Genomic DNA, 121,896 nt, shown 5'->3' on the forward strand with positions numbered 1-121,896 from the left:
CAGGGGCCAACCCAGTGTGGACAAAAGAGCGTGTCATCAGAGACCATAATGATAGAGATGGCAAGCCTGCACATGGACCCAAAAGCGTGACCGTCCACCTGCCAAGGCTAAATGGGTTACACTGCCCCAAATGTCCATACCAAGGAAAAGAGAGGAACATGGGGCTTCTGATAAGGCATCATTCCTTCATAAGTCCAATTGTAATTTGGGGGTCAGGTATCTCAAGTGGGCCCATGCCTCCCTGCCCGTGCCAGCAGTATATTCTGGAAGCACATGTTTGGATTTCCTGGCCATTCTGTCTCAGGCAGCACCACTGTTTGAAGGCTTACAGTGCTCCATCCACTGGCACGGAATCCTACATAATAGTGCAGGAGGCCAGGAGACCCACTCAGCAGCAATGCTGATGGCTGAGCATGCCAGTGAGTACAACACTGCTGTGACAAATGCTGTGCCGCCCAGAAGCCACCAGCCTGAAGATGGCTGGAGCAGTAGATGCACAGGTGGAGCCCAGCAGAGCCCAGCAGAAGATGGCTTTCCGTCCCAGGAAAGAGCGCACGCACCAAAGCAGAGAGCGATGTGTTGCTGTGTCTTCAATAGGAAGGAAGCATGAAGCCAGGAGTGGTGGGGTCCCTGGAAGCACAAGCAGCATCTTGAATATTCTGAGAGGGAATTATTTCCAAGCAGAATTCTATATCATTCATATCATCAATTGCCAATTATTTTATGATAGAGGCATTTTAAAACGTGCACAGCTCAAAAATGAGACCCATCCACTGTCTGATTTAAAGAGGCACTTTATCAAAAAGGGGAAGGCTCCAAGAAATATGGGATTTGTTGAATTAGGAGTTCAAGGTAGAGAGGCAAAAGGGGAGGGGAGGGGAGTGCCCCAGGAAAACAGTGCAGGCAGCTCAGAAAGCTGCGGCTCAGACAGGCACCCAGGAGAACCGCTGACACGGCAACGACATCTATCCCAAATGCATCATGAGGAGATTTTACTTCTGGGGAAGAATTTTGGGTTGAACTAGCATGACTCAGTGGAAGACAAAAAAAAAATGAACACAGAAAGCAACTTTAAGGAAAGCAAACTTGTGCAAATAAGCATCACAGTGTATCTCTCCAATGTGAGTAGCTTTTGTTTGGTTGTTTTAAGGTTGACACCACATATTTATCCAGTTAAAATTACACTATGGAAAGGTTGAAAGAATGATGGGCCAGGAAGTTTGCAAGAATCAGGCTGGGAAAGAGATCTGAAAGAGGAATTTCTCATCTTGACGGGTCTAATTTTCATTAAACTGCCACCTGGAGTTAGCCTACAAGCCCACTTGCTGGAGCTTTAGCACAGATGACCCAACCATGATGGCTTTAGAGATATTGTGGAAGATGCATTTCCTTATATGCCTGTGTTGCCTTTATGAACAAAAAGGATAATTTTCCTCTGATTATTTTACCAAGAAAGGCTGAATTTCCCTTGAAGAGGAAAACCCATTGTTTTTCACTTTTTCCACCTGAACTACCTGAATCTTGCATTAATCTGTTTTCACATCTTGCTTTGAATGCTAATAAACTCAGGGGTTGTTTTGCATCCCATCCTTGTCACCTAGTCACACCGCTAGACTGTCATGCTTGCACACTAACTTCGCTCCTTGACTCTATATTTTCCAACTTTCATTTTTCCTTTGTTCACAATTCTTCATTCAAAAATTCTTATACCAGTTATATTTCTTTGGATTGCTTTAAATCAATTTTTGAGAAGGACACAAGTTTAGAAACAAGTGAGCATATAAATGAGTGTGAATTTTGACAATTAAAGCATTTTGGATGTGCTTTTGGTGGTTGCTTTGCCTGTTTATAGTGGGCTGTCACCACGCCTTCCCACTGGAGCATAAATTTACAAATATCATGAACATGCATCATTTGTGATACAACTGACTAATAAGCATGAAAGGTCAATTGTTCCTATCCATCTGTAGGACACGGCTGGCAAGAATCCTGTGTTGTTTGGATTCTTGGTGATGTGTTTTCAGTGGGAAGATTTTAATCACTTGTTAATTTATGGATTCCAAAAGGCATCATGGGCATCTGTATTCCCCAAACTGCCTCAGACGTGTGCATCACAAAGCTGGAGAACTGGAACTCCTGGTAGCATGGGCTCCTTCCTACTCAATCTCTATGGCCGTGGTCCACGGAGAGTCATGGGCTGATTCAGACCAGCCCTCCAAAAGCACATGGCCTGGAACTGATGCCATATTACACCGATGAATTCTTTAACCTTTTAAAATAACAAACCATGCATTTTTATGTTGAATGGCAAATGTTCCTTTTTCATTTGCCAGTCAGTGACCTGTTGGTAGCCTAATCAGGCCTGAGTCTTAGTGGAGAATAGAAGGGGAACACATTCCAGGAGGAATGGACCTCAATCCTGTTTCTGTGCTTTCCTTGCTGCAAAATCTCAAGCCCGTTGCATGGCATGGAAACATTTGGTTTAAATGTAAAGATGCAATATTATTAAACAGTAAGGATTTTTAAAGATTTTGGTGAACTGCGTTCTGGTCACTAAAGGAACTGCTGCTATGACAGCAGGTGCCTGTTGGGAAAGAAGGGTGACTGACCTCTGCCTAAGCCTGTGAACCAGCAAGGAGAGCACCTCCAGGGCACAGCAGACCTTCCCTGCACAAGTTGTCCTCCAGACTTGACAGAAAGGGCTCCTGGCCAAAATCACTGGACTCCTCTACCCAGGTGAGACCCTGACATCTTCCCCTGCCGCTTCCTGTGCTCTCTCACCTCTGATCCCAGCAGACAGAGCTGCAGATAGGACACTGCACGGAGTCTGTGAAGGGCAGGTGGTTTTCTATACCCCATAGATATGGAAAGAAAGAAAAACCATACATTGTGTCAGCTATCCAGAAGGTGAGGTGGGGAGCAGAAGATTTTCATGGCCGGAGAACAGTGCAAAGGAAACAGGGAAAGAACTCTTCCCGCCAGCAAATGCAACCCAAGACGCAAGTCTGGCAGATCCTAGCATTTGGCCGAGACCACACCGACAGCAGGTCAAGATGTGAGGAGAAGCCGGAGGCAGCACCCAGGCAGGCAACGGCACAGCCAAAGGGCGACATTCTTCCTGTCATCAGGCAGAAGCAGATGGAGACCTGACCTCTTACGAGGAAGAACTGAAAGAGAACAAGAGGAAACATCATGAGCGTGCAAAGAGAGCCCTATGTGAAAAGGGAGAGACAAAAAACATAAACATGAAGAGCAAAAGCAGATTTGTAACAATAATCCAATACAGATGGACCAGAAAAATTAGAATGTATCGGCTTTGTGTCCTCAGCATTTAAGGAAATATTGACTCTATGAAATAGGATGGAATTTCGGTTGGTCCCATGGCAGATAAGGTTAGAAAAGTGCTGGTAGGGTTTGAGGGCAAAAAATACAGGAAAACCAAAACACAATACCAGAACTTGAAACATGTATGGAGGCAGTCAAAACCTGAATTAATGCTGGTGCAATCAGTGTGGAAGTGCAGGGCTGGCAAATTTTGGCCCAAAGGCCAAATCTGACTCGTCCCAGAATTTTTATGGCCCATGAGTTAAGAATATTTTTTACATTTTTAAGTGACTGGAAAAATCAAAATAAAAATCAAATTGGGTGACATGGAAAGTATATGAAATCCAAATTTCAGTGCCATACATAAGGAATTACTGGGCGTAGTACCTACTCCCTTCATTGACACGGAGCACGGCTGCTTTCCCACTCCACAGGCAGAGCTGAACATTTAGGAACCAGGTCACAGGGCCCACAAGGCATGCAAAATTATTTTCTGGACTTTTACAAGGAAAATTTGCCAACTCGTAGTACTTAAAATCTTCTATCTCCAGAGGAAAAAAGCAAAAGCATTAAAATTATGGGAGAGAGAATAGCTATTGCAGATAGAAAATAAAGACTAAAACTACAGAAAACCAGTATTTTTGAGAATCATCCCATATTGTTATGGTACAGAACCAGAAGTCTTAGAAATTACGGAAGAAAACTTAGCTTAATCAAAAATAAATAGATAAATAAATAATCTATGATTGTGGAATAAGTGCTCACCAAGTTCCAGAAAAACATGAATAAAAAGAGAACTTTGCCCTCTTTGAGTTTTTTTAAAAAAGGCATAAAATCCTTTAGTCATTCAAATAAGAGAGGAAGAAAAGAGGAAAACAGAAATAGGCTATTTATAAAAGAGCAAAATCGGGCTGGTCTCGTACTTCTTTTTCACATTAATAAACTTCAAACAAGAGATAATCGTCACAATTTGCAATGCACCAAATATTCATTTGCAAAAGCAAAGCTTAGGACACACTACTACCTCTTGCATTCACCTCCTCAAGAACTCAGAGAATTTTTCAGGTGACCAAGACGTTGAATCAAAGTGAAAAATAAAAAAACAGGAGTTGGAAAATAAAAATACTGAGATGATGTCACATATCTATTAAATATAGGGAGTTACAGATAAATAAATTGGGAAACAGCAATAGAACTGAAAGCAAAAAAATTTAAAAAAAGAAAGAAAACATTCTAAGATTACAATATAGGGTGGCTGTTATAGGCATATCCGTCTCTATTATGGATTTTATTCAAATATACCAAAATTGAGAAGTAGATGCACAAGTGAGAAAGAGTGCTAAATTTCTCAACTTACATAGGTAATCTAAAGTTCTTATGTTATTCTTAAATTCGACAATTAGAGAAATATTTCAATGTAGTCTACTATGTGCATTTATTACGATTTAATCATCCACCAGCTTCCTAATTGGGTGTGTTCTGTATTTTGCTCTTAAAAAATGCTTTTCAACAATGCTTTGAATGCGATTCTGCAACTCTAGAGCAGGGGTTCCCAAGGTAACATGGTTTTATCCACCAGTGCCCATTTGACAAGATCATGAGCCTACTGGCATCTAGAGGGTAAGGCAGAGGTGCTTCCAAAAATATCCCACGGTGCATAGGATAACACCACACCCAGCAAAGGGTGACATGGAGCAAATCGTCAGCTGAGCCACCAGCTCTAGGGTATTTGCCAAAGGGTGGAATTGCTAATCACAGCTCAGTTGGCATTACACTGTGGTAGAACTTTCCCTTTCCCCCACTTGTTTACTTATTGGCTTATTTTTGCATCAGCATGTAGTCAGAAATTCTTATTATATTCTTTGCATCAAACTGATATTTGTTTTATTTACTTTAATGCTCTGTGACCTTTTGGCATGTCCCCATGGTTCTTTGATCCCTTACTTTCTGGTACGGCAAAAAATTCTAGGGTCCTTTTGTATTGTCCAGCCCCAGTCCTTGAAAGAACTCTGGCTCCCTTTAGTAGAGAACAGCATTTAGAATCCAAGATGTATGCATTAGCATGGCCTCAGGGACTTCCAGAGTGGCTGGTGCTGGGTCCACCAACAGATGCTCTGATTTAACAGATGAGCCTGAGTGCTGTTTTAAAGGTCTGTGCGTGATTCTGGGCACACAGGGTAGCTCCGTGCAGCAGACGGGGTGTGAAGGCTCTATCTGTGGAGAGAGGAGGAAACAGGAGCAGGAATGAAGACTGGACGAGAAGTCCATCATTTTTCCTCAAGGCCACGTGCACTGACTGGTGTGTGTCCTGTTGCTCATTCACATCAGGTGAACGAACAGACGTAAATGAAAGAACTGGGTTTTATGAGCCAACTTTTCACAAAGACATCCCCATCCCCCTCACTGGCCAAAAGAGGAAGAGGTGGGGTCCAACAGAGTGCATGGCGTTATCTTCCTGGCACCCCACTTTTCATAGCTTCTCCCCTGTTTTTCATACTTAATAAAGGTGCACATGTTCATCTGCTCTCTCACAGCAACCCAGAAAAGAAATAATTAGGTCCATGGAATGAGAAGTCAGCTGTGGGCTGTATCAATTGCTGTGGAACAAGTTATCAGAAGTTTAGTGGCTGAAAACAGCCCGGACCTCGCCTCACGAACTCCAGGCCAGGCATCCAGGCACAGCCTGGAGGGTCTTGGCCAGGGCATTAGCGGGTTCTCAGGGCTGGAGCCCACCTGGAACTCAGTATCCTTTTCCAGGTTCCCTGGCCATGAGCACTACATCTCCTCCTCGGGGTGTAGGGATGCCGGTCCTCATCCTTTAGACGCCTCGTGGTGCCACGCCCAGCTCTTTCCACACCCTGGCAGCGGTTCCCCGAGGACGGGGCAGAGCTGCTGCTGCTTCCCATCCTTTCCCTCTTGCCTAGAGTGCCCTGCTGACGTCAGGCCACCCACGGTAACCTCCCTGTAGGTAAGGTCAACTGATGGGCTGCATGATCCAATCACAACTGGGAAGCCTCCCCTCTTTGCCATGAAGAGCAGCCCCATTAAGGGCAGGATTCCCTGCCTATCTGCAGGTGTCCCGGGAGGTGAGGGCTGCATAGGGTGTGGTCATGGTGCATTGCTGCCTCCTGCTGTGCCCCTGAGGCTCCCGGACCTCATCACCCTCAGTGGGGCAAGGCAGCTATGGAGGCAGGGAGCGCACCAGGCAGGTTTACTCACAGCCTAGTAATCAAGATTTGGGGTCCCGAGCTCAAGCTCCTCAGCTTTGCATGTGCAAACCGGGGCCCTGCTAGGTTTGAGCTGTTTTGTGGCATGCAGGGAATTAATTTTGGTAAGCAGTCTATGGAGTAAGAGTGGAGGATTGAGGAGAGTGCAACAGGGAAGGATAAAAGGCAATTTTAGTGAGTTTTATTCTTAAGTTGTCTCTTCAACTTTTTTTTTTTTCCAATTCTGCTTTGCCTCATGAGACCTGGGGACAGGGGAACCAGTGCAGTTGCGATGTCTGTGCAGCCGCTGTGTCATCAATAATAAAGTCCATCATCCCGGCCCGGTCACCTCCTTTCTCTGCCAGCATCCCTGAGGATGCAGCAGTACACATTAGCTTTCCAGGAGGAGAAAACCTCAGACCCTTCTAGCTCTTGGCATTTTCCCAAACTCCATGCTGCTTCCCACCTCTCCACTTTTGCACAAATGACTCTCCCAAATGAATTCCACGCTGGTGTACTTCCAAGAGGTCCCCAGCACCACTTCCTCTTCGGAAAGTTTTTTTTTAACTCACTACCTCCCTCTCCTATAAAAAGCCAGTGACACTGTCTTCTGTATCCCTTTTAAGTTTTGCATATTTACCATAAATTCCAGATTTAAAGACAAAACAGTTCCCCAGAAATGTACGCATTTGAAAATAGAGGGCTGCTTTATACCCCATTCCATGTAAAGTCTCTCCTAAAGGGTCTCGACCCTATTTCATTTTTAATATCAGAAGGGACATTAGCATGGAGCAACTGCCACCAGTACCGGTTTTGGATCCCCATAAAAGTCACCGGATGGAGTCACTAACAAAGGGGGAAAATTGCACTCAAGGTTATTCCTCTGAGGGGCAGGTTGTGTCCTTTCAAGTCTGTCCTGAGCACTGTCACTTTCAAAAAGCAACAGAGGGCGGGCCACGGTGGCTCAGCAGGCAGAGTTCTCACCTGCCATGCCAGAGACCCGGGTTCAATTCCTGGTGCCTGCCCATGCAAAAAAAATAAAAAGTAAAAAAGCAATAGAAAGAGACTGGTTGGGAAGCTCAGGACCAGTGAGTGCAAACCAGGGGGATAAGTTCCCATTTATGGCATCACAGAAGGAGCCATAAGTGGTGCTTGTCAAGCAACACAGGTGGGAATTAAGTCGGCACATTTAGAAAGGGTGTTACCGGTTCATGAAGAGTTCCCTAAGGGGAAGGCAAAGGTGCTGAGGACACACGAAGAGTTGGAGTAAATTTGTATCATAACATGAGAGTAGAGAAACTTCAGACGTTCTATGAGTTATGTGATTTTTAAGTGTATGGCTAAAGAGAAATGTAAGTATGTAAAGAAGTATTTGACCAACTTAACTATTTGTACGTATCTCATACATCATGCCTGTATATCTGCATGGGTGAAGTAGCCCTATTTCAGATTTTATAATTGAATATTTGAAGTGCTTGGCCAATTTGGCTATTGAATAAATCTCATGTTATGCGTGATTATAAATGCACATGCGTGTCATCTCTGCGCATCGTAACATGCACCCTACTTTACTCGACAGCCAGGAAGGTGAAGTTCTCATAACATCCACAGCTATTTTGCATTTGCTCAGAGCTGCACTATTTGCATGATGGCAGGCTCCGGACGGACAGAGGTCAGAGAGCTCCACATCTCGGTCACAGTCCCAGACACTGTCGTGGACGCATCCCAGTCACTGTCCTGGTCACTATCCAGTCACCACCTGACACCACCCTGGTCACCACCCGTCACCACCCTGGTCACCATCCCGGTCACTATCCAGTCACCACCTGACACCACCCTGGTCACCACCTGGTCATCATACTGGTCACCACCCATCACCACCCTGGTCACCGTTCCAGTCACTGTCCTGGTCACCACCTGGTCACCACCCGGTCAGCACTGCGGTCGCCACCCTAGAAAAAGAGCATGGCGTCCAGAGTGAGCCCCTCGTGCTTCCGCGGCTCACCGTGTCACATCGCCCCTCTGGAAGTCAGCCACCCACTTGCACAGTGGCAGTAACGAGGCTTCTCTCACACACACACACACACGCGCAGGTGTGCGGACGGCACCCACAGGAGCACACAAACACCAGCTGTGTCCCCTCTCCTTTCGCAGACGCCAGCCTTGGCTGCTGGGAGTGCTGCTCACACGTCTCCCAAATGTCAGGGCCCGAGAGAGACACACAGAAAGGAAGAGTTAAATACACAATGCTAAAAAATTGTCCTCTGGAAAGTCTCGTGGCAGGGCGGCCTCAGACGCAGCACTATTTGGAGTTTCCATCCAAACATTTAATCATGGATGGGCCTCCCCAGACACCCGGCCAGCTCCTCCTGGCTGCCGGTCCTGCCTTTCCTTATTGTGGGTTCCCACGTCAGAGGCCAGCACCTCGCCAGGTTATCGCCAGGAAGCTCTGAACAAAGGGGCACATGGAAAGGGGCATGCGGGGCAGACTTCCGTCCTGTACATGCCCATGCAGGCCGGAGCTCCCAGCCCCGGCTGTGAGGAAAACTCGGTTCTGGCCCCCCGCTTTCCCTCTGCTGGCCCCCTCTGAGTAGAATGTGTGCATTGGTTAACGTACAAAGCTGCATGTGTTTAAGCTACTGGTTTATTTAAAGCAAACACTTCCAGCAAGTTGCAAATAATTGGGGTAAGGTATTCAGAACCTAGAGCCTGACAGATGGAGGAAAAACAGAACAACTTCTTTGTGGAAACTGTTTCCCCCCCCCCCCCAAATATTTTTGGTCAGCTTAGCATGAAACATATTTACACAGACCCCTCTGTAACCTCTGTTTTGTTAAGCTCAGGCAGAGACGATTTTAGCACGTGTTTCTGAGTCAGTCACACTTAGTTCATCATTCTGTTGTTTGGTGTAAATAATTTACTCTAGTTTTGTGAGGTGCTGGCTGTTGGCTTAGGAGAAGGAAGACGCACAGTACCGATTACAGGATTTGCAGAGCCACGTGGGAACCTGGTTCAAAAACTGTCGATGATTTCAACAGGGCGGTGAAAGCGCTTTGCACAGAGCACAAGGCTCTGAGAGTGGGCCCCTAACTGCAGCCATCAGTCCCCGGAGCCCCTGCAGGCATGTTTCGAGGCGCTCTAGTGCAATTGGTGACGCCTTCAGGGCTGCGCCTCTTCCCCAGATTCGTTCAAGCACATTCCCAAAGGAAGGAGAGAGGGGGCTCTCGTTGTAACGGGCCCTCCGTCTGGAGGAGGGGCTCCCACGGCAGGCTCACCCACACGCCCCCAGTCTGACGGGGATGGCTGGGAACCGTGCTGAACACAAAAAGCTGGACAGACAGACGCTTGTTTTTGTGTCTCGGTCCCTGGAGTATGGTAGAGCGTGTTCTATGCAGAAGGCACGTAGTAAAGGATTATTTAACTAAATATATGGCTTTGTTCAGGTACTCCCATGTGTGACGTCAGACAAGAACTGCCCTGGTAGGGACATAAATTACATTATAATGCCCACACTATCTAAACCTCTGCCACAACCTTAAATGCTCCTCAGCTGTTAGTTCCACGGTTATGGGAGTCCCAGACTCTGCTGAGATATCTCTTGGGTGACATGAAGCTGGAATTTCAGGGCACTCGTGGAAGGAGGTGGCCTCATGGGAGTGCCCTAGGACCCACCAGCTCATTCCACAGCCAGACACAGACACAGACACAGACACAGACACAGAAAAGGCCACCTTAAGCCTTTTCCTTTCAAATATACCCAAACCCTGTAATCCAATCCATCATGTCTGTGATGTTAGGTCCATATGTCATCCTGTCCAGGAAATGATGCCCAGTGGTCTGGTCAAGCAAGCACTGGGCTAACTGTTATTGAGGACATTTTGTGGACTTAAATCTTCAATAAGTTGATTGCATCTATGGCTGATGACATTTACAATCAATTGAAGAGACTGTCTTCAGCAATAAGAGATGTCTTATCCAATCAGTTGAAGACTTTAAAAGGAGAACTGGTGATTTCAGCAATCAGAAGGAAAATGTCCATGTCTACTTCAGCTGGCCAGCCTCTCCTACAGAATTCACAGAAAACCTTCATTGGCGTTTCCAGCTTTTAGCTTGCCTTGTGGAATTTGGACTCATGCACCCTCAGAGTTGCTTGAGACACTTTTATAAAATCTCATACTGTTTACAGATATCTCCTGCTGGTTCAGTTTCCCTAGAGGTCTTGATGCAGGGTCCATTGCACACTACGATGGCAGTGGGAGAGGAGGTGATTTACTCAGTTAATAGCAGATTGATGAAAAAGGAACAAACAGTCCTGGTTTTGAACCAACCTTCAGTCTGCAGGGGCTCCCCACTCAGCAAGCCTGTAAGTGCCAACGCTGTTCTACTCTCTGTCAATGCTGATGCTACTCTAGCATGGGGTTTTTGTTCAGTGAGGTCAGCACTTGATTCTGGATTTTATTTATGAAGAACTAAAGCCAAGAGAAATTGAATGGACTTCCCAAGCAGATGCTGGCCAAGACGTGTGAGCTCACGCTTGTGTCTTCTCCCCCACTGGGACCTTAGCATTATTGTCCATAAAAGCCTCTTTGGCAGTTCCTCAAGGGCTGTTGAAGGTCCTACGTGGGGATGGACATAAAATCACCTCACTAACTGTGAGATGCTACAGGAGAAATGCAAATGGCTGCAACTGGTTTTCAAAAATAGAAACACACATTTCATCTGAAAAAAGGTGTGATAAGAGGAGAGCTATGCATGTATAGTTTGCATCACCAAATCTTAGGTCATTATTTGATTATAAAAAATCATGTAAGCTCATTGTGGAAAATAGAGATAATACAGACCAAAAAATAATAATAACAAATAAAACAAAGAACAAAAAAATTTAAAAATGCAAGGAAAATGCACATATTCTCAAACCCTAGAGGTAACTACTTACATCCTACATTTTCTGTGTGTGTGAGTCTGTAAAACATACTGTTAAGAGAAAATTGATTAACACACACACATACTCTCTCTCACTTGTATGCTACTTTCAGAACTGGACATTCATTCATTCATCTCCCTGTGCTGTGCAAGGTCTGGGAGAAGAAAGGTGAGCAATGCAAAGGATAAAATCCAGTTTGTCAGGGAAATACAGACAAAGTACAAGAATCATCCTAGCAAATCAGGTCACGATATTGGAAGGCTTTGCTGGGGATGAATGCATGTAATGAAACCTGAAGGGTAAATGAGAATTGTTAAGATAGAGCAAGGATAAGGTTAGAGAAAAAACATGATACCTAAAAGGAAGCAAAAGCTCACCATAACCAGGGCTAAAAGGACAAAGGACAGGGGGAACAGCATATGAATTTTCCCATATCATTTAAACTTTACACAAAATATCATTTCAACTGTCTGTGGCAGGCTTTTCCTGTAATCTTTGAACTGTGAAGCTACAGGTTGCAGAAAAATCATGTTTCCTTATGGGTTATAAGCTGGACAGCTTTCTCTTTCTGTGAAGAGATTTGACCCAACCTTCCCTGGGGACCTGCCATCATCGTCATCATCAATTTGTCCCAGAGGACATCAGATGATGTCCTAAAATTACTGCTTTCAATAGAAATATTTATATTACGTGCTTTGGCATCCCAGCCTGTGTCTCTGGCCCTTTGAGAACTTCTCCAGGTCTCCTCGGATGTCGACTATAAGGATTTGTCTGTATTTCCTCATGGTGAAGGGTTCTGTCTCCCTCTAGCTCTTAGGTCCAGGCTCACTACCTCCTTTGCTCCAGAAGACTCTGTCTTAGTCTGGGAAAGAAAGACAAGCCACGTCAGGACTCCTGGGGGTCTGTTCTCTCAGGGGTTGGAGACCGACCTCTGCACGTTCTGGCGAGAGGTTTGAGAGCCTTGCTTCAGCTTCTGTCTGTGAGCGAGGGAGAGGGGCTCTGTGAGGTCCACAGGAAACCAGTCCAGGGTGGCTGAGGGGCGGGTCCAGGATGGCGTCTGCAGTGCCAGCAGGGCCTGGCAGGACACCAGGGCCCTTTGCCAGGGACATGGGTGAACCATCCGAGGGGGTTCCCTGGCAGTCTCCGGGATGACATGCTAGGACAGACTGGGGAAGGAAAGCGTCGGACAAACAGCTCAGCACCAGCGCCGACTGGCCCAGGGCCCCAGGGGTGTGCCGCCTCCCCTCCACGTCCCACAGCTGCCCAGCCTGGGTCATCCCTCTTAGCAGTGGGGGAAGGATCTTGAGAGTGGATTTCCTTTGGTTCCCTGCCTCTTCTTTCTTCTGGAAAAATAAATTAAATGTGGTTTGTTCAATGTCCAAAGGCAGGAGACGCTACTGGCTGGAACAGGGCAGGTCCCGTTTGCTGCCTTTGGGACTGTCCTGTGTCCTCTGCTCAGGACCCCTGGCCCCCCACTATACTGACTAGCTCCGGTGTGGGTGGTCCTGCTTGCTCCAGCTTTTGGGCACCACTGCTCCCAGGGCGTCCTTCCCTGCAGTCTTACCACAGGGATCTGCATTTGAGGGAGGGGCAGGAGCTGAGTGCCTCTTTAGGTGGGTGAATGCTCCACCCATCGCGGGGCACACGGCCCATCATTCCTACTAGTAATTCCATTTTGCAGACGAAAAGCCATCGGCTCCATGGAAACGGCCACCTTTAATTGCCTTCCTCTGACGTTTGTCCCAAAAAGAAAACGGTCCAGGCCTCCTGGAGTCCTGCAGCCACTGTGAGATCCACGGGTGCAGGGTTTTTAAAAATGGTGGACCCTGCCTCCACCAGGCAGTCGCTACCACACACAAAAAATAAAAATACAAATAAAAGCATCAGGCTTTCCAGTCATGTTTGCAAATTTCTAAAATCATTCTGTTTTTTACAGTTCTGTGAAATCTCTACCAAGCTACTATGAAAACAACCAGTGGGCTGATTTCTGGATATCACCAAAGCCTGCTGAAGCTTTGGGGCAGCACAAATGCTTCTCTCTGCAGAGCCTCCCCCCACCAACCACGACCAAACTCCCCGCCCCAAGAGGTGGCTTTTTCCCTCCACCAAATGCCTTTCCTAGAAAAGAGAGAATGTAGCTCAATAAAGTTGCATATGTTACAGGTCTAAGAGGAGTGAAGGAGTGTGGGTGGGGTGCAGGGGGAGGGTGTTAGGACAGCTTTGGAAATCCAGTAGTGTGATTTTTTTTTTAAACGAACTTACTTTCAGATGCTCACTTCGAAAACCAAAGTTGCGTTTTTATTTTTCATGGTTTTTATTTTCCTTTTTTTTCTCATGACGGTTTCTTTAGTTAAGTAGCCTTGACTTGGTTTTTCCATCTGCAATGAGAGATCATCGCCTTCATTGTTGCAAGCTGTAGTGAGTTCAAGCTGTAACAGGGTTTTCTGAACACCCAGCAGAGCTCCAGGCCCATGGCAGACACTCAGTAACGCAGACTCACCTCACACTGTGATCCCATCACCTCTGTGAGAGCCTGAGTGGAAGACACCTGGTGGCTGCCACACCCTCCAGTCGAGGCTGGAGTCACGTCCACAGGGGACGATTGCAACTCTCTCTCCAAGAACCCTTTCAACCTGTGGACATCTGCAAACTCCAGGGTTTCTTCTGATATAATTCTAGCCTCAGGGGCCCAGAACCTATCAGCTTTATTTTCCTTCTTATTCTTCTAGAGAGCTTGAAGAGAAATGATGTTCTTTGCCTCTGAAAGCACAGGCTCCCTGGACTCCTCCTCCCCTCCCTCGACCTTGGCCACTCCTTAGACCCACCTGGTGCCCTGGGCCACCACTCAGGCCACTCGCATCGGCCAGGGAAGGACTTGCTCAGTCTGCTTGGGAAAGTTCCTTGGTGCTGCATGTAGAGCTGAGGTGGAGACCGCTGATAAAGAGGTGTTAAAATCTTGACAGGTGAGAACGCTCACTGATGAAGACCACATTTTTGGAGTGTTTTGGATTTTGTCAAGTCTGTCACATGGACATGCTAACCATCAAAGACTGGGAAAACCCTGCCAAGCTTGTGCCAAGTACTTCTTCCTTCAGTCCTCAAATGTGGACAGTCGCTAGGTGATGTGGGCCTCCTGCTTTGGTCTGGTGGCACTGAAGTTGTTGGCTGAATCCCACATTGTGAAAAGCTTTTCTGCCATCCCAGGACTCAAGGACCACTTTGAAGACTGTTGCTCAACCTGGAAGTGAACAGCACAGCTGGGTAAGCGTTGAAACCCCCAAAGGGTCTGGACAGTTTCCAAACATGTCCTACCTGAGTAAAACAAACAGACAAGCAAAACAGGAAGAAAAAGGGAAACCACACTCAACAAAAAGGCAACCTAATTTAAAAAATGGTCAAAGAACTTGCACAGACATTTCTCCAAAGAACAAAGAAGCTACTCAAGTGGCCAGTAAGAACAAGGAAAGACGATCAACATTATTAACAACTAGGGAAATGCAAATCAAAACTACAATAACATACCACTTCATTCTCACTCAAATAGTTATTTGTATTAATTACGGTTCTCTAGAGAAACAGAATCAACAGGGAACACTCGCAAATATAACATTTATAAAAGTGTCTCACGTGACCATGGGAACACAGAGTCCAAAATCTATAGGGCAGGCTGTGAAGCCAATGATTCCGATGGAGGATCTGGATGAACTCCACAGGACAGGCTCGCTGACTGAAGGAAGAAGAGAGCCTGTCTCTACTGAATCCTCCTTAAAAGGCTTCCAGGGATTAGATTAAGTATCACTCATTGCAGAAAACACTCCTCTTTGACTGATTACAAATGGAATCAGCTGTGGATGCAGCTAACGTGATCATGATTTAATTCTATGAAATGTCCTCATTGCAATAGACAGGCCAGCACCTGTCCAACCAGACAAACAGGTACCACTACTTGGCCAAGTTGACACATGAACCTGGCCATGACATTATTATTGAAAATACAAAGCAGAAAATAATGAGTGATGGAGAGGATGAAGAGAAACAGGGACATCTGTTCATTTTCAGTGGGAAGGTAAACTGGTGAGATGCTGGAAAAAACAGCTTGACTGTTCCTCAGAAAGTTAAGAATAGAATTACCATGTGACTAGAAGTCTGTTTCTAAGTATATACCTCAAAGAACAGTAGGCAGGGCTGTAACAATATTATTCAAAACTGCCAATGCATTGAAGCAACAAAAATGTCCATCAACAGATGAATAGATAACCAAAATGTGATACATACACAATGGAATATTACTCAGCTCGAAAAAAGAATAAGGTTTCCATGTGTGAAAATGTGGACAAACCCAGAAGACATCATGTTGAGTAAAATAAACTAGATACATGAGGACAAATATTGTATGATCTCACTGATATGAAGTAATTCGACTATGCAAATTCATTGATCAGAAAGTAGAGTACAGTTTCCTTGGGGCCAGGCTGGGGGTAGGAAATGGGGAATTAATGCTTAATCATCAGAGTTTCTGTTTGGGGTGATTTAAAGTTTGGGTAACGGATGGTGGTGATCATAGCACAATATTGTGACTGCAATTAATACTTAATTGTATATTTGAATGTGGTTAGAATGGGAAATTGTAGATTGTACATACCTTATCAAAATAAAAATTTTAAAAAGCCATAGAAATGTACATCACAGTTAACACTTAATGCAAACTATGGACTATGGTTAATAGTAGAATTATACCAATATTTTTCCTCAACTGTAGCAAAAGTACCACGCTAATGCAAAGTGTTAAAAATGGGGAAAACTGCCTGTGTGAGGAGGTGTATATGGGAACTGTACTTTCTGCATCCTTTTTCTTTAAACTCACAAGAATATCTGATTCCTTTAACCCTAAGACCGGGAAAGTGCTGCCAATGGCCTTTGAGGGGAAGACCTGAGACCGTGAGTCTGCATGTCTTCATTCCTGTCACACTGGTGTGTCCTGAACAATTAGGGACCCTGCTCTCTGGCCCTTTCCCTCTCTCCAAAACTTAGCATGAAGCCCTTAATCCAACCTAAGCTAATTTTTTCAAGGATAAATCTTATACAAAACAGACAAAATAACTAGTTACCATAAAGTGCGAACTGGAAGCAGCTCAATTACAGATCAAAACTTACCCTTCCACCAGTGTATGAAGTAACTTACAGGAACCCAAAACTCTGAGGGGAAATAAACATTAGAGGAGATGACCATAAAATGCCATAGCCAGTATGTAAGAGAACGTCTAACTCAGTTCCTTCCTTTGATCTATGGAGAAAGTAAGGCTGAGGGATGGTGAGAAAGAGGGCAGCTTCTCATAAAAAGTTCTTCTCAGTTATGTCCTGCCTCCCAAACTGGGACATTCCAGAACATTCTGGAAGATGCCCAAATAAAAATAAAATTGAAAAAGGGGCATGGTTTTTCTTATTTTACTTCATAGACTTGGCCCTTAGTACTTCTAGGATTCGATGTCCGGAGTGACCATTTTGCACAGTGGTCAGAATGTAGAAGACAGAGCTTGTTGAAAAGTTCGAGGGCAGAAGAGAGGCTCATTGGTGATAGAGAGTTCACGACGGCAAGAAAACCTAGTGCTGAGACTGGGGCAGTCCCAGCCAGGGGCCAGTTCTGAGTCTGGGCAAGAATGGGCTCCCCGCCCCAGCAGGGAAGTCAACAGTCGCTGTGCAGCTCTGAAAGCGCTTTCCCACCTGGCTGCACCTGAGTGACCCGAGAAGACTTTGACAGCGATGCCCAAGCCCAGCCTCCACCCACCACCCAGTGGTCTGAAGAGGACCTGAGGCTTGAGAGCATCCGTGGTGAGGAGCGCACGCTGTAGGTTCTGGAGGAAGCGTAGGGGAAGATGTGCCATAAGGGTAGGGAGAATGAGCAATGGAGAAAGCTGTCAGGAGACAGACACAAGAGTGCATGGATGGGCTTTGAGATCACTTGGGTAGGGGATACGTAGCAGGAATCTTCTCACACACAAGGGATCTGCTCACCAGGTCTGTGAAACACGGGGCTGGATGCAATGAAGACTTCACATTTAGACCTGTTGCGTATGAAGGCACCTAGGGCTCAGTGGGTAGTTCTGTGTTGGCAAAACTCATGAGCTAAAATCCTAACCAGGAAGAGGACGATGGCCTCTGGCCAGGGATCAGGAAGAGTCAGCCACAGCAGGCACTGGGGATGTGGGCACACTCGTCCCCTTCCACCATGCCCTCTGCAGACCACCACCTGTTGACAGTCCTCTGTGACACACAGTGCAGTCTTCCAGCCACCCCAGGGCTCATTGTTCACAGAGGGAGCTGCGATGTGGGACAAACTGGGGTGCTGGGAACATGCTGGTTTTAATCAGTGAAGCCTGTCCTGATCCTGGAGACCTGAGCCCATGGCGGGGTGGGGAGGAGGGCTGAGGTGGGGGGTGGAATAAGCAGTGGGAGGGAGGGTGCAGGGAAGCTTGTGGAAGCATTCCATCGTGCGTAGGTGGCTCTGGAGGGAGGAAGAAGTAGATAGCAGAAACAGAGAAATGTCAGGGGCCAGAAAAAGATACAAGCAGAGCCCCAGATATGGTTCTCAACAAAAGTTAAGCAAACAACTCAGCCTTACATCATGCCCCAGACATCACCAAACACGGCTCTGGCCAGACCACCAAGGCAGCTCCTCTCCCAGACCCTGCTGAGTTCTGTAGTCTACTGGCCTGGGATCAGTAACTCCAGACAAAAACAGGGAATCCACCTGTAGCAGCATCTTCTAAGCTACCTGCCAGGTGTGATTACCTTTCTATCTCTCATATAGAAGAGGTGGTCGCTTCTTAAGAACGCCACCGGCATTTAGAATTCAATTTCCCTGAGCATGACCACGAGAGACAAGTCTCACCGATGGACTTTGGCCTCCATGCCAAGGGAAAGCTCCTAAATAGGCATCTTAGTTTTCCAGGCTGCTATGATAACTGCCACAAAATGGGTTGACATAGCAGGGATTTATAGGATCATGGTTTTGAGACTGGAAAATGTCCAAAATTGAGATATCTGCAAGGCCTCTTCTGCCCTGAAGACTGGGGTTCTCTGGGGGCTGCCTTACCAACAATTCTTGGGTTCTTGACCTTCTTGATACATGGTGGTGTTCTCTCCTTTGTCTTCTTGGGTCCAGCTGAGTCCCTGCTCCTCCCTGCAGCCTTTCCTATGTCTGAATTTCTTCTGCTTATAAAGGACGGCAGTGACCCACGTGTGGGTGCGCTGACATTCAGTGGGACCACACCTGTCACAGCATAGGAATGTGAACCCGAACCAGGAACATGTCTCAATCCTGTACTTACTGCAGTCTACCACAAAAGGCCTCTAGAGAAGAGGATTTCTCTAAGCCTGGGGTTCCTTCCGAAAACGGTGCCAGCTCTACAGTTGAGATCTTACAACAGGCAGTTGCTACGCAAGGCACTCAACATGCACTTTCCTATTTAATGCCCATAAAAACTAGACTTTTGTGATCTACAGTGCCTAAAGCAGTGTCATTCGTGAGTGGAGAGGAAGAGAAGGGACTGGGGTCTGGGTAGTGGGCGGTCTGGCAGGCATGTGCACTCCTGCCCCCCAACTGGAAACTTCTGGCCTGAGGGCAGCTGGCCCTGTCTCAAAGGTCACCTTGAGCTTAGTAAGAGGTACTTGACAGATTGCCAAGGGACACGAAAAGCAATACACCAGGTACCAGGGATCCCAGATTTTAAATTTGAGTATTGCTGTTAACTAGCTTTATGATCACAAACTAGCTTTCACCCTTTGAAAGGCAATTTTCTCTTCTCTATAATGGGATAATAATCTGAAAGTCAAAATTGTATTTTAGATTAAATATCAAAATTGTTTTCAGATGCATTAAAGTTGCTAGTTTGGTCTCACTGACTTTACAATTAACTAGGTAATAAATAAACTCCTCCAAATATTGGGCTCCGGGCAAGAGACTGCAACACCTCTAAGTTGGTCCTCATGAGCAGCACATGGGCCCTTTGTGTTTGGATCTCCTGCAGCTTTCGCAGCCTAACCAATGGTAACTAGCTCTTCTGTGGCTGTGACAACACTATTAACTAGTAGAATGGAAAATATAAGACTATCTGATCAAAATTTAGCCTTGATGCCAATTATCATACATTTCAATGCCTTTTCCCTGAACCAAGATAAGCAAAACGTGGCAACCAGTGAATCCAATAACAGCTACTGGTGAGACAGACAAGTTCTGCCATGGCAGATGAAAAGGCACCCAGGTAATTCCAGTTTTGACCAAGATTCGTTTACACTGCTTAGGTCAAATGAAAACTGAGAGTGCAGTGGCCTAACGCCCTCCTGCCCACACCCAGCTTATCGCAGCTTTCCTCACAGGGGCCCCACCGCTTAATGTATAGGACTGTGTTTCCATCAGACCTTCATATTTCAATTAAATCTCATCCCAGATAGTTTGCAATAACAAACGTATTTGGAGATGGAGATAGCTTGGGCTCGATCTTAAAAGGTGTGTGCTTTGTAAATTCAAAATGTTGAAATCTGGGTCAGGAAAGGCAGCGTGGAACTGCTTTGGAGCTGAGCTTGATTCCTGCTGACTCAGGGTGTGGTGTCCTTGGAGGGCAGAGACGGCGGCTCCAGAGGACAGCGCTCCTTTGTGGAGTCGCATTCCAGGAGCAGGGCTCCTCCCTAGCACACTCAAGTCATCCTGGTGGGTTCTGAGCTGTGTGGAAGGACGCTGGTCCCTGAAGCAACTGTGCCCCAGCTGCCCCCCTTTTCTAGGTTTGAGGAGTCTTGTGGGCTGCAGTGGAGACATTTCAAGACTCCAAGTCTGAACTCATTTAAGAAAGTGGGAAGGGGATTACCTGGAATTCTGGCCCCAAAGGGCCACTGGAGACTCCTCAGACAATTCAGAATCTCATTAGAATTCATCTCACGTGCTTTCCAAACTGCCAAGATCCAGTTGCACAAATCTGAAGTCATGCTTTCAGAGTGCCTGAAGATTAAATTTATCTCCAGGTTCCAACACTGGGAATAAAAAGTACTACTAATAATAGTTTATGGCATAGTTTATTTCCCAAAACATTCTTCACTCATATTTTCAGTGGATGGAGTGTTGTTCACCTTGATCTGAAAACAAGATGTTTTTAGCTAGGGTACAAAAAGAATGAGTAGCAGAGCAGGAAAAATCAGGCTTGGGTTCAAAACACAGCTCTGTGAACTATGGGTTTTATGACATTGGGGAGGTCACTGAAAATTCGTCTGGATCTCTTCTTCCTCAGGAAGCTACTGAGCTTATAGAAAATCGCGTTATAAACCAAAACAAGTGATTGTAAAAAATGTGAGCAGATAGTAATGAAATTAGATATTAAAATGTTTTTTTTTTGAAATGAGACTCTTAATGCCATGATTTAAACTGATAGATCAGAAAGTATAAGTATATATATCAAAATGAGTGGATTCTTTCAAAGGAGAGTTCCTCTGAGAGGAAAAAACCCTTTTTCCTAAAATATAGCAATGCTCAGAATATTCTTAGTTTCCAAATAGGAAACTGATATAGGGGTTTCTTACTAAATGTGTTTTAGTTTGCTAGCTGCTGGAATGCAATATACCAGAAATGGAATGGCTTTCAAAAACGGGAACTTAATAAGTTGTCAGTTCTAAGCCTGAGAAAATGTCCCAATTACAACAAGTTTATAAAAATTTCCAATCAAAGGCATCCAGGGAAAGATACCTTGGTTTAACAAGGCTGATGAAGTTCAGGGTTTCTCTCTCAAGTGAGAAGGCACATGGTGAACACAGTCAGAGTTTGTCTCTCATCTGGAAAGGCACATGGTGAACACGGTCAGGGTTCCTCTCTCATATGGAAGGGTACATGGCAGACACGGCATCATCTGCTAGCTTCTCTTGGCTTCCAGTTTCAAGAAGCTCCTTGGGAGGCTTTTTCCTTCTTCATCTCCAAAGGCTGCTGGCTCGTGGACTCTCTGCTTCGTGGTGCTGCAGTATTCTCTGCTCTCTCTGAACTGCCCTTTCTCCAAAATATTTTCTCTTTTATAGGACTTCAGAAACTAATCAAGACCCACACAAATGGGTGGAGACATGTTGTAATCTAATCCAGTTTAACAACCACTCATGATTAAATCACATCATCCAGGGATGATTTGATTACAGTTTCAAACATACAGGTTTGGATAGGGATTATTCTACCTTTATGAAATGGGATTTTGATTAAAACATGGCTTTCTAGGGGACATACATCCTTTCAAACCAGCACAAAACGTTTCAGTTACTATGACATAATCTTATAGTTACATGCTTTTGCATTTATTTATTTTTATCCCCATTGGTAAATCATTCCATTTAGTTACTTGTCTTGGTTTTGAATGATTGATGGCTCTTTACACAAAAGGAAATCCATTCTCAAAGTTCAAAGATTTGACATCAATGAGGAAATTGCAAAGTCTGTCCCTTACAAATCATGAATAGCAACAGTGCAAAGATTCTGCTGCATGGGGGAGAAACTTACATTAATTAGATGCCTAGTATAAGCCAGTCTCTATGTTTGGTGCTTTCTCATATACATCCAATTTTTATCTTCAAATATTGTTGCACAGTAGACAATGTTGTCTCTGTTCTAAGGCGACAACTGCAGCTTGGCTATGTGAACTCCCTCACTTGCTTGTGCAAAGGGGACCTAGAATTAGACCAAACACTCCCTGAGTCCATAGCCCTGGGTTCTTTTCCCACCATGCTGGGCTTCTCCTTCATCCATTTGTATATCCTACAAATGACCAGCCTCTCACTGTATGACCAAGCTTCCTTCGCTTACTTGTCTATTCAACTGAACTGCTGACCACCTTCTTCAGTCTTGGCCTTGCATGCTTTGGAGAAATTGGGAACTGAAGAAACCACTGACATGTTTCCAAAGTCTTCCATTTCCCCACGACTCAAACAAAGTACCACAACAGCATTACACATTGAATGGTGGTTAGAACTGAACACAGTGAGAAATGAGCTCCTCACATGCCATCCATCAATAATGTTTGCTCCTCGGGATAGCCATAGTGTTCTTGTATGTGATCCAGAGAAGATCAGACAAGAGAATATGGCGAGGCCTTCTTAGTCACTGTCATCCAAATGCAGACATGTTCATGAAATTCTGAGAAGTTGTGTCCAAAGCAAATAGGTAATGAATTATCTTTTTCCTTTGACTTTCGTTGTAAAATTGGATATATGTTTCTGTGGGCCAGAGAGTAGTACAACTTACTTCTTCTACAGACCAAGAGGGAATAATGGGGATTGGGTTTCTCTTCCCACTTAAAACAAAACAAAACAATGAAGCAGTGGTTTTCCGGCACTGGCCAGACTGCTTCCTTAGAGATGAGGAACAAACCAGGGTTAACCCTACGATGGCCATATTCCCAGAGTGGGGGGGATTCCAGCTGCAATGCCTAGAGAGGAAGCCAGGAAGAGCCCAGTGGACTCCCTGGGGGACACCTGAGATTTCAGGGAGACTGAGGCAGCTAGTGTGTGCAGGATGGGGTCCTGGAGAGAGATTTGCACACCAAGGGGATCCTGCAGAAATGTAAGGGGCCCCTCAAGTTTTCAGGAGAATATTGATCAGGGCATACACTTGAGAAAACCAACCAAAGCTGTAGAAAGAACCACCCAGAAAGATGAAAAGGAGCAGAGCTCACCCCTTCCACAGGGCCAGAAACAGCACCTATTTCCACCAGACAAGCTGGAAAAACCCATAACTCTCTGGGCAATGGGTAAAACTACCCAAAAAGCCCTGCCTCAGTAGTGGAAATAATTAGTCCTAAATTGGGCACTGCTTTGGGTCCACCTGACAAGTGGTAAAAACCTTATAGGGTCAAATATTGGTACAAATAACTGCTTCCCAGAAGGGTATTTTTGGAGCAAAAGTGAAATACAACACCCAACTGGTAAAATTCACAATGCCTGGCATCCAAGCAAAGATTTAGACCCAGAACTGGCAAATATGTCAGAAGTAGCAAACAAGGACATTAGAACAGTCTTTATAAATGCATTCCATATGTACATAAAGTAGAGCCAAAACACAAAGAATTCTTCTAGAGAGGAAGATTACAATATGTGAGAAACACTGGATAAGATTAATGTCAGATTAGACATAGCAGATAAATAGGTCAGTGGACTTAACAACTTAGCACTAGAAGCCACCAAAAGGGCTGTAGCAAATAAAATTCATTAAAATTTATAAATAAAAGACCACATTGAGATGTAGGACTATTTCAAGCTGATCAATATATAAAAGCAGAGGAGATGGAAAAAATATTTGAAGAAAAAATAGCCAAATATGTTCAAATTTGTTGAACACTATAAACCTGCAATTGTAAAAAAAAAAACAAGATGAAACTACATCACAATCAAATTGATCAAAACTAGTAATAAAGAGAAAATCTTTAAAACAACCAGGAAAATGCAGACATTTCACACATGGGAGCCAAGCTAAGAATGACAGCAGATTTCTCATTAGAAACAATGGAAGCAAGAAGATAATAATCATGGAGTTATATGTGATTTTTACCATTATTTAAATCTCTTTACAAATACTTGGTTAAACAAAAGCAACTTATAAAATTACATACATATGTAGAATGTATGAAAACAATACCATAAAGTCCAAGGGGGAGAAACAGTTATGTTAAGGTTCTTATATAATATGTGAATTGGAATGTATTAGTAATAAGTAGACTGTGATAAATTAAAGATGTATAGATGTAAAGATGTAAGTCCTAAAGCAATCACCCAAATAACAAAACAAATTGTTACAGTTAATCCAACTGAGGAGAAAAATACACAAATAACCCCAAAGGAAGGCAAAAAGAAAAAGAGAATAGGAACAAAGAACAGATGGAAACAATTTTATAATAGCAAGAGGGTAGACTTTAACCTATATGAATAAGTGTATTGAATTTAAATAGTCTAGAAACCCCAAATAAAAGGCAGAAATTGTCATATTTTATAAAAAAGAAAGATCTGTCTATGTGCTGTCTATAAGAAATACACTTTAAATATAAAGGTATAAATAGATTAAAATGGAAAAAGATAAACTAGACTATTAACTACTCAAAATAAAGCTATACTAATTCTACCAGCATCAGACAAAATAGAGGAAAGAATATTACCAAGGAGAAACAAAATAATTTTATAATGATAGTGACAAAATATGCTTTCACCATATTTTGCACAGAGAAACAAGGAAGACCAAAATAAACGGAAAATTAGGCCCTGTTCATGAGTCAGCAGAATTGACATTGTTATAAAATATTGTTCCCAAGTTGATCTATAGATTCAATGCATCCCAGTCACAACCCAGCTAGGCATTCCAGTAGTAACTGACATACTGATTCTAAAATGCATATGAAAACATGGGATACATAATAGCTAACAAAACTTTGAAAAGGACAACCAATTTAGAGAACTACCACTACCTGACTTTAAGACTTTCTATAAAGAAACAGTAATTAGAAGAGTTTGGTATCCATACAAAGAAAGAGTGATAGAAAGGTAAACCAATAGAACACGATGGAGTCCAGAAAATGGCCCACACAGGTTGCGAAACAGATTTTCAACAAGAATACAAAGGTGATTCAGTGGAGTCAAAGAAAAGTGTCTTCAGCAAATGGTGCTAGAACACCATATCCATATGCATGTCCATGCGCAAAAAATAATAATAATGATAAGGTAAATAAAATCATCTTTGGTCCATAACTTATACCAAAATAGAAAAATAAATCAAACTGGATTGTAGACTTAAATGTAAAACTCATAATTATAAAACTTCACTGGAAGTGAACAGGAAATCGGTATGTTGAGTGAAAGACGGCAGACAAAAGAAGAGCTCCCACTGTGTGATTCAACGTGGATAATATTCTAGGAAATGTGGACTAATATAGCAAGAGGAAGACCAGTGGCTGTCCCAGCAGGAGTAAGTGGAGGCTGAGTGTAAACTGGAGGGAAGGACTCCCAGGGACACAAGAAAGTTTTTAGAGTAACGGATATATCCATCATCTTGAGCGTGTTGATGATTTCATGAGTGCCTGCATATGTTAGAACTTATCAAATTCTACATGTTAAATATGTTCATCTTATCATAAATAAAAATTATTGCTACAGTTCTTAAGAACAATTCTACTTGAAAAGGCAACCCATCTTTTAAAAATTACATTTCCAAAGGGCTAAAAGGCAATTTTCTGATGAAATATGAATTGGATTTTCCCAAATAAGCCACAGAATTTGAGTGTTAAACAGCTCTGTCTGTTGTTCTGGCTGGCACAATAGCTCGACAGCCTGAAGGAAAAAGTGACAGCTTAGCTGAGCATAACTCCATGGATTGAAAAGTCCTTCTACCACTACGTCCTTCAGAACTATTTTAGTGGGTGGAAAGGTGGCTCTTCCTGGAGCCATGATGTGTACTTCTCAGCCCTTGGGTGGCCCAGCTGGCTTTGGTAAATCCACAATTGGGGCAGGGGTTGGGGTGGCTGGGGCCGGTGGGCAAGGAAGAGAAGCTTCAGAGACAGAAAAAGCAGCACAGATCTAATTGTAAACTGAGGACGGAAGAAGCGGGAATGGCCAGGTTTCCCTCCGCCCCTTGGTCCACTGCTCCCCTGGAATGTGCCAAAGAGCTACAGGGTCTAGTAAGAGGGTTCCTAGAGCCCCCAGCCCCCCAGCCCCACACTCAAACAGGGGCCAAAATGGAACCCAATCCTGGCACTGGCTTCCTACTTTCTCATCTCCATCCATCCAGGGGGCAAGAAGCAGCTCAAGCCTGGTGGAGCACCTGGGTCCTCGTCCTGGACCTTTCCTTATTCCAGGTTCTCTTTTCTGTCTGGCATTCTCTTTTTCTCTTCCTTCTCTCTCTCCCTCCTTCCTTCCTCCCATCTCCCCATTCTTTCCAATCTGCTTTAAGTGCTATCTGAACAAAGCAGGAGATCAATATATGAGGTCCATTTCTTCAGGGAACCTTTGCTAAGTTGCATCTCTATTCTCAAAACTGCAAAGAACCTGGGGAGAGCAGCTGAAGATATGAATGAGACACTACCCCCATGTAAAAAAAGACTTGCTGTAGATCAGAAAGGATGCATACAAACTGGTGTATTACACAATGTTCCATAGGCACTGAGAGCAAGTGTAAATAAAATATGGTGGACTCTCAGGGTAAGAACAGCCTGCTTTGCCCCACCTCCCAAGTACTCAGGGAAAAGACAGCATCTGAACTGATTTTAAGGAAGAGAAGGGTCCGTCAGGCCAACGAGAACAGGGAGGATGGGGAGGTAAGGAAGACGGGAGGCATTTCAGGCAACAAAGCCAGTGTAAAGCAAAGTGGCCATTGGTGGAAGCTCCTGTGATGACCAGTGAGGAGTAGAGTCATGCTGGAAGGTGAGATGAGGGCGGACTCGTGGTCGGAAAACCTGGGGCCATCGATCAAATCCTGCCCCAGCTGGGGCCTTGTTTAAGCCACAAGCGCAGGGCTGCCAGGTGTTCTCCAAAGGGGGGCCAGTCCAGTTACAGTCGGAAGTCAACCTCGGTCCTGTGAAGCCACGGCACCTCGACCAGGAACACCAGGTCCTGTCCTTGCTCCATGTGTGTAGGCATCTGCCGGACACATGCCCCATGGCCGAAACAGATTGCACAAGCAAATTCCCTCTCGAAGCCAGAGTGGGAGCTGGCCCAAAGCCTGGCTTCCATTTAGTGCAGGATAAAGGAGTGCTCTAAAGGCTACTACAAGCAGCACAGTAAAAGGAAATAATGGGTTAGACGGCTGCCCGCCATTGCCAGTACAAGGTGGCAGGAATTCCATATGGACAGACTTTCACTACGCCACGTCTCCCCTCATCTTTGTACAATAAAAGCATGGCAGAACTTATCAAATAATATTTGGCAGAAATTCAGGCCAAAGATCTATTTGAATTCAGAGTAAAGAGAAAGAATGTTGGTTAGGGAGTTTCAGGATATTTGCTTATTGTTACATTTCTTCATATATTTCTCGAAAAAGGCACAAGATAAATCGATGTAAATAAATGTATATTTCACTACACGATTTCCTTTGGATTAATTCTGTGTTCTTTAAGACCATAGCTATGAAAAACAGAGTTCTTGAGAAATAAGAACAAGAACTACGAACAGGAAACAAGGACTTTTGCTCTTCTCTTGGGTCCCTGAGATTATTGTATTTGCACCTCAGGACCAGAAAAGGCAACTCTGGGCTTGAGGTTGGAAATTGGCTTTGAGAAAGAGAGCCTGAGGGGTTGAGTTTTGGCTCTGCCACAGTTTTTTGTGCCCTTCTAATACTTTGGAGAATGTATCTTAGCTCTCAATGTCTTGGTGGAAGAAAGATAATATTGCCTACCATGCAGGGTTGCTGCGGAAGAAAAAAAAAAGGAGAGTAGACATGCTTGTGAGTGGTTAGTGAACAGAAGACACGGCAGGAGGTGTGAGAAGGCCAGTGCACTGCTCGGGAGTGTTGTATTGCGGCCGTGGCCCTTCCTGGGCCTGCCCTGCCCTGTCAGCACCTGCAGCCCCAAACTCCCATTTGACAGAAGAGAAAGCTGGGGACTGAGAAAGGAAGCCGAGAGGAGACTTCCAGGTTGGAAGAGGTGAGACGAGGAAAAGGACCAGTCAGTACAGCAGCCCTAGCTGGGCTGGAGTCCGCCCTGCGCTCTGTGGCTGGGGGTGCCTGGCAGAGGCTGCCTCCTGGCCTGTCCGTCCTGCAGGAATGATAATAATATCTCCTGCAAAGGCGCGGCCGGAGGGCTGCTAATGCACGCCATGCTCTGCCCGGCACCTGGTGCGTCCTCTCCAGGTGAGTGCAGGTGGCAGCTGGACTGTGCACTCTACTGCTGTGCGGCAAAGTTCAGGTGCAGGGAGGGTAGGAGGCGGGTGGAGATGGAAAACGACTTACCGTCAAGATGACCCTTCAAGGTCACTGAGGAAGGGGCCAAGGCAGAAGCCAGCGTTTTCTTTAGTAACTCCAAATAGCCAGGTTTTTTTTTCCCTTTTTCTCTATCCAGCATATTACCTTATTCGGTTGACCACAGAATAAAGTAACTGGTTTAACTTTAAAGACAATATTGTACCCAGAATACGTAACTTTAAACATTATATCGAATAGGCCATGCAGTTTCAGCGGCTGGCTGCAGGAGCAGTGCTGTCAGGCCCCCACATGACACCTCCTCAACCACAGGCCTTTCCCATGGATCCCACCCCCTGTTCCAACCCCAGATGAACAGGAGGAAGTGTGAGCAGGCGCTCATCTCCGGCTCAGGCCTTGGGAACCACCTGCTAGTCACTAGGCACTGCTCTTCTCAGCATGGATGAGCTGAAGCTGTTAGTGCCCTTTTCCAGGTAGGTTTAATTTTGACTAAGACATTTCTCTTTACAGAAGAAAAGACTAAGGTCGACTTTAAAGGTGATGCGCATCTCAGCAGGTGGGTCTTCAAAGGTGATGCATGTCTCAGCAGGTTGGTCTAAAGCTGATGTGCACATCTCTGCAGGTGGGTCAAAAGGTGATGCACACGCCTGAGCAGGTGGGTCTTCAAATGTGATGCTTCCCTCAGAAAAGGGTGGGTAGACCTCCTGACATCCCTGCGTTGTCTGGAACGGTGGCACAACTTTTTCCATCAGGTGACAAACGTGAACTTAAATATCAGACACAGATGCCCAGATACCTCAAAAAGCACACCTGCCCAAATGTGAGCTAAAATCCTTTATAGAGTTCATTCATTCGGTCATCACTCATTTACTCATAAAACATATATTGAGCGTGCAATATATGTCAGGATATATGTTTATGTTTGAAAACTAAATGCGGGGGCATCACACAAAACTGTGTGGCGCTCTTTACAAAGGAAAATGGAAGGAAAGATGGGGCAGAAGGAGAAAGTCATCCAGACTGGCCTCTGTGGAGGTCTTCACTGCCCTCAATTTAAAGATGAGGAAAGTGGTGCTAGAAGAAAGAAAGGGATCCCTGTAGCACATGGGGATAACCAGAAAACAGGTCCCAGGTTTCCTGGTGTCACATCACCATCAAGAATCCTGAATCATAGCTAGTTCTAGATGAACACTTCCATATTAGGAAAAGTAGAACTGCAAAAGGGTAAGCCTGTGGGAGATCTCAGGTCTGGAAGGATTTAATGGGCAGGGTTTGGTGCCATGAGTCCCATCACCTGCTCTCAATGAGTCCCATCACCTGCTCTGCCACCTTCCCACATCCTAGCCTTAAATACCCTGCCTTGTTTGCTTAATGCCTAATTCCTTCTGTGAGAACAGCACTGCTCTCACACCAAAGCCTCAAAAGAAAATAAAATCATAGGTGAATTTCCCTTATGAATATAAATATGAAATCTTTAATAAATCCTAGTAGATAAAATGCAGCAGCAAATTTAAAAAAATATGCACTGTCAACATCATCTCAGGAATGCAAGGGTTGTTCAGTATGTGAAAATTACTCAATGTAATTAGAAATATAGTATTAAATATATATTAAAACATAAATAGAATGAAGGAAAAACACAAGATTATATCAGTAGATGCAGAAGTAATTTGACAAAATTCATCACCTTTTTGATTAAAAAACTCAGGAAAGTAGGAGGAGAAAGGAACTTCCTCAACAAAATAAAGGTCATTTATGGAAAACCCACAGCTAACATCATATTCAATGGTGAAAGATTTTAAGCTTTCCCCCTAAGATTAGAAATGAGACAAGGATGTCTGCTTTTACCACCGCTATTCAATATTGTACTAGAAGCTCTTACCAGAGAACTTAGGTAAGAAAAAAAAAAGATGTTGTAATTGAGAGGAAAGAAAGAAGAAAAACTATCTCTATTTGCAGATGACATAATTATTGTATATAGAAAACTCAAAGAAATCCATAATAAAGCCATTAGAGCTAATAAATGAATTCAGCAAAATGACAGGGTACAAGATCAATGCACAAAAAGTAATTGAACTCAAAAAATAAAAAAAGCAATTGCCCTCCTATCCACTAACAGTGAACAATCTGAAGAGGAAGTTAAGACAACAATTCCATTTACAATAGCATCTAAAAGAATAAAATGTTTAGGAATCAATTTAACAAACTATGCAAGAAACTTATATACTGAAAACTACAAAATACTGCTGAAAGAAATTGAAGAGAAGCCAAATAAGTGACAAGACACCCCATGTTCATGGACTGGAAGAGTAACATTACTGATAAATCAAATTGACCCAAAGCCATATGAATTCAACACAATCCCTAATAAAACTCTAGTGGCCTGTTATGAAGAATGTGAAACATCAATCCTCAAATTTATGTGGAACGTCAAGGGGTCCTGAATATGCAAAATAATCTTGAAAAAGAATCCATTTGGAGGACCCACACTTCCTGATTTCAAATGACATTGCAAAATGATGGTAATCAAAATAGGCTGGTGCTGGGACAAAGACAAATAGATCAGTAGAACAGAATGGAGAACCCCGAAGCGAACTCGCACATCTACGGCCGTCTGACGTTTGAGAAGAGTGCTGAACACATGGAATGGGAAAGGAAGAGTTTCCTCCAGAAATGGTGTCGGGAAACTGGATGTTCGCATGTAGAAGAGTGAAGTTAGACTCCTATCCACACATTTAAAAAGTCCATTCAAAATGGGTCAAGGACCTAAATATAACAGGTGAAACTAAAACTCTTGAAACATAAAATAGGGACACACCTTCTTGCCCTGGGATTCTGCAATGGATTCTTTGAGATGATGCCAAAAGCATGAGCAACCAAAGGAACAATACAGTATTTTGATGTTGTCAAAATTAGAAGCTTTTGTACCTCAAAGGAAATTGTCAAGAAAGTGAAGAGATAACCTCCGTTATGGGAGAAAATAATCTCAAATCATATATCGGATAAGGGTTTAATATCCAGAATATATAAAGTATACCTACAATTCAACAACAAAAAGACAAACAACCTAATTAAAAATGGACAAAGACACTTCGCTAAAGAAGATGTACAAATGGCCAATAACCACATGAAAAGATGACTGACATCATTAGCCATTAGAGAAATGCAAATTAAAACCACAATGAGAAACCATTTCACAGCCACAAGGATGGCTGTTGTTAAAAAAAAATGCAAAATTAATTTTGGAGAGTATGTGAAGAAATTGGAACTCTAGTGCATTGTTGGTTGGAATAAAATGGTGCAGAAATTGTGGAAAGCAATATTTTGGTTCCTCAAAAAGTTAAATATATAATTACCATTTGACCCAGCAATCCTGCGTATAGGCGTTGAGCCAAAGAGAGTGGAAACTGGGTCACAGATACCTGTATTTACAGCAGCTATGTTCATAATAGCCAAAAGCCAGAAACAGCCAAATGTCCATCAACAGATGGATAAATAAACAAAACGTGGTATATCTTATAAGAGATGGCTAGAAATAGCAAATCCACAGAGACAGAAAGCAGATTAGCAGTTACCCGGGGAAGGGAGTGGGATGGGGAGGGGGAAGGGAGAGTGTTTATTTGTAAAAAAAAAATTAAATAGTAAGTCAATAAATAAAAATAGAAAAGGTACTCATTGAACTGGAGAAAAGGGGTGGAGGATCCAGTGAGCTCCTAAATTAAAGAAAACCCATTGACCCATCTTAATCCTCCGAACCCAAGCCCATAATCAGATTGGGGAAAAAATGCAGATTAAACTGAAAGGAAGATACAGTTTTTCCTTTCTTCTCAATTTTAAGACCAGACAAACTTGAGGAGAATCAATCTGAAGTCAGACATTTTCTTAGAAGAGCCACCACCCAAAATCTCCAGATACCCAAACTGAAATGAATATCTAAGCCATTCCTTGTTTCCAGTATGTATTGTGGGGGCAGATGTTAGTGGAAAGTAAATAGGATTTGAGATTACAAGTCCCAGTTTTGCTTCTCACCTTCGCTGTAAACTTCAGACCCTGGTTTCCTTACAATGTATTATTAGCTGTCGCCCTGACTTTATTATGAGGGTAAAATAAAAATGAAAGAAAAACATTCTTAAACTGCAAATCACTTGTAAATCAAAAAATACTAAACAGATGTGTTCTTAGGTGGGCGATAGCACTCCATAAATCCCTGGTTGGAATTAAGAAGATCAAAATTAAGAAGATTTAAAACGTGGTGGGTAGTACTACCTACCTCCGGTTGTATCCTGATTGTGGGTCCCCAAAAGCAAGGCGAAGGGATTTGAGGCTGCCAATCCTATCACACTTAGCCACATGTGATTTTATCTAAGGAAGGTGAAACTGCTATGTGTATTGATCCCTTCTGAGCGTTGGAATGGACTTCTATCTAGCTGCCTGGAGGCTGGACCAAACAGAGCTAAGAGCAAGGCCAAGTTTGGTGAAATACAACATATCTCCCTCCTCACCCCCCTCCCCCTTCTTCTGCCTGGTGTATAAAAGGATGCACATCTTGCACTCACTGGTGTCTTAGGTAACACATAGTACGGTAATCCTCCAGGGGCAGGGAGCTGAATTACACTAAATTTCAAGATGCTCCCATTTCCTCTCGCAGTGGCTTCCAGACTCAGGAAGCAGCCTCCTAATCTTAATCTAACTTCCAAACACCTGTTCCTAAGAGAGGTTAGCAAACCTTTAAACATGAAGCAGGGCTCTCCTAGTAAGGGTTTTTCTCACTGTAAATTGGTAACACGCAGCCCGGTCTGCACCTTCATCTCAGGATGGTTTGAACAACAGGGCTCAGGACCTCTGAGTGTGATCACTTAAGGGCACTTTGACAAAATGCAACTTCTCAACTGGAAAGTCTGCAGGGAAGATGCCAAACCACAGTGATCTCATCACATTTCTGTCCCTTTGCAAGGCTCTGGGCAGCCAGCCTGGCTCCTAGAGGACATCACTCGCTGCCAAGGGCCCCTCTGTCTCACCACTCAGTGCAGCCTTGTCGTCTTAAATCTTCCTTCTCAGTGTGCATGTCAGCCCCGGACGTCCACTCTCAGGCTTATCCCTTGCTGTGTCCTTATTCCATGCTCCTATGCAGCTCCAGCTTGGGTTCCATCAATGGAAGGCAACAGCCAGAGAGGGCAAGGTGAGGCAGGCCAAGCCAGCCGCTGCTCGCTCCCTGTGTCCAGCTCCTGCCGGAGAAGCCTGTGGCAACCTCAGCTGGTGCCAGGGGCCCCAGCCTCTTGACTCTGGTTGTGCCGCTGCCTGCCTCTCTCCTTCCATCCCCAAGTCAGAAGCGGTTTACTACTGTTCCCAGCTGCTGTACTGTTTCACCCTTGTCTTTCCTTTCAGCCTCTTCATCACCGCTTTGCCAATTTGCTGTGACATTCTGAGCAGTTGGTTGTCCTGGTTAGACCAGGAATAACCAGACAGAGCCCTATCCTCAATGCAACTGGGAACCCACCTCAGCACCCAGGGTACATCTACATTTGAGTGAATACTTGGTAAATTGTTGCCAAATTGACTTAACAACATTTCATGAAACTGTACACTGACAAGACTGACAGGCCTGAAAAATGAGTATTCATTTTCAATGGAAATATTTGATGCTATAGAAAAACCAAGACTCGATTTAAGAAAATCATGCTTATGTCATTTTCAGATGTCCAAAAACATGCAGGATCATTCACTGAAGCCAATCATTGTCAATAACCTAATACTTGGGAGGCTTTCTAAAAAAGGCAACTTATCCCTCCCCACCCATCAGTGTGGGGGTCAGATGGGCTGGTTCCACCTCACAGGTGAGAAGATCGAGGTTCAGAGATGCTGAGTAACTTGCTCAAGTTCACACATTTAATATGCAATTTAGTCAACAGGTTAACTGAGTAACTCAATAACTCTCCTACTTGAAGGAACATAAGAATCAAGTGTTTGTGGAAAGTGGGAAACCCAGGGTCTCTCCCAGCGAGTCTACCATCAGATCAGGGGTGGGGTGGCAACCAAACTTACATCTCCCCCTGATTCTGAGCTGGTTTTCAACTGCACAGAAGGGATGTTGTCTGTGTCCAGAGCCTAGCCAACCCAATGATCAGTCAACAATTGTGGGATTAGTACATGGATGGATGAGTGAACAAAGTAAGCATTTCTGTTACAATTCAGCTCCTGGGTATTTTCTGTTACTAGTCACAAGTTCTCATTTTAGACATCAATAGCCAATGCTTATTCAATCATTAAGTCATTCAACAAGCACAAGCTTAAAGCATGCCATACACATGACCAGTGCTGGAGAGCCATTTAGTAGTCAGGACTCAGCCTCTGTCCCCAAAGAGTTCAAATGACTCTGACGGCAGAAATCATCTCAGAGAGGACAGCAACACAATGACGACATCTGTATAGAGAGCAAGTAAATGAGGGCCACGAAGAAGGGGATACCCACATCTTCCCCGAGGAGGGAGGGGCGGGAAAGACCCCCTAGTCCCCGGATCCTGAGAGAGAGGTGGGTGTTTTCCGGACGCACGCTGGGGTGGGGAGGAGACCGCGCGGGGTGAAGGTGGAGCTCCTCGGCGGCCCCCTGCCCGGAGCGTCTGCGGAGCTGGACTCGCAGTGCAGGCGGCTGCGGTGCACACACGGAGACCGGCTGTCCGGGAAAACCACCCAAACGGCGGCAATCAGAAAATCAGCTGTGGGTGGAGAGGAGGAGAATTCTCCTATTACAAGTTATCTTTTCCTCTTGCCCACCCTCCATCTCCCTCAAAATACAAACAAACCAGGTAGGGTGTGGGGGGACTTTTTTGCTACTTTTGACCTTTCTCGAGTGGTTGCAGCTGGGATTGTAAATCAGGGCTGCCTAAGCCCATATGTGGGCTCTTGAAACCCCCCGACTTATCTTCCTGGGAGCTGGGACGCGACACTGCGGGACAAAGACTCTCTGCCCGGTTTTTCCGATCTGCATTCCCGGGGCTCTGCTTTCATGAGACTCAAACCTTCATCTAGCAAAGGTCACGGGGGAGATTCCAAGCGAGATGCTGTCATCTTCATGCTTCTGAAGGTTGCATTACTTTCCTCATTTTATGCGTGAGGGAATCAAAGTTAACTGGGGCAAAATGCCTTGTCCAGGAACACTCACTGGTAAGCAGCTCGACTTCACTTGGAATTCTTTTAGTTTCCTGCTGCAGCCCTTGAGTGGGTCGTGAATATCTAGAAAATGGTGGCAATGCATAGACTGATGGACCACCTGTAACTACAGCTTTGAGCACCCCCCCCCCCCCCCATTAGCTGGCATTCCCCTCCTGCAACAAGAACCCTGGCTGAAAGTGAAAGAAGTCAATGGGCTGGAAGGTCAACCAGCCATGATGAAATGGTTGGGCCATCTAACTTCACTCACGTCTTACTTTTGCTTAAAGTTCCCATATTTGGACAAAATACACTTGTGTCTGAGTTGACCTTATTTCATTTTTAAAGTACAACTAGTTAATATGGAAAACTATTACTGTTCACTCTGGAGTTTGAAAAAAAAGGGAAGGAGCATTTGACAGATTCAATATTCAGTTGTAATCCAAGACCCCATTTTTATTCTCTTCCTTAGTAAATGAATCACTCAACCATAACAGATTTGACTTTACTTGGGGAAGGAAAATATTTAAAATGGCTATAGCATTAAACTTTCAAAATATTTGCAGCAACATTTTTCTATAAGCTTTTGTACAACTCTTTGGTATTATCACATTTGACATAATTACACCCTGTATATACTTCAAACTTGTAATGACATCCTTTCAAAAATTATTACTAATTATTGTACTTGACATGACAAATTAAACATGTTGTTTGACGTAATTATACTAAATAATTCCAAATGCTAATCATGCTTAAAAATAGCAATTAACATAATTAAGACCAAAACAAACTACTGTAAATTTCAGTGCTGATTCACGTACATGAACTGGAATTTTCTAGGAGATTTTAATAAAGATTGGGTGATGTGACTTATGAAAGTATTCCTTTAATCAAGGATCACGGGGTGTCTTCGGTAGCTGCACAAGTGGTGGATGAGAAGGGTAGCAGAGAAAGGCCAGGGAGACACTTGGCATTGGGCAAGGAATAAGGCTTTAGGTGCAGCCACGCTTGCATCTGAGTCTCTTTTCTGTACAGGTTGGAGGGTGGTATCTGCCTTGAGATCTGATGTGGAAAGAGCAGGGCAGAGAGCATGAATCCCCAGGAAGGGCCCAATAAATCCAGGATCCCTGTACCTTGTGCACTAAGGTGGGGCTATTTTGGATGTGAAATCTTAGGCTACTTGAAGGAAAAGGAATGGTGGGATAAGGTAGTTATCTAAAAAATACAATGAACAATCTGAAAGAAGGGGAAATGGCCTCCAGTCTTAGCCTGGTGAGGGTATTGTCTCCCAGCTGCTAAAACAAATAGCATAGAGTGGGTTGGCTTATTAACAGGAATTTACTGGCTTGTGTTTTTGAGATGAAAAACAGTACAAAATCCAGGCCACAGCAAGGTGATATTTTCTCCCTGAAGACTGGCATTCTGGGACTAGCTGAGGCGGGAGGGATGGGGGGTCCTCAGGCTTTGGGTGTTGACATCGCAAGGCAGTGCAATTGGTGGGAGCACAGCGGCATCTGCTTTCTCTTTCGGGTTCTGCTGACCTCCGGAATCTGTCCCTGTGGCTGCTCCTTCCGTGTCCAATTTCCTTTACTTATTATAAGGATTTGGGCCATATTGGGTTAAGGCCCACCCTCATTTGAATTGGGCCTTCCCTTAATTAGTAACATCCTCAAATGTCCTAGTCACAAATGGGCTCTCACCCACAGGACCAGGGGTGGAGACAGTTGGCAGGGTGTATGAGTCAGTCCCCCACAGTGACGGTAAAACCCAAGTACTAGCGTGCCTGGTACTCAGACATTAATCAATGTGGGTGCTTCTTTCCTCCTGTAATAATCGAGATTTAAGGTGCGAGGGCCAGCGGCTTACCTAAGGTCAGTGAGAACAACTGGAACTCGAGCCCAGATCCGAGGCTCTTTCCCTTAGCGGTTCTGTTCGAGCAGAATGGCTTACCCCTTTGCTGCTTCTAGGGAGCCCACCCATCAGCATGCTTCTCTGTGGGGTGAACTCCTGACACTGCCCCAGCTCTGTCCAGCTGTTCTGCCATTTGGAAACATGGTTTGCCTGATCTGGGGAAACAGACACCCCACTTTCTTTTGGATCTTGACAACACTCACCTGTTTTTTAAAACCCGATGGTAAAGTAACGTTTAAACGTATCATTAACCCAATGATAAAGTAAAAAGTAAGACAGACAGTTTATCAGACATCTCCAGGAAGAGCCACTGTCATTTCAAGATGAAAAGGCACAAAAGACAGAATGTTACTGTGATATAAACACACTGAGCAGGCTGGCCGACTGTTAGGCGTCTGCTCCTGGGGAAGCCCAGTGGGCATCTACCTGCACATCTCGTGAGGTGGAGGAGGCAGTGCGAGCTGAGACCGCTGCTTCTCAGCCGTCGGGGAAGGTTGACCTCTCCTCCACCTGGGACCTCAACCCTTCACTGCAAGGGGCTTTCTGCAGTCCCACTAAGGGGCACAGTTTTAAAAAGGCTGTCTACGTGCAAGTAAGGTTGCTGGGGGGTGGGGATGTGTGATGGTTGTAAGACACCCTTCCTTACAGATTTGTAAAAGAAAAGGAGAAGAGGGCACACAGTCCTGGAGCTGTAATACCTGGCTTCAGTTAGGTGCGGAGCTTGCAAAGATGTACAACAGGGTGTGGAACTGGAAGTGGAGCTGAGCTGTGGGTGCTAAAAAAGATACAGTGATTTAATCCACTAGTGTTCCCTGAGTCAGCTGCATGCCTTTCACTCACGACGGAAAGAGGAGCAAAGGTGTATAAGTATGCATGCATGTGCGTGCGTGTGTGCCTCTGCGGGTGTGTGCATGCATGCGTACATGTGCGTGCGTGTGTAAGTGACTTCTGGCATTTAGGTAGTGTGCCTTTGCCACTCACTAGCTAGGTAAACTTGGGAAAGTTTCTTAACTTTTCTAACTATGAGATTAATCAAATATAAAACAAGAGAGGAAGGGAGGCCGCGGTGGCTCAGTGGCAGAGTTCTCGCCTGTCATGCCGGAGACCTGGGTTCGATCCCGGTGCTTGCCCATGCAAAAACAAAATGTTCAATTTTAAAATAAGTGTGAGCTAGGAGGGAATGTCTGCCATAGAGCTGTTATAGCCCAAGTAAAGTGGCTCTTTGCACAATGTCCATTTGGGACATTCCATTTGGGACATTCCATTTGGGAATGCCTTTCGGCAGATCTAATCTTAGTTCCAAGGTTCTGTTTAGGCTCTATGATCTATTCAACAACCTGAGAGTATAGACAATCCAATGTGAATGTCTATTGTCACCATTTTAGACATTAGACTAAAAATGTCTATTGTCACCATTTTAGACTTAGAAAGGCTCCTGCCTTTTCTAAGTGTGTAAAATGCTACATGAAACATCCCTATTACTGAAATTTTGAGAGTAGAATGTAGAATCTGGAGACAGAAAACCCAAGTCTGGATTTGATTTGGCTGGTTAAATGCTGTGTGGCCTTGGAAAAGCCACCAAGCTTCCCTGAACATCCACTCCATCACACAGAAAGCTGCAAGGAGAAATTAGTTCTGAGTGAGGGCAGAGAACATAGGGCTGGAGGAATGATGAGAGATGGAAAATACAAACAAATCTCCAATATCAAAGCAAACAGGACTTGTCCACAAGCAATTCCTGGGGAAAAAGCTGAACTTTCCTCCCAGATCTGCAGAGCAGAGCTATCAATGAGTCACGCACAGAAGGGAAGAAAGAGGAGGTTGTTTGGGGACAGGATTTGGGTTCACTTGAGACAGGTGAGCCACCCCGCAGTAGGCGGTCAGTGGGCGTGGACCCATTAGGCTAGCCTGGCTTTGGGATGTCAATGTGGCTCATCCTCGCATGGGGTGGGAGCTGGAAGGAGTTCCCCACAGAGGAGAGGGTACAGAAAGAGGCACAGAATTCTGGCATCCCTTGGGGTCTGGGCAGGAGTGAGGGGGCATGGAGCCCATGGAGAACTCAAGGAGGCTGCATGAAGTCACAGAGGGGCCAAGGCAGATTTGGGGAAGGGAAAGAGGGACTAGTAGAAAGAAGCTTGAGATGGAGAGGATGGAGCAGCAGTGCCTGGTAAGGCATTGAGGAAGGAAACCTGGCAGCTTTGGGCCTCCCCTTTCTGCATGTGGCCCTTCCTGCTGGGTCAGCCAGCCTGCCCAGCCTGTCCAGTCGCAGAAGCTGAGCAGAGAGATGTGTGTCATGTCTCACGGATACCTCTGCTCTGCAGAGCTGGCACACTGGTCTGTGTCTCACGGATACCTCTGTCTGCAGAGCTGGCACACTGGTCTGTGTGACCTCGGCCTGCAGTTCCACCTAAGCAGCATTTCATGGTTGGTTTTCTTCTCCCATCCCTGTGGTAGAAGAGGGTTCTATTCCTCATGCTCTTTTCCATCAGAGATCCTACAATCACACTTACCTGCCTTTGTGACTATGATTCCTACTAGCCTACAAGCACCTTGAGTGAAGAAACAGCTGGCTGGAGGTTTTATTTCCAGACTTGGCTCATGTTTGAAGAAAGAAAGAAAGGAAGAAGGAAGGAAGGAAGGAAGGAAGGAAGGAAAGAAGGAAGGAAGGAAGGAAGGAAGGAAGGAAGGAAGGAAGGAAGGAAGGAAGGAAGGAAGGAAGGAAAGGAGGAAGGGAAAGAAAGGAGGAATGAATGTCTTTTAACTGAGCAACCCTACATTTTTCTGGTCTGTATTGAAATTTGCCATGATATCAATTAGAATTAAAACATTTATAAGTATAAAATTTAAAAAATTGCACACTTTTAGATCATCTCCTTTTTTATTTTGTTTTCTCGTATGCTTTGTTTTGCTCTTCAGTTTGTTGGTTGGAAGCTTGAATGACAGCGTTGACAGGCCCAGAGATGACTCCTGTAATCTGATGTCCCAAAGTGGTGGGAAATAGGAGCCTGGGGTAGATTTTAAGAATATTTCCTTATTAAGAGAGCACACTGATTTCTTGAAAGTCACAAAGGAAATGTTTTCATTGAGAAATAGCATGCTGAAATTCATTAAGAAAGAAAAAGTATATACGTATTTTTAAATCCCGTGTACTAAAACTACACCTTAACAAAATTATGTATTCACGAGACTCTAAGCTTACACTGGCCTAGTTGAACAGAAAACTGTTAATCCATCCAAACACCTAGTACATAAAAAAAATCTTACATGGTAATGGTTTGGATCAGTGGTCCCCTTTTTAGCTCCAGAGGCACTTTCATAGGTGCTCCCTCATGTAATCTTCAGCATGGTTAAGCAGAAATGGAAATTGAGGCTCAGACTTGTTACATAATCTGTCTGAGAACATGCAGTGGTCAGGCCGGAGCCCAGACCCAAGCCTTCTTCTGCCCGGTTCCCACTGTCCCAGGTCAGGCTCCTTATGCTAATGTGTAGACCCCACATTGTAACTCCCCATGAATACTTTAGGGAGTAGTGTGATTATTGAAGAATCCTTGCAGAAGCTTCTTGAGGTTCCTTAAAGCACTTCAATACAACATTATAGGAATGCTGTAATGCTTAGGATCAAAGTAACCCTATTCTGGTCCTGCCTTTGATGACAAATTCACTGTTGACCTTGAGCAAGTGCTTTTTTCAGACTGGACATTAGTTAAACAAGGAGTCTGGTCCTCGTAGTTCTGACAATCTCATACTATGAGAAAGAAGGTTGCCAGACTAAAGAGAAACACAGATTGTGGATCTCCTCTTAAACAATTGGTTCTAAGAGTGGAAAAGCCCCCTCAGGCAGGGGGCTACAGCACCCAGCACCCATCAATATTCACTTTTCAACAAATGATTGGATTGATGAATCAGTTATCCATTCTCATATTTTCACTTGGGTTTGATTTTCAAGTAGGCTTTCTTGGGGTGGCAAGCATTTCACAACTCCTAAAGGTCTGCTCTACACCAATGCAGCCAGTGTAAACTGCTATTACGGGATGATGCTAGGACATGGCAGGAGAAGGGGTAGAAAGTGGACAGGGTGTAAGCACACGCCAGCAAGTGGTGTCCCAGCTCTGGGGCTTCGGGCAGGCCCTGTGAGTCCCTGGCTCCACAAGAACGGTACTTCAAATTATTTCCTTCATGTGCAGTCTAGTCTCTTCTTCCCTTAGAGACACAGGCCGTGTGAGTGCTACTTTTCTTCCTAATGACTGTGAAAGAGAAGCAGAGCCGCATGGCCCAAGGCCCAAGGTGAAAGTCCCCCGAATGGCCTTACGTTGACTACAATATTAGATCCAGGATTCTTCCCGCGGTACTATGCTTCCATAGTTTCCATTTGTTGGGAAAGCACCAGGCTCTGTCCATTCCCGTAACGTTTACCTTGTGATCATAATTGCACACCCAGTGCCTCTCTCTGATCCTAAGTATTCATAATAATCTCTGCGATTCTTATTAACTCAATCAGTAGTTAAGCAAGGGTTGAGGGTCAACAGCTTGATTCAATGCATTCAAACAAAACTTTCTAAATGTCAGGCTGGTCTGGGTATTGGAGAAACAGCAATAAATAATTACACAATCTTCTGTCCTTGTGGGTTCTCCCGCTAACAGGAAAGGCAAACAGGTGAAACGAAAATGTCATTTAATGTGATAAGTGCCATAACAAAAATAGAGTGCATGGCACAAGTTGTGTAAGGGGAGGACCAGCTAAACCCAGCACGAGAGAGGGTTTGGTCAGCGTAGACTGAGTTTCATGATGATAACAAGTAACCTTGAATCTTAGGAGCTTACAACTAATGAGTCCTATCTTTTTACTCATTTGATGATCATAGGTGAACCCAGGCTGGGCCCCACACACTCCACTTGGAGGTCCAGGCTGAGTGCCCACCCGTGGCTGGAAGATGTGGGTCTCCTGGCTGAGGACAATGAACCTGTGCTAGAACCTCGGGTCTAGACCGGTCAGGACCTGTGCATCTCATGGCAGTTCTCATAGCTGTAACACAGGCAACACAAGATGAGAAGCCAGGGCCAAATTTGCTTTGTGACCCAAATCTGCAGGACGGTTTGCCTGGCATGTTAGGACTCAGAGAGTTGCAGGAGCTGGCCAGACTTTGGAGTGGAAGTCCAGGTATTCTGACCAAGCTTTTGCTACTTTTTGGACAATCAACCTTGGACAATTGACTTCATCTTCTTGACAGGCAGGAAGAGATGGCAGAAAGAAGAGAATAGAAAGTAAAGCAAATTAAACATGTGGTTGTCTTAATTAAAGGCCCAGGATCCAGTGTGGCTCCCCAAACCTTAAGTTGTGTTTTCACTATTGTGTCATCACGTTATTTCCACCTGTGCATCTGTCCCTACTTATAGATGACAACACTGAAATTTGGAGGCATTAAGTCCCCTGCCCAGTGGTCTGCAGCCCTGACCTTCCCTCCCTTCAGTGCTGTCTTTAAGCCCCCTGGGCACTGCTTCATCACTGATCTCTGTGCCACTGGTTCTGAGCCAGGTCCAATACTCAGGATTCATGAGTCACTCACTTCCTTACACTTTCAGTAAGACCAGTCAGAATTAACAACTGAGAACCATTGAATTAGTTTGTAATGATCAGAATTAAAAACGGTCCTTGATGGGGCCAGGAGCTGCCATCTCTGCTCTCAGGGAGCTAAGAGGCTGGACCTGGCGGCTGCTTGCTGCCTCCACTGGACATAGGCGCAGGTGCCAGGAGCCCTCCGTGCCTGGCCCAGCACTGGGCTTCAGAGGACACCACCGAGTGGGAAGCTCTGCATGGGTTGAGTTCTCACTGTGCTCCTGACTTCTGTTCCCTTGTAGGACTTCATTTCATCTGCATTTTATCTGAAGCTTCATTCCACTCTGGGTTGCATCAGTCTTCCTCGCTTTTGTTTGTCTGTTTCAACTGAGAATCAATCCCAGTAGGCAAAGGTGGTTGCATCCTGCCTTTCACATCCAGATGAAAAGCTGTGACATAAGAGTTACATGGCTGTTGAGGAGAAGCAGTAAGGGTTACGGGGCAGTCAGCAAATGCCTGGGGGAAGAAATATCTGATAACCATCCAAAAAGACAGATGAACTAAAACCAGTTTCCTACAGATCTAGGAGGTCCAGGGATCACCCAAGGTCACAGCTCACTGGCATTTGCAGCTCCAGGCCAGGGTACCCCTCCCCCACCACAACCCTCTCCCCTCTCCCATCCTCCTCCTCTCCTTTCCTCCCACTCCCCCTCCTCACACCTTCTACCCTTACCCTGCTCCCTTCCAGCCTCTCCCCTCTCCCAAGCCTCTTCCACCTGACCCTGCTCCCTTTCCTCCTGCTCCTCTTCCATCCCCCCACCCAGCATGGCTTTGGCTGGTACCACAGCCTTGAGGCAGAAGAGGGAACAGAAGGAGTTGCCTGGAATGCAGCTCTGCCTCACATCTGCTGTGTATCCTTGGGCAAAGCTCCTTGGCTTCCTCCAACACAGATAACAATGTGACTTTGCAGAGTTATCTGTTGTGAGGTCCCCATAGGCATCAAGCCTACAGTGTGGGGACCTCAGCTCTCCAGACAATATAAGTGCATGATATTTATTCACCCTTTTGTTCGCAGGGGAGACACATTTCTGTTACACCAGAAATGCAGCCATCTTCTCTCCCTCTGGAGAAAACCCTCCTCCAGTTATTCTGGAAGACTGATTCCAGAGCTCAGGGCATCCCTCCCGCCTCACCTGGTCATTGAGGCTGTACCACACCTGTTCCTAGGAGTTGCCCATAGCAACAGAGGGCAGCCAGGAGGATGGCGGGCACTTCCCTCAGGGTCTGTCTCTGGAATGCTTTTCTCTTTGTGTGTGAGGAAGAAGTCAGATAGGTGAAGTGACATGAGAGGTGCTTCTTATCTGCATGAAGTCCAGTGCATAATTTTTTTAAAGGTAACTTTTTAAAAGTCTTTCTGGGAAGAGCAAACACAGATGGTTAAAAAGCACATGAAGAAATGCTCATCTTCATTAGCTGTAAGGGAAATGCAGATCAAGCCTATGAAGAGGTACCACCTCACACCTATAAGAACGGCTGTTAATAAATAGGAAACTACAAACGTTGGCAAGGATGTGGAGAAGTCGAAACACTTATTCACTGTTGGTGGGAATGTATAATGGTGTAGCTGCTATGGAAGACACTTTGGCGATTCCTTAGGAAACTAAATATTGAGTTGCCATATGACCTGGCAATACTACTACTCAGCATATACCCGGAAGAGCTGAAAGCAGTGACACAAACAGACATTTGCATGCTGACATTCATAGCCACACTTGCACAATTGCCAAAAGACGGAAATAATCGAAGTACCCATCGACAGATGAGTGGATAAACCAGCTGTGGTATATACATGCAATGGACTATTATACAGCAGACGATGAAGTGACATCCTAAAGCATATGACAACATGGAGGAACCTCGAGGACATCCTGCTGAGGGAAATAAGGCAGACACAAAAAGGTAGATGTTCTATGATTTCACTATTATGACCCTGCTACAGGTAAACTCAGAGGCTTCTAACGTTGCATGTAGGGGACTTAGAGATACACAGAAGCTAGAGATGGGTGAATGGTTAGCTAACGAGGTTGAACTTAAATGTAAGGGAATGAATAGAAGTAATGGTTATTGATTAGTGGATTATAACTAATATTGCCATATTGAAGGTGAACGTGATTGAAAGGTGTTGTCTAGAGGAACATATCCCACCGATTAGCACTACAAATATAAATAAGTCCTTATGTGAACTACTTGAAAGGTATGAATCTTGTACAAAGGGTAAATAATAAAGGGGTATTGGGGGGAAACTATTGTTGCATGCTATGGGCTATGCTTAACAAGAAGACATCAACAGTGCTACAGCAGTACCAAGGGTAAATAACTGGGGGAGAAGGACAAGAGTTAGGAGAGGTTTGGGTTTTCTGTTTGGTGAGGATGCATTTATTAGTTATTTTTCTCTTTGGAGCAATGAAAACTGTCTAAAATTAAGACTGTCAATGATTCTACAACCAAGTGAGGACAATGGGAGACATGGACTGTTGACTTTGGACATTATCCATGATGCCCCATGGATGGAGGTGCCTGAAGGATACACTGACTGAGAAGTTGAGTGGCGAACTATGATGTATACATATGATGGAATATTTCATGGTTACAGAAAGGAATGAAGTTGTGAGGTGTGAAACAAGGTGAATGAACCTTGGGGACATTGTATGGTGCAAAGTAAACCAGAAACAAAAGAACAAATAGTGTATGGTAGCCTTTAAAAAATGCTTATAAGAAAATTAGACCCTAGATTGTAAGCTTATATAGCAGTCATATTTAGTCTGGAATTGTAAATGTTATTTCTAGTTTTTGAGATGTCGTGCCTTGTATGTATAACCTGGTATCTCACTGGAACTTTGGCTACCTGTGTGACACCTAAGACTCTTAGTTGGACTCCTGCAGCTCTGAAAGTCAGCATTGCAACATACAATAACTGTTAAAGAAACAGAAAAAGAGACCAGCCTTCAACAAGAGATAAGAACGAAGCTAATCTAGTCAGGACTAAGGTAAATCGGAATATGGGGTAAGAATGATATTGTCTGTATTATAAATCTCAACCTACTCCATAAGGCCAATGGGAAGGAGGCTGATACTGCCTAAAACCTAAATTTTCTGTAACACATAATCTAACTCAACCTGTCTGGATGCCTCATTTAAATAATCCAAACACGTGGAGCCTAGAATGGGAATGAGAGCTTGTAATTCTGTAAAGCTTAATGAAATCACCCAGATGCATCCCAGAGTATGTCTGGCGGATAATTAAAAAGTATTGGCAAAGTCCCCTGAGTAACTGGGAAAAAACATAGGACTATTAATCTTTACCACTGGGGAAACCCTGATACTGTCTCAAAACATTAGGGATTCCCAAGTCAAGAGGCCAAGTCCTTGGCCTCTAGGCTTGCTCTTATGAAGTTTACTTATATAGTGGAGAAGCTTAGCCTACCTATAGTTCTACCTAAGAGTTATTACAAGAAATCCTCTTCTGTTGTTCAGATGTGTGCGCTCTCTAAGCCCAACTCTGCAAGGAAAATCATTACCTTCTCCCCTACGTGGGTCATGATGTCCAGGGGTGAAAGTCTCCCGGGAAACATGGGATCTGACTCCCAGGGATGAGACAGGCCCTTGCTCCATCATATCAAGAACACCTTCCGGACCAAAAGAGGGAAAAGAAATGTACAAAATAAGGTATCAGTGAGTGAGAATTCAAATGAAGCTGTGAGGCGATTCTGGAGGCTACTCGTATGGAAGCTTCAGCTAGATATTGCTGATTGCCACAGTCTGCCAAAACCCAACCCAAACCAGTCACATTAAGTGTCAGGAACAACCAGGGCTCTATCCGAGATTCTACAAAAGTTTCATGCGCTAAGATTACTCTCCAGAAACCTGCAGGCTCCAGGTGGGTTCCTAAGCCAGGTGAGTCTAGAATGCAACCCTGAGGACCCAGTCTCTCCAAAACATCAACTTGTTCCATCCCCCTATCCCATATTATCGACAGCCCTTTCCAAAGTGAAAATGTTCATATGGGCATAGCCCAAATATTCCTGAAGATTGGGAGAAGTATCAAAGGAGAAGGAGGAATTATAACAGAGAAGATAAAATTTAACAAATGAGTATGTCTGTTGAATCATTGTGTCGATAATTTTTCAGTCTCCAGTGTCTGGGAGCAGTTAGAAGGGCATACCTGAAATTGTGGAACTGTAACCCACAGCAAACTCTGAAATCTCTTCTATAACTACTTAAGACAATGTATTTTGAAATTTATTGCTTTTTTGTATATGTGTTATATTTCATAATAAAAAATGTTTAAAAAGATAAAACCTGGCTAAGGAAACTGCTATCTCTGACTGTTTTCAAACGTGTAAGCAGCAGAGAATCCTGCTCACTTCACCCATGTTAGGCTCACCCCATCCTAGAGAATGATTCTAGGCTTCTCTGAGACTCCAAGTCAGAAAATTTGGAGAGGAACAAGGCTGAAGCTAGGGTGGGAGATGAGGCATTGCTGTGACGCAGAAGCTTCCTCCACAGAAGCACAAAAATAATGATACTAGAGATGGCCTGGGGATGCTTGAAATGGGATGAGGGGTGGGCCAGGTTAGCCACCCCTACCTGAAGGGAACTTATTGGGATCCCTTCCTCTGAAGCTTGGGCCAGTGGCCAGCCTCTCGGCTTCTCAGTGTTCTCCCCCGATAGGTTTGAGAAGGTTTGCTGCAACATGGGAAGTGCCTGGCACTGTGCCGCCGGGCAAATACAAATCCCATCTCTCCCAGGGAGGACAGGGCAGTGGGACAGTGCAAATGAGCTCAGATTCAGAGGGAAACTCCATGCAGCCTTTCTGCCTGTTCACGAACTGCCCCAGCAGTGCTTTCCAGCGTCGCCACCCCGGGCAGGTGAGGCTGCAGGTGAGAACTCCCACCTCCTGAGCACGACCTCCTGGTTTGGAAACTGGCACATGCAGCTTATGCCTGGCTCAGTGTGGGGAGCCCCGGCCCCCACCCCAGACATGACGGCACATGTAATGCCGAGCTATGACATCACAACGAGAAGTGTTTCGTAACTATGTGGGAAAGGCTTTGGGTTGTTATAGTGGTTTTCAGCCTATGTAAAAATATTGTGCAAAGAGAAGAATGGGTTCAGGTGGGTTTGGGTGCTGCCTGCCACTTTACAGGGGATTGCTTGGTGAGGGGAAAGCGAGGGGAGGGGGCATCTGAGAGAGCTGAGAGGCTGAACCTGAAAAACCCATAGTCCAGAAAGCTTCCTTTCCTCCAGTGCCCCTGAAACTTTCTTCGTCTGTGCCTCCTTTTCTTTTTTAAAAACTGGGTATTTCCATTCTTACCTATTACTGATACTTTTATTAGAAAATATAGAAAAGTAAAGAAGAACCTTAAAAAGCATGCACAACCTCATCACCTAGATATACCTCTTGGCGTATGTCTATTTTAAAGTTTCCATCTGGTGAATATTTACCCAAACATTAAGATTCTTTGTCAACAACTTTGTTAATGTGTTGATTTCTAGAGTAGTTTGAATTGTTTTTCATTTGCTTACAGAATCTTTGAATTTTCTTTGAAATTTCCTCTAACCCCCTAAATGTTTTAATCATTGATTTATGAAAGCTTTTCCCTACTAGGAATGTTAAAACTACAGCTGTCATACCTGCTGTTTTAATTTTTTTTCAATTTGTTTTTTAATGTTTTTGGAGAAACAAAAATATTAATTTGTTTATAGTCAAATCTATGTTTACTCTTCTTTGTGATTTTTCCTCTTCTATTGGAATCTCTTCCTCATTTCAATAATAACTAAGTATGCAACTAAATTGTGTGTGTATGTGGACTTCATTCTTAAATTCAACAGGAATATATTTTGTTATGCGATGTTTATGAAGTAAGGTTCAAATGTAATTAAAAAAATCTTAGCCAAATTTATACATCTTATTGAATAATTCATCCTTTTTTCTTTGGTTTATTATATATCCTCAACCACATATTAGCTTCTTACATGCAATAAAGTTCGAATGTTATACACTTTGTGCCATACATCTTTTCCCAAATTTTGTACATATACCATACTATTTGAATTCTTTGTAGCTGTATAATCAACAGTGCATATGGTAAACCAGGCTGTATACTTTGTTTCTCTTTTCCAATTTCTCATTTACTCCTATCTGGTTATTATTCAATATGAAATGCAGAAGTATTTTGTCTTTTTTAACAAATCTGAAATTGTGAACGTTTATCATTTTTTACTTCTTTTTTTTCCAATGAAAATGAGAATGGCATTTTGAAAATAGCTGTAAACACAAGAAGCCAACATTATGACAAATTATGACAGGGGTACATCTCACTTTTGACAGAAAAAGTTCTGTTTTTACATTAATGTTTTATTATCAGCTTCTATATTAGATCCTTGGACTTTATCTACATTTACTATGAAATTTCTGTTAGCCTGTGAACTCGAAGGCACTCAATTCAGAGGTTTATGAAGACCTGAGCTTAAGTAGGAAATAGGATTCTCAATTAAAATTTGAACATAAATGATTATAAAGATTAGAAAATATGAAAATGTTTATAGTGTAATATCTGGTACCTAAATAATTCATGACCTAATATTGTTTTACAGAATGTTGAAGAAAAGACCACATAAGGCAAAAGAATAGCCCCATAAAATCAAACCGATTTTTCCTCATTCAAGTACATTTGAAGGCCCGAAGCTGATTTTTTTTGTTGCATGAAATGGAATAAAACAGTATGAAAAAGTGTAAGTTAAAACAAAAGGTCCTCAAGATTAGTTTCCAACACCGTGAAAAATGTTCAGAATGTGTGCTGCACGCAGTAGGAGAGAGGGGACACAATCGTATCATCAAAACTTTTGCCACAAGAGTAAGAAGTGAGTTTTTGATGATGCGATCGTGTCTCTTCTCTCCTACTATGTGCAGCACATGTTCTGGACGTTTTCCCTCAAGTCAGAGGTTGGCACCTAACCAAGGACCCACCTGCATTAAGTGCCTACTGCACACAGGGCAGCAGAGATTTCCAGCAGAAGGTTGTTTTTTTCTTGTTATGATGCACAAAATCTAAGATCTTCTAATCTCATGATCCATGACATCTTCTAAAGCATTTGTATGCTTGCTACTTAGTGTGAATTGATCAAAAAGAGTGATTATCCAGAGCAGATTCAAGTTTTGAGGAAGTGACCACTTTCTGGAAACTGTCCCTCCCCCCCCCCGATATCTGCACAAACAGTGCACAGAACTTTGCATCCATAAAATTTTCACTAATGCTCCATATTTTGTATTTGTGAGTTCATCAATGTTGGGTACAAAAGTCATTTTGAATTAATAAAAATTATATTTACCTGAGCCCTGTAGCTCACAGATTGCATAGGGAATTCTTGTTTCAGCCTTCTAAATTCCAATAATGTCTAACAAATTTGGATGACCAAGAATAAATGACAAAATTTGGCATGGAGAGCTAGAAGATGAATTCCACCCCCAACCCATAGGCCTGTTTCCTCAATGTGAAATCTTGAGATTGGAAGGAAAGCCTTACTGAGGGTCCTCTTATTTCTTGAGAGCTTTCTCCTCTGAAATGAAGAGTTCATCTCAAGGGACACCTCCACCATGACAGTGAGAGAATCGTATCTGAACCTGGAGCCATCATCTATTGGGGTGTTGGAGTCATGCGCAGCTGATGGTCCCCATGAGAACATAAAAACATTAAACCACTTTCTATAAACTTCTGATAGCACCTCTGGACTTGGATTGCATTTTCCTTGTTAAAAGGAAGAAAAAAAAGCTGTGTCAAAGGCAAATAAAACTAAATCAAAAAGTCAAAAGCCTTACGACTGCCAGGGAAAGGAAGTCACGCAGACTTCCTGTGCTTCTGGGTCCCCAGGAGCCTGTCCCCAGCCTCCACCCACGGGCATGGTGCCCCCATGCCTCATGCAGCCTCACTCATGCTTGCTCTTCTCTGATGGCCCCTCTCGCAGGAACCCTGACTCCAGTTACCTGCAGGTGAAGGAAGGCCCTGCCCCTCTCAGGAGACTCTGCCCAAAGTGTCCTCAAGGAGGAAAGCATGACTTGGAACGTGTATTTCCTCTAGGAATTTAGGAAAGAAAAACAACTCAAGAAAAGAAGCAGAAGGAGAAATGCGAAGATCGAGGGGGGTGGGTAGGGTAGCCCTAGGGTGGACCCTGATTTCACTTATAGCTGGGATAATTCACTCCACTTCTCTCAACTTTAATTTGCTGCAGAGAAATGAGGCTGGTTGTAATAGTAGAGAGCGGCTGAGCTGATTCTACTCACCACACCGCTGCATCAGGCAGGGAGGGCGCTCAGCACCGGCCCCTGCCTCTCCCCACTTGCACACCCAGAGTTCCAGGGTCATGTTCTGTAGCAGAGAATGGGTTCTAGGGACTCTGCCCAGCCTGGCATTGGCAATACCCCAAGGGGAGTTTGCCCCATGGGAACTGCTCAATTCACCCTGCCCTCCAGAGCACCCCCTCTCTCCAAGAAGTTGACCAGATGCCTGTTGGAACACGGTCTGTGGGGTGTCCTTCCTGGGATTTTGTCAGTGGCTAGGGACTAAAATCCACATCTTTAGATAAGAAATGGACTCTCAGCCTTTCTCTAGACCTGGAAATATCTTGCTCAACCCTCGGTTCCAATGAGCCTGCCATGGCTGCCCTTTGTGGTAAAGGAAGACAACTTTTTCACTTCAGGGACTCTTCTAGCATTTTCTTCCTTCTAACAGACCTAATCCATGTGGGCAAAGGGGCCTTATACATCTTTGCTCCCCTCCCTCCTTCTCCCCTTTCGCATTCCCACTTACACTGAGCACCTAGTATGTGCAGGCCTGTGCGCCACAAGAAAAGGAGGTGACTTGGCCTCAGCTCATTCCCTAAGGCAAGCTCAGGCTCGACAAGGAACTGAGCATTTGGAGCGGGCCCTGTAGACAGGCACCCACAGGAGAGCAGGGAGAACATGAGCACAGGGCAATAGGGTAACGCACAGGCTGCTGGGAGCCCAGATGGCAGAGTGATTGCCTGAACCTGGAAAGTTTAGAAAGATTGAAGAGGAACTGAGCAAAAGGCAGGAGGCAGAGGAAGCAGGTCATATCAGGCAGAGCGTGGGACTGGTGTGATGCTCAGGAACCTTTCCCTTAAAGAGGCCCATTGGAAAAGATTTCCATTCTCAGAAAAGCGTCAGGCTATCTTGGTAATGTCCACACATTGTGTGATCATAGCATCTATTAAATTAGATGCATTTGAAGCAAACCTTAGACTTTATTCAAAATAGTCGAGGAAAAAATCTTAATGTTGCATCATGGAAAAAACAGCATCATGGACCAGGAATTTGTCGTGCCGGTTCTAAAGTCAGCTCCACCTCTTACGGTGCATTCACATAGGACTAAGTGCTTCCCTCTCTGACTCTACTGAGCTAACAGCTTAGTAGGGTCACCCCAAGGCCTGCGTGCAGGGCTGTCCCCATAGGTCAAGCACTATTAGGCATGTGATGCTTTGACAGTCCAGGCAGAATAAAGGGGACAGCAATATCCAAGACACAGCAGGTTGTGGTTGAACATCCGCTGCCCCTTGGAAAGGAGAGTCCATTGCACCACCTCCTACAGCAGCTCTGTGCTTCCAAGAAGATGACCTGAGTGGCATCCCCAGGCCTGCTGCTGTGTCTCCTTGGCTAGGACAGCACGCAGCCTCAAAACATCCAACTCTACCTTCCAATGAAACCAAAGCATCTGTGTCTGATGCTGAAATGTGCCCTGCTTTTAGAGGCACTGGAATAAAATTAAAAAAAAAAAAAAAAAAACTGGAGTCCCTAAGAATAAAGCTGTATGTGGCATAAACTGTAGACTTTAATTGCCTAAGCAAGTGAGAAATATTCATCGAAGTAAAACACTAGATTCCACCGATGACCTGTGCTAGCACATATTCACCTGCAAGAAGGCAGAGAAGGGCATGTTTCTGATTTATTGCTGGCAAACACCAGTCATTAGGGTGGACATTTCTTCTTTCTTAGATTCCTCTTGCTGATCGATATTTTAAAAATCATTGTGATTTCCAGTGGGTGCAGGGGACACTGGGGAACACGCAGTATTAGAAGTGCCCCAGAAGGAAGGAGCAACTTCTGTCAGAGTTGGCTCACACTCCTGATGGGTTTATGTCTCAGACAAACTGACCTCGGAGCTATTGCAGGTTAGTTCCAGACCTCCACAATACAGCAAATAGCACAATAAAGTGAATCATAATTTTTTTGTTTCCTGGTGCATATGAAAGTTATGTTTATCCTTCACTGTACTTTATTAAATGTACAATAGCATTGTCTAAAAATGGCAATGCACATACTTTAATTAAAATGTGATGCAGAGACACAAAGTGAGCACATGCTTTTGGAAAATGTCGTTGATAGACTTGCTGCATCAAGGGTTACCACCAACTCCAATTTGTAAAACCAGAATATCTGTAAAGTGCAATAAAATAAGGTTTGCTGTACTGAGTCTTTATGTTAGAAGAGACCAGAGCTCTGGACTTTTATTATAATCTTGATCATACATTTCATAGTTGTTTTTTCTGAATTTATTTGCTTTCATCTCTGCTTCCTTGTCTATTTTGTGGATGCCTCAAGATAGAAACTGTGACTCACTTTTATTGCTCAGCATCTAATATGGTAGCCCTCAGTAATTGTTAGCTTTCTTTAAGTAAAAACAAAATATTTATTAAAACCAAGCTATGGGTGCACGGGTGGCTCAGTGGTTAGAATGTCTGTCTTTCATGTGGGGGACCCGGTTCGATTCCCAGACCATGTACCCCCCCCAAAAAAAAAAACAAGGTATGAGCCACAATAAGATGCCACCTCACACCCACCAGGATGATGAAAATGAAAAAAAAAAAAAAAACAGCAAATAATAAGTGTAGGCACGGATGCAGAGAAATAAGAACCTTTATGCATTGCTGGTGGAAATGCAAAATGGTGCAGTCACCATGGAAAACAGAGTGGTGATTCCTCAAAGAACTAAATAGAGAACTACCACATGGCCCAACATCCCGCTTCCAAGCATATTTCCCAAAGAATCGGGAGCTAGGACTCGAGCACCTATTTGCACATTACTCACAGCAGCATTATTTATTTATAAATTATAAATATTTATAATTGTTTATAAGAGCTGAAAGGTGGAAGCTGCCCAAGTGTCCATGGGCAGATGGATAGATGAACAAAGGGTGGTCTGTACCTACAAGGGATTAGAAATTACTCTGCATCTAACAGACCATTTGATTCCAAACATCAATGAGACAAATGGTCTCATGAGCTGCAGTGGAGAAGAACATTTAGAAAGTGCCTGGTGGGTCATGCTGTCTCATCATGGACTTGTGGAAAGATTCATTCCACCACCCATGAGGGATTTCGTCACAGGTGACACCCCAGGGCCAGGCGTGAGGTTACAATGTGCTACACGTCCTTCATTGTGCCCATTGCAGGTGCTCCAGGCAGCAGGTGCTCCAGGCAGCAGGTGTCCCAGGCAGCAGCAGGCCCTGGGATGAAGTGAGGTGTGCAGGAGGTTATGGAGGCAATGCCTGGGAAAAGCAAGGAGGAGGAGACCGAGTAGGGCACAGGAGGGCTTCCATGAAAGGAAGTGAGTGAGTGAGCAGGACTGACCAGGGAGAGCCCCACCCACGGTGCTGAGCTGACCACCCCTGCCAGGCCCCAGAAGCTCCAGGGCAGACCGTGTCAGAGGAGCTGTCCTCAGGCAGAACAGCCAGGCCCTGCTTCTCCAGACTCTGGCTGGGGCTGCCCAGGAAATGCATCATCCTGGACCCCAAAAGTGCTACCAACCCAGGCTACTGGAAATGCCGTCCAGCAGTGGAGCCATGAGTACTCTTTGGAAGTGAGCTCTGAGTGGTACACCTCTGTACATGCCTCACCCCCAGCCCATCTGTCCAGCCTCCCCAGCATCTGCAGGTGCCATGCTCCACCCACACCCTACCTCTCCACCCTCCCCCACCCACCTGAGGGTGCCACACCTCCAGCCCCAGGTCTTGACCAGCCACGCCCTCTTGCCTGGGCTCGGAGGCTGCTTGTGCCAGGCAGCTTGCCCACTCATACCTGCTCTAACAAAAGCTCCAGGGTTTGAGCTCCCAGGTGTCCCCATTCCTCTTGGGTGGGCCCTGCCCTGCCGACCTCTGTCCCCCAGACCTGGACACCTACCCCCACCTCCAGCGATAGAGTTGCTTCCATTCATTTCCTCAAAACTGAAAGACTGACGCCCTCTTTCGGTCTAGAATTGGGGGCAATCTACCCATCCCGGTGTTCTGGAGAGGACAAAATGTGGCAGCAACCCTAAGTAGCATCATGATCCAGACAAGAAAACCTAGATGTGAGGGTGACTGCCCCCTCCAAATCTGCTGCAGGGGCCTGCCCCTGCTGGGCCAAGCAAGATGGACACCCGGTGCAGAGCTGCGCTGTGGGAGAAGTGCTCAGCGGCCTCGTTTACCCGCATTTGTGTTTATAGTCCGCACTCCGCACGGCAGTGGGGTCTCCAGGGGAGGGGGCGCTTCTCTCTTTGTTCCCAGCTGAGTCCCCATTCCATGGAGCAGGGCTGGCACGTGGTGAATATTTAATAAGTATTTGGTGAACAAATACATCCTTTCAGCAGCTCTCAGAGGGAGGGATGACATTGTCTTCATCTAATAGAGGGAAAAAGCAATGCTCAAGAGAACTACTTAGAAAGTTGTGCAGGTGCTGTGTGGCTGCTCTGAATTCAGGGACAGACTGACCCTATATTCAGCACTAATTCCACGCTGCCCCAGATCTTAGGGGCTTCTCCCAGTTTCTTCTCACCAACATCAGATGCCCCCATACTGCCATTGGAGAATACTTCAGTGTCTGGCATTTATCATTTTTCCCATGGAGTCTCCACCACAAGCCAGGGAGTTGAGTTAGGTGCTGCTATCGTCCCACTTTGCATGTAAGGGACTTTGGGCAGTAAGTGGGATCCCAGCTCCGGGGTTGCTTGGCCTCATGCTTCTGCTCCTTTGCCACTTCTGCTCAGCTGTTTCGTTGCTTTCTACTCACCTTCACAGCTTCCCGGGGCCCTCCAGCATGCAGCCCAGATTTCTCCCTATCACATCAGCTTGCCTTGTCTCCTCATTCTCCTGGGAGAGCTGGCAGCATCTTCTTTACTGTGGGGCCCGCCTCCCTCACTGGAGGGACATTTGGGGAAGAGGACACAGCCTGGGGCACTGCTGCACCCTACTTCCTAGCTCAGGGCCGGGCACGCCAAGGGTTTCCAAGAGGCCCTGGGAAGATGCCCCATCCACCATGCCAGGCCTCTTCTTTTTTCTCTGGGCACATTTCGAGTCCTACGCACGCTGTGCCCACCTGGGGTGAAGGGACCCGACCAGCATGCAAGGATCTTTCTTCTGCTTAGGCACAGAGGGAAATTGCCCTGATTTTAGCATCCTCCAAAGATAACTTTGAAAATTACTGCTCTTCCCGGGGGCTCATTCCATTGTCTAACACCCTGCCAGGAAATTTTTCTACCGATCTGACCTAAATGTGTCCAGCTGTGGCTGAAACTGTCTTTGTGCTGGGTGGTCCTCAGTGGGGGCCGCTGGTGAGGGACTCTTTGTGTCGAGTGACAGCACAGCCCACACAGACCGCTGCAGAGTCGGAGCCCTGGGCTTGGGGCGAGGTGATGGCCAAGTGAGCAGCTCCAGTGAGGCCACCAGGAGGCCAGAGCAAAGACCCAGAGAAGGTCAGGAAGATGGGGTGCAGGTCCGGCCCCCCTCCCTGCCTCTGCACAGCTGGGGCTAAGGCGTCTAGCCTGCAGGACGTTTGTTTCCTCAACTGCGGTGAGCATCAGAGCACCTACCTTTGGGGACTGCGTACATGTCATATGACGCAGGGGAGCTCTTTGATGTTTGTTTCTTTCTTCATTTATTTAAAGACTGCTGCTGTTTCCTAAGGATTTATGAGCCCAGAAAGGAAAGGTGAACAGCCCAAGCTCACTGAGCAAATCCAGGTAGAGTTCTGGATGTCTCTATCTTCGAAAGCCCACCATCCTCTTGAACCCTCCTGCTGGCTTGAAGGCTCCGTCTGACCTTGTCAGAACCATAAGGGGAACAGTCTGGTGCTGTGTTAATAGGAAGTTAGCCCCAAGGGAGAACACTGTGGCCTGCCTGCCAAACCCTGGGGCTCCCAGGGCCCCGTGCATCTGGCCCAGCACTGCACCCCTTGGGCAGCTAACCTTCCTGAGGCCGTCTGGTCCCACCACCCCATGGAAACTGACTGTGGGTGCTGACAGCCAAGCTCCAGGGGTGCACGCAGGCACTCAATGACCTGCCAGCAGAGAGCCCAGCTGCACACCTGTCGCCCCCTGCAAGCAGGCTCTTTCATTCGAGCACAGCGTAAGTCTCCAGCCCATAAGGTGCCTCGGCTGCACGCTGTCCAGCCGGGTTGCCACGGAGCATGAGACAAGACAGGTCTTGTCACCAAGCGTGTGTCCTGCGGGGACAGCCCACCCTCGTGCCCAGCTCCACCATCATCCCAAAACCCCTGCTCAAGCCGCAGGTGTGCCAGAGGAGCAGCTTCTCGGGCACAAAAGGAGCTTCCTGCACTCTGGAAGTTTGAAACATGGAATTCTTCAACCTCTGAATTCTGGGAATCAAGGAGCCCATCATTGTCCCACAGTCTGATTTGTTACGTATTGCTGGTGCCATCGTGGTTATGCATGTGGGCTCCAGGCACAGGCCAGCAGGGTCACTGCCAGCTGTGCGACCCCGTCCCTGGCCCCACCTATAAAACAGCGACAGCAGAAGCCATGGGGTGGGTAAGTACTGAGCGAGCAATCAGCAGGACCCTGGCAGCTGGAGAGCACCACAGAAGGGTCAGCTATCATTTCGTCCTTCCTATGTGAGACAAAAAGAAACAGAGCCTTGGATGCAAAGTCAGAATCAATGGATAAATTCATTGCTCTCCATGCAATATCTTTCCTACAGATCAGTTAAATTATCAGAATCATGGAATGCCAGTCACAGAACTGGCTTAAGACATGCTTCTGCCCAGTTTCTCAGCTTCATAGCAGGTAGATCAGGCCCCAAAGCAGCAAACCTGCTGTGTAACGGCACCACTTGGGGGAACAATGAAACATTTAGATGCTGCGTTTTTCTCTGCACCCACTAAATTGGAGGCTTGAGGGGTGGCACCTTAAATTTTATATATTTTTAGCACTCATTTCCATGAAGCCAGCAAAATGCAGGCTTGTAGCTGCTGTTTATAAAGTCTCTGAATTTGAGCATCCCAGCCTGGCTTCAGCAGGACAACTGATGGATTAGATTCAGATCTCCCGGACAAGAATCTACAAATATTTTATTTTTTTAATTTTTACCTCTCTTATATATATATGTGTGTGTATTTTTTGTGAATTATATACCTAAACTACTGCACTCAAAATATTATATGCATTATTAAATTCACACACAAATAAAGAACTTTTTAAAAGGAGGGGATACAGAACAACCCTAAGGAGAAGTTCTCATCTTGTCTTCCTACGATGACAGCTCCTCTTGGGCACGACTGAGTGGGCACACTCCGCCTTGGAGGTCACCCTTTTAGAGACAAAGCTGCGTGGGCCACGAGGAGCATGTCCTCAAACCACTGCTTTCCAGCCTCCTGCTCTGCGCTGTCACTCAGGAGCAGAAGGTTTCAGGGAGCCCCTGGCATGTTACTACTGAAGGTACCAGCCCCCGAAACTGAAGGAGCTGCTGAACTGGGCACCAGGATCCAATCTGCACAGGGACAATTCCCCAGACTTCTCCCCTCTTCCTTCTTTCTCCTGCCACATCCCCCAGTGAGGAGCTGGCCCTAATCTCACTGGACGAGCACTGGGTGATGCTCCCCAGTGGGCAGACCACTGGGTGTTAAGTGGCCTTACGCCAGGTGGCTCTCCCTGCCTTGTCCACAGCTGGCTGGGGGGTCGCCAACCTCGGAGCAGACCTGATGAGCTCTGGCACCCTTCCCTCATGCTCTAGCTGCAGATATGCGTCTCAGGCCACTTGCCCGGCCATCCTCTCACGAGCGCTTGGCCCTGTTCAGCCAGCACGGGCTCTGCCCTGGTCCGTGGTGTCCTCAAGGGGTGGAGCACACAACAGCTCATCCTTCCCACCCTCCGGGCTGCCCTCCTCCTTTCGGATGGGGTCCTGCCGCTGCATATTCCGCTCTCCCTCCAACACCATCTGCCCACTGAAAGCTTTGCAGCAACTTAACTTCCATGTTGGGTAGTGCAAGCCCTGCTGGCCTTGAGCCGGACAGAGTTGGATTCATGGCCCATTGCTTGGATGACCGTGGGCAAGTCAAATGGTCTAAACATCAAACGGGGATGATGTTTCTGTGCCTACCTCATTTGACTGCCTGTGAGACGGAATTTGTAAATTTGCTTTTTAACGTATAAAATCCCATCCACATGGAAGGGATCTGAGGCCATAGGTGAAGTACAACGTAGCTTTCTGTTTTGTTTTGAATGCAATCTGAAACTCAGTGGGTTTTTTCTTTTTAAACCAAATGTTCACTGGAATTAGCATATGAAGAAAATGTTGCGAAGGCCTTGAGTGATAGGAAAACTTTTACAAGAAAGAAGGATTCCTCTCTTCTTTCCCTGTCAGACGTGTACTGAAGCTGTGCTCCATGTCAGACACAAATGCCAAGTGCAAGAGAGAGAGAGAAGAGGGAGACACAGCTCTGTACCCCAACAATCTAACAGGAGGCAGGGAGGGAAGTAGCTGGTACATTAAGATGTACCAGCCATGGAAATGTGATGGCCATGCGAGTAGGGTGGGGAAAAGGCCACCAAGCCTGAGCTCAGATCGCAGCTACCGGAAATGAGGCCAAATGAAATGTACAGAAGAAACAAAAAGTCTGAAAGGAGGTGGGCCAGGCATCTCAACAGGGGGAGGATCTGGGAGCAGTTGTGGGCAGAGAAGAGCCATGTGCCATGTGCCATATGCCATGGTGCCAAGAGGAGAGGCTTAAGAGGGGCACAGAGGGTAGGCCACGGTGGCTCAGCAGGCAGAGTTCTCGCCTGCCATGCCAGAGACCCAGGTTCAATTCCCGGTGCCTGCACACGCAAAAAACAAAACAAACAAACAAAAACAAAACATTTAAAGAAGGGACAAGAGAGAACAGCCTCTGTTTTGTGGCTTAGGAAGATCATTTTAGGGACTTCTCAGAGGTCATGGCCTATTATAAACCAGGGGAGCTGTCAGAGACACCCAGGTTTCTGTCCCCTGTCCTGCTTGCTCCCTCTGTGCCTGGACAGGGTGGCCTGCTGCGAGGCACCCCAGCCTGCGCCTCGAAGGTGGAAAGAGGGTAGCGCAGCCTGAGGCAAACCCTCAGCTTGCTTGAGAATGAAGCAACGGTGGTGTCAAAGGTGCTTTCTGCCCGGGTTCAGGGACCTGGCCAAGCTGGGTTGTGAGCACCAGCTCTGCTTTTCTTCCTGGAGCCCAGGGGCCCAGGCGGACAGTTCTCAAGATGAAAACCTATTTCTATGCTGGCTGGAGGTCGTTCGGACCTAATCTCAGGAGACGTCCTGGTCACCAGCTGCCTGGAGAAGTGCCGGAACCGTGGAGGCAGGAGTCCCTGGGGCCCACCCCACCCTGGCAGAAGCTGAGACAGCAGGAAGCGAGCATCTGCGCCATGCTGCAGACCTCTAGACACGTTCTCTTGTTACCCTTGAGAAGACAATTTCCTAAAGGGGTGCATGTGTGTTTCTTCCTAGGAGCCATCTCCTTGGGATGCCCCTTTCATATTGAAGGACTTCCCTGAGCCCCTATTGGAGCCCAGGCCCTGTAACAAGCACCAAGACCACAAAAGTAAACTGGATGCACCATCTGCCCCCAAGAGGTCCATAGTCAAGTGCAGAGACCCTCGCTGCAGGTGAAGGGTGAAGATGAAGACAATTGTCCAGGGTCCAGGCAAACCCCCGTTCAGGTTCAGACCCCACCTCTCATTTAGGGGGTGAACCAGTCGGCCACTGAAGCCCTTGAAGCCTCAGATTATTCGTCTGTGAAATGAGGACACTATCCTTCCAGGTCGATGAGGAGATTTCATGAGTCAGGATGCACAGAACCCTGGATGAGGTGCCTTTGACACACTGGGCTCTCAGGAGACACAACTGCTAGTTTTCACTTGTGCTCTAACAGAGGTGGGTAGAAAATTCCATAGACACAACAGGAAAGAAGGAATGAAATCAGCCTGGGAGAATCAGGACACGCTCCACACAGCCACAAAGGAGAACTAGGGAGTTGCCCAGCTGGCAGGACTATGGGCAGGAAGGAAGGGAGGTGATGGGGAGACGGCCACCGAGGCTCCGGCCTCCGTGTCAGGCTTGGCTGAGTGGGGGTGGGCAAAATTCTACTTGGCTTTTAATTGACGCTCACTGAGAATGAACATATTCCTCTAATTTCATCTTCTGGTAACAGAAACTGCATATTCAAATGGAACAGTCTGGCCCCATTAAATCTCAGTAAACGCCAAATAGTCAAGTCAAGAATTACAGACGGTATCACTCAGTTGGAGAAGGAGCCACTTCGCTTAACAGAATTTTTCATAAACTCGTTTTTAGTCTGCTTGAGGCTAAAGAATAAATCAAGAAATGAATCAAACATATAAAAATTAAAAAATCACTTTATAGAACACTGTCCAAGTGCATTGGGCATGCCTCACATCGTTTAAAATACACCGTGTTAAAAAAAAATATATATATAAATACATTTTAAAGAATGTGCCACTTTGGTGTATTTTCCGGGGGCACGGGGCCATTGGCAGACAGTGCACTTCCTCGGTGCTGCATCGCGGACCAGCCTCATGGCTGCTGCACCCACATGCTCCGTTACTCCTCCTGACGCTCCCTCTGTATGCACTGGCTCACCCTCTCTGTCCCCCTTTCAGCCGCACCCTGTGTCCTTGTCAAGCCCAACCACGGCTCACGATGTGCTTCCACACCTAGACCTAGGTGAAGCTTTAGCCGCACAAGCATCTCATTTTTAAAAAGAAGGAATCGGCTCAGAGAGGTTAAGTAGCCCACCCAAGTACACACAGCTAAGAAATGGCAGCTGTGAAGCTGAGTCTATTTTCTCAAAGTTTCGTCTTTTCACACCAAAGGCCCTTTCCTTTATACCCACCCTTCGTTTAGTGTGGGTCCACTGTGGACACACCGGGCTGGGTGCTGAGCCATCCCTCGTGTACTCATCTTTCACCTGCCTTGGATCTCGTTTCTTCCCTTGAGACCTGGCAGGTTTATCTCCCATTCAGATGCCCAAACTTCAGATAATGGAGAACCCTTTGTGCCCTCCCTCGATGTCTCCCAGCTCTTGATTTCCAGTTACCCCCTACCCTGCTCTCTTGTCTGAATGTGCCCCATTCCCCGAGGTCCCTACAGAAGGACAGTGCTCAGACCCTCTCCAATCACCCCAGACGGCACAGGCACAGGCAGAGCCAAGCCAGCCAGATGCTGCCCAATTCTGGGATGACTATCCCCAACTGGGCCTGGAGAGCTGCAGGAAGGTGGACAGATAGTCAGAAGTAGCTCTCTCTTCTCATGCTCACAGCTCCCTCCCACACCCCACCGTTGGCCCTCAGAGAAAATTAGAGTGAGATGTGCCAACACAGAAGAGGGCATCAGATGGGGACAGTATGCCAAGCCTCAGAGCCCATTGACACCTGACTGTTTTATTCCATCAACCCCATTCACTGAACTGCAGATTCCACGGCCTATAGTTTTTTTAGAACTGTCTCCAGACACTTCAGTGACTCTCGGCTGAGTGCCTTCTGAAAAGCCCAAATGTTCACGGCGTAGCTGTGTAAGCGTGGTGCTCCATGTTTTAAAATGAGGCAAGTGAAAGCAAGTATTCCATAATTCATGGTGTGCACTCTTTCAGAAAACTTTTTTATTAAGCATTTGATTAACAGTCTAATCACATTGCACACAGATGACTTAGAAGCTGGAATATGCATGCACATTTCAGGTAAAGCCCACGATGCCTCAAGTCCACGTTGTCTTATCTAGGACCGGGTGGAGTAGAACTCTGAATGGAAAAGAAAGTGGAACAGTCTCATTTGTGGCTTTTAGGGAGGGCTCTTTTCTGTGGCTCCTGAGTTAGCAGAGCCTTTGGCCTGGTCAGCTGTTTCCTTCGTACAGAGAGGACAATGCTGGGCAGCAGAGGGCAGGGAGCCCGCCCTGAGGCTGAAGCAGGCCTACCAGTCACAGGATAATGTATGCGATGTGATGCCCCCACATCAACAACTCAACCTCTGGACCTAAGTTTCCAGTTTCATGGCTGTGAGATTATGTCAGACAAAGCAAGGAAAGCTCCCATTTTGCAGCAGGTGCTCTAGCAGCTGCTTTAGGTTCAGCATTAACCACGCCATCTAGGTAGAAGAGCAGTTTTTATTTATAAAGTACAATAGGCAACTAGACTTTTCCGTCAATGCCAGACTAGGAAGGTTGCCAACATTTGCTGAGCATATTTCTCCATGCCAGCCACCAGGATCACATAGGCTATCACATGCCATCTGTATGGACTAGACAGCGGCCCCAAAATGACATGGCACCTCCAGATCCCTGGAACCTGTAAATGAAACTTATTTGAGGCAAAGGTCTTTGCAGATGGACTTAAGTTGAGGACCTTGAGATGAGCAGCACATCTAGATTGTCAGAAGTTCCCAATCCAATGGCAAATGTCTTTCAACACACACGGGAGACAGTGCCATGAGGTAGGCAGAGCTCCAAGGGGTGCAGCCAGATGCCCAGGGGCAGGTCCTGAAGCTGGGAGAGGCCAGGGACCTGCAGAATTTTGGACCTGCAGCCTCCAGACCTGTTGAGAGTATGAATTTCTGTGGTTTAAGCCCTGTGTCTGTGGTGCTGGGAAGCTAATTACTCTGTGGCCTTGCTGCTCCTCTTGCTTAGGTTGGCAAGTGTTTTGGTTTGCACAAGCTACCAGAATGCAATACACCAGCAATGGGTTGGATTTCACAAAGGGGATTTTTTGGTTACAGTTCTAAGGCCATGGAAATGTCTGAATCAAGGCATCAACAAGACTGAAGAAAGGCCACGGGTATTTGGGATGCCTCTGTCAGCAGGGAAGGCCTGTGGCCAGCATCTCCTGGTCTTTGTTCCTGGTTTGTTACTTTCAGCTTCTGACTCCAGTGGCTTTCTCTCTGTGTCCTGTGGGTCCTCTCTTACTTTTCCAGCGCAAACTCAGCATTTCATCTTAGCTTAGCATCTCCCAGGGTGTTTCTGTCTCTAAGCATCTGTGCTTTCTCCAAAATGTCTCCTCTTTAAAGGACTCCAGTAAGTGGATTAAGACCCACTTTGAATGGGCAGGACCATAACTCCATGAAAGTGACCTAATCAAAAAGTCCCACCTAGTAATAGGTCTGCCCCTACAACATTGGATTAAAGGAGCATGACTCTCCTGGAAGGACACAGCAGCTTCAAACCAGCACAGCAAGAAAACTCAGTGGTCAAGTAACTCACCCAATCCAGGCAGGTCATGAAAATGCACGAATGATTGTTTTTCCTATCAGATGATCATGCTTCATCATCCATAAAGAGGGTTGCATTTAGAATGAACTCTTATTACTCAGAAATGTTAGAGGGGAGTCTTATGAGCTTCTCACCTACCCCCAGCTGACGTGCGCCTTCAATCTGCTGAGCACCTTGGTACCAGTGGGTGACTTCCTAGGAGGACAGGTCATACTGCTTGACACTAAGAAACATGAACAAATATTTATTTGCAAAACAAAGCATGTGGATAAGTTCACCTCTAGTTTTAGTCCAGAGTATCAAATTAAAAGCTGTGCAAAAAGGTGAAGTGGAGCAGCCCAACACTGAGCTGAGAGCCAGGAGGCCTGGAATTTTGCAGCTGCATCAAAACAGATATGGGTCAGCTCCCAATCCTACTGCCAGTGTCCTGTGATCCAGGAAGCGTCACCGTCTTTCTCGGGACTCTTTTTCCCACCTGAACATGTAGGGGCTACAATATATTATTTCTCAAGGTTCTTCCAGCAAATTTCCCGGCTACTGCTCCTGGAACATTTCTGAGATCTACTTGGAGCCTGGAAGCCACACCAATTGTAACTTATTTCTACTGTCCCTTTGCCAAAAGCCACTGGCATTTACAAAGTCCAATGGAAATAAAAAGTACCTTTCGACAAAAGATGTTAACTAGTGACGAGAGGCAGGGCCATTTTCCACCTCGGCCACCAGAAAGGATGAAAAGTACATTGATCCTATGAATAACCCCTAATGTTTGAGCTTTGCTTGGCAGCTTACAAAGTGCTCTCAGCACTGTTCTAGTTTATAAGCTGCTGGAATGTGATATGCCAGAAACAGAATGGCTTTTAAAAGGGGGGATTTTTTAGAAGTTTACAGTTCTAAGGTCATGAAAATGTCCAAATTAAAGCAGGCTATAAGCATGTCTAATCTAAGGCATCCAGGGAAAGATACCTTGGTTCAAGAAGGCCGATGACACTCAGGGTTTCTCTCTCAGTTAGAAAGACGCATGGTGAGTTCTGCTAGCTTTCTCTACAACAGCTTCCTCGGGGCTCTGTCAGACCTGGTGGTCCTGGTGGTTCTCGTGGCTCTTTCTAAAATAGTTCCCTCTTAAAGTACTTCAGTAAGCAACTCCACCTTGAACGGGTGGAGACACATCACCATGGAAGCCATCTAATTAAATGTTATCACCCACAATTGGGTGGATCATATCCCCCATGGAAACAATAAAAAAACATTTCACCCAGCAATATTGAATGAGGATTAAAGGACATGACTTTTTTGGGGTAACCACAGCCTCAAACCAGCACAAACACACCATCACTAATTTCCATCCTGAGGGAATCCTCCAGCTGATGGATTCAGGTCAGAGCCCGAGTGGCCTGTCCAAAGCACACTGCTAGCAAATGTGGGAGCCTGGCCCAGCCCAGGCCCTCCCAGAAAGAAAACTTCTCTTCTCTCCACTAAATTTCAGTGCTCACTAATGACCCGTGGGTCTAAAATGAAATTATAACAAGATCCATTTGGGGCTTATATGAATTAGAGAATTATTCTCATTAGCTTACAGCCAATGCTTCTCATTTAATAAGAGGCGAGAACTACTTTTTCTTGAAGTCAGTAGCTTTTATTTTATATTCCCAGCAACTGGAACATTGGTGACACTCCATAAAGATTTAATGAATAAATGAAGGAATGAAAGACGAAGTTAATTTATTAATTTGGAAGCCTAAATCCATGGGGGAGAGCAACTTGCTCAGTTGCCCAGCTAATTAGCAACAGTGCCAGAGACACAATTCATTTTAGATGCCTCATTGTGAGTACAATATACAATCCAGTCTCTTTGTTAAAGCGTCTCTTCATTTATGTTCAATCGTGAGAAATGTGTCTTAATTAAGGGCCTGGACAATTTGAAATTATGAAATTGTATAACATAAATTGAAAAGATGTGGCATAAACTCAAAATCACTGTATTTGCATTCTCGGAATCAGACTATGGGGTGCCACAGAAGAAAGTGTCAGGATAAGCTGGAAAGTTTCCTAAAGGTATATTTGTCTTACGGGGTGGAAGCTGGGTCTCCCTGTCGAGCCAGCCTCAGTCCTCTCTGCCTTGGGCTGCAGGCCATCTCCTTGTGCCCTCTTCCCTCCAACATGCCTGCTCGGGTCATGCCCTTGTCCCCTTCCTTCGACGTGAGGCCTCAGAGGCCCCTCACTATGGCATGATGCCAAGCCCAGGCCACCCCTTCCAAGACATAACCAGAGGCTGACACTGAGGATTTTAAGAGGGCAAGGAAATATAACGTGTCCTTGTAACAGCGAGGGAAGAGAGACTGCTTGCTTTCTGCAGTCCCCGAGGCAAATCTCCACACGGGCAAAAGGAGACCCCTTTTGTAGCCCCTGGAGCTTATCCCGAAGGTGGCCCTGGAAGCTTCGGTGCTGGGGATCTGGGGAAAGAGGGGAAACGGCGTTCACGGAACTCTCCAGGTGCTGTGCAGTCTAACCATCTTGCCCAGAAACACTCGGAGTATGTCAGGGCTTTGCCTTAAGGGCTGAAGGGCCAATTTCCTGCCTTCATTTCCTCCTCCAAGACACAGGCAAAGAAAGGCCTAAGGCCACCCAAGGAACTTGTAACCAATTTTGGGCCAGTCCCAATTGCCCAGAGTGGTCAAGACTTATTAAAATCTGCTCCAACTGTAGCAAATAAGCGCTCACTAGGACTTACGTATTTGAAGCCCAATATAACTACGCTGTTTATTCTCTCCCACCTTCCACCATCAGCAACGTTAGCTGGTTGCAGGCATGTGGTGTGCAAACTCATGCCAAGAGTGATTAAAAATCAAATAGAAAGGAGGAGCTGGGGACACTGGAAACCTGTTTGCACCCTTTCCTTCCCCCTCTTCCTCCTTAATTCCAAGCTGTCCTTTCCTTCCCTGTTCCTGATCATGAACCTGTTTCTTGAGTCACACTTCCCCGTTGGCTTTTCTAATTTAACAACTTTACACCATTTCTTGGGTTTGGAGCTTGGCCCCTAGTCAACTTCAACCCCACTGGTTTTAGTTTCTTTATTTCCCAAACCCCAAGAACCCCTGGAGTATTTTTTCTGGGCTTACCCATGAAAAAGAGGGTTAGCAGTCTTGCGCTAAGTGTGACTGTATTAGATTTCAGTCACTTACAAACTTTTTTTTTAATTTGGACTCAGAAAAGAGAATTAAAACAGGAGCCAGAAAGCCCAGATTCTAGCTTCATTAACTCTTTGTGGTCTTGGGGGTAACCCTTCTGCTATCTTGGTCTAAACTTCTGCATCTGTTGGAGAAGGCATCTGGGCTGGTGTTCCAACTTCGCTGTGGTACGAATTGAGGAACCCAAGAAGTGCATGCAGGTGAAGAAAGGGGTTTCTCTGAATTCATTCATTTGCCTCCAGAAAAATCTATCATAAAGAAATTCTGGCAATGCAATGTTACAGAACATGAGAAATGGCGCTAATGTTCTTGATATCACAGATGTAAACTAATTGATAAAAAAAGAAAAGTGAATTTTCCTAGCCCGTTGGGAAATTTCTGTTCCCATTTTTTTCCTTTTCTGTTCCTGAAGGGCACATCTCAGAGGGGAATATTCTGGGAACCCTCTACTGAAGCTGGATTCTGCTGTCAGGGGAATAGCTGTACCTTTCCGGCTCATTTGGTGCCTGCTCACCAAACCTCCTGTGGCCCTGGGCTTCCGTCTCGCCCTCTCCACACCCCCTGCACCCCAAGAGGAGATGGTGCTTTTCCTGCCTGCAGTTAGCCTAGTCTCCTGATTGAGGACCCCAGCTCTGAACCACCCTCTCCTTCTCTAGTTCTCCCAGTGTCTTCCTCTCATTGAGGACTCTTGCATCCATCCCTACATTGCAAGACAATCACCCCACAAGCTTCAGCCCCACTCCCTGCTGACCTACAGACACCCATAAGCAGCAGTCTGGACTCACCCAGAAGCCACGGTCTCCTGGGCCCTTCATCTCTGACCCCCAGCCCGGCCTCTGGACCTGCTGCTGTCCCCGTTTTCCTTCTCCTATCACCGCCAGCTGGGTGCAGATCCCTCCGTCGCCCTCCCTAAGACTCTGAGGAGTGGCCAAGCAGGAGCCGACTCCCCGCCACACCTGCAGTTGCACCAGACTCGGGACCCTTTATTTGGACTCCTTGTGGGCGTTAACTAAGAGGCAGCTCCCCAGCCCACCACCTGCCTCCTTCCCCACAAGCAGAGTGAACCCCAAGTGCCCCCAGGAGAGCAGGGCAGATGTCCTCAGCCTGTCCCCCGCCCCCGCCACATTTCAAAGATGTCCTCCCAAGGCCTGGGGACCGTAGCTGTTTTTAATTCTTTTTCATTTACTGTTACTTAATTTTCACTCTCCACACAATCCCTCTCTTTAAGGCTAATTGTGCCAGGAAGGGTGGAACAGTAAAAATGATATTTGTTTTGTACCATGTTATTTGGCCTTTATGCAACTGGATTCTTTTTTTTTTTTTTCTTTTTTTAAAAGGTACTGTTAGCTGTAGTCCATCATTTACGGTAGGACTCATGTCATATGGTTTGATGTTTCATAAAAAAATTTATTCTCGTAACATGCACATGACCTAAAATTTCCTTTTTAACCACATTCTCGTATGTAATTCAGTTAATTATATTCACAGTGTTGTGCTACCTTCACCACCATCCCTGACCAAAGCCTGACAATCAACTCAAATAGAAATTCTATACAATTGAAGCATTAACTCCCCACACACTGGTTGTTCTTCAAACTTTATATTGATGATAATTAGAGGTTTGCCTGCAGTTAGAAACAATACTACAGAGATGCCCTGCGAACTCCCTTTCGCCCAAAGGTAAGAAGCCAGGATTTTGATGCCAATTCGACACTTCCATCTCATTCTAATTTCCCACCTTGTGCCTGTACTCATATAGGGTGTGTGCGTGCGTGAGTGTGCTTGATTTCATGCACTTTGGTCACATTGGTGTGTCTAAGCAGCTACCATCACGGTCACAATACAACAAGGTTCCAACATCACAAGATTCTACATGTTGCTTTTTAAAAACCACACACCATGCTACCCCAAGGCCCTGTCCCAACCCCTGGCAACCCCTTGTCTGCCCTCTATTTCTTAAGCTTGTCATTCCCAGAATGTTACAGAAATGGAATCACACAGTATGTGACACTTGGGGATTGGCTTTTTGTCACTCGGCAACATCATTCTCTATCAGTAGTTCCTTGTATTGGTGCATAGCATTCCCTGGTATGGAGGCACTGCAGCTTGTCTGTCCACTTACCTGTCAGAGGACATCTGAGTTGAGATGTTTCCAGGTTTAGCTATTATGAATAAAACCATTAGGTACGTTCAGGTGCCAGTTTTGTGTGAACATAAGTTTTCATTCCTCTGAGAAAGTCATGGCTTGGTCATATATTAATTGCATGTTTCGTTGCTTAAAAAACTGCAAAGCTCCTTTCCAGGGCATCTGTACCATTTTACAGTCCCATAAATGATGTATGAGTCATCCAGTTTCAACACATTCTTACTAGCATTTGGCGTTTTCACCACTTTTTATGTACTAGGGGTGTAGTGATATCTCATTGTGGTTTTAGCTTGCATTTCCCCAATGACTAATGTTGTTTAACATTTTTAGTATTTGACAGGTGTATATCTATTTCAGTGAAATATCTATGACTGTCTTTTGCTTATTTTCTAGTTGAATATTTTCCTTTTTTAACGTTGAGCTTTGAGAGTTCTTTATATGTTCAAGATGCAGTCCCTTGTTGGATATGCAGCTTGAAAATATTTTTGCTGTGGCTGTAGCTTGTCATTTCATCCTCTGCTGTATCTTTTACAGAACAAAATTTTTAATTTCATGAGGCTGATGTATCGATTCTCTCTTTCACATACCATGCTTTTGCCTTTAGTTCTATAAAATCTTCACCTAAGTCTAGATACCAAAGATTTCGTCTTATTTTTCACCCTGAAAGTTTTATATTTCACATTTTATATTTGTCAGGGTTTCATTTTGAGTTCGTTTTATATAAGATCTGGGTCAAGCATGTGTATTTATTTGTTTCTGTCTGTGGATGTCCATCACTGCAGACACTGAAATGTCTGTCCTTCTTTCACTCACTTGCTCTCCCACCTTGGCCAAAAATTAGCTGGACCTCTTCATGACAGCTTCTTTCTGGATTCTTCACTCTGTCCATTGTGTCTGTGTGTATGTCCCTCTACATCTGTAGCTGCACAGAAAGCCTTAACATTGAAAAGAGTGATTCTTTACAGTTTATTCTTCCTTTTCAAGATTGCAATTTTTTGAGGTTTTTACCTTTTCATGTACATTAAAAATAAGCTTATCTATGTCTACAAAACTTGCTGGGATATTTGATAGACCTTGCATTATACCTAAAGACTGAGCTTTGAAGAACTGACATTTTTAGTGTCCTGAATTCCCCAGCCCATGAATACAGCGTCTCTCAGTTTGCTAAGTCTTCTTTGAGTTCTTTCATCAACATTTGGTAGTTTTCAGCAGACCAACCCTGTACTTGCTTTAAGAGTATAATGAAATATTTTACTTTACTTTGTGTGGTTATAAATGATATTATGTTTAAAATTTTGGTTACCACATTTTCCTTGATAATACATAGAAATCCGATTGTTTTCTCTGTGTTGCACTTATATCCTGTGACCATGGTAAACTCATTCACTAGTTCTAGAAGAATGTTTTGGTAGACTCCTTGGTGTAGCCCCTCTACCAAAAAGATGGACAATCATGGCATCTGCAAATAGGGCAGTTTTATTTCTTCTTTTCCAATTTGTCTATTTTTTTCTTGCCTTGCTGGTGACTAGAACTTCCAGTACTGGTAAGAGTGCTGCCAGCAGGCCAGCCCTCCTCACTTCTGATGTCAGAGGGAAGCACTGGGCCCCTCCCATGAAGAGGGGTGTCTGCAGCCCTGAAGCAGCTATGGGACCTTGGGACCCAATGTTCTAATCGATATCCCATGATGACCAGACTATTTGTCAGTGATTTTCCAAACAAGGTTTCTCAAGAGCTGCTCCTGGATTCACCTTTTCTGTTTTATCGTACTGGCATTTTGCATGATATTTCAACTGACAAGGGGAAAACAGTTTCCATACTGCTAAAAAGAGGAGATGTCTGTGAGTTTCCTACCTGTATAGCTCCCCGGCTCTGCAAGGCCTTGGTGACTGCTGGTCAGCCTGGTGGTGCTTCTGCTTCTGCTCAGTCTATGCGGCACTTCTCTTACATTCTTTCATTTAATTTTACCTACCACCCTAAGTTTGGTAGGAGGTATTCTGGAATTTTGCACAGAAACACTTAGAGTTTACGAGACTTGCTCAGGGTTGTGGAGAAAGTCAAGAGCCGTCTCCTGCATCCCTGGAAAACCAGGATCCTGAACAACCCCCAGTGAGGTTTAAAACTGGAACCTCACGCCTGTGGATCAACTCACACACCACAGCTGAGCACAAGCTTTGTGCTGGGCATGGGACAAGGCAGCCGAGCTTAGCGAGAGGAAAAGTGGGAATACAAGGCACCGAGCTCCTTGAAGCTGGAGTAATTCCAATGCCTGGAATACACAAGTACTCTACTGACTGAACACATGAGTGATTCCTGAAATGCATGTGTTAACTAACAAATAAGTGGCTCAAGAATGCATCTCGAGGAAGAAGCATCTGATATGAAATTTCAGAGCTTCCAAGAATTTGTCTACGAGATAGGTCTACAAGAGGGAACCATGGTTCAAGGGAAAGCATGGTGATGTAGGAGAAATGTCAGCTCTGAATTTAAATCCCAGCTGAGTGTGGTTCATGCCTCTTCCTGCTGGGACAGTTCAGCTCTCTACATCTCAGGTTCTTCATCTATAAAATAGTAAAGAACATATTTAACAAAAGGGTTGTTGAAAAGATCCGTGCTCTTAGGAAACACTACAGAAGTTCCGGGCATGCGGTAGGTGTTCGACAAAAGGCATCTCCCAAATTTCACTCAGAGAAATTTACATCAGGATTGTCTTTATAAAACAGTGTATTTTTCCAGTGGTAAAATGCTTGCCTTCCATGAAGAAGACTCCAGTTGGATTCTCAGACCATGCCTCCCCCAGAAAAAAGTGTATTTTCTTGGAAACACAGTTGCAGGTTTAAGTTGGAGACCTGATTTTATTGAAACAACTTTTACCGGTCTTACTCAGAAATGCCCCAATTACTCAATTTACAGCCAAAGTCATATCCATTACCATTTAGATTTCTCTACACAATTACTATTCAAGGCCCTGAATCAGTGGATCTTTTCACCAGTTTCTGGCAAACCGTTTTGAACTATCTAAATGGAAACATCTTTCATCTGCCAGTTGGATGCTTGAGACTCAACATCTTTATGAAAAGTCTGGCTGCAGATAAGCCAGCTCTGACACTGCCGTTGTCTATTATGGTTTCAGTTGACCTTTTTCCTCTGAATCTTGATTTAAAATCTATGGGTTGTCTAGACCATATAGCATGTCTTGAGAGAGGGAATTACAGACACAATGAAAGGTGGGGGAAGAGAAGATTCAGAGAACTTAACAGAAGGTGCCTAGTCTTACAATCCAGCTCACACTGAATGGACAGTGGCCTCATCCCAAATCTGTAGACCTGAAGCAGCAGATGGCTCAGGAAGGATCAAGTAAATGGGAAATAAAACTCCTGTATGGGTGTGGAAGTTCTGTCTCTTGCTAAGGATTCCGGCCCCTTGCCTGTGTTAAGAATGCTATGAAAGCGGACCCCTGAGACTGCTTTCAGATCTGAATTGCTCTGAACCTTTAGGTAACTTCATTTCCCTCCCAGCTCATCTGGCCACACATGGGTCCTCTAGTCTCAGAGTCACCTATAATTTCATGTAAAATCCAGTGAATCCAAATGTTCCAAGATGAAGGAAGAAAATGAGGATTGAATTCCATTGTCCTTAAAACTCCTTCCTAGACTGCTAAGTCAATGTGCATTTGAAGCAATCCTCCAAGAATCAGGGTTAGCTTTTGATCTGAAGACAGAGAAAAAAGGCAGAAGAAACAGAGATGTCTCCACGCATGGAAATGTTTGACAGGTAAGAGAGTTTGTGATAGGAAAGAAAGCTGGTAGAGAACATGAGTCAGCATCAGATCACAAAAAAAATTTAAATAATTAAGCTTATATAACAGCTATCTGATTAAAAATGTCTAGATTTGGACTTAGCATTTCTAACCTCTGTCAGTAACTATATATTACATAAGTTTAAAAGTGGAGAACTTTCATTATTAAAAAAAAATCATTCATTCTACAGCCTATCACTGAATTTACTTCCAAATTTAGTAAGGAAAAGTTGAGTTCGTCCTTCCAAATGCCACCAAAACACACATGTACATGCACACACACACACACACACACACACACACACACACACACAACACATCCACAACTAGTTTTCTACGAAGAGAGGTCATTGAGAATGAGACTCCTAATAATCATTTTCTATGGAAAAATTCAAATTTAAGTGATAGCATGAACTTAATTCATTAAAATATTTACTGCATAACTTCTGCTAGGCACGAGGGGCAGATATTTGAATGATACATTACAGGCTCCCTCTAGTTATGCCCTAAATCCAAATCACCTAATCTGAAAGATGTAACCGTATGCCCTGAAGCCTAGGACCAATGTAAGTTTGAGAACACCTTGCTTTATTCCTACTTTGCTTTCTCTCGGGTTAGAATCTTTGCTTTGTCCTGGCCCTGCCACTTTCTCTCATTTAGATTTGACATCTGAATATGGGTTCACCCCTTTGGCTTTAAGTCCCGTTGTTCTGGAAAGATCCCCCTTTACAGCCACAGCCTTCTCCATGGACCCTCAGCCCTAGCTGTGCTTCAATGTCAGGTGACCCAGCAGACAGGCTTAAACCCTTGAAAACTAGGAGCAACAATGGACATTTTTCCAAAAATATTTGAGTGTTGATATTTTTAAAACAACATCTATGGAGTCAACTTAGTGAATTCACTTCTATTTTGTAGGTTAAGTTCTGTTTTTATTTTAATTCCATGTGATAGTATGATAAGTCTGATAATGTTTGGAGCCAAAGCAGATGTCCCTCTATTGTGCCTGGCTTCATTCTCAGCCCTCCTGTCCTGTGGGAGGAATCCCACAGAGATGCCAATGAGACCCAAGGAGCAGCAGACCCTGCAGGGCAGGGACTGCACCCTGGAGGCTATGATAAGCTTGAGCAAGGCCAGGAGAAGGAGGGTGTGTTTGAGCTATAAGGAGGGCTAGTATCCCGATGGAGCATAAAATGAAAGTTTCCCTTGTAGGGCTTAACAAATGAATATGATTGCTGAATCATTATAGTGATACTACTTTTAGTCTCCAGTATCTTAGAGCAGCTAGAAGTAAAAACCTAAAACTGTGGAATTGTAACCCATACAAAACTGTGAAATCTGTTCTACAATTAACTGTTGCAATGCCCTTGAAATTTACTGCTGTTTTGAATATATGTTATTTTTCACAAAAAAGGAAAAAAGGTGATTGTGATGATAAATACACAGATATATGATGATATTGTGAACCATTGATTGTACACTTCAGATGATTACATGATATGTGAATATAGAATATACAGCAATAAAAAATCCACAATGATATCTTCAAATTGTATATGTTGAACATTTCTAGTTCAAGAAAAGGGGGTACAGAGAAGAACTGAAGAAGGGGAGGGCAGGATATGTTCAAACCTTATGAATACACTAAAATCGAATAATTACAAAAAAAGGAAAAGCAAAAGCTTCCCTTGCTTTGGGAATCAGGATTTCCCTGGAAAGGAATTCTACCTACTCAGACTGGCCTCTCCTCTCCTGCCACAAGCCCAGGCTAACACCTTGACCCTTAATCCCTATTGTCCCTGGCCCTGTCAGTACTTGGCTCTTTAACCATCTCACCTTCTGTGGACATCCTAATAGGACAGGCCATATCACCATAAACACTTGGCACCATCATCACAACTGATCACCTGCCCTCTGGTTTTAACTCCTCAAGTGTGTCCTATCTACCAAGGAAGTTGAAGGAGAGAAGATGGTGCCATTTGCCATGTGCCAATACTTTGATAGTCTCCTTGCTGGGCATTTATCATAAACCATAGCATTTAATTTTCTTAATAACTAACCCAGGAGATATCAGTTACCTGTTGTTTTAGATGAGGAAGCTGAGCTCAAAGAATTTTAAGGAATTGCTCAAAGCATCAGTCAGTTGAAGAGGTGGTATTCAAAGGGCAGCTCGTCTTAGTGTTTGAGGCTGTGAATCTAGTTCTAGCCAAAGCACAGGGCTGTTTCTGGAAGCTGCCAGTAGGAACAAAATGGTTCAATCACATCCGGTCCCTGCTCTCCCAGGACATCACTGTCCAGTGGGGCTGTCCCAGGAGAGTGCAGGCTACATGAGGTGTCAGGATTCAGCCAAGTGGTGTCCCTGAGTCATGCACAGAAATTCCTGTAAGAATCAGTCATCCTGGCCTCCATCTCACACAGCTTGAATGAGTGTGCACTAGTGTGTGTACACACCTGTGTGTGCATTAACGTTTCTTATGAATGAAGCTATGAGCATCCTGGAATAGCAAATCCCTCATCAAGAAAACAAGACCCGGGCGGGCCGCGGTGGCTCAGCGGGCAAGAGTGCTTGCCTGCCATGCCGAAGGACCCCGGTTCGATTCCCGGCCCCAGCCCATGTAAAAAACAAACAAACAAACAAAATATAATAAAAATAAGAAAATGTTTAAAGATGTTTCCCTTTCTTCCTCCCTTCCTTCCTTCCATCCTTCCTTCCTTCTCTGTCTTTCTTTCCTTCCCTTCCTCCCTCTCTCTTTAAAAAAAAAAAAAAAAAAAAAAAAAGAAAACAAGACCCCAAGGCAAGGCAACCTGCCTGCTCTAGACAGAAAAGCTGAGAAACACTAAAAGGCCTGGGGAGATGAACCCCATCCCCTTTGCCCTACAGAACAGTGGAGGAGACAACTGGTCTACCACCTGCCTTTGCACTCTGTGACAGATGTCAGAACTGGTGTTCTTGAAGCTAAAATATAGGTGATTGTTTACAGGCAAAAGTCTATAAAGTCTCTCACAAATCACCCTAGCCAACAGAAGTCTCTTAAAACATGAAAAGAGGCTGACCTCAACAAGATTTCTGAAATAGAAAGTCAGCCAGGAACTGGAAAAAACAAAGAGCTTGCAGGCAAAATATCTGCATTTTAGTCTTAGATTTACTACCGAACTTGCATAACCACTTTGCATCTGTGAGCCTCTGTGTCTTTACCAAAAATGGGAATGATGTTAATCTACAGCATTGTCATTCTTTGTAACTTTTAAAAATCCACAAAAGTGCCAATTATCATTATTGAAATAAAACATTTAGTCATTTGAGTACCAGCAAATTTTCATTTTAGGTTTGCTTTTCCTTTCCTTCTTGCCAGAGCTCATGACCAGGAGGAAGGCTGGTCAGAAGAGAGCTTTGGGTTTTAGCACTATTAAGAAAGTTGGCTTTGAGTTTCTAAGTAGAGGAGAACTCATTTTCTGGCCACACAATAGCCTCATTTTTGGTTTCTGGGTTCCTCATGCTTCTTGAGGGCACAAGTCATAAGTCACTTTTTCACAGTTCTACTCCCAGAGTGGACCTAGCACCTGTTGGGGCCCAGTGCACTCAATGGTTAATAAATGCATATTCTCAAGTTGCTTCATGGACACTCAAAACACTATTTCTTGTATCCTTACTTTCTCACATGGCAAAGCATGTGGTGACCTCTCCTGGCCTCTCTTTCTTCTCTTTTGGGTCCAAAAGAGATGTTCAGCTTCTGGCTGCTCCTTTTATGGCTCTCTCTCTCTCTCTCTGAATTCATTCAAGATGGCCAGCTTCACCATCTCCGACCCAATCAGCTGGCCTCCTGGCCACGCCTGCTGGGACGTCACCCTTAGAATCAGCCTCTGGCTATCAAAAGAGTCACTCTCAGAAATACATGTGAATATGCCACACTCTTGCTCAAAATGTTTCTATAGCTCTCAGCCACTTCCAAGGTGAAAGCCCCATGTTCACTGGCCCTGTCTGCCTCACAGTCTCCTTCCCACCACACCCCTCCTCCCAGCCTCTGCTGCAGCCACCAAGGTCCCCGCCATGCTTGTCTTGGGCTGTGCAGCTTCCTCTGCCTGCAACACCTGCCTAAAAGGTGCTCTCCTTCATTGAGGATCACCTGATGACTCCTATTCTGTGACATTTCTCCAGCCTGAGGCCTTGCTGCTCTCATGTCACCTTTCATTTAAGGACCATCTCCCTCTTGTGTCCACAGTTCTCTCAGCTCAAGCCCTTCTCACACAGCAGTAGGGTCATTGCAGGATTATTTTCTGCCTGCCGGTTGCATTGTGAGTGGCACTACAATAGCTAGGGCAGAAAATCATTCTTCTGAAGCGACAGCACCCAGCACAGGGCTTGGAAGAAAGCAGACAATCATAAAATTCTCATACATGGATGAAATCATGAATTAATAAGTTAGTTAATCAAGTGTAAAGGTGTGGCTCTCCAACCAACTAATAAAGAGAAATCGGGTGCACAGGTGGTTCAGTGGCAGAATGCTCACCTTTCATGAGGGAGACCTGGGTTTGATTCCTAGACAATGCATCCAAAAGTAAAAGGAGAAATTGATAAGTCCTGATTAAAGAACCAAATGAAGCCATCTGCCCCCATCACTGTGGGCCTGTCCCTTACCACATCCAGTACACACGGCTCAGAACCTTTCCAATATGGGATTAAACTAAAACACCTTAGCTCTGCTCTCCTCATCCGCCTTCCTACTTTACTTTTCTCCAAAGCTGTTATCACCATCTAATATTATTTATTTATTACATTATTTATTTACCTCATTTCTTTGTACCCCTGACTAAAACGTAACACCCTTGCGATGGCAGGGACTTCACAATGAACTGTTTTGTTCATTGTTGTATCTAGAATGGTACCTGGCACACCATGGGTGTTCAGTCCATGCTTTCTGAATACACTGCAGCTGGCAAATTTGTTTAGAGAATAGGCCAGTCATTTTACCTAAAGGTTTACATCTCTTGTGAAGTTCAGCTCCCATCAATCCAGTTTCAATTGATTCCACCAATCAGAGAAAAAGGAAACCCTTATTTGGGCATCTTATCCACTCATTATTAGTTTCACAGCAAGCTGTTAAAAAAAAGTCACATGCTATTAATTTAGAAGTGAACTATTAAGTCCATATTGCTTTGAAATAAAGAATATTTTTTAGTTTCCTTGACTGTACAAGCAAATATCATGCCCTGGTTGGCTTCAGCAATGAATTTTACTGGCTCATTGTTTGAGGATAGGTGAATTCGAAAACTGAGATGTCAGGAAGGTGATGGTTTCTTCCCAAAGGCAGGTGTTCTGGGGCAGGCTGCTGGTGGCCCTTGGTCCTGGCTTCTCTGTCCCATAGCAATGCACATAGGGGCCTCTTCTGGCCTCTCAGTTTTGTTGACCTTCAGCTTCTTGCTTCCTATGGCTTTCTCTCTCTGTGCGTCTGAATTTCATTCTACTTACAGAGGACTCCAGTAACAAGATTCAGACCCATCCTGATTGAAATGGGACACACTTTAACTGAAGTCACTTCAGGAAATGGTCCTGCTTATAATGGGTTCACACTCAAGAAAATGGATTAGGTTTAAGAGCACTTTTATCTGGGGTACATAGCTCCAAACCAACATACCCCATGGACCCCAATAAGACGTGTTCTTTCCACAAGCAAAATATATTCGTTCTTTCACAACATCCCAAAACTTTAAGTCATTTCAGAAGCAATGCTGAGCAAGGAGTCTCATTGAAAAAGGTTAGGAGTGTGGTCTATTCTGGAGTACAATTCCCCCCTGTCTGTGGACCTGTGACACCTAGAGAACAAGCTATCTGCTTTCAATATACAATGGAGGGACAGGCATAGGACAGATATTCCTATTCAAGTAGGGAGAAACTAGAAAGAATTCAGGGGCCTGAGTTTCAAACAGTTTTGAAACCCCTCAGGGCAAATCCCTCAGGCTTCAAGGTCAGGACTCATCCCCGGATCACCTATTGCGTCATTACCAGCACTGCTTAGCTGCCATGGAATCTTCTTTTGTGTAATTAGTTGGTAAAGAACTCTCCTCTCCCCTGGTAGTTAAGCTTCCTAAGGACACATGCAATGCCTACCTCCTTCAACGCTGTGCCCGGTGCCCATTACAATTACCTTTCATGTTGAACATGCTGAAGAAAAGAAAGGATGAAGTAGGCCACCACAGGGAAGCCCTAAGCTCTCTGAACATTGGTTTCTGTTTGGACTAAATTGAAGCCCTGTAAGAATAAAATTGAATTTAGCTTTAACACAAAATGGCGTGGAATGGGAGAACCGAAACTTACTAAACAGCAGGCTGCAAAACTAGCCCGTACTGGTTCTATGGTCCAGGGAAGGAGGGAGCCTCTGATGTACGCTTGGAGATTGGTATCAGTTCCTTATATGGGAAAAATAAGTAGGGGCCAGTATGGCTGGAAAGTGGGAAATGGCACTCACAGTGGGTTAGTTAGACCCCTAGGATAGGCTGTAACCTCTGGAGTACCCAATGGAGAAACAGGGGAGTGAGTATGTTAAGCTTAGGGAACAAATGTTGCTGCCTCCTGTTTCTTCTCACACCAACCACCACATTTCAGTTGCCCGCCCATTCTTGGAAGATCTTAAATAAGTTCTTTTCTTCTCCACAATCAGGAGAATGTTTTTCCTCTTTCAGGTGTAGCTTTCTTTCCGACCAACCCCCACCAGGCATGTTCACACCCTAAGCCCGCACCCTGTGGATGGAATCCTTCTGTAAGTGGGCTCTTAAAATAGGTCTTAGTGAAGGGGAACCCAAACTGAACCAGGGTGGGCCATAATACCATATGTCTGGGGTCCTTATAAGCAGAAGAAGTTTGGACACACTGGGTACGGGATGAAGGGAACAAATGGCCACATGATGAAGAAACAAACAATCAGGTGATGAAAGAGACAGACGGGCATGTGAACAGACAGATGGGCACGTGATGAAGGGACAGATGGCAATATGATGAAGAAGACAAACATGGCTGTGGCAGAAGCTGGCCAGGCGGGTCAACACCAGAGTGCTAAGAAGTCCATGAAAGTTTGAATCTGCTGAGAGACCCCTAGTGGAGGCCTCCTAACCTCCAAACTACCAGCCACTCCATTCCTGCATCTAAGTCCACCCATCCTTGGCACTTTGAAGTGACAGCCCCAGCAAACAAAAACCATTTCCATGTCTGAAAATGGGATGGCCCCTCTTTAGACAATTGGGGTGACAACATGTGAGATCCAAGCACTTTCCTTTTTCTAACATTTTTTTTATTGTATATTATTACATATATATACAGCAAAGAAAATGAAATGCAATAGTTTTCAAAGTAGTTACCAGACAGATCCCAGAGTTTGTCATGGGCTACCATACCAACATCTCAGATTTTTCCTTCTAGTTATTTCAGAATATAAGAGGCTAGAAGACATAAATATTTTTTATCACCGCAATCAATTTTTTTCTTTTTTCTTGTGAAAAACAGCATATATACAAAAAAAGCAATGATTTTCAAACACAACACAACAGCTACAGAACAGATTTCAGAGTTTAGTATGGGTTACAATTCCATGATTTTAGGGTTTTGCTTCTAGCTGTTCTAAAATACTGGAGACTAAAAGAAATATCGATTTAGTGATTCAGCAATCATATTCACTTGTTAAACACTATCTTCTCTGTATAACTCCAGCATTAACATTGATCTTTCTATCCCACTCTTTAAGGGTATTTGGGTTATGGCCATTCTAAATTTTTCATGTTGGAAGGGGCTGTCAATAATATGGGGTAGGGAAATAGAACCAGCCGATGTTCTGGAGAGGCTGGGCCCTCTAGGTTTTAGGACTTATCTGGTCCAGGTACCTATCCGGAGATTACAGGCTTCTGTTATATTACTCTAGTGCATGGAACCCTTGTAGAATATTATATAATACCCTAGGTGTTCTTTAGGATTGGCTGGAACGGTTTTGGTTGGGGTTTACCAAGTCATGATAGGTAGCAAGGTCTAACTGAAGCTTGCATAAGAGTGACCTCCAGAGTAACCTCTCGACTCTATTTGAGCACTCTCAGCCTCTGATACTTTATTAGATACACAGGTCAGATACATGGCATTTTGATCCCATGGCACCAGGGATGAACTCATCTTGGGAGTCATCTCCCACGCCATCAGGGAGACATTCACCCCTGAATGTCATGTCCCACTTGACATGGGGGAAGGCAATGATTTCACTTGCAGAGTTGGGCTTAGAGAGAGTGAGGCCAACATGAGGTCCTCCAGAACTAACTCTTAGGCATGCCTATAGGTAGGCTACATTACTCTGCTACCTACATAAACTTCACCAACCTCAAAATCAATGGCTTGTCCTGTTGATTTGGGTGTCCCTAATCCCTTACCCTGATGGTAAGGTTTAATAGTTCCATATTCTTTTTAAGATTCATTCCTCAAGGGACTTTGCCAATACTTTTTGATTATCTGTTTAATATATTCTAGGATGTATCCAGGTATTACATTAAAATACACAGGATTAAAAGCTCTCATACTTATTCTGGGCTCCCTGTGCTTCAATTGTTCAAATGAGCTGTGCAGACAGTTTGGGTTAGATTATGTGCTACATAAAATTTAGATTCCAGCAAAATAAACCTTTCTTCCTTTGTTCTCAAAGAATAGGTGTAGTTCTAGAACATAGACAATGTTGTCTTTACCCCTATGTTCTGAATTACCCTAATCCTGGCCTGAATGGTCTCATCCTTATCTCTGAACACCGGGTTATACATATATAAAACAGCCTCTCGAAATACAAAAATAATACTTGCCACTCCAGAGTAAATGTGTCTGCTATAAGAGCTTACAATCTAAGCCCCTGCTTTCTTGTAAGAATTTTCTAAAGGAGTTCTTACAACAATTGTTCTCTCATTTCTGGTTTATTTTGCCTCACCAAATGTCCCATAGGTTCGCTCACATCGTTGCATGCCTCACAACTTCATTCCTTGTTGTAGCAGCACAATATTTGATCCTTTGTATAAACCATCATGCACCCATCTACTTCTCAGACAGTGCATCCTTCAGCCACCTGCATTCATCAGGCATCATGTACAGTGCACAAAGTCCAAAGTCTATCAATATTCTCAATTTTACATAATTTCATTGCTCCCAAGAGAAGTAAAATCAATAAACCAACCCTCACCAAATAGGAAATCTGAACCTCATCTTAACACTTGTCCCTTCCCCCATTATTTCATCTTAACACTTGTCCCTTCCCCCATTATTTATACCTGTGTGGCTGTGGTATTGCAGATGTTTTCCTGTTGAACACAGCCCATAGCATGCAATAGTAGTTTTCCCCCATACCCTGGACTTAAGCACTCTTTATATATGAATTAAACTTTTGAAGTAGTTCTTGCAAGAACTTGTTTAAATGTGCAGTGTTAATCAGTGGAACACTTAGGTCTATACAGCCCCTTTCAATCATGGTCACTTTCAATACAGTAATATTACTTATAGACCCACTAAAGAATCACCTTCACTTCTATCTATTCCCTTACATTTGAATTCAACCTCTTAGCTAACCATTCAACCATTTCTAGCTTTATGTATCTCTAAGTCCTTTATTTTCTGTACTATAAACCCCTGATTTTACCTTAACCACGGTCATAAAAATGGAATCATAAAGTATCTGTCCTTTTGTGTCTGGTTTATTTCACTCAGCATTATGTCTTCAAGGCTCATCCATCTTGTCATGTGGTTCAGGATGTCATTTCATCTTACTGCTGTGTAATATTCCAATGTATGCATATACCACATTTTGTTAATCCACTCGTCTGTTGAAGGCATTTGGATTGTTTCCATATTTTGGTGATTGTGAATAATGCTGCTATGCACATCAGTGTGTAAATGTCTGTTTGTGTCATTGCTTTCAGCTCTTCTGGGTATATACCAAATGGTGCTAATGCTGGGTCATAAGGCAACTCAATACTTTCCTAAAGAACCATTAAACTGTCTTCCATAGCATCTGTACCATTATACATTCCCACCAGCAATTTCTCCATATACTCTTCAACATTTGTGGTTTCCTGCTTGTTTAATAGCAGCCATTCTTATAGGTGTGAAATGGTATCTCACTGTAGTCTTGATCTGCATTTCCCTTATACCTAATGAAATGAGCATCTCTTCATGTACTTATGAGTCATCTGTATGCACTTTTGAGTCATCTGTATTTGCTCTTCAGAAAAATGACTATTCATATCTTTAGCCCATTTTAAAACTGGGTTATTTGTTCTTTTGTTTTTTACTTATATGATTACTTTATCGTATAGGATGTCAAACCTTTGTCCAATGTATGGTTTCCAAATATTTTATTCCATTCGGTTGGCTGCCTCTTCATCTTTTTGATGAAATATTTTGAGGTGCAGAAGCATTTGATTATGAAGAGTTCCCATTTATCTATTTTTTCCTTTTTTGCTTGTGCTTTGGGTGTAAAGTTTAGGAAGCTACCTCCTATTACTAGGTCTTAAAGATGTTTCCCTGCATTTTCTTCTAGAAGTTAAATGGTGTAGGTTCTTATATTTAGATAATTGATCCACTTTGAGTTAATTTACATATAGGGTATAAGGTGAGGGTCCTCTTTCATTCTTTTGGTTATTGATATCCAGTTATCCCATGCCCACTTATTGAAAAGACTATTTTGTCCCAGCTCAGTGGATTTGGGGTCTTGCCAAAAATCAGTTGACCATAGATTTGGTGGTCAATTTCTGCACTCTTGATTTGTTTCCATTGGTCTTACTTCTGTCTTGGAGCTGGTACCATGCTGTTTTGACCACTGTGGCTTTATAATAAGCTTTAAAGTTAGGAAGTGCTAGTTATCCCACTTCATTCTTTTTTTTTTTTTTTTAGGATGCTTTTAGCTACTCAGGGTCTCTTTCCCTTCCAGATGAATTTCGTAAGTGGCTTTTCCAAGTCTTCAAAGTAGGTTATTGGAATTTTAGTTGGTACTGTGTTGAATCTGTAGATCAATTTGGGTAAAATTTACATCTTAACTATATTTAAATTTCTTATCCATGAGCAGAAAATGTCTTTCCACCTATTTAGATCTTGATTCATTTTAGCAATGTTATGTAGTTCTCTGTGTATTAGTCTTTTACATTCCTAATTTAGTTTCTAGGTACTTGATTCTTTTCATTGGTATTTCGAATGGAATTTTTTCCTTAACTGACTCTTCATTAGGTCATTGTTTGTGCGTGGAAATGTTACTGATTTTTTCAGATTAATTTTATATCCTGCCACCTGGCTGAATTTATTTATTAGCTCAATTAAGTTTGTCATAGTTTTTCAGGATTTTCCAAGTATAGTATCCTGTCATCAGCAAATACTGAAAGTTTTATTTCTTCCTTTCCAATTTGGATGCCTTTTATTTCTTTATCATGCCTGATTGCTCTTGCTAGAACTTCTAGTACAATACTGAATAATAGTGGTGACAGAGGGCATCCTTGTTTCATTCCTGATCTTAGGGCAAAAGCTTTCAGTTTCTCTCCATTGAGTACAATGTTGGCTAGTGGTTTTTCATATATGCCTTTTATCATATTGAGGAAGTTACCTTTGATTCCTATCTTTTGAAATGTTTTTATCAGTAAAGGATGTTGAATGGTGTCAAGTGATTTTTCAGCATCAATCAAGATGATCATGCTATTCTTCCCTTAAAATTTGTTAATGTGCTCTTTTACATTAATTGATTTTCTTGTGTTGAACCATCCTTGCATTCCTGGTATCAACCCCACTTGGTCGTGGTGTATAATATTTTTAATATGTTGTTGGATTCAATTTGCTAGTATTATGTTGAGAATTTTTTCATCTATGTCCAATCTCTGGCCCTGAACTTTTCTTTGTAGGAAGATTTTTGATGACTGATTCAGTCTCTTTACTTGCGATTGGTTTGTTGAGATCTTCTATTTCTTCCTGAGTTGGTGTAGCTTGTTTGTGTTTCCAGGAATTTGTCCATTTCATCTAAGTTGTCTAGTTCATTGACATATAGCTGTTCATAGTATCCTCTTATGACTTCTTTGATTTCTTCAGGATCAGTGATAATGCACCCTTTCTCATTTCTGATTTTGTTTATTTGTATCCTCTCTCTTTTCTTCATTGTCAGTCTTGCCAGTGGCCCATCAATTTTATTGATTTTCTCAAAGAACCAACTTTTGGTTTTATTGATTATTTTTATTGTTCTTTTGTTCTCCCATTCGTTTAACTCTGCTTTAATCTTTGTTATCTCTCTTCTTCTACTTTCTTTGGGGTTACTTTGTTGTTCTTTCTCAAGTTCCTTCAGGTGTGCTGTTAAGTCCACCATTTCTGCTCTTTCTTGTTTTTTAATATAGACATTTAGGGCAATAAATTACCCCCTCAGCACAGTCTTTGCCACATCTCATAAACTCTGATATGTTGCATTTTAATTCTTATTTATCTCTAGATAGCTACTGATTTCTCTACCAAATTTCGTCTTTGATCCACTTGTTGTTTAAGAATGTGTTATTTAATCTCCATATATTTGTGAAAGTTCTTGTTCTTTGGTGATTATTGATATCCAGCTTCATTCCATTGTGATCAGAGAAGATGCTTTGAATAATTTCAATGCTTTTAAATTTATAAAGACCTGTTTTGTGCTCCAGGATATGGTTTATCCTGGAGAATAGTCCATGAGCAGTAGCGAAGAATGTATATCCTGGTGTTTTGGGGTATAATGACCCAGATATGTCTGTTAGGTCTAATTCATTTATCAAGCTGTTTAACTTTTCTATTTCCTTGTTGATCTTCTTTCTGGTTGTTCTATCTATATAGGATAATGGTGCATTGAAGTCTCCTACTATTATTGTTGAAACATTCTATAGCTCCCTTCAGTTTTGCCAATGTCTGTCTCATGTACTTTGGCACTTCTTTGTTGGAAGTATAAACATTTATGATTGTTATTTCTTCTTGGTGAATTGTCCCTTTTATTAATATACAGTGTCCTTCTTTGTCTCTTATGATGCTTTTACATTTAAAGTCTACTTTGTCCAATATTAGTTTAGCTACTTCTGCTTTCTTTTGGTTACAACTTGTGCGGAAAATCTTTTTCCATCCTTTCACTTTCAATCTATTTTAATCTTTGCATCTAAGATGAGTGTCTTATAAACAGTATATAGCTGGATTATATTTCTTAATCCATTCTGCCAATCTGTAATTTTTAATTGGTAAATTTAGTCCATTAACATTCAAAGCTATTACTGAAAACACGTTTCTTGAATTCACTGTCTTATTCTTTGAATTTTACTTGTCATATCTATATACTCTTCAATTCTGCGTTCTCCCCCAGATCTCCCTCTCTTGTTTTTTTTTCAACTGTCAGAACTCCCTTTAATATTTCTTGTAGGGTCAGTTTCTTGTTCACAAATTCTTTCAGGATTTGTTGTCTGTGAACATTTTAATCTCTCCCTCAGTTTTTATTTATTTATTTATTTATTTTTACATGGGCAGGCACCTGCAATCGAACCTGAGTCTGCAACATGGCCATCTAGAACTCTGCCACTGCACCATAATCACCCATCCTCTCCTTCAGTTTTTAAGGACAATTTGACTGAGTACAGGACTCTTGGCTGGAAGTCTTTGTACTTCAGGATATTAAATATATCATACCACTGCCTTCTTACCTCCATAGGGCCAGTTGAGTAGTCTGAACCTAGTCTTATGCAGTTTCTCTTGTATGTAGTAGATTGTTTTTCTCTTACTGCTTTCAGGATTTTCTGCTTCTCTTCAACATTTGACAGACTGATTAGTATGTGTCTTGGGTGAGACCTATTTGGATTTATTCTATTTGGAGTTCATCAGGCTTCTTTGATTTGCATATTTATGTCCTTTATAAGGATTGGAATGTTTTCCTCCATTATATCCTCAAGTAATTTTCCTAGCCCTTTACCCTTCTCTTCTTCTTCTGGGACACCAGTATCTCATATTTGTGTGTTTGTTTTGTCCATAATTTCCTTGAGATCCAATTCAAAATTTTCCATCTTTTCTGCCATTTGCTGTTCTGAGAGTTTGAAATCAGTTGTACTGTCTCTAGTTCACTTATTCTTTCTTCTGCCTCTTCAAATATGCTGTTGTTTATTTCCAGTATGGTTTTTATTTGGTTTGCAGCATCTTTAATCTCTGCTATTTTTCTATTTATTCTTTTAAATTCCTCTTTATATTCCTCTAGTGTTTTCTTGATCTCCTTTATGTCATTGCCATGCCATTTATTTTATTTAGTGGAGTTATTTTTGATTAGTTGTACCAATGTCTGTGTCTCCTCTGGTGTTTTATTTGATCATTAGGCTGAGCTATATCTATCTGCATCACGATATGCTTAGTGGTCTTCTGTTGTCTTCACAGCATGTGAATATCTTGATTGGTTTGCTTTGGAAGTTGATTTCTTTCAGTAGTTTAAAGCTTGAATTTGTGGGATGGATGCAAAACAGGACATAGGGCATAGGGCAGAGCACAACAGTGTGTTGATGTGTTGCAGTGAAGGGATAAACACAAGTTGGAGATGCTACATTGGTGCTTGTGACCATGGGTGCCCAGCGGTGGGGAGGAGTTAGCTATGCAGGTGCACAGGTCAGGGGGGCAGGCACTAGTGTACACTCTTCTAGGGTGCAGAACCCTTTATGCACATGCACAGAGCTCAGAGCAGTGGGTAGGCACTGCACCTACATGGGCTGGGGGCAGATATGGCCCAGCTATGCAGGTCAGCTCTTGCCCAGAGCTGGGCGGCATGACTGGGGTCCGTGAGCATGTGCAGATCTGGAAAGGCCATGAACTGACCTACACACACAGAGCTCAGAAGGGGTGGAGTGGGGTTGCACAACTCTGTGGGCTGGGAACAGGTATAGCCTGGGTATGGAGGTAAATGCCCACAACATTTATGTACTGGCTACCTCCTTCAGGGAGTAGGGAGGGTGAGGTAGGGCTTTGGAGGGGCAGGGCAAGACTGTGCTTGCACGAGAGGTAGGTTAGGTTGGGGCAGGCATGTGCATGCTTGTGGTGGGTGTGTGGGGTGGGTATGCATGCATGGGATTGGCGGGTGGGGGCTCTTGGAGTGCAGGGAGCCTAGCAGGTGACAGGGTTCAGGTGCGTGGGGTGTGGGGTGAGTTGCAAGTCATGGGGCTGTGCTGATGAGGGTAGTGTGTTCAAGGAACACTGCTTGGCTCACTCCCTAGTCCCTGTCTCCCCATCCGTGCACTCCTGAGGGCTCCGGCCTTCCGTGTTAGACTGTTTGCACCAACCAGATGGTCTCTGGTTCTCTGCTTCTCAGTTCCTCAGCTTTTGCTGCCAACTCCTCTCCCTACAGGTCACTTACACCTTGGAATTGCCATCTCAATAGCCCTCCAGTCCCTTCTCTAGCTATTCCTTGGATCAGGGGTGAACTCAACCTATCCTATTCCACCATCTTCCCAGAACCTCTCTCAAGCACTTTTTAGGCACAAACATTAACATCTGTCTACAAATCACTTCAGGAGGCAAGAAACACATTCAAAAATGCAAACACAGGTGTGTCAGGTAGCAAGTTCATGGGGCAAGAAAAGCCAGGATGAAAGAAAGGACATGCATTCACTCTGAGGGCAGAACTCCAGGGCACTGAAGTGGCATGGGGTTACGTGCAGGTACATTTGGACTGTGCCAATCCACTAAGTAGTGTCTCTCCTTGGCCACAGGGATGTACGATGTGTTGAACTCTAACTTTCCCGAAATAGGATGAAGAGAGCTTTGTTACTAAATTATTTATTGAACTTTATATCTGGCCCCAAGCAATGAAGATTTTAGGTTCCACAAAAGCAGCTGTCTATAGTGTATTGAGGAAAGTCTGACAGTTTACATTATAAAATATGAATTAACCATTCATTAAGCACCAATCAACACACAGGGTTGGCCCGCTGTGGCACTGGAGGAGATTAGAAATAGATTTTTGCATCTTCTCTCAAACATTATTGTCTAGATATGCTATAAAAATCTACTGATTAATTTATTCCTTTTTGTGGAATATGTGAAAAAAAAACTCACTCTCCTCTGCTTCATGAAACAGATGAAGTTTCCCAAGGCTTCATCTTGGGAGAGATGACTTGTGTTCTTGTGGACTTTTCCTAACTGGCATTGGAATACAAACTAAGTTGTAAAAGGCACGTTGGAAGAGCCTGTCAGTGCCTCCCTCTAGGTATGGGATTCAGTGAGGCGCCAAGTGGGGATGCTTTCCAGCTACCTCTTTTTACAGATTTAATTTATTTTCCTGAAAGATATTGTCCAACTCAAAAGTTTCAGTCATTTTCTTGCTTCTACCTCCTTTGGTCTTCCCATATTGTCAATTAAATGATGCTTTCATTCATTTAATTGCTCATTTGTCAACCAGGTATTAGTCTCTGCTATAGGCCTGAGGCTGTGCTGGGTTCACTGCACCGAAAAACAACTTCCCTGAAGCTACCCCAAGCCCTGCTCTGCCTGGGACCTGAACACAGCTGTGTTAGGGTTCTCTAGAGAAATAGACCCAACAGGAGAGATGTGTGAATATGAGATATATAAAGGTGTTTCACTCAACCGTGGGAATAGAAAAGTCCAAAATCTGCAGGGCAGGCTGTGAAGCTGGTCGCTCCAATGAAGGGTCTAGATGAACTCCTCCAATGAAGGGTCTAGATGAACTCCACAGGAGAGGCTCACTGGCTGAACAAGCAATGCAAGAGCCTCTTTTCTCCCTTAAAGGTTTTCAACTGATTGGATTATCTTGCTGTGGGAAGCACACCTTAGTTGATCACAGATGCAATTAACTGACTGATGACTTAATATGCCAGCTTTCCAGTTTATCATCCAGCCATAGAATATCTTCACAGCAATGGTCAGGCCAGTGCTTGCCTGACGAGACCACTGGGCATCATTTGACCAGGCTGGCACCAGAACCATTACAACAGCCTTTCCTCCTGAAAGCACTGCTTCCTTCCAGTGCTCTCAGTAGACATCCCCATTCATCCTCCAGCTCTTCATTTAGATTGTATTTTCTTGAGAAAAACCTCTGAGAACCTCCAAACAGGGTCTGGTTCCCCACGTCCCCACCCCAACACACATACCCTCCTCTTTATGTCCACACCTCTCCTTTAGGACTTCAACTTTGAGTTCATCAGTGGTGTTGGGTGATGGGCTTTCTTTGGGAAAGTTCTAGGCCTGCTTAATTCTCCTTTCCATCCACCATGCTCAGAGCAGTAAATGACCCGTGTTGGTGTGGAATATGTATTTGTTGAATGAATGAAGACATTGTTCTTGATCTCATCACGTGAAATAACAGTTCCATGGGAAAAACAGACAATGAAGAATTAGATTCTGAAGGGTGTGATAAGAGATATGAAAGAGAAACGCATAGGATGCCAAAGCAAGACAGATGAGCATCACAGAAATTATGCTGGGCAGTTCACAAAGAGAACAGTCATGGGTGAGTGAGGGGCAGAGCGCCAGGAGCAAGACAAGGAAGGGTAGTGCTGGTCACTCTCCTAAGCAGTGCCGGTTGAATGCCCCAGGGTTAAGAAACCGCAGCTATTGCATGCAAACTCCACAAGAAGAGCCAACACTATATAGTCTAGTGTGATGTGCACAGACATATTTATTGGGAAAACCAATAGGGATGACACCCCAGACCAGGCTTTGGCACCTGCTCACTGAGGCAGAGACGTGATGTCAGCCCCGGCCTCAGTCGGTGTCCTGCAGTGGTGCCCGTGAAGGCCAAGTACAGTCACAGCTGGCAGCTGGGTTGGTCAAGGGGCAAACTTTCAGCCCCCACCCCGTTCACAGGGGCTTAACCCAGGACATGCTCATGTCGTGCTCATCGCTCCAGCGCCCGGCCCCCTCCACAGGGGGCTGCCTTAAATGGGAGCCTCTTGTGACTCAACTGATCTGGCGTCATCAGCTCCAAGTGGGGAAGAGTATCCGGGGAGGGTCCTCGCCTGGAAGCCCAAAGCAGCAGGGAAATGAGGCGGGGGCACGTTCTCAATTATTAATGTGAAGACTTGCGAGTTTTGGTAGACAAACGCCTGGAGGGCTGAGCGAACACTGTGAGCAAAGGCTCGGTGCAGGATGGAAGGTGAAAGGAGGCAATGGACAGAAAATCCAGAGCCCCTTGGTAGGGTCCCTGAGGCCTCGCGGCCAGCAGCAGGAGAAAGGAACTGAGAATGACAGTCAGGCAGATAGCGAGCCAGTGGACTCAGGCACATAGCTGCAGAGCGGGACGTTTGCACGGGACACTGGCCTTCCACGCAGCCTTCCTCTCTCTGGTGCTCTGGGGAAGCCTCTTCACTTTGCTCTCCCTGGTTGGTGGGCTGAGTCTTCCACCTTATGCACCCGCTGTGCCCTCGATCGTGCAGACAGGTATGCGGAGGAAACAGAATCGTGCTCTCATTCCAGAGCAAGCGGCTTCTGAGACTTCGCATGTGGGCCAAAAGAGTCACATCTCAATGCTGAAAGCGAGTCAGGGCGCTTGGATTCCAAGCTTTTTGGGAAAATGAGGAGGACACGGAAGCCCTGAGAAGGCTCTGCCACTGCAACAAGAGGAGAACCAGAAACCAGACCTCTGGCCAGTTGAAACTTATTTAATCATGTGACAATTGCTGGTACATGGGAAATCCGTAAGGGCTGGGGAGAGGAGGGGAAGGAGTCTCACAGCTGCCAGGTTTGTGCGCCGGGCTAGGGGCGAGTACAGTTTTGAGTGATAGAATTGAGAAGCTGGCATGGGAGCCAAGCTTGGAGGAGGTGAGGTGACCCCGCAGGTGCACAGGGAAAGTGGATGTGCAGAGGCTGGCGTGGCTGGGGCGCAGGGATGCGGGTGGGGGCGCAGAGTCAGAGGAGACGTGCAGGAGCCTCAGCGGGGTCCCACACAGCCTCGAGGCCACTGTCCTGACTTGACTGCTGGCCCTGCGCACCACAGGTGCCACTGCAGGAGCACGCGCAGGTGTGACCTGGAGCTCGCACCGGCAGGGTAAAGCCCACTTTGGCAGCTGTGTGCAGAATGGACAGTGGGCAAATGGGTAGAAGCAGGGAGGCGAGGGTATGGAGCCCAGTGCACTGGGCTGGGTCATGACCCCAGCTGTCTAAGGCCCAACCCCAGCACCTGGGAATAAGGCGACGTTTGGGAATAAGGCTTTTGCCAATGCAGTAAAGAGGCTGGGGCTGAGAGCACCCTAGGTCAAGGGTCACTGGAGCACAGCGCCCTCAGGGAGAGGCCCAGAGGCCCAGGGAAGAAATGCTTACAGGCAGGGGTGGGGTGGAGGGAGGCAGCTACAGCCCACACAAGCGGGACGGAGTCTGCCTCTCTGCACCACACATGCACTCACTCTCCTCCCACCAGATTCACCTCTCTTCTGCCCCACTCGGTTCACCTCTCAGTGAGGTGTGGAGGTCATGCACAGCAGGGCCTGGAGGGAGCACAAGAAGTAAGAAGGAAAAAAAAAGAGTCATGCCAGCTCTGGGATGGGGCAGGCTAAGGAAAGCTGCAAAGGAAACTGGCCAGTAGACCTGCAGCTTCTCCTCCCTCTGTCCCCTCACCCATCTGCAGCAAAGAGGGAAGCCGGTGGGTGCACCCCTCTTCGTAGCAGCCACATGGATAAAGCCAGCGAAAATCTCCCCAGCCTACAGACCCTCCCTGAACCGTCTGTGTCCAGGCTCCAGGTGACCAAAGGGATTTCATGGGTGCACGAGAGGCAGGGACAGACCAGGTTACTTCTCCCTGTCCTTCGTCATTGCTCGCCAGCAGCCTCAGGCCATTGTGACTCCAGCTTCAAGCACCAAGTATGTGGTTTCAGCCCCAGCCCATGGGCTTTTGAGACACAGCTATACCCAGTGCTGGGAAGTTTAGGGGGCACAGCTTCCTGGGTTTGCCAGCCTCTGGGCCACCCCCTTGTATTCTGCTTAGCATCTCAATCTTCCATCACAGGATAACTAAATCCTTGGATCGCATCCCTTAATATGGCTTCTGTTTTTTTTTTTTTCTCAAATGTACATGCACAGATTTTCAAACAATAGAAAACCATCCACTCTAAATTATGCCACCCTATAAACAGTACAACACAATGTACATTTTTAAGATATCTGCCTTAAAGATGGTTTCCATTTCAGATTCAACATTTAACACTAATAATTTCACTTGAATAGAAGTCAGAGTGTTTACAGGCAGAAAGGTGCTTTGAGAGAATAGTCATCAGTTCCTTTAGAAGTTTCTACAATGAATTAAGACACATTATTATCCATAAATTTTCGGAAAGTTTCATCAATATTTAATTTCTTCTAAAAACTACATTAGGATTAATATTTCCAAGAAAACAGGCTTTTTCTCCAAGGAGACATGTCTCCATGTGTGATGTTTTATCTGCCACTGCCATTAGCATCCTCAGTGGAGGGGTCAGTTTTCACTCAAAGCAGCCCCTTTTTCTGAATTCCTGCCCCTCTGTACTTTTATAAACTAAGCTCCACGCTGACAGCAGGCAAACCTAGTGCACAAAGCCTTGTAGCACTGGGTTATGTTCTCTAATGCTTGGCTAACCTTTGGGACCAGTCGCGAGAGAAGGTAAGGGGGATTTTCACAGTCAGCAGGGGTCTGTGAGGTTCTGTTTTATCACCTTGGCTCCGAACACTCCGAAAGATGTAAGGGCACAAAAGAGCTGATGAATGTGGTCAGATTTCCTCCACTGCCCTATTCAGAAGGACTGTGTAGCTAATTCCTAAGTGCTAAGCTTTAAAAGACATGCCCTTAATAATTAATCCTTTCTTTCAAGTACTTTGACTTGCCCAATGCGTGCTCAGTGAAGCATGTTTCTGGCAACTGGAGCCTATTGTGTTGTGTTGTGGTCCCAGACTGTTGCATGTTGTGGTTCTGGCCTGTTGTGGTGTGCCGTTGTTGTGGCATGGGGTGGTCATTGCCTATTGTGTTGTGGTGTGTTGTGGTCTCAGCCTGTTGTTGCGTGTTGTGGTTCTGGCCTGTTGTGTCATGGTCCCGGCCTGTTGTGCTGTACCATGGTCATGGTATGGTGGCGAACTGGCCTGTTGTTGTGTGCTGTGGTCCCAGCCTATTGTGGTTGGGGTATGGCATGGTCTTGACCTGCCCTGACCCTGGGGCATCCTGTGTCTGGCGGGTGGCTGCCCCCACCCTAAGCAGATGCCGAGGGCCACCTGGTCCAGGGCCCTCACTCTTAGCCCATCCGAGCATGCACGTCTCAGCTCCCAGCTGCCGTGACAAACACCACAGGCCTATTGCTCAACAGCAAGAATTGATTGGCTCATAGCTGGGGAGGCTGGAAGTCCAAGGTCAACATGTGGACAAAGGCCTGCAGCGTCGGGGTGGCCTCCTACCCCCCAAGCCATGTGGTGTCCACCTCCTATGCCTGGGAGGATGCCGGCCTGTGCCTTAGGACCATTCGTCCAAACTGGTCTTACCCAGCAGCCTCTTCAAAGGCCCTACTTGCAAGCGGGCTCCCCACAAGAACTGGGCCTTAGCATGCCGTGGGGTGTGATTCCCCCACATGCATACCTGCTGGCTACTACCTGCTCGTCACCACCTGATCTCACACACACCTGCTGGTGACCACCTGCTCTCCTGTACACCTGCTCATCACCACCTGCTCTCCTGCACACCTGCTGGTCACCACCTGCTCTCCTGCACACCTCCTCACCACCTGCTCTCCTGCACACCTGCTCATCACCACCTGCTCTCCCCGCATTTTGTCTGGCCCTGCCTTGGACCGTGCACTCTTCTCACCTTTTCCCTCTACCTAAGACTCCTGAAGATCAGGCTCTGACCAGCTCCTCTGAAAGGCCCATGCCCCTCACTGGCCTCCTTGCAGCCCCCTCTCAGCAGGCTCCTCTGCCCCTCTGAGGCTGGTTGTCCCCCAGCTCTGGGCTCCTGCAGAGGGGGACCCTGCCTGCCTTGCAGTCCCCTCTCAGCAGGCCCCTCCACCCCACTCCTGCACTGGCCTCCAGCTCTGAAACGCTGAGGTTCCAGGACAGTTGGCACTGCGGGCACATCTTTCCCATGGGACTTGCAACATGCTGAGATGGCAAAGTCAGAAAACTTTCCCTCTTCTCACTAAAGAAAAACGCAGATCCCAGGAACCCGTGGGGGCCTGCGGAGATCAGACAGGCAGGCCCTTCTCCCAGGAGAACGTAAGGATGATATGTGGTCAAACTTGGGCTAGAAAGGGTCTGCCACTTATTTGCTTCCTGTTCGTGTCCCCCACAGATGCTCCAAAATGGATACAAACAGCAACGACAATACTGGTATTCCTGTTTGACTTGGAAGAAGCTGGGAAGCTGTGAAGCATGGGAGCATGGGCCCCCAGATGTGGCTTCTTTGGGCCCCTCCCACCCCAGTGGGCTTTCCCAGAGCCCCCTCCTCTGGCCTATGTACCCTCCATCCCCTGCATGAGGTCCCCACCCTCCAGGGCAGGGCCTGACTGCCAGAGCTGGTGCCCATGAGGTACCCAGGGATGGGGTGAGAGGATTGAATGCCAGGTCCCAGCTGCGGAGCTCCAGACCCGGTCCACAACCCATCAGTCTTGCATCCTCCTTCCTTTGGGGCAACCCAGAGCCCACAGCCTGGCTCAGCTGGTCACCTGCTCCTACAGCTGCCCAACCTCAGCCCCTGCCCGCTTCTGGCTGCTGTCCAGCCACTCCACCCTGTGCCAACATGCTCTGACCCCCAGCCTTGGAGGGGCATTTCTCTTCTACCCACATAGCTCTTTCTGATGCCCTCCAGGGCACCTGCTAATAAAGAAATCGAATGAAAAGAGCAGATGTCTGTTCTCTCGTCACCTATTTCAGAAGAGCAGGATGGCAGGGAAAGCTGGGAGCTTGGAGCAGGAGCAGCCAGGAAGAGCCACTGAGGACAGCACAGGCCATGCTGGGTCACAAAATGAGCCTGACCCTCCATCCCAGACTGTTGCTGCGCTCTCTTCTGCCCGCCAGGCTGTCTCCCCTGCAAAGCCACTTGACTGGCTTTTCAGCACTTAGTCGGACATCTCCTTCCCTCATGCCCTTAGGCCTCCCTTCGCACCTGGAACCCAGGCAGGCCTACGCCTCAAGCTCCCATCAGCACCCAAAGTTTGCCTTTGACGTCACTCTGTAATCTCTTGTTTTCCAACCCATGTGCAGGCCTGAGCGCTGAACTGTGGGTGCCTCCGCCAACTGTGCCAGCTCCAAGGTCAGCCGCCAGCCCGCTGTGGGTCCCTGCACATGTGTGCTGAACGAGTGGTGAACTTATTCTACTTGATACCTACTAGTGCTGTGTGGTTTATAAAGCGTTTTGAATGCTTATTTGCATGAGCTGTGAGGCAGAAAAGGCCATGCCGGTCTAGGACCAGCTCCCCCGAAGGTTCCCGGCACAGCGGGTGTGGTGTAAGTGAGCCACTGCTCACGGCTGTGGAAGTGCAGCTCTGTGTATTCAGGCACGGAGGGGCAGTTCTCCCTTGGCCCTGCGCAGGCGGCAGCCTTGACGTTTGAGTGGCCGTGACTGCTGACCACTTGCCCTCCACCAGGAAAGGGCAGCACAACTGACCCACGGGCTTATGGGCTGGTCCTGCTGCCCCTGCATCCAGCCCCTCTCACTGCCACTCTCCCACATAGGGAAAAGCAAAAGCTGTCCCCTGCCCATTCATTCTGGACCAAGCCCTGGGTCGAGGCTGCTGGGGAAGCCACTTGGAGGCAATGAGGATGAGACAGAAGGTCTGGCTGAGCAGAAGCTCCCTCCTGGGCCCCGAGAGGTGGACGGGGCCCCTGCCACGGCTGTCCGCACCCCTGACCCAGCTCCAGGAGGGGCCCAGCATGGCTCCCAAGTCCATCTGGTGACAGACTAAAGGACAGCATGGCCACCAACATCCCGGCTACATTGTTCCCGGCTTCTCCAGCTCGCCCTCTCTGCCCCTGCTGGCCTTCTACTGTCTTCCCAGGCTCCACAACCCCCTTTGGCTTCACCCCTTTGGTCTCTCATGCTCCCTGGCCTCAGCTCCCCCGTCAGCAGCCACACACCCCCAGGGGTGCCCCCAACATCCCGCCACCCTGCCTGCCCTGCACGATTGAGGGCACAGCTGCCATCTCTGCTCTGGGAGGTGGTAGATAGACTCCTTAGCAGCTGTGACCCAAGGGGACAGCAGTCCAGGCCTAGCTGCAGCCACACGCCTCCCTCCGTGTGCCTGGCCGAGGGCATCCCCACCCCCCCAGGTAGCTCCCGGTTGGTTGGTTGGAGAAGCTGACCTGGACAAAGCTCACAACCGAGACTTCAATTACCTGAAGCCTCTTGGTGTCTGTGTTCTGATTTCTCTTCATTGTTTTGCCTTTCTTCTGGTCTTTTATTTTTCCTTCTAATTTTTAAATCCTCAAGTCCTTAGGAAGAAGGGATGGGAACGAGTGAACAAATTAAATGAAACTGTTAGACTCAACAGTTTATCCATAAAAAAGTGAAACATGTTCTAGGTGTGCAAGGGTAGTTCAGGGGTAGAATTCTCACCTGCCATGCGGGAAACCTGGGTTCAACTCCCAGTCCATGCACTTCCCCAAAAAACGAAACAAAAGAAATCCAACAAATGGCGCTGTAATAATGGGATACTCACATGGAAAAATGATGAAATGTGACCCCTCCGTATAGCATACAAAAAAAAAAAAGTGGAGCATGTTCTATGCTCCCCTGAGGTCTCAGAGATGAAAATAACTTTGGAAGTTTGTAGCTTCTTGAGAGAAATCAGATAGCCTAATAGTTTAGTGTGCCCCAGAATAGCAGGTGGGGACCAACAGACAGGGGTTTAGAGGGCTCCTAATCCAACATTTGCATTTTAAAGACTGGAATATAAAACTTGGGAGGAAAGAAAATGCCTAAAAGGCATGAGAGGGCATGTATGAAGACAGCATCCTTTCTTCAGTAACCCACTGGTTCGCTGAGTACCTTGACACCCAGCAGGGTCCCCAGAAATGTTGGCCCCCTTGTGATTCCTGGGCCCCCCTAACCAGGCTCTCCCCACCACATTGTGAAGCGGAACAACAACTATAGAGATATTTGAGCAAAGGAATCCAGTGCGCCGTCCCCTACATCAGCAGCTTCCAACCACATAGGGGAGTTCTCAAAGAACTGTGGACTGGAAAATTCTTTCCGTCTAATACAATAGCCATCATCACAGGACACATTTGTTTCAGAGAAAAATAACATAAAGCTGTGCACATGGCTCGGCTCAGTGCCAGAGAATCAATGATTCCGTGAAGGAGAAAAGCCACCCAACAGATCGGGCCCCTCGGACCCACCAGTCCTCATGAAAACGGTCACATTAGGAGACTGGAATGCCCCATCTGCCCAGAATAGCTGCATATTGTTTGGAGACTGTGTCTCCAAACAACCAAAACACTGGCCCAGATCCTGGTGACATTTCATATTCTGACTCCGTCTACTGTGTCAGCCCACCAGAGAGGTGGACATGCAAATGCAAGACAGAGCAGCAGAGCTCACACACTCCTTGTCTGCACCAAACCTCGATTCTCTGGCCTGGCCCCTCACTCCCCGTGAACAACCTGACACTCCAACCACCTCTCTTCCCAGACATGGCAGTTTGGATCCCAAGGTCCCCACATGTGAAATGAGGAGAGTAATACCCACCTGGCTGGAATGCTTGGGAATTTGATCAGGCAAAACTTACAGTTTAGAGTGCTCAATAGGAGTTTAATAGTGGCTTCTTCGTCCCAGGCTCCATGTTCTTGGTCTTAGGATCTGCTCTTCTAGAATGTACTTCTTCCTGCTCTCTGTCCATCAAATCCTGCTTGTCTCTCAAGCCCAGATGAGGGTGAACATTCCTCCAGAAAACTTCCCTCCTCTTTCCAGTCCCCTGTGAATTCACAGCACATACTGTTTGTTAGAACTGCCCATTTATAAGGTTGGAGAAAGCACGTGTGAATGAGGAGACCGCGCCATCCTGGGTGACCCTTCACAGCAGCCTAACTGGGAAGGATCCACCTCCACCTTTACGGAGGAGAAACCTGGGAGGTCCAGGGGTCAGGAAGCAGGGTCATGTGTGCTCTCCAGGACACCGCAGGGACCCCTCTGAGCAGACTCAGCTGCCCACAGCATCACCAGTCAGCCTCCCATCTATTGCCGGTTCCCTTCCCCATCTAAGCAGCCTGAGGACAGCACCATGGCCTACTTACCATTAGGCCTGGGGGGGCTAGAGGGCTAGGAACAGTGGGCATATGTGGTCTTGGCTCTCAACTTACTTGTAACCACTAGCAATTTCCACTGCCTATTGTTTCCTCAAACAATCAAAGGTTCTGCAAAAGGAAAAGCTCAGCGTATACCCTGTCTAAAATGCCAGCAAACTCCAAATTCTTAATCCATGGATAGAGGATTCTAGATCGTCCTTCCTGCAGCATACCCTTTGCCCTTCAGCTGCCTGCTTCACCCCCAAGCTCGTTCAAACCCCAGCCTCGGGCCCCTCACTCTTCTCACTCAGAGGCCTGGGGTGGGTGGGCCTGGGGGGCAGCTCAAGGTCTATTGTAATAAACACACTACTTTGAAAGAAAAGAACATACAGCATTGGAAGGTTTATTTGGTCGGCCCACAGGAGAAATATTGCCTCCAGGTATATATGATACAAAATAAAATAATAAAATGCTGTGTTTGGCACAGGGCAGAAGGAAGCAGAGGGCCTTTGGCACAGCTTAGCTCCACCCCATGAGTCGTTTGTGTTACCTGGAGAGCAAACTGAACAGGTAGCAACAGAGCGTAAGGAGTTCACACAGATGCCACTTGAGTCTCGCACATATGGAGCTTTTATCCAGGCATTTTGTTTTCTTTAGCCCAAAAGACTTCATAATATTTCAGACTCATGCTGTGATTTTCTGGTAGAATGAGATTACAGCAGCTCAAAATTATATCCATAATTATATTCTGCTCAGATGAAAATGACTGTGTGTTCCAAGCTGCTAGCAGGACCTCTAGCAACAATCAGGAAAGCATTTTCTTGGTGCCAAAGAATTAGGCAGAGCCTTCTGGCGTGGGAGTCAGGAGGCCGGCTCTGAGACCTCTCAGACCTGGGGAATTTGTCTGTCATTCATCAGGTTCTCCCCAAAGCCTCAGTCTCCTTGTTCGTAAATTAGAAATACTAGCGTTGTGATGATTTAATGAGAAAATGTACATAAAGCCCCTTACAAGAGGATGGGACGTAAGAAGTAGTCAAAAGATGACAGATTCAAACTGCTAACTTGGGCCCCCTAGAGATTCCCTGTGTGTGAGATTCGCTTACTGACCTTCTCCGTCTGAGCAGACTGTCTTCCCCCTGGTTCCAGAATTGGCTCTGTGGCTTTTGTGTGGCACGGGATGTGAGCAGACGTGACATCAATGTGAGGACAGGCTGGAGAAGTGCCTGCCAGGCTGGCCTGGGGCTCTTCTGACCCCGTTATGCTGAGCCCTGCTCCCAGCGACCTCTGGTCCAGGCCGCTTGTTTAGAGCATCTCACTCAGGAGTTGTGCAAGCTCCGCGGGAACCAAGGACGGCCAGCTCAGGCCACTGGGTGTTAGCGTGGCTTGTGACACAGTGACCAACCCTGTAACAGCGGCTCACTTACCCACTTTCTATGCAGAGGGGCCGTGCATCTCAGCCTGCACGGTGCTGGCCTGGCTTATGCCCCCTGTTTCAGTGATTCAGCACCTCACCATTCTCCTTGGCTTTTTTTGTCTTTGTTTATTTTTTAAACAGAGCATTAAAATGATTCGACCCTCACTTTGCACTTAGAGAACCTGCGTGTGGTCTCCAGTACCACGTGAGATGAGTGCACCTGAACACGCAATTAAATCTGAAACATGACAAAAACAACCCCCCACTTTCCCTGGCCTTTCCAGACAGAGCGCAGGTGATGCCTCTTTCCCGGACAGCAATCAGGGAGGACTTGCCAGTTAGCAAGATGTGCTCAGACCCTGGCAGTCAGGCATGACTAACTGCCCCCTTTCTCCAGCGGCAGTAGAAGAGTTATCCCAAGCCTTAGCCCCCAGCCCCCCAGTGGACTCTAGCCCTGGGCCAGAGTGGAGGCTGCAAGATTCACAAAGCTCCCTGGCACCAGCACACCAGGAGGTGGGAAAGAAGTAAAATAGACATCAGATGCATTTGAAACGTCTGCAGAAGCAAGAGTCTGCAAAGTCTTGCATCCACGTGTTTAAAGGGCAGATGTCCTCTATAAAATGATGCAAATCTATGACTATTTTTACCATTATTTGATAACGTTTTTCTTTTGCTTTCAATCCAATTCGCAACAATGAGCTCAAAAATGCACATTTAATGAAATTTATTTGATAACGTCTTTCTTTTGCTTTTAATCCTATTTGCGGCAATGAGCTAAAAAAAATGCATATTTAATGAAACACTAAGTCCTGAGTTTCCATTTCTCAAGAAAGTAAATCGTGACCCGGCACAAAATGTTTGCCATCATTTACCTTCTACCACAGAGGTTGCTGCGATGTCACCAAACATATGGAAAGTAAAAGACCAAATGCATGGAAGTAGTATGGGGATCCATTCCAACATTATTTAAAAAGATCGGCCTAAAGAATCTAACTTAAGACCCAAAGTGGCAGGTTTGTCATACGGACTTATACTGCCTGACTTTGAGTTAGAACAAGTTCATTTTACTCATTTATTTGTACATTTTCTTGCATATGCACTGGGTATGAAAGCATAATTGTTCACGTGTTGGTTATATTAGCAGAAGTTGACAAAGAGTTAAATGGTTCCAGTTTTATAGAAAAGGATATTTCAAATTGGAAGCCAGGCTTTGTTTTTTCCCATTCAATTCATGGAATAAAACTAAAGACATTTTAAACATTAATGCACATTCAGTTTAAAAGACTAACATTAAAGATCAACTTATTAGTTTTCACAATGTGATGTAAATGTAAAGTTAAGAAACTTAGGGACCGGGCTGTGCTTGGAATTAATTGGTTGTGAGGCAAGCATAATTAGAAATGGCATTCAGACATGCTGCAGTGTTCTCCCAACTGAAAAAGAAGCTGTAGTTGTCAAAATATATAGACTAAATACCTGCACACACACGAGTAACTGAACTACAATATTTTGGCAAAGCGTTGAATATTAGAAAAAAAATAAGTATAACAAAATCTACTTTCTTCGTTGCCCTTCTTCAATCATATTTTAGAAATGTTTGAATTATGCAGAACTACTCTGTGAATCAAAGTGCCCACACTTTGGGTTGTATTTTTTTTTAAGTGCCATTCAACTTTTTGCATCAGGCCTCTAAATTTTGGTTATATCTTCTTCAAAATTAGTTGGAAATCTTTAATTGAAATATTCAACAGAGGAATGCCCTCCACCAAAACAACCAAACAAAAACACTGTTGCTGTCGAAGCTGTTAGCAAGTTGCAGTTGTTAAAAGGAAGCCTGCCAACAGAAAGGCGTTAGAATATAACTTTGCAAAGGCAAGAAGAGGACTGAACAAACTAGAGTGAAGGTGTAACTGATGTTCAGTTTTGAATTCTCAATTTCCTTGGTCTTTCTTCACTCTCTTTCTCCAAAAGTCCAGGACATGAAAGTAGTTTTGGATTAATAATATTTGTGATAGTGAAGATCTCTGATGGTCTAATTAGGTGCTACATAAATTCCTTTAAATGTCCTTTAAAAATCACAATTACCTTTAATTAGAGGGACCACTCTGCTGCAGGGACAAGGGTCAAGTAGCTGGTGCTACTTTTGGAGACACAAATCAAAAGTTTTTAAAAACCTAAGGTTACGACCTCATCAATCCCTGGGTATTAGCTACCAGTCACCCTGGGAGATGTGTAACAATGTCACAAGTGACAACTCTGCTTGATATCTGTCCATATTATGTAGCAGTTGTCAAGGGAAAAGAGCACATGTTCTGGGCCTTTGTTTACAGAACTCAGCTTTAGAATGCCAGTATGAAATAGTCACAGAGAGCTTGGGAGACTGTTGAGAATGGCTTCTGGCCCACGGGCTAATGGTTCTCAGTACTCTCACTGCCGAGAGTGAAGCTGAATAGCTCACAGCAAATAAACAGGGCGCAGAGCGTTTCCAGAAACTGTGACTCATGCATCGTGAGAGACACTTCCCTACCGCATACATGTATTCATCATTTCTATCTTTATAGGAGGGTTAACCATTAATGCTTCAGGGTTAAAACCTTTTAAAAATAGCTCCAATGAGAAAGCAGTCAATTAAATGTGGCAATGTAGGAATCCTGTCCATATCTTGGAATCCTGGGATATGGTGCCTATTTATAAAACACGTATGCTCCAAAGGTCACAAGTATGCCCTAAAGTTTTGCAGCTAAAATGAGGGCAATTTTAAGACTGAAGCTGCTTCAGCCATCCTTTCCTGCAGCTGCCAAGATGTGACCTCAAGTACAGACTCAGCACCACAGGAGGGTGGAATTATGGGCTGGGGGGGGAGGACACTCTTCATTTCAGATAAGACCTCTGCATACAGATCTCCTGGGCTTTCAAAGCCACCCTGTGGAGGGGACAGGCCAATGCCACAATTCCCTCTACATTCACATGCAAAAAAAGAGGCACACTTCCCTTTTTCAAATTTCTCATTGACTCAACTTGGTTTTGAAAACAAACTAATGGGAATGTCAAGACAAAAATTGGGTCCCATCTCTACCTAAGGTTGTTGCAAACTGTGGTCAGTGAAAAGAAAAAGTTATTAGAGCGATTATGTCTCAAAGTCCATGGACAAGTAGCATCTTTCCCTCAGACTTCATAGAAGCTGAGATGGGAAATAAGGTTGTCACCTCTCTTCGCTCAGGGTCAGTTTGACCTCGCTACTTCTGCCTCTCTCTGTCTCTAGTTTGGCTCAATTGATTTCTTCTAACTCACCCAGCAGGCAGCAACTTGTCCCCTAACCATAGTTTCAGGTTTTTGTCATCTTAAAGACAGAAAATCTGAATTGCTCAACACTTTCTAAGAACTGGCTCCCCTGGGTTAGAATGTCATTCCTGATCCAATCTGCTGTGAATAGGTGTGTAAACTGTTCTAGAAACCTGTAGGAAATGATAGTAAAAATAAGCATCCTTTAGTGATTCCTAAATTCAACGATTTGAGTAAGGGAAAAGAAATACTATATTCTAGGAGAAGAACACCTAAAACTATGAAATTGTCAATTTGTTCGAAATCAAAAATACCTATATCTAATTAACCCCTGCTAGATACTTTCTATGCACCAGACACTGTGCTAAAAATAGTTTACCTGTATATATTTAATATAATGAACTATCTAATGACATTTAAAAAATCTTTTTTGTGATGTTTATGGAATTTAACATTTGAGCCAAAAGTTTATCAGAATCTTTAAATGTTTCAGAATTACTGAAAAACAATGTAATAAAAGGAAGACGAATGTGGGAAATAGTCTATGTAGACATAGACATACAATAATTAAAACACTGTGGCCTTGGGGCAAGGTAATAAACGGAAGATTACAGAAAATGGCCCGTTATATTTTTGAGTCTTGTATTTCAAATCAACAGGGAAAGAATAAACTATGCAGAAAATAAGGCAGGGGTATTAGCTGCTCAGTTTGAAAAAACAAACCAGGATAGGACCATACTTCACAAGGTGCAAAATGTTAAATTCTGGATGCACGAAAGATACGGAATCTTTATTAAATACCTATATATGAAGCATCACTCTTTCTTAGTACTCCACAAGGCAGCACTCTCATGCCCAAAGTGGTCTTATGTCTGTTTTGTAATTTCAGGAAAACATAATCTCCTTGAATCCATTTTTTTTTTTCATTCCACAGGCATTTTCTAAGCACTTCCTCTGGATCATGCACTGAGATTGCAAAGTTAAAAACTACAGTACAGTCTATTCTTTTAATGACTGACTCTTTTTCTTCTCTACTTCCCCTGGTACCCAGTTCCTTTCTGCTCTGCAAAGAGTTTTGAATAGCAAGAACTCTGCTGTGCCCTGAGCATACAAAAGAAGGAGTAAGAAAGTTCAAAAGGAAGGAAGGAAAGAAGGAAAGGAGGAAGGGGGGAGGGAGGAGTGAGCTGCTACCAATCCATTCCTGTGCGCAGTGAAAGAGTGAAAGTATAGTCTATTTGCAGAGAACTATAGAGAACAGCTATGTCAATCTAGTACAAAAGATGCTGCAATGAGACAATGGCTGACTGCTAGGGGTGCTCAAATGAAGGGCACTTAGCTGAGTCTGGGGATCCCAAGAAGCCATGTTTGGAAGGGCAACAAAAAGAAAGAGAAAAGAGGGACATCATAGCTGATTGAATAAATAATGAATGACTGATTGAATGGATGAATAAATAAATGGGCAGGGGAATCAGGAACGTCTAACATGGGGCCTCTTACTTCCCAGTTTCTATTTACCTGTTGAAGACAATACACAGAAACCCAAGGACTCAATGATTTCTCCACAGATATCTGAAAAGCGCTTTTCTGTTGGAAGGCTTTTGGCTGCATGTAACGGGATACACAACTGAAACGTGGCTTAAACATTGAAAATGAATCTGTAAATGCAAGAAGTCTTTGGTTATTTCCCAACTCAGTTAAGCCAGGCTGCTGGGAAAGTGCAGTTCTCTTGGCTTTCCTTTCCTCTCAGCACCTCGAGCTTCACCTCCTCGCACAACAAGATATGAAACAAGCATGTGGCTTCCCCAAAGTGCTTCTACTTTACTAAGGAGGAAGTAAAGAAACTTGCCCGACAGTTGCCCAAGCACACCTTCTCTCTGTCCCTTTCGCCGATGGTATTGCACATCTGTGCTTAGTTTGCTTAGTTGCAAAGGAGGCCAGGAAAATGAGCATCTTGACCTTCAGCAGAAATGGAGGGAGTTGAGTTTGACCCTCCTACTAGAAGGAGGGGAGAACAGCTGCTGTCCAGGCATACAAAGGGCCTGCCGGAGAGCTCAGGGGGCAGAGAGAGAGAGAGACACCCTGTACTGGACTGGACCTGCTACGGTTACACAGGTGAGTTTCAGTCCCTAACTGAGTGGCAGGTACTCAGCATGTGGATGTGATCCATCCCTGCAACCATCTCGTGTATCCCCACATGCTCAAAGATCTGTCATATAAGAAGTGGCTACTTTCTAGATATCATATTCAAAGCAAGGCAAAAAATATCCTTTCTTGTTCTTGAAAATCAAGGATTCTGTCAGAACAATGGAACTGAGAGGAAGTGAACTTCAGGCGCATGCCACGTTCTGTGCTAGGAATTTGACATTCATGATGTCATTCGGTTCTGACGTGGCCCACTGAGGTAGGCACCAAAAGGAAACTGAGGCTCATGGGGCCAAGTACGGGTTCCATTGGTGAGCTGTTGAGATGGTCCAGCCGGGAAGCCCTGCTTGACCTATCGGAACCCGAACACTGCCCTCTTAGTGCACAAGTGTTTGAGTAGCCCAGACCTATTTTCCTGAGCATTCCTGCTCAGGACAGGCAGAAAACGTCCTTTGTAAGCCCTGCCTTGCTTATTAATAGTTGCACCATTTGGCCTTACACTATAGAGCCCTTCTTCAGAGTCCAGGACATCGGCGCAGATTGTGCAGTGGCAATAAATCAGCTGCAAAACGACTATGGGAACTAAAATACCACGGGTTTGCCTGAGGTCTGCAGAACCTTTCATCTGGAAGGTGACGTAATTTGTTTTGGATCTGCACATTCATTATTCATTCAACAGATATTAACCGAACATCCATCAGGCAACATGTCCTGTACACTTGTGGATGTTTATGAATGTTGATTTGTGACCATGCTTTCATTCAACAAATATTTCCTGGTTATCTACTATGTGCCAGACATTGTGATAGATATGACGGGTTGAGGAAAGAAGCAAAACCTGGTCTTTGTGTTCAGGGACACTACTATTTGAGAATCATATTTCAACCATTCCTGAAAACCACGTTCTGCTCTTTTCCCTAATGGAGATGCACACATGCATTTATAAACTCATAGAGTATGCACTGCACTTTCTCTGTTTTCACGTTCTCCACTTTCATTCTCTGTTCTCCTTTTCACTGCTCTGTGCCCACTCCTGGGGGCTGCTTAACCTGGGGTTCTTTCCCAGATGACTTCCAGTAAAGGCTCATCCAATGGAGGATGCCAAGGGAAGTGGGAGCTGGGATAAGGCAGAGCCCGGGTTATTTCTTCCTTGCTCTCTCTCTGTGCATCTCTGGTCAGGGGTTGCATCTTTCCAGGAGCAGGGCTCCCTCTGGGTGATGTCTCCTCCACGGTTCTCACCTACCTTCCATTAGGTTCTCCTCTGGCCCAGAGTGGACATGGCTTCTTGAAATGACTGGCCCAGGCATCTGACTCTCCCTGGTTTGTTCTCAACCTGGTGCCCACATCTATAGAACCCCTTTAATAAAGTCTTCCATTTGAATCATCTGAGGAAAATTCCATTTCCAGCCAGGGCCCTGGCTAATCAGAATATCAAAGCTGCAGAAGACTCAGAAATCATCCACTCTCTCGTTTTCATCTTTGCAGGGATGGAAACTCAGACCCAGAGAGGGGCTTCACTGGCCGGATGCCACTCAGGCAGGGTAAGCATGAGAGCAAGCTTGCCTGCCTGCCTCTCCAGCCCTTGCTCCTATTCCACGTACCCCAACAGCACCTCCCATTGTGGGGTCACTGTCCTTTGTGGGTCTGGACGGTGGCGCCTTCTGCAAGCTTCTGGGCTCACAAGCTAAGCCCATGAATGGACTGAGTCATCATCATCCCCACAGTGCTTCATTAATTTTAAGGCAATTTAAGATTTCTGAGTCATAGGTTTCACTCTTGTAGACTTTCCCAGCTGGTACTGTACTTGCCCACACACATTTTTCTTTAAAGATTGCATCTGTGTCTAGATGTGTGGATCTGCCCACTCTTGATCTGTTTCTGAGAGAAATCGACCTTTGTAGAGTGCTGTGGGCAGGGCTGCTGCATTTCCATTTGCAGGTGCATTTGAGTCTTTGCATGAGGGCTTAATGGAATTAGCAGCTCACAGCTTATTCCTAGACCCTACCATCTAGGGACCTACAAAATTCAGAATTCTTTATCCAATCCAATATTGTGCCCAGCCTCACAAGAAAACTCAGTTGTAACATATGGTGACTCCACTTACTGAATAATATTTAGCAACTCGATGAACAAGGACTGAATCATATCTTAACCATCTTGGCCAAATATTGTTTTATATAGCAATAGTATTAGTAATATATATGTTTTATTTTTTCACCAGCACTTCCTGCTACACCCACTGAAAATTAAGAGCTAGACCTCACTGGAAGTGGACTGCACAATGAGACAGACCCACCTCGTTAGCAGGCTTCAGCTCAGTCTTGCATTGTGTGCATGAGGCACCCAGAATGCCTGCTCTTTCTTTTCCTCCAGAACAGCTGCTGGTATTGAGCAACAGTCTCCCAGGGTAACACAGCAGGGAGTCCTGGGGCATTTCCCAGACACTGAAAACAAAGGCTACTTATCTATGGGAGGATGGGGTTTAAGGTCTCTCCCTTCCACCAGGGAGAAGACCTATAGTTTTATGGTGGGGTGAAAAAAATTAGCAAGCCCCTGTGCAGGGGACCCACCCTATGGCTGGGTGATCTTAAGAAAGTCTCTCTCTTCTCTAAGACTCAGTTCAATTGTCCCACAGGGACACAAAGGGCAGCAGGTTCTGTATTGTGTACAGTATGATAGTGCTAGCTCAGTCATGCATAACGTGCAGGCTGCATACGTGCAACCATCCAAACCTTCCATGAATTTCTTAGCTGATAATAGGAATAGGAAGAGACAATTTCAATAAAATCTGGTTTGTCTGAGATGGAGCTATGCACAGGGGAGATGAGAGTTCTTGAAAGAGCTGGTGCTCAAGGTGAATCCTGAAGGATGAGCAAGATTGATGGAGGTGAGACGAATATGCCAGACAGGGGAGAGTGGGTTAGTTGCAAGAGCATAGAATGTGCTGCACAAAGAGGCAGGAAATAAAGCTATTCTTCCAGTTATTGAGTGTTATTGGTTATTATTACCACAGCATCAGAGTTTTCTGCAAACCAAGAAAGGGATTTCTGGGAGTTTGCAGGCTTGCAAATATTGCGCTCATCTACACTGGGGATTGTTAGCTGTAAAAAATGCTGAACTTACTAGAATTGGGAGAAAGGAGCCATCCTACTTCATCCGCATCCTACTCAGAATACAAAGCGCTGAAGAAAGGAGCATTCTATTCTACCCATGCAAGCACACAGCAGTGTCTCCATTCTCAGGAAAGTGCGGCTTTCTGTGGAAGCTGGGACCAGTGATAGAAAAATGAATGAAATGGACATACTAGGTATTGAAATACTTAGTGTCACAGACAGAAAGGACCTGCGTGGCATTTAACCTACCGGTCTGATTTTGCAGAGGAGCTGACTGAGGGCTAGTGAGAGAAGTGAGGCTGACCTCAGCCATCTGACCTCGAGCCACAGAGCGAGCAGTGGCCAGGCGACCCACACGGTGGGGGGCTCAGACAGGTGCTGGATGCACTGTATAGCTTTCAGGTCCAAAGCACCCCTTGCTCTATTCACAGATTTGCCTTCCATCCACGTCCATGTTCTGAGTGCCTGGTGAATATACAACACTGCGGATGTGCCAGGCAGAGAAGAGTAAAGCTCACCATGAAAGATCAATCAGAATTCATTAAAGCATCACAGTGAAATGTGGTAATCAAGGCAGGAAGGGAAATGGCACTCAGCTGGATATGTCAGAGAGCAAACAGGAGATTCACTCAACCTGTGTTTACTGAATATCACCTTACTTGGTTCCAGGGAAAGGAATTTTCTTTGATAGTATGCAGTAAGGCTTCTTAAAGGAAATGGACTTCCAGGTGTATGCATGACAACTATGCTACATTGTGCCAGTTATCTATTGGTATTAAAAACTAACCCGATACTTAGTGGCTAAAACAACCACCATTCTATCATATTGGGCAGTTTTGCAGAGCAGTAATTTGGGCAGATGGCATAAACTGGGGTCATTTGGAATTCTATTGGCTGCTGAGTTCAAATTGAAGTATCACATCGGCCTCATGCATCTGTGGGACCCTCAGCAGAGTCTGTGATGAGGCCGGGCTCAGTCAGCACTTCTCTTCTCCAAGTAAGGTCTCTGCAGCAAGGCAGTTGGGCTTATTACACGGTGTTTCGGTTTGCTCAAACTGCCAGAATGCAATATACCAGAAATAGTTTGGCTTTTAAAAAGAGAATTTGTTATGTTATAAGGTTACAGATCTAAGATCATGCAAATATCCTAACTAAGGCATCCAGAGAAAGATAATTTAAGTCAAGAAAGGCCAATCTGGGAAGGCAGGTGGTTAGCATTTGCTGGTCCTTTGGCTCTTGATTTCAGACAGCTTCCATGGGGGCATAATTTTTCTGCAACTCAAAACATCTTTGTGTGAGCTCTGAGCTTTTTCCAAAGTGGTTCCCTCTTAAAGGACTCCAGTAATTGGAGTTATTCACCTTGAATGGGTGGAGAAACATTTCCATGGAAACCACCTAATCAAAATGTCCCCACCACAAGTGGGTGGGTCACATTTCCATGGAAACAACTTAATCAAATGATGCCACCCAATCAATGGGTCTGCCCTCCACAAGATTGGATTGGGGAGAAAAATCATGGCTTTTCTGGGGTACATAACATTTCAAACTGACCCATTCCACTATCTGAACCCAAAAAGGCATGTTCTTTCCATATACAAAATACATTCACTCCATCACAATATCACAAAAGCTTTAAACTGCTTCAGTAACAATATAAACATAACACAAAGTTAAAAACAGTACAAAATCTCATGGAAGTCAATTACAGGCATGGTTGGTCCTAAGGCAAAAATTCTCTGGCTCTGGATATGTGAAATTCAGAACAAGTGATTTGCTGCCAATACACAAGGGAGGAACCGTCATAGGACAAACAATCCCATTGCCATAGGGGAGACTGGAAGTAAAACAAGGGTCACCAGTTCTCCCACACCCCAAAATTCCTGAAAACTGCAGGTCAAAATGCATTATATTTTAAGGTCTGAGAGGCGTTTATAGAATGACATTTCATCCTCAGGGCTTCAGAGAGTGGCAATCCCACCCTTTCCAAGGGCTTACACAGTAACCTTGCTCTCACCAAACAGTGGGGTGAGTGTGCAAAATATCCAAGCATTGAGGAGACCACCTTGTTCTTGGCCCAACTCTCCTCAAGAATCTGGGTGTCACTTGTGGAGCACATGCTCAATCCTTTCAGAACACTGGGGTGGTGGCCAGGCTCTCCTCAATTTCCTGGGAATGTGCTCTACCCTCTCTGAGGCTTGAGGTGGCAAAAATCTTCATGAACATACAGGGGGCATGCTGGCCCTCTGCTTCCAGGGCAAAGTCTCCTGGCCCAAGATTTCTTGGCTCCAGACCTTAGCTTTCATGGTTCTGCCTTTGATGTAATTTTTCTTTTAATTTGTCCCTTTTCTGTTCCTTTCTGCCCAGACTGGTCATGGTTCTGTTCATACTGATCTCGCAACCCACTTGTCAGTTTCCATGCAGTACACAGGAATCACAACCATGAGACAATCCACAAATCCTTTCTGGATAATTCTAGCTCCAATTCTGGCTTGTCCTGTAATGGCTGAGACTTCCACATTTGGTTAAATCCTCATGCGGGGCACTATTCTCTGGGCTCTCCTTTTCTGGAAGCCCAGAATTCTCCAGGCTATCAATTTCTGTCTCTTTTTTTTTGTACTCAAGATTTCCCTTCTCAGCTTAGCCCTTTCATGTTGCATTTTACTATAAGCAGTTAGGAGAAGCCAGGCTGCATTTTCCACATTTAGTTTGGAAATTTCCTCAGCTAGATATCCTAGCTCAACACTTTCAAATTCTCCCTTCCATCCAGCACCAGGGCTCAATTTTGCCAAATTCTCTGCCACTTTAAAACAAGGATCACCTTGCTTTAAATTCAAGTTTGCAATGATACATTCATAATTTCTGTCTAAAGCTTCGTGGGAAGTATCTGTATTGTCCATATTTCTACCAACAGTCTGTTCAAAGCAATCTAGGCTTTCTCTATCAAACCCTCACAAGACTTTTGGAATTTTCCTTTTATCCATTTTTAAAGCTGTTCTGGCATTTTTTGGTATTTTCACATCAGAATGCCCCATTTCTGTGGTACCAAAATCTGTTTTGGTTTACTAAAACTTCCAGAATGGAATATATCAGAAATGGATTGACTTTTATAAAGTAGATTTATTAAGTTACAAGTTACAATTCTAAGGCCATGATAGTGTTCAAATTAAGGCACCAGCAAGAGGTACCTTCTCAGAACATAGGCTGCTGGCATCTGGAAAACTGTGAGCTGGGAATGCAAGTGCCTGGCATCTGAGGTTCTTGTTCCAAGCTCATTGCTCTCAGCTTCTGATTCTAGTGACATTTTCTCCAAGCATCTGTGGGCCATTACTTAACTTCTCTGGGACAAACCAGATTCCAACTCTTAGCTTCCCTTGGCCTCCCAAGTTTCTGACTATTTCTGTGTATCCTCATTTAACATCTCCCTGTATTTTTTACTGACTTCCCTTGGCCCTGAGTGAACTTTCTTAAAGGACTCCAGTAAATGGATTAAGACCCACTTTGAATGCGTGGAGTCACATCTCCATGGAAACACCCTAATCAAAAGGTCCCACCCAACAATAGATCTGCCCCCATGATTGAATTTGAAGAACATGGCTTTTTGGGGTATATAACAGTTTCAAACCAACACACATGGTCACCCAGGGCTCCAAGAGATTAAGGAAGAAACTTCCAGTCCTCTTCAAGGCCAGACTCAGAATTGGCTATGGATCTTTAGGTGCCATTGTCTACTGGTCAGAATAGTCCCAGGCCCATCCAGACTCACGAGGAGAAGGATTAGCCCCCACCACTGAGGGAAGGGGAGGCAAAACACTTGTGACCATCTGAAACCTTCCACATTTTTCTCTATACCTATGGCCATTTCACATTTGAAAGAAAACCAGAGGAATTCCATCTCTTTCCATGTTGCTCAACATCTTTCATTTTCTGCCCCTTCTCTTGAACAATTACCACACTCTGCCACCCAAGATGATACATGCCCCCTGGAGAATGCCGGGGTGGGTGACCTCCAAAAGAACATGAGGGGAAATCAGATGGACAATTTCAGGACAACACTGTGCAGTGGGTGCACATATGGGGCTCCTGCTGTTCTGTCCTGAGTCCCACAGGACCTGCCTGTGTTGTCCCACACCCAGAACAGCGCTTGGCACAGGGCAAATGCTGGAAGCATGTGCTGAACTGAGCTAGACAGCAGGCGTTTGTTACTATATATGCTGTTATGCAAGTGAATGCCTCATACTAAACCTCCTAGGAAAGGTGCCAGGGGAAGCTTATTGCAAAACTAGCAGTTTATTGGGTTCACAAAGAGAACATTCAATTAAGGAGATTTTTTGAACACAATGGAATTATTTCAGTTGTGAAATGTGAACTTGAAAAGTAATCATTTAGAAACACTCAAGAAGCATTTGAAGACTGATTACATCATGCAGTCCCTTTTACTCAAGCAGAGGCCCAGCGTCCCTGGTGGGCACAGGAATGCTGAAATGCAGACACTTCTGGGACTTCTTCCCATGTCTCTCTGAGCTGCTCCAAAGTCCAGGCTTTTTGCACAATAAGAAGGATCTAAAAGAGTGTCTTGTGCTGATTCATTTATCCAGCTAACGACCCAAATGCCTACCTTCACAGCCTCAAGTACTGTGGATATAGAGGGAATAAGACATGGCCAGAGCCTTCAAGGACTCCCATCTGGGGGGTCCAGTTGGGGCATTCTCTTCCCGGGCTTGTGTTGAGCATACAGGAAGAGGCCTGGGAGCTATGAGAGAGTATTAGTAGAGACAGGAGTGGGAAGAGGGGCCAAGATAGCCTATCACCCAGCAGTGGGGCCACCAGACCAGATGAAAATCAGCGAGATTCCACCTCTTTCCATGTTACTCAACGTCTTTCATCTTCTGCCCCTTCTCTTAGACAATCATCACACTCTGCCACCCCAGATGCTGATGTGCCCCCTGGAGAATACCCTGGGCAACCTCCAAAAGGACTCCTGATGACCCTTACCTCCTGCTTTAGTTTGTAAAAGCTGCCAGAATGCAATATACCAGAAATGAAACGGCTTTTAAAAAGGGGAATTTATTAAGTTGCAAGTTTATAGTTCTAAGGTTGTGAAATGTCCAAATTAAGACAAAGCTATAAAGATGTCCAAACTAAGGCATCCAGGAAATGATATCTTTGTTTAAGAAGGCTGACAACATTTGGGGTTTCTCTGTCAACTGGAAAGGCACAGGGTAGCATCTGCTAGCTTTCTCTCCAGGCTTCTTCAACAGCTTCCCCAGGGGCATTTACTTTATGCATCTCCAAAGATCTCTGGTTGTGTGAGCTCTGTCAGTTCTGGTGTCTCTAAAGCTTTTTCCAAAATGGTTCCCTCTTAAAAGCTCCAGTAAGTAATCCCACATTGAATGGGTGGAGACATATCTCCATGGAAACCATCTAATCAAAGCTTACCACTCACAGTTGGGTAGGCCATGTCTCTGTGGAAACAGTCAAAAAGATCCCACCTAGTAATACTGAATGAAGATTAAAGAGCTTGACTTTTCTAGAGTATACAACAGATTCAAATGGGCACACCTCCTGATACCCACACTCAGTGCCATGCTTTCTCCTTGTGTCTGGGCTAGACCTGAGTAGCCAAAAAAATAGAATGCCACTTAGGGGCGGCTGGTGACCCCTTCCAGGATTGGGCTGTAGCAGTCTGTGATTTTCATCTTGCTTCCTTGCCTTGAGGAAACAAGGTAGCATTCTGTGGGCTGCCCTACAGAGAGTCCCCAGCTGGCTAGGAAAGGGGACTCTCAGTCCAACACCCCCCAAGAAAAGGGGAATGGGCAGCGGTGCTTACAGCAGAGGATGACCCGCTGAGGCCTGGAAAGCTCCTGGTAGAGCCATGTTTTCCAGCTGGGATTCCCTGTTGTGTCTTCATGTACTCTAGTTTATCATGTCTCTTCCCACTAGGTGGGAACATGTAGGGCACAAGGGTGAGCTCTTTGCCTGTGTCAGGGCCTGGAGGACAAAGGAGGAGGTGTGGAGAGAGGAGAGTGGTAGAAAACAAGCGCAGGCAGGGCAAGGGAGAGGAGCCCCGCATCCTGGGGTGCTGGGAGCCACCAAGGGGGTGGTGGACCCAGCATGAAAATGGACCCCGGGGCTCCAGGCACCATGCCAGGCTCCTCTTAGTGAGACCACAGGACCCTTGCAGCTCTCTGAGGCTTGTGTCATTATTATACCGTTTGAAGAAACAGGAACGAAGGTGTGGGGATAGTAATTTACCCAGCACAGAGCTGCCAAACTTCAGAGTAAATGTTCAGTGGCTGTCTTGTAAGCAGTTGAAAGGAAGCTTGGATGATGCTGCATCTAGCAGTTTTCTAGTTATGTTTTCCCAGGGCTCGAACCCTGGAAAGCTCAGGAATGTGACCATTGAGAAATATGTTTAGTACCTTCCATCACAATCCCCTACAATGTGTATTTGTCAGGGGGCTCTTTTGTTGTTCCAATAAAAAGGATGCAGCCTGAGGTTTCCTACATACCTCAGATATAGAACAGGGTGCTTGGTTTTATCAATCAGTCTTTCAGTTTACATACCCAGGACCACACACAACCCCCCGGGGGTCCTCAGACCCCCACGCAGGTGAGGACCCATTTGTCACAGTGCTGGACTAAGCTATGAGCCCATGCACTGTGCACACACAAAACCATGACCCCATGCTCTGTACACATGGAGCCGTGACCCCAAACTCTGTACACACACACAGAGCCACAACTTCATGCTCTGTACATACATGGAGCTGTGCCCTCATGGTGTATAAACATGGTGTGTACACACAGAGCCGTGATCCCATGGCCTGTACACAGGAGCCGTGACCCCAAGCTCTGTACACACACAGTCATGACTCCATACTCTGTACTGACAGAGTAGTGATCCCACAGTCTGTACACTCACGGAGTTGTGATCTCACGGTCTACACACACATGGGGCCATGACCCCATGCTCGGTACATACATGGGGCCATGACTTCAGGCTCTGTGAACATGGGGCTGTGACCCCATGCTCTGTACATACACAGGGCCATGACCCCATGCTCTCTGCACTCGGAGCTGTGACCCCATGCCTGTAAACACATGGAGCCATGATCCCATGCCCTGTACACACGGAGCAGTGACTTCATGCTCTGTAAACATATGGAGCCATGACCCCATGCTCTGTGCATACATGGAGCCATGACCCCATGCTCTGTACACACGGGGCCATGACCCCATGCTCTGTACACACAGGGCCATGACCCCATGCTCTGTAAACACATGGAGCCATGACCCCATGCTCTGTGCATACATGGAGCCATGACCTATGCCCTGCACACACGGGGCTGTGACTCCATGCTCTATATATTGTACTCCAAGCTTGCCCAGGAATCCAGGGCTCACAGGTTGGCAATAAAAGCTCTTCTGGAAGTATCTGCTCTTTTTCAGATATGCTTACCATTTTTCATAATTACTATGGCTATATTCCAATTAAATTCTATTCAAAGAACTCTAATGCATGAAACCCGAAAACTGGTTTTAAATTTGGAATGATCCCTGGACACAGAAAGAAATAGAGAGAGGAAGAAAAGGGACCAAAGCAGAGGAGACAGGAGAAGGGAGGGCCATATATATAATAGAGGAAATATGGGGTTGCTACTCGAAGCACTGACCTTGTGCCCTTGGCCTAGCAATCTAACTTTTCTGAGATTCAGTTTCCTTGTCTATCAACTGAGGCTAATAATGAAACTTAGTCAGCAGAGCCCATGTGAGGATTGCATGAGATAAAATTCATGAGTGCTTTGTATACCGGCAAGCGCTCTGGGCTGTCCAAGGCCAAGTGGCTAACTGGGTGAATTGGGGCCCAAAGGGGGTATAATCTCAAGGCATCATTATTCAGACATTGGCCTTCTCCTGGCAAACCCATTTTTCTCACACTGAAGCTCATATTTTAAGAGTGACTTAAACCATCGTTCTACCTAGCCCACTTCCTTTGCAAGGAAGGCTTTGTCATCTCCATTCTCCTCACGTGGCAGCCAGGGAAGTGAAGCACCATCCAGGGCCTGAAGCCACCGAGGGGTCGTCAAGGCCAGACCTGTTCTCTCCAGGTCTGAGACCCAGGTGCAGAAACACACGTGATTTCCTACAACACCCTGCAACCTGAGTCTATTTTTACAGTAACTGAAGACTCTAGATAATATGTAAATTTGTAGCACTTCCTGGGTTAGCTGGTTCATTTTACCTGTTTTCATTCTGCTCTAGTAGCTGCTCAGAAATTCATAACGGGATTCTATGCAATTTGCAATAACCAGGAAATTCTCATATGCTAAATTTCCCACCCTCTTCTAATTAAACACACAGAAAACTAGTTCCCTTTTATCTCATTTCCCTTATGAGCACTCAACAACGTTCCCCTGTATTTCAGGATGATCTACAAAACCAGGGCCTGGGGAAAAAAAAACACTGTCCCATCTTGGCAATTTCTTCTGCATTTATACACTAGACTCTTCCCAGTAGACTGTTTTGCCAAATAGGAAACACATCCCCTGTCTGTCCACATAGAACCAACCAACAAACAAAAGGTCACTTCATACTAGTACTGCTAGCCATCACCTTGTAATAAGACAGTGTCCCCAAACAACATGAGACGATTTTCTATATAGATAAATAAAGATACAGATATAGATAGATAGAGAGAGTGAAGATTACCGATATAGGAGAATTTCAAGAGGGTTATTCAAGTCGTAAGTTTAGTCAACTCTAGAAAGCCTGATGACAGACAAAATGATACAGTGGGAAAAAAAAATCATGGCTTGAGAATCAGCTAAGCCTTCTGTTATTTCATCCCCTTGACCCCTTTCTACCCAACACGTACACGTATGACCTGTACAGCTATTGAGTAACTGGTCTACCATGGAAAAAATGAATCTCCTCAATCGTGATTTCTTTATCTGTAAAGAGGAAATAAATGCTTACTTTGAAGGGTTTCATCAGAATTAAAGAGAAAGTGGCTGGTCTAGCACTCAAAAGGCATAACTAAATGCATAAATCAACCATTAAAGACAGTAATAAAGAAGATTCTTAAAGTAATAGGGCAGTTGAGACAGTCGGCATGTGTCAGAACCTAGAACCAAGCCACAGGGTTCCCCACAGCCTGCAGGGCATCTCTGTGTAAACCCGGGGATCACTGTGAACTGGCAGCAGCTGCCTCCGTGAAGGCATGCACCCTCTTTCCTACATCACTGTCTTCTTCCTGACACAAATGCAAGGTAGAATCCTTTCCTGAGTCAGCAGAATGTTCAAGGAAGGCAACAAGAGGAGATGAAGTTAAGGCAATCTAGCATTAACAGTATCAGGAAAACCTAAGGCCACAGTGTAAACTCAGTTTAAGACAGGGCAGGATGTTAGAATGATGTCCTGATTTGGTTTCCCATGTGACTGCTAGTTAAATGTGGGCAGGGCAGGTGATTAGGGCCTTGGCTACTCCACTGCTGTGGGTGCCAAACAATCTGTAAAGTCTGTCATCAGAAGCATCTAGATGGCAACCCATGCATTAATGCCACAAACCTCCTCATTCTTGGCCAAGCATGCCCATGCTTCCTTGCTTTTGAGCATGCTGCTTGCAAGCCAAGGCTCTGGATCAAGGATGTCAGTAAATATTTCTCCAAAAATGATACTGAAAAGGCCAGTAAGTAAGTATATGAAAAGATGTTCAACATCATTAGTCATTGGAGAAACGCAAATTAAAGCTACAATGAGATACCACTTCACCTCCACTAGGATGGATATTATGAAAAAAAAAACTGAAGATAAAAAGAATGCAGAGAAATAGGAACTCTTGTACATTGTTGCTGATGATGCAAAATGGTGCTGCTGCTGAGGAAAATAATTTGGGGGTTCCTCAGAAAATTAAACGTGGAATTACCATATGATCCAACCATCCCATTTCTAGGCATATACCCAAAGAAACTGAAAGAAGGGACTCAGGCAGACATATGTACCCTGTATGTATCATTACAGCATTATTCACAATAGCCAAATGGTGGAAGCAACCCAACAAACGAATGCAGTAACAAAATGGGGTATATCTAAACTATCGAGTATCTTTAAGCTCTAAACAGAAGTGGAGTGTTGATATATGGCCCTACATGGATGAAGCTTGGAGACATGCTGTTTAGTGAAAATAAGCCAGACAGAAAAGGGCAAATATTGTATAATGTGTCTTATATGAAATACTTAGAATAAGCAAATTCATAGAGACAGACAGCAGAAGGTTGGTTACTAGGGGTGATGGGGGGGAAGGGGAGTTATTGCTAAGTGAGTCTGAGCTTTGGTTTAGGATGATGAAAATACTCAGGAAATGGGTAGTAGTGAAGTTACCCAGAACTTCATGTCAAAGAATTACTGACTTAAGGTGGTTAAAACGATTTTTATGTGTTGCAAATTTTATCACAATTACAAATACACAAACTTAAAAAGGAAAGCCAAGGCCTTTACAAAGTCGAATCAGAGAACTGGGGGGCATAAGCTGGAACTGAGGAAGTGTGGCAGGATGCAGAGAATACCCAGGGAAGAATTATTCCAGGGGAACATGGAGGCATCATGTGACCCAAACAGTGTCATTGAGCTGGAAACCTGGAATGCCTGGGGTGGCCAGCAACTGGTGGGTGGAGAGCCGAGGGGAGTGGGGGATGAAACCGTTAAGAAGTTCTTGAATACCAGCCCAATTGGGCTCTACTCAAGGCTCTATGTACAGCCCAGAAAAGTCTAATTTTGCACAACTCCAGGGCTGCCACTCACAGAGAGCCAGTGGTGTAGAATCTCCTGGAGCCTTCCAAGCCACAGTCTTCAGAGGCTCAAACTCTCCACAACCTGTCCTGAAAGTGTGTCAACAGATTGTGGAGCCCAACCCTGGCTTCCTGTAAGAGTTGTTTAAGATAAATGTGGTCACCTGAAGTAGTCTTATGGATCCCTCTCAAAATCCATTTATTTCATTTACAAATAAGGCACCTAGCTTTGGGCTTTACACTTAGCAGGTACCCTCTGTTTGTTTGCTAAATGAATGAACTAATGGAGAGAGTGAAGGAAGGCTCAGTTAAATACACTTTAAGATAGGACATGCTCAGAAAAGTTTGTACAACAGACTTTTGACCCCCAGGCAACTGAATTTGATTGTCTTATGGAGTGGACTAGTGAAAATGTGTCTCTCTCAGACACTCATTATTTAAGTTGCCACATGTAATCTTTATTTTATATAATTCTTATACATACACACATGCAAATATATATATACACATAGTCATTGTTATATAGTTACACAATCCTTACTTTATAATTTTTCCTGTAAGGAGTATCTCATTATTTAGCTATATAATTATATAGACCTTATTTTAATTGTCACATAATATTTTTATCAGAGTGATTTACTGTACTTAACCATTCCTGCTACTGGATGTTTGACAGCACCCACACCTTTTATTAACGTAGTCGGTGTTTTATTTATTATTAGTAGTACATGTTGAATTGCTTTCCATGATGTACAGCAATGCCAGTGCTAAGAGTAACCGGTTACTGTTTCTAGTACACGCAAAACCTTGTGTTAGTTTATGAACATCTGTCATAATTTCCATGTGTTAGGCAAAATGCAGGTTATAATCCTACTTTAGAGATTATTGTAAACTCATTTAAGGCCATGGAGTTAAAAAGTGAATGAATGGAGATTCCCACTCAGATCGTCCTACCAGCTGTTTTTCCCAACCTCAGGAGAATTACTAAGCTGGCATGAAAAATTTTAAGGTGCTTTGTAAAAGTGATCTAATTTATCCTGCACTGCAATAGGTTCCAAAGGCCATGGATTTGGCTTTTAAGAGTGGGCCCACTATATACTCTCATCGTAAGTAATAAATAATCAATGCATAGCAATCATGTCTAGCAGCCGTTACACATCACTATACTTCTAATTGTCTTGATCTCCCTTCACTCAGGCCCAGTGGTATTTGCTCCAAATGACCCCAATGCAGTCTTGCTAAAATTCCAATCCAACCAAGCCACTTACAA

At 44.9% G+C, this 121,896-nt stretch overlaps 2 long non-coding RNA genes across 4 annotated transcripts; one reads left to right on the forward strand and one right to left on the reverse strand.

Annotated features, from left to right (window-relative positions):
* Positions 1–63,005: 63,005 nt before the first annotated feature.
* LOC143676124 (uncharacterized) lies at positions 63,006–103,746 on the reverse strand. Of its 3 annotated transcripts, none has more exons than XR_013171837.1 (4): positions 103,388–103,746; positions 99,393–99,578; positions 97,999–98,094; positions 63,006–63,107 (listed from the first exon to the last, which is right to left on the reverse strand). It is a non-coding gene; the product is annotated as an uncharacterized LOC143676124 (long non-coding RNA). The 3 variants fall into 3 exon arrangements; XR_013171836.1 differs by lacking the exon at positions 63,006–63,107 and adding an exon at positions 92,923–93,140; XR_013171838.1 differs by lacking the exons at positions 63,006–63,107; positions 103,388–103,746 and adding exons at positions 92,923–93,140; positions 99,898–99,952.
* A 3,263-nt stretch (positions 103,747–107,009) lies between these two features.
* On the forward strand, positions 107,010–109,331 carry LOC143676125 (uncharacterized). Its single transcript, XR_013171839.1, has 3 exons — positions 107,010–107,358; positions 108,212–108,267; positions 108,948–109,331. It is a non-coding gene; the product is annotated as an uncharacterized LOC143676125 (long non-coding RNA).
* The last annotated feature ends 12,565 nt before the right edge of the window (positions 109,332–121,896 follow it).

This window comes from Tamandua tetradactyla, chromosome 3 (assembly GCF_023851605.1).
Source record: "Tamandua tetradactyla isolate mTamTet1 chromosome 3, mTamTet1.pri, whole genome shotgun sequence".
NCBI classification, from domain to species: domain Eukaryota; kingdom Metazoa; phylum Chordata; class Mammalia; order Pilosa; family Myrmecophagidae; genus Tamandua; species Tamandua tetradactyla.